General features: G+C 37.0%; 2 protein-coding genes across 2 annotated transcripts; both read right to left on the reverse strand.

Annotated features, from left to right (window-relative positions):
- Positions 1 to 22,146: 22,146 nt before the first annotated feature.
- On the reverse strand, positions 22,147 to 23,613 carry LOC136981674 (zinc transporter ZIP1-like). Its single transcript, XM_067278012.1, has one exon. The coding sequence runs from the start codon at positions 23,422 to 23,424 to the stop codon at positions 22,294 to 22,296; it is 1,131 nt and encodes a 376-aa protein (XP_067134113.1). The 5' UTR covers positions 23,425 to 23,613; the 3' UTR covers positions 22,147 to 22,293.
- An 8,187-nt stretch (positions 23,614 to 31,800) lies between these two features.
- LOC136981678 (ATP-binding cassette sub-family C member 4-like) lies at positions 31,801 to 86,227 on the reverse strand (the record flags this gene model as incomplete). Its single annotated transcript, XM_067278016.1, has 26 exons — positions 31,801 to 32,001; positions 32,107 to 32,212; positions 36,051 to 36,223; positions 36,295 to 36,384; positions 39,041 to 39,196; positions 39,404 to 39,601; positions 51,281 to 51,381; positions 51,836 to 52,066; positions 54,128 to 54,278; positions 61,264 to 61,351; positions 61,436 to 61,708; positions 63,350 to 63,528; positions 67,078 to 67,308; positions 68,605 to 68,701; positions 68,767 to 68,853; positions 68,918 to 69,012; positions 70,817 to 71,008; positions 71,268 to 71,357; positions 74,928 to 75,038; positions 75,127 to 75,376; positions 75,455 to 75,580; positions 80,005 to 80,135; positions 80,254 to 80,343; positions 84,658 to 84,876; positions 84,946 to 85,051; positions 86,117 to 86,227. Coding segments are annotated over 26 exons (3,883 nt in total), but the record flags the coding sequence as incomplete, so codon positions are not given.
- Between the last annotated feature and the right edge of the window lie 17,439 nt (positions 86,228 to 103,666).

Here is a 103,666-nt window from a genome sequence, read left to right on the forward strand (position 1 = left end):
GCTCTTAATGATTTTTAATTTACCGAAACTTCTCTCGCTTTAAGCGACAGTCACGGGTAGAGTCGGCATTAGCCTTAATGCAATACCGATGTCGGGATAAGACCGACAGAGATTCCACTTAACCATTCCCCGTAATATTTGTAAACGGTGCGAAGATATCAAATTTTTAAATATCATATCGTACAGATTATTTCTAAAATGTTAAAAAAAAGATACTAGTCCATTTAACGGTGGAGTGCCGTCGTGGGAAGCGGCGGAAGCTCCGCATCCACCTTCCAACGACCTTCCCTCGTATTTTATAAAATATAAATTTTCATATTTTAACGTACTTCGAATTAATTAAAATTAATATTTTATTATAACCGCATTACGTATCTTATTACAAATTTCTATACTACGTGTGAAAAAAACGATAAGATGGCTATTGCGTATTCGAATATCGGTGGCGGAATGGAAGCGCTTCCGAGACAGTTTTCGCGGCCAGAATAACCGAATGGTGTAAAGCAGCCAGATTACGGGCATTCGCTTCACGGAGAATCAACCTCTCGTGGTTTAGCCGGTGGATGCTACGCACCAAAATATCGTATAACGCTTCCAACGATTCTATCCCTTAGCCCCGTGTTTCTCGAACTTTTTTGTCTGGTGGCGCACCGAAATTACTAAACAAAATTCACGGCACCCCTATTACTATTATTATTTTATTTTATTTTTTTGCTTTTTTACGGTTAGTAAAGATATGAAAGATGAAAAGTCTTTGAAAAAATAAAAGTTTTTTAAAGTAAGTAAGTTTGTCTCCAAACAACACAAAACCATTCGAAACAAAAGTTATTATAAAGGTATCTGGTGATAAAACGAGCTCTCAATTTTTGATGAATTACTACGCTAATTGATTCCTTAGCTTTGCTACCAGTAGCCACCTCTCGATCATTAGAATCGTCACGTTTTCTTTTTTAATGAAAAAATTATTCACGATATTGAACGACATAATTAACTTCGATATTTTATTATAAAATTTAATTACACGTTAATAATTTATTTTTTCTTGTTGTAAAGAAGAAAAATATTTTTATACGATGCTTTTTCGTTATTGTCCGAACGTATAACGATAATAAAAACAATTACTGCATTCGACGCATTTATATTGCAGTTCTACTCGCTGCGGGAACAGAAGAACAGACGACTAGTAACTAGTTCGTTTTTTTTCTAGTATTTACGTATCGCCAATTACCGAGTCACCGAGACGAGTGGCGACGTAACAAGATTAGTAGAAAAAAACCAATATTTAATTTTTATAATTGTTTTAATTATTTATTTAATTTAATACTTTAATTCCATTATTTTAAGTAATTTTAATTTAATTATTTAAAAATTTCGCGGCACCCTTGTGGAGTACTTGCGGCATCCGCTTTGAGAACCACTGCCTTAGCCACTGGCAGGGAGCTATCCGACTAAGCGAATTCTTTAAGATTTAAAAAGTAAAGAGTATTAGATGTTATTTTTACGTACGTTTTTTTGCAAAATTATATTTAATTAAAATTTTTTTAAATTACAGTCAAACCTGTTTTTATGCGGTTTTTTTGTGCGATTTTTTATGCGATTTTTTGTGCGGTATAGTTGGCGACTAGTCTCGTGCGATTTGTCACGTCTCACGTTGACTTATTATAGCATAAATGAACTTATTATAGTAATATTATTGCACGAATATGCGAAAAATGAAATAATTTATTTTTTAAGTCAACAAAACACCACCTGGACAAAAATATGTAAAATAGGCGATAGACGAGACGATGCAGTCGAGTGCCGACATCTGTTGTCAATAAATTCTATTTCGTACGGTTTTGAGTTATTTTCTATGCGAGACTTTTTTACGCGGTCCCTATCCACCGCATAAAAACAGGTTTGACTGTTATACTGTAATTATATTGACGAATTTTCAGACAAAATCTTTAGAATTGTTCACTTTTAGATGTTAATAATTTTAAATATTATGTAAAACAGTTCTTCCGAGCGTGTTTTAATTCTTTAAATTAAGTAAATTTTATGAAAAAGTTTTCGATTTATGTAAATTCCGTAGCGAATGGCGACATTTATATTCGCGTCCGGACTGTATCGACGAGTAACTGTTAGACATAGAAAGTATTATAATTCGTGACGATCCGAACAAAGACGTACTAAAAGAGTTATACGATTTAATATCATTATGTTTTTACGGTACCGTCTGCCGGTGCGTCCGTCGAGCGCAGTTTTTCGACCACGAAGCGAATTCGTACATCGGCCGGGAACACTCGCTCGGTCGGAGGAAAAATCGTCGCCGCTAGCGTCGCTTCGATAGAAAAAGACCTTTCAAATACGTCGACGGAGTCGACGACCCGCGACTTTTACGATAAAGTAATTAACGACTGGGCGGAAAAAATCGCCGAATAGAGTTAGAAAAACTTAATTTTTTCTATCGTCGTTTGTATCGTATCGATTCGTATTACGTATGTATTATTTGTATTTTAGAACTAAAATACGTAAATTGTCTATTTTCGTCATTTCCGGTATTTGTTTAAAACTTTTATGGAAATGTCATGTACCGGACGGATCTGACCCGTCACGAAAGACGCGAAAAAACGGTTAATTTAGAGAAAAATTTATTAGTTTAAAAAACATAGGTAAAAGTCGTTTGTAGTCGGACCAGCGGTACCGTAACTAGGGCGGAGCCAGCGGTGCCCAGGCACGGGGCGTAGACCCTGGGGGGCGTAGAAATGACCCGGACCAAGTTTTATATCATAGTTTAGGGGCGTAGTTACAGAAGCCCGCACCGGGCGCATAAAAGACTAGTTACGACGCTGAGTCGGACACCCATCGTTTATATCAAACTGCCAGGCAGAAACCGTAAATCGCGGAAGGAAGTCGTCCTACGATCGATGGAAGATCGAATTCGTCTTCGATTTTGACTTTTCTCACTCTCCGAGTAAGAGTCTCGTTACGTTTAGTAACGAGAGACCGACCACTCGGAAAGCGTGATCGACCGATCAAAATGGACGAAAGAAAGAACGGATATCGATATAATCTCCGACAATCGTGGACACCCGGCACTCGGTTAACGTTCCGAATAATCAAAACGCCGCGTGTCAACGCGCGCGCAAAAAAAAAAAAAAAAAAAAAAAAACAGTTTCTCGTCTATTCCGCCAACCCGTAACCCGTGCCACTTCGGACTTAGACCGTGTCCCCGACTCCAACGGACGAAGTCTCCCCGTGCCTTACGGACTCGTCGACGCCACTTTCCCGGGGCCACCTTCGATCGACCGTCGAAGAACCGCATCGACGATCGGGACGTCCGAACGGCCGATCGTCCTAAAGCAAACTATTTTGTACGTAGTGTATGTTTATTTCGTGTTAAAATAAGCGGTTTTTGGGACCCATTCCGAGCTCTTCCGATAACTCGACGAGATCGATACACCGGACATTCGATAAGTCCCCTTAGCGAAAGGCTGTTAACGAACCTTAGACAAATCGCTATTCCGCGCTCCGCGTTAAGTGGGTTTCGCTACGGGTAGTCGGTCGAGATGCTCCCGGGTCCCACGCTATCGATAGCCGTTACGCTTTAACCAATCACAGTTTAGTTAACATCGTATTTTTGTCACGCGACTGCAACCCGCCATTTTCTAAGCGAAGCGCGCGGTTTTAGCATCGTCGCGTATCGGCGCTAGCGAAATAGATTGTTTTAAAATGTCGAAGAAAGGAGAACGAAGCCGCCAGTTCGAGACGCTCCTTAATTTTATGGAAGACAACCTTAAATTAATGTCAGGGAAGTTAGACGCTTCCTTTACCGTAAAAGACGGCCAGAAATTGCGGCAAGAAGTAGCCGACCGTCCGAATTCCGGCGGAGTCGGCTGGCAAAAAGATCCAGAAGGACGGCGGAAAGTAACCGATAGCTTCGAATATAAATATATGACTATCATTTTAATTTATACATGTGCGAACGAAACCTATTTCAGAAATAAGGTTGGCGCTATAGCTACTCGCTTTAAATTTTAACAAGAAAGCAATTACATCGTTTGTACAATATTCATAAACAGTTAAGGTAATTATTTTTAAGCGATACAAAAACAGTTTATTAACTCTCTCTCCGATTGCTCGCGAAATAAAAACATTCGTAGAACAAAAGACTCCGCGTTCTTTTCACTTTCGTTACGTCCCTTTTTTTTTGTTTTTTTTTTTTTTAACTCTTTCCGCCCTGTGGGCACTAAGAGGGCCTCTTTTAGTAGGCCCATTATGGGTTCGGCCAGGCCCACAATGGGGCGACCGGGTGGTGAGGGACGGGGCCCGACATATCCGAACGGACCACCCCCCGAAAAATTCCTGGGGATTATTCGACCCGTTCGGATTCGATCCCGGGTCCCCCAGAGCGGTAGGCTGCTACCTTTACCGCTCGGCCATCCGGCCGTCTCGTTACGTCCCTAACGGCAACACCAGAGTGAGCGATAACGAAAACTTAGTTATCGCGCGTGGCTATCGGCACCGAAAACGAAACGTACGGCTCGGAATAGCATTTTCACGGTCGATTAAACGCCAATCACGCGGTTCCGATAGAAACTGGTTTTTATCGTATTCGTTAGCTTAACGATACCACTCGGAATAGGTTCCTTCGTCGGATACTCGTCGTCTTTGTCTCTACGGCCACCACCTACGTACGAACGGACCCTAGACCGTCACCGACGCGCGATAAACTGGTTTCCCCCGGAAGTCGGCTCGTTACAAAAACACGGCTTTCCTATCGTCAAATGCACGGCACGCTACGCCATTTAATAATTCGGAAGAGCAAAAAATGTCTCGCGATTTATTCCGTAACTGCTTACTTACAACATTTATTTTGGCTAAAATATTTTCCCACATAATTAACATAAAAATAAAATTGTACGATTCGATACGTCCAATAATAATTCTAGCCGTAGCGACACCGTCTCCGAACGAAGAACGTTCCGATAGTTCTTTAAGGACTTCTATAACTTCGTTAATTTGATATTTCAAATGACATACGGCTGTTGTATAGAACTCCCCGTAAAATTCCGGAACTTTGAGTATATATCTGAACTCGAGGAACCCAGACGAGTTCGACCATACCCTACTTTTGGACCGGAGACGAAAAATAAGAAAGTTGTCGTATTTACGATTTCTCGCCTTTAACGATGCATTCTACCAGGGTACCGTCGAACTCGTCTCGGCTCCCCGAGTTCGGATATATATCGAAGTCCCGAAATTTCACGGGGAGTAATCTGTACAACTTCCATCTACCGAACGCGATTTAGAGCACCGTCTCGTGTCGTTATGTCCTTTAAGTGTTGTCTTTAGTAATGTTGTAATTTTTTCCCATCTTCGGGTAGAAGAAGCAAAAAGATAAACAATTTCTGGATTATTCCGAAAAAATGAAACCGTCTCCGCGGTCGCGCTTACTGCGTGCCCTCCAATTAAATTCGGCGAATGCGTGGCGCGAGGAACAAATTTGGCAAGATCGTTTAATCGCGCTATATGCGCTGGCGTGCCATTATATCGATATATTCCGGCCACGTTCGCTCCGTGATCGAATCCTCGTCCTCTTATATTTTTAAAATCTAAACCATCATTCTTTAACTTATCCAAAACTTCGATTGCGAGTCCTCGTCCCGTTTTACATTTTGATCGTGCAAAATCGACAAATCTCTCTTCGATGGTTACCATTTCATTTTCGATTTTGACATATCTGATAATCTGGCATACTTGTTCTTTATCAGATATATCGGGAGTACTATCAATTATTATGCTAAAATATTTTGCTCTCTTTATATTACTTATAATTTTGTTTCGATGCTAGTAAAGAAATAAATTAGTTCGGGATTTTTGGACTTAAATACGATACTTGGCCTTTTGGTCTCGGTCATTAATAGTGCGACGTAAACACCGAACCCGTCGTAACAATATAGATAAATACGTGGGGTCGTATTTGCCGCAAAGAGGCTCTCGGAAGTAAACTATTGTTGGTAAAATATCATATTCGTATATTTCAATTTGTTATAATCGTTAACGAATTGAAATATCCGCTTTCCCCCTTTTTTTATTAACGATTTTATCGTTAATTAATAAAAGAAGACCAAATACGCGTTAGAAAGAAGACTCGAACCGCGGGGGACCGAAGAGAGAAGAAGCCCTCGATAGGGAAAAATGGAAGAAACGCATTAGAGAAGGAAACGCCGACCCCGTATAAACGTGGAAAAAGGCGAGGATAAAGAAAGAAAGAATTTATGTATTTCGATAACAATAAAAATGGCGGTTTATTTTTGAAATATATGTTCGTAGAAATTACGGATCATAAATACTATATAAATATAAAAGTTTTTTTGTGTTATTAATTTCGAATACGTATTATTCCGAAACCTTCTCGTCGGCGCCTTTATTAAATCGGCGCCTACGACGGGGGCCGCATCGGCCATACCCTAGTTACGGCTCTGCTGCGAAGAAAAGCAAAAATCTACCCTAGAAAACAGATAATCACTCGTTTCCCCGCTTATATATAATATATTATAAAAATTGAGCGACGCGCGATCAAAATGTTGCTAGTGGCGTCTTATCGATTTTACCTAGGCGAACAAAGGAAGTGGACGTCCGTACCGTTATCCGTAGATTTTCGGGACATTCCAATTTTCGATGCCAGTGTTGTGTCGAAACCAACAATTTGAGGCCATCAACGACGTTTCGACTCGAGCACGAAGTGCTTAGTTCCCATAATTCCATTCTCGGCAAGATGGATTCCATTTAAATGACCGACGACTAATTACAGAACGATTTCGTATCTGTAGTTCTGGGTTTTACCACGAGATGTAGCTAGTGTCGCGACGTATACCTCGTACTGTACGGTGTGCTTGGAATTTTCTTTTGCCGATATTTTAGCTTTAACACCATACTTTATTATCGATAATTGGTTTTATAGTATTCCCGCTACGTTGCTAAGAAATCGTTACGGAGAATATTGCATCGGATGATATATCAGAAAATACAAGCTGTTATTGCGATAAGCGCTTCTCCTCAAAAGGAAATCTTAACAAGCGCGTAAGATTAGTACGTAAGCGAGTTCTGGTAGAGGAAAAGACTATATTCTGTCGCGAGACTTGGCGTTTCGTAAGATTTTCTACTTTCCTCCGATTACGAGAACATTTGGAGAAGCTGGAATTCAAAAATACGAAGGGTAAACAAATTCTGTTCCGAAATGTTAAAATGCTGTATTTAATTAATATTTCTTAAAATAATTGTCTCGGTGAATATTAACGGCTCATTGAGTAGTAAATAAAAATATTATGTACTGTATTTGACAGATTTCTGCGAATGGAAAACCACAGAGAAGTCGACGACCGACCGAAGTTAACTGCGTGGTTCTGTCTAAAAAATCGTGGAATTTATAAATTCTACTCGCGCGGCTCTGGCACACGGGATCACGAATACACTCAATTCAGAAATGTACAGTACCTACGAAAGAAAAACATTCGATAACAGAATGTGGATATAAAAATGTGGCAAATGTATAATTTTCAATAAATCTTTTTCGTAAAGAAAACGTCTTTCTCGTGAATAGTTTTTTTCTTAGCTAACATTCAAATAAATCATTGCGGATCTGTTAAATGAGGCTACAAAAAGTTCACTAATATTTTACCGATGATAATTTGTTGTTGGATTTAAACTACCGCTTCAAAAGACTTTACCGATTCTATCCTCTTCGATAGCATTAGTATGAAAGAATAATAACATTTTTGGATTGGTAATAATGTTAATTGATAACACGAAAATAATTTTGAAACTCGAAGTAAAAGCACACTCGAGCCTTAAATTACACAAGATACACTTAACTTCGGTATTGGCGAAGGTTAGGTTTTTTTTAAAAATCTCGTTAAAACTAAATAAGGATGCCTACGGGGAAAATTGAGTTTGCTTCTGCCGAACGTTTCAAAGATAAACATTAATTATAAAATAAAATAGTGCAAATTTTCTAATATAAAACGTTTAAATTATTTCTAGAAAGCAATAAATAATTTTATTAAATAATACAAAAGAAAACAAAAATTTCGAGTAGGGGATTGAAAATTCGCAGGAAAATCTTGAGATTAAAAGAATTTAAGGAGAAAAGTTTACATATTCTGTAGAATGACTTTTATAATATACTGTATAATTTTAAATATTTTGAAAAATAACCAACAATAATCGTCTTTTAAAGCTACGATATAAACATTGAATATTAGACAAAAGACAAGGTCGCCGTTTAGGAAACGAACAGTAGCAAATTCTGTTTGTATAAATTTACTCTGCGCCTTCTGTTTCACTTATATTCTTGTAATTCGAAAATGAGAAAACAAAATGATGACAAAATACCACGCCTTATTCGCTTTTTAACCGTGGCGTATTCGCACCGATTGCGTTCCGTCACGTTATTCGGTGACGTCGCGACCGACCGTAAATTGACCCGCTCGTCTCTAGCGTCTTGACGTCACCAAGTAGCGACATCTCGTGGTAAAAATCAGAACTACGGCTACGGAATCGTTCCGTAATTAGCCGCCAGTTTCAAATGTCGCACCAATTACCCACAATTCGTTGGAAAGTAACGGTCAACGTACCGTACCTGTCCAGTGCCGAGTGTGTCGACTCGGCGCCGACGACAGCGCCACTTCGACGTTGAAAAAAGGAACGATTTTTAACGAACGTCGAGATCAGCGTTGAAAATTCGAATGCCCCGCGTGTTTGAAAGCGCGGTGTAGATGCGGGCGATACCAATTTGATAAAATTGTAGACCTATAAATTCTCACTGTCATTTGTCTGACTTTGTTCTTCCTTAATTTCAAGAACGAAGTTAGATACATAAAAGTCGAGACCAGACATGGAAATCGTAAGAGAAAGAGAACCAGGATAATTAATTAGATATAAATTTGTACTGTACGTCCGATCTGTACTGCCAATTACGTTATTTCAATACCACAATTTTCCCCCCCGAACGAAGTTAGATACATAACCGGCACGACTGTATTGCTAACAATATATAGAGATCATTATTATATGTACAGCTCCAAGCAAAAAGGTTGACCATGCGCGAGACGATTGCGCAGCTCAGGAAGCTGCTCATCCGTGACGTAAGAACGTGCTACCTGTCATCAATCACGCGCCAGGTGGATTACTCCGATTTCGAGCAACAGGGGCGCAGAAATCGATCGGAGGGACGCGTTACAGCACCGTAGATTGATAATACTAATCGCTCATTGCTTTTCTAATGCTTAGCATCGGCCGTTTTTATTTTAAAAGCGTAAATGTGCTTACAACTGATTATCAGAAATTATGATCGAATCTGTTATTTTCATACTTTTTTTTCTTTATTACGTTTTATTTACGTTTATTTCAATGTAATTAGAGACGATACAGCTTTAAAATAAACAGATCAGGTTCCATTTCTTAATAGACTATCTCTATTGACGTCGGTTTCTTTGTAATCGGAGAGGAAGAGATTGTGTGTCAATTTCCAGTGTTTATTGCTTTTGCGGTAATCTGAGAAGTCACTTGATAAACCGCCAAGTGTTTTATTACTGTTTAAATAACTGCTCCCCCACTTGTTATTCTTAGTAATTAGAGACGGGTAAGATTGTCTGTCAAGGTCGGTGAAAGTTTATTGCTTTAGCAACAGGGTGTCATATGAGCTGCCACCCACTCTCCGCTGTTAATGACAACAACGCGCTAAGAGTTTTATTATTTGTAAACAAAAACTCCTTTCTCTGTCAGAACTGGGTCAGATGTCAAGGTCACTGATTAACTGCATCGAACAGAACATTGTCCTTGATATTTAAGAATCCAGTTTTGTCAGAACTGTTTACTTTTAATACATTTCTTATAATTTATTTCTGCTTCGTTTATAAAATTGTTTTTATCATGTTTTAAATCGATTTGTTTTAAATTATACTTGTATAAAGTTTATGAATTAAAGTGTAAAAACAGCAATGAAAATGTCGTTATTTCAAGATATATTTATTGATTATACAGTTCAACTTTGCAAAAAATGTTTTCATATCTCTTCGTTATTATATATATAATATCGCCATTTTATAAAAGAGATGTTATTGAATCGTATATTCAATTGTTATATTGTATTATATTTATATTTATATTGTATTCGAATTGACCTTTTTACAAGTTGTAATTATTCGTGTATCAAATTATATTTTATTTATTTAATTCTATACTACTTGTAATTATGTAAAAACTATTTTTATATCGTTAAATTTAGTTTCCGTTTATGTTTTGTCACGTTTACGGTGTTTAATTATTATTTTAAGCTAATGCGACCGAACCTACGAATGGCGGCTTCTAGCCATCACATAGGATTTCTACGGGAAAGACATCATTGCAGGCATAAAGTTGCCTCTGTCAAGTTGTTTATCTGGGAAAGATGCCATTCAGGAATCATTTTCGACTTATGAAAACAAAATAAAAACACACTTTTTAAATTTTCTAATGAATATATATTTTAAAATAATCAAAAGCTATACTTTTTTCAGTGCATGATTTCGAAAGAAGACTTCTAATGAAGGAGTTAAACTATTGGAAACAACCTGATGGTGTTTTGAAATAAAATAAATATAAATATTTTACATGGCATAATTAAACGCGACACATTGCATTATCGCCATGTAATTCGGATGCAATGTATCGCTCTTGGCGATACACTGCAACTGAATTTGATTTCCCTTCCCCTTTTTGCAATCTCACCACTTTATTGCTTACTGATTAAGTTTTGCAAGTTCAAAGACAAAACACGACTTATATTAGTTTGTTATTATCCAATAAAACATTATAAAATTTCCTTGAACATGATTTGTTAAAAGGTATAAGCCACACCTTGTTCTACTGCGGTAATACTTAGTTTGTTGATGAAATTACTCTTTTTCTTTTGTGACTATAACGTAATAATCTTAATCTTCGCTATCGTTACTTTTGCCCGAGCAACGCCGGGCCTACCTGCTAGTATTTTGATAAATGCAACACATCATGCAAATGAACCCTTGAACTCACATAGTTCAAGGGTTCACAAACTAAGTATTTCTGAAGAAAGGTCGAATTTGAAAATCGAATGTTCTAATATTGTTCGATTTTCACGACGTGTTCTGATTATATCGTTCGATTTTCATCGAATGTTCTAAAGAACAAAGATCGAGAAAAACCGAACTAATCTGTGTAAATTTGAAAATCGAATATGTTCTAACATATTACTCTTTTTCTTTCTTTTTTTTTTCTCCAGCGCCCGCAAATCTTGCACCTCGCATTCTCTTGTTCTCCATTGTTACTTAACACTGTCATTGTTACTTAACACTTTGGTGTAACACAATTGCTTAAATTTGGTACACAGGGTACCAAATTTCAACTCCTAACCGTTTGGGCTCTGCACTGATTATTATTATTACTATTACTATTATTATTATTATAAACTCGTCTCGATTACGTCCTTTACCGATTATATACGGTGACCATACGTCCTTTATTTAAGAGGACAGTCCTTTATTTCACTGTTCTGTCCTCTAACTTTATTTATTTTCTAAAATAGGCGTTTTGTCCTTTATTTTGTAAAGTCGACGCAAAGTTTCAAAAAATTTTTTTAAAATAATATATTGAACAAGTTAGTTTCGTGTAGGCCTACTCCATCACGACCAGCGTTGTCATCGTGTCGTGCATTGCTACATAGAGCGTGGTAGTGCAGTGTGTCGCCAACCGAACGGCCCTTTGAAAGTACCAGGAGGTGGACACTCTTATGGGAATTTTTGTGATAGTATTCCAACTCTCTAGTTGGTGGATAATACACTTGGAACGTTGGTGAGCATTCGTCACTAGTTGTCGGCAATCTTCGGGGGCTCGAGCATGTGACATTTTTACCGTTGAGTTTCCCTTCTCTTTATATCTTTATAGTACACTCTTTTTCTCTGGACAGTACACACGTGGACCTCGCATCAGTTACTACACTTTCACGCAACGTTAATTAGTTACACAGGGACTACATGTGAGTTTTTAGTCTATTATTTCAAATTTTTCGTATTTAGGTATTATTTAATTTATATTTTATAGATAATTTATCATGGCACCCAAAAGAAAATGCATTTTTAATCAAACATTACAAGAAGAATTTTCATTTATTAAAAAAAGGAATAACAGATAGTGACGTCAAATGCAACAAATGTTTATCCAGCTTTTAATATTGCGAATAGTGGCAGATCAGCAATTACACGGCATATTCAGACAGCAAAACACAAAGAAGCGGACATATGGGCTTCAACAAACAAATCGTTAAACTCATTTTTCGTTAATAAAAATTCTGACGACAACCTAAAGGCTTTAACACTAAAAGAGGCATCTTGGTGTTATCACTCAATACAACATAACTATTCATTTCGATCAAATGACTGCTCTTCTAAATTAATTAAGAAATGTTTTGAGGAAAACTATTCTTGTGCAAGAATGAAAACGGAAGAAATCATTTGTAATGTTTTCGCACCATATTCTTTTGAATCAATTAAAACTGACTTAAGCAAAACAAATTATATAACTATTTATTCGGATTGCTCGAATCATGGTAATACTGAATTGTGCACAATTCTAGTCAGATATTTTTTACCCAATTGCGGTGTCAGAGTAAAAGTTTTGAATATAAATAATCTTTCTGGAGAAACTTCAGATATATTAACAAATTGCATCAAGGAATCACTGTCAAAATTTGAAATTACTAATAAATTACTCGCTTTGTGTGCTGACAATACCAACAGCAATTTTGGTGGTTCGCAGAGAAAAGGAAAGAATAGTGTTTTATTTAAAATGCAACAATCAAGTAAACATAAATTGATAGGAGTTAATTGTGTTGCCTACATATTGAACAATTGCATAAGCACAGCTGTAGATTGTCTTCCGATAGATATTGAAGTGATAGAAAAATTCGTTCACATTTCTACATTCACACAATACGAGTAGAAGATTTCGAAGAATTTTGTGATGATGCAGAGGTTCAATATAAAAAGCTTCTTGATTACAGCAAAACACTCTGGCTAACTCTTTTACCAGCTTTAGATTGTATTTTAAAACTATTTAATCCATTAAAATCATACTTTTTGAATATGGAAAAATGTCCCACAATTTTGAAAAAACTTTTTCAATGAAACATTAGCAGAGGAATTAGCAGAGGTTATTATTTATTCATAACCAACCCTCAATATTTCACCAATATATATTGACAGTTGAATCACAAGAAATTTCAATGTGAGAAACATCCATACTTCTAAAGGAATTAAAGCTAAAGTTAGTTGAAAGAAAAAAATGAGGGGTTTCTTCCTATTGTTATTAGAAAAGTGATTTTAGCGTTAGAAAAAGCTTATACAAGCCAAAAAATTCAAAGATGCTGTGTACACATTTTATCAAACGTGCATATCTAAATAATTGGGACACGTGTTTTATTGAAATAGAGGTGTTTGAATGGGTCACATTACGCGAAATCCCTTTGTGGGCGAAGGTAGAGGAAAGCTATATTTTTATTTCGAATCCTTCGTCCGTAAATATACTCGACGGTGAATTATTTGATGAAGTTTCGTGTGTAAAAAAATATGTCACAAACAAAAAGATCGACGAATGGCGACAGAATAACGAGCCCTGCCATCAAAGGTGGGTTGAGATTTTTGAACATTTTACAGAAATTGCTTTCAAAAACATTTGTAAAATCGTAGAATTTTCTTTATGTCTCCCTGGGTCTAATGCCTCCGTCGAACGAATATTTTCATTGGTGAATAATATGTGGACGAATGAAAAAACCCAGTTAAAAGTAAGCACATTAGAAGCATGTATTTCTGTCAAATACAACTTTCAAATGAACTGTATGGAATTTTGACTTTTTAAAGCGTAAACAGACGCTATTAAAAAAATTAATTCTACTGAAAAGTATCAAAATTAATGTTATTTAAATTTTTACAGTGTGTGTATGTGTAATAATTAAGATTGTTTAAAATTTTAATGTATGCATTGTTGTATGCTACTATTTTCGTAATAAATGTTATAAACTTATGAATTTTATAAGGTTTTTTTTTTTATTTTCTTCGATATGTCCTTTATTTTCCCCAAAAAATATGGTCACTGTATATATATAGATTAGAGGTCAAAACCTGCAGCAATTATAAGGAGACATAGCCAGTAATTCATGACAGATTGTTCTCTATATTATTTATGCCTCTTAGCATGAAATTAAATTGAATTGTCATGAGGAGCAAGAGTATATAAAGCCTTTGGTACAGTGCTGAAGTCATCTGTAGTGTATGGAATCGCCCAGGTGAGCGATTCCCGCTGTTTGTAACATAACGGAAACTTTTGTAATTCAAAAGTCATAACCGTTACGGAAGAACCGTTAGAAAAGATCCGTTGGGAAAGCCGTTGTGGTTTGAATCGACGATCGACAGACGATTGGCTGTCGGAGAATGACCGTTGGTCGGACTTTATGAAGACAGCGAAGCTGATTGGCGGAGAATTCGAACGCCGGCTACTATATAAGAAGTAGTTTTCGGCAGGAAAAGTTGAATCGGTTCTATCTAGGGATCTCGCTATCGCTCTTTTTGGGACTTGCGGAAACCATTTCGCCATGCCGAAACCGACGAGTGCGGACGTTCGCCAACTGGTAATTCGCCACAAAGATGAAGGCAAAACAGTCGCTGAGATTAGCGACATGTTAAAAATATCGGAGAGAACAGTGTCCAGAATTGTGAAGCGGCAGCGGGACACGGGTTCCGTGGCTCCCGGGAAGTCATCCGGGAGACCACGCTTGACAACTGGAGACCAAGATGACCAACTAGCGTCAACAAGTAGAGAAAACCCCTTCGCAACAGCGAGCACTTTACGAAGAGACCTAAACCTTGATGTGTCCGTAGATACAGTGAAGAGACGGTATGTAACATTTGTAGTACTCATACGTCCTTCGAATACGTGTCTATCGATATAACGAACCGCCAGAAAGACAACTTTATTAACGTGTTCTTGCATATACAAAAATGTAGGTAGCAGAATAATATATATTTTTCTTTTATTCATAGGTTGCGAGAGGCAGGTCTGTTTGGACGCCGAGCTGCAAAAAAACAGACATTAACGGACACAAACAAGAGGGACCGTTTGGGTTTTGCCCAACGGTTCCAAAGTTGGACGGAAAATGAGTGGGAACGTGTCATTTTCTCAGATGAGAAAATTTTCTCATCAGACAACTCCGGGACCGTTTGGGTGCGTCGCCCACCTTCCACGAGATACGATGCACAGTATGTGTGGCGCACCCAACGAAGCGGTCGCTTCACTGTCGGTGAGTTTTTCTAATTTGTGTATTTATGTCATGAGCCTTGCAGGTCTTTAATTTGTTCATATTTTTGTTGTTTTCAACCGGAATTGTCATGTTATACATTACACCCTGAATATGGACTTTTCTGTTTGCAGGCGTTTGGGGATGGATGTCTAGTGCAGGCCCAGGAGAGCTCGTGTTGTTGGACGGCCATTTAGACTCAACCCAATACGTTGAAATTTTAGAAGACGTTTTAGTGCCAACAGTAACAGCGCTGTATGGGGACGAGCCGTTTTGGTTTGTACAGGACAAATCTCCAATCCATACAGCAAGAGTGACAAGAAACTGGATGGAAGAACACACCATCGTCAGAGATATTGGATGGCCGGGGAGAGGGGCCGACCTGAATCCTATTGAGAACGTGTGGTCAGTGCTTCGTCACGACCAGATTCAGGTGACGACTCCCAACGAACTTTGGCAAGTAGTCAAAGCTCGTTGGGAGAAGCTTCGTGAAGGCACACTTTGCCATGACGTTGTGGCAAGTATGCCTTCACGACTGAATGAGGTCGTGGCGAACGCTGGCTCATGGACCAGGTACTGACCCTCTCCCCTCCATCTGTTTGTGTAAGTTAACAAGGTGTTAACTGTGTTTGTGTAAGTTAACAAGGTGTTAACTGTGTTTGTGTAAGTTAACGAGGTGTTAACTGTGTTTTTGTAAGTTAACGAGTTGTTAACGGTGTTTCTGTTTTTGTAAGTTAACGAGTTGTTAATAAATGTTATTAGCCATTTCTAATCTGTGTGTTTTTCAAACAAGTCATGAAAACGGTGCACAATTAAACGTTATCATAGTTTTTACAACTGTTACTTGATATGAATGTGCATTGCAGGCAGATTGGTCGCTTAGAAATGTTTGTGATGTGATTCGCGATTGTGATATAGTTCGGTAACGATTTACGGCCAATACGCTTTATGCAGGGTGTGACCAACAAGAATGCCCAATCAAGCAAGTAGAACAAGGTGTGGCTAACACCACTTAACAAATCGGGTTCAAGGAAATTTTCCAATGTTTTATTGGATAATTACAAACCAATACACTTCCTGTTTTGTCTCTGCACTTGCAAAACTTAACCAGTAAATAATAAAGTGGTGAGTTTGCGAAAAGGGGAAAGGAAATCAAATTCAGAAGGAAAAAATGTTGAGGAGAGAAACGTAGGTGTTGAAAACAGTGAGGAATGTCACCTTTTCAGTTGAACTTGTCTACTTAGAAAAACAAATTGGAATCTTAAAGAGTGGGTCTCCGAATTAACCGTTCCGATTTGTCCCTATTTCCTGTCGTTGCTCTCCAATTCATTTTGTTTCTATATGCAGGTAACGGGAGACTATATCAGTTCCAAGAAAGGACAACGTTCTATATTCATCGGCCGAAATGTAAGAGTGAAGGATTCATTACCTTCGTGAACATTACAAATCGTGTGTTCCTCGATTCAGAACCCGAAAGTAGTTGATGGTGATAATGCGATGTATCGCTCTCAATTATGCTTTGTAAAATATTTTTCATTCTATTAGAAAACATCGTCACATTGTTTCCAATAGTTTAACTCCTTCATTAGAAGTCTTCTTTCGAAATCATGCGCTGAAAAAAGTATAGCTTTTGATTATTTTAAAATATATATTCATTAGAAATTTTAAAAAGTGTGTTTTTATTTTGTTTTAATAAGTCGAAAATGATTCCTGAATGGCATCTTTCCCAGATAAACAACTTGACAGAGGCAACTTTATGCCTGCAATGATGTCTTTCCCGTAGAAATCCTATGTGATGGCTAGAAGCCGCCATTCGTAGGTTCGGTCGCATTAGCTTAAAATAATAATTAAACACCGTAAACGTGACAAAACATAAACGGAAACTAAATTTAACGATATAAAAATAGTTTTTACATAATTACAAGTAGTATAGAATTAAATAAATGAAATATAATTTGATACACGAATAATTACAACTTGTAAAAAGGTCAATTCGAATACAATATAAATATAAATATAATACAATATAACAATTGAATATACGATTCAATAACATCTCTTTTATAAAATGGCGATATTATATATATAATAACGAAGAGATATAAAAACATTTTTTGCAAAGTTGAACTGTATAATCAATAAATATATCTTGAAATAACGACATTTTCATTGCTGTTTTTACACTTTAATTCATAAACTTTATACAAGTATAATTTAAAACAAATCGATTTAAAACATGATAAAAACAATTTTATAAACGAAGCAGAAATAAATTATAAGAAATGTATTAAAAGTAAACAGTTCTGACAAAACTGGATTCTTAAATATCAAGGACAATGTTCTGTTCGATGCAGTTAATCAGTGACCTTGACATCTGACCCAGTTCTGACAGAGAAAGGAGTTTTTGTTTACAAATAATAAAACTCTTAGCGCGTTGTTGTCATTAACAGCGGGGAGTGGGTGGCAGCTCATATGACACCCTGTTGCTAAAGCAATAAACTTTCACCGACCTTGACAGACAATCTTACCCGTCTCTAATTACTAAGAATAACAAGTGGGGGAGCAGTTATTTAAACAGTAATAAAACACTTGGCGGTTTATCAAGTGACTTCTCAGATTACCGCAAAAGCAATAAACACTGGAAATTGACACACAATCTCTTCCTCTCCGATTACAAAGAAACCGACGTCAATAGAGATAGTCTATTAAGAAATGGAACCTGATCTGTTTATTTTAAAGCTGTATCGTCTCTAATTACATTGAAATAAACGTAAATAAAACGTAATAAAGAAAAAAAAGTATGAAAATAACAGATTCGATCATAATTTCTGATAATCAGTTGTAAGCACATTTACGCTTTTAAAATAAAAACGGCCGATGCTAAGCATTAGAAAAGCAATGAGCGATTAGTATTATCAATCTACGGTGCTGTAACGCGTCCCTCCGATCGATTTCTGCGCCCCTGTTGCTCGAAATCGGAGTAATCCACCTGGCGCGTGATTGATGACAGGTAGCACGTTCTTACGTCACGGATGAGCAGCTTCCGTTATTTCAATACCACAATTTTCCCCCCCGAACGAAGTTAGATACATAACCGGCACGACTGTATTGCTAACGGGAAAAGTAATATGTACGTGGGCAAAAGACTACTACACTCCACGTTAATTATTTTGTTAAATTTTTCCAATAGATGACGTTACGTATAAAACCGGCAATCAAATGTGGACGGAAATTAATCGATATATAGAAATTTAATCGATAATTTGTGGTGGAATGGGCGATATTATCTAAGTTAGAGAAACGTAAAGGTAACTGCCGAGTTTGGTAGCAATTGATCGAACGGCCTAGGAGTATACGGCGAACAAACAAACATCCTTATTTATACATACAGACGTAATTATTAAATTATATATATAATGTGTACTCAGAATCGAAGCTAGCGTTTATACTGCCCGGGCAAGACGCATTTGACGTCTCGTATTCCCCTACATAAAATGGAAAAAAATTTGTCTGGAAATGCCATGCAAAGTACAAGTACCGTACCTGGCTCCGTCAATCAATATTCAACTCGCGCCGTGTAATATAAATAAAAATGTAACAATATTTAAAAAATAATACTCCCGAAAACTTTGTACGAATTTATGAAAATTCGCCGACCCGGGCAAATGCCCAGTTTGCCCGTACGTTAGTGCGATCCCGTACGTACTGTAACAACTAAAATGTAAAAAATACAGTCAAATTCCATTGTTGTAGATAATACATAACACGTGGAATAAAAATTATCTTGTAAAAAACCCCGGTTTTATCGTTTCTTAACAAGGAAATGTAAGAGAAAAAAATGACCGTAATCGTTATTGTTCATTAATCATACGTGATAAGAAGACGAACCATTCTAATAAGAGGATTAAAAATTATCATATCTTATCCGTCGGGTCTAATTTCGTGAGTTTGTCAGTTCGACTTTTGTATTTACAACAGAAAAATACCGATAAGCTAAAATAATATTAATTTTTCTCTTCCTCGCGCTAATACCAACCTCTGACGGTAACAATATAGCGCAGTAAAACCTGTCTAAAACGGACTCTCTACAAACGAAATCTACCTTAACGGAAAGAAACGATATTTTACGTAAAATACTCAGTGGCATAGCGTGGGTGTCAGCCGCCCGGGGCGGAGGAAAATTTCGCCGCTCCCTTATTTAGGTATTTTTACAAGATATTATTATTTATTGTGAAATTTTGCCGCCCGGGGCGGGCCGCCCCTGCCGCCCCCACTACGCTACGCCACTGAAAATACTACTATCGGCCGAAAACATCGGAAACGTTCGGGTACCGGTTGTTAAGCGGAAGTTTTCGGCGTAACAGCAACGAAATTCTAAATGCCGATTAACACCCATTTTTGCAAGTTTCTCTTCTCTAAACCGTACAGTTTTGGTCTTTGGACACGTCGTCGATACATAAACTCTTACAATGGAGGAAAAACACTCGTATCAATAAATGTTCTTCTCTTTTTCTATATTAACAGAAGGACGATCCTATATAAAACGAAAATTTCTGGTCCGATTTGTTGCATTCCGCATATGACAGGTTTAACTATTATTTTTGCTAAATTGTTCGAATGTCGAGCTCCTCGGAATTCTCGGAGTAACAGAAAATTTCGGTTTAGAGGGTCGTTCTTTCGCAGACCGAGATTAACTTCTTTTTCGGGCAGTCTTTGCGTCCGGGAGATGCCCTTAGATGAGAGCGTCGGTACACTTTTTGTATTCTTTGAAATATGCGATCGGGACCTCCCGACAAATAGTAAGAAGAGTAAGTTTAAGGCAATCGGTAATAATTTGTTCATCGGATGAACGCGAAAAATTTTTGTTCCGGACAACGTAAAGTTTCGTACAATTATCCAGACGGTGTGTGATTGTGCCGATCTGACCGGGAAAGTAACCGCAATTATCATTACTTTTGATTTTCCGGGTGGAAAGGAAGTGATTTGTAAGGAGTTAGTCCCGGCACGATTGTTTAGTACGTCGATACAGCGATGGGAGATGGTGGGTATGCTAGTACGAGGACGTCGTCGAGCCGAGGTCGGTTAGTGTGTTTCGGATAGTGGATCCGGGTGTCTTCCGCGTTACGATAGTGATCGGAATTAATGATAGTAAGGAGATTTTCGGGGTTACGAAATTAGTGCCGACTGAGTTCGGAGGATTGCTTTTCGCCAGGATGTCCGCATTTTCGTCGATGCGGATACCAAGGTGTGCGGGAGTCCAGACAAAGCGTATGTCTGTGGATGTCGAGAGCCGAGATCAAATATTCAACTCGCCGCTCCTCCTGCCTGTAATTACTTGCCGACATAGTATGAATTTCTATCTCGAAAGAAACAACCTCCAGGAATTTTTTGGGAGTGGCCTCAACATCGGTCGGCCCATTGTGGTCCGGTTAGATTCGTAATTGGATTGCTACAAAGTTCCTCTTAGTGCCCGCGTGGCTGAAAATGAAAAGACATTCGTTTCTCGGACACGATTCCACTTCGTTCTGGAAATACAGCTTTCGCGTTGGTTTATAGTAAAATATAACTTAGAAAATCGCTCCGTTCGAAGAATTTCTCTGTTTAATCAGATTTCTGTTTTAGACAAGCAATAATGCGTTCTAACACGAAATTCTGTTCGCATCGGAAAAACCGAGATTTGACTGTAGTTAAAAGTCCGGCCTTTACACCGAAGACCGAAACCGAAACCGAAACTAAAAGCAAAGTCATTTTGATTTCCATAAAAACCATTTACAAATTGTAAATCAAATTAATTTCGAAGTTTACGTTATTTGTACGAGGCGGTGACGGAACATTTTGCTTTTAACATATACACAGAACACGGAACGGATGATAAATAACGATAAATACGTTTATTTGTTTCGACGCTTTTAGAAATAGAGCCATCGATACCAGGTTTCGATGAAAAATAACAATAATTTCGTGTACCATTTTCAAGAAATTGGTGAAAATTTAATTAATAATTACGAGATAAGAAAAACGATCCTAAGTTCTTGGTATTGTTTATAATATTTTATGTTACGGTAATTAATCATAAGTTACGTTATCAGTTACATCGATCAATCGTTAAAGTCTAAAGTTCGTAATGGCTCTTAACCTCATTTCTGTCAAGGATTATTATTTCATTCTGTAGATAAAGATTTACATTTTTAGACGCTGTTTACAAATATAAACAGATAAATCCGAGCTACGTAATCACTAACAATAACGAAAACTTCCCAGAACTAAAATGTTCTACAGTACGGGAGCTGTACGCTTATAACGACGTTAAAGAATGTTGCAATCATTTCACAAATTCGAAACTGCCAGATAACCAGTTTTAGTAAAGTTGTTAGTAGGAAGTATTCAAAGGATTTAAGGATTTGCCGTATACTGTCAGCGATAAAGAACTCAGATCTGGTAAAACGCTGTTAAAGGGTACGATGCTTACCTCATACCTTTAATAGACACCGTAATCTAGTCGCGAAATATAAACAAACACAAAACGATAATAATCACCGTCAGTTTGTTTTCGAACTTTTTTAAATTGCAAAGTTCGTACAAAAATCTTAACAGATAAGCAGATAACGCTCTGCCCTCGATGAAAGTGTTATCTGCACAATACTATTTTCAATTATAATACCTTGCGAAAGATATTTATCCGTTTTATGAGGTTTAGTTAGTAGGAAAGTAATTAACCCAAGTTAGAAATGGAAAGCGATTTATTGCAACGTTACATAAGCTCGGTGTTTAATGACGATAACGATACGCCAACGACTCTTATCGAGAATAAGAAAAGTATTATTTATTTTAAGAATTCGCGAGATATTTAAACATTTTAAACCGATAAAAGTTATTTTAACTATAAATACTTTCATATAAATATAGATTTTTCAGATCTTTGAAGCGACATCTCCAGCGACGGATCATTCGCCGATTATTGCGGACACTCTGTCGATGCCTATCATCAGCACGAAACCCGTAAGCAAACCCAACAACTGGAACATGCCGGGAAGTTTCGAGTTTTTCTCTTTATGCATAATTTCGAAAAATGTCACGTATAACAGAGTTCCCGTTGCCAAACCATTGAGAACACCCGATATCAGAGCGCCGTTTATCAACAACGATTTTTCTGCTAGGGATGCCGTGACGATACCCAAAGGAGACATGGCGGAGAAAATGATCATGTAGGGTAACAGTACTTTCAGCTTAGTTCCGTCTTCGACCGCCTCGATCCCGATCACTAATGCGATGACGAACTTGTGCATACATATGGCGAAAAGAACGGTCCACGTTTCTCGTTCGGTAACCTGAAGGCCTACGGTGAATCCTTCGAAAAGAGAGTGGAAAGACAAAGCGGTGACAATGAGTAAACCCGCCAACGATAAACCTCTTTTCAATTCGATTATATGACTGTCGTACGAGGCTTTGACGGAAGAGTTGTTGGACGAGTGTTCGTACGGGCAGTCGTTCGAACGATTATCGTTATTTTCAACAGTTCCGTAGTATCGAACGCGTTGCTGGGAACTAAGCAGATCTTTATCGTCCCTTCGAGTTGTATCGGGCCTAGCCGTAGAGATAGGAGTCGATTCTTTAATTCTGCCCGAGTTAATCGTAGATACGATCAGTTTGACTGTCTCTTCGAAAATATACACAAACAAGAAACCACTACAGATTACGAACTGAGGCAGAGGAAACTCGTGTTTGTGTACGTGTAATTTTTCTTCCCGCGCGTCTAGACGACGGTGTCGCTCCTCTATCCGCCAATCGTTGGAAACATTCTCGCTATGGTGCCACCATTCCTCGAACGTTTGGTCCACTTCGGGAAGCAAGTGAAGAAAGCAAACCGAAAAAAGTATTCCACCTCCGACACACATCAGAAAAGAAGTAACGTAGTGGCTCTTCCCGACCACCCAAGAACTTCTGCGAGAGAGTTGCACGACGTTCCGAGATCGAGATCCGATCTTTTTGACCACCAAAGAGGGGAGAATACCGCACAGAAAAGTGCCTACAAGCAACACGAGCAGAGAGACGATCCTGGCCACTTGCAAAGACATGTTCCTTTCTGCAGTCGTACACGTACGCGACTAATCTGTCCGATTACTCGGCGCTGCGCCGTCTGAAGGTCGATCGGTAGATAACGACTCTATTAAACGCTTCTTTGGCCGAAAGTTTTCCAGATTGAAACGAAGATTTTATCTCGGTAAAGTATTGTCAATATTTAAACAATTAAATCAAACAATTAACTCGACAACGAGTTTATATAGTTGGATATATCGTTGTTATATCACGAAATTAAAAGATTCAAAATACTAAAATACCAGCTCACTAGTATACAAAAATATATTCGTTTTGTAAAGACAATTGTACGATTCTCCAATATTTAACGTTTACTTTTAAAAAGAAATGTAAAAACGATAAAATGAATGAAAAGAAGTGTAATATTTTCTAGAAAACAAAAAGTATTTAGAGTTTCGGCCGGTCGAGCTTTGATCTATCGAATAATAAATCACCCCCGACGATTTAGGCCTATCTTCCGACGGAAAGACTCTCGATGTGCAAAATTGTAATCGAGATCTGTAAACTTTCCTACAGTCGATATCGAGCCTTCACTCGCCGACAAAACATTCGAATCGAATAAAACTTATTTTTATAGCTCAAACGATAACTAATAGCAGTATCGTAGCAAAGGAACAGTTCCCTACGCAACGTATTACAATAATTCTCTCGATCGAAGGTAGAAGGGTTCGTGTGTCGAGTGGGTATAACAATTAATTAATAATATAAAACTTATCTTTTAATAAAATGTCGTAACAGATGGCGCCACTCACAATTTTATTTCCAGCTAATGTGTCTCGCTTTTGGTATTCAAATTTGAATATTTTGTTTTTAAACAGAGACATTTCCCGTAATTAAACGAAATTAATCCGTTAACTTCTTATTAATTAAATTTTATATCGTAGCAGAATTGATTATTATCTGATTTCCTTCTCCTTCCCGTCGATCGCCAGCCTTTATCTGCATTTTTATACATTTTATGTCTAATACGATAAATATAAATGTTCTAAAATTAACAAAGTTTTTTTTTTTATGTTTTCGACTGTATGTTGTAGCTTTACAAACGGCCTAATTTTCTGTCTAGTCCCATCCCACGCTTACCAACGAGTGGAGAAATCCCCCGGAACACGTATATGGAGTTATGCAGCCGAAATTTCGTTCTGAAGATTCATATTAAAACAAGAAAATAAAGCTTATTAACGGTTAAAGCTGATTTATTTAATAATAACCGCCCGAAAGTCAGTTAAGGTTATAAAGACTATCGCGGTTTTATTCAAATACTTTCAAAAAATTGGCGTGTTTCAATAAACGCGCTTGTAACATTCGAACAGTTTGAACGGATAAAACTATCGTAAAATAATCTGTAAGCGACCTTCTGTTCAAAGGAAATTCTTTGAAGAGAAATCTCAGTTTACAATATTCAAATATATCTAACATAAATAAACGAAACACAGCGCGGCATTTTCGGCTCTCTCGTACAATTAAAACATTTACGCCGTTATCCGAAACGTATTTCTCACCTCGCTTCTTTTCTTGAAAGTTTTCGGCGTCTCGAATTCAGTTGCCCGAGCTGGCCTACCGGTGGCCGAGCGATTCCGTTTCCCGAACACCGGTAGTTCGGTCGCGGGTTCGCGCCTGGCCTAGCCGGGTTGACCGCGTGGAGTTTTTCGGGTTTTCTTCCTGGGATGCATCCCCGCGGTGGATTGCTCACCTGTGGCGTTGCCGTAACCAAATAAACCAAACCAAACTAATTCTAATCGGCAATTATGTATTGTTATCGTCACAATGTTCTCAATTCTTTTAGTGCTGGTTTTGCCCCCGCACGTCACGCTTTTCCTCTCGGCAATAGAGTCGTACCGGTCATCTACTTAACTTCGGTAGGGGAAAATGAAATCGATGTCACGTGACATCCGTTCCTATACAGTTAACCCACACGTTTTGCCCCAAAGCTTTCTAAATCTGCTTCCGATTTTTATGCACCGAACTCCTATCTCGAGATTAAGGAATGACGGACAACAGTCGAAATTTATAGGTCTACAATTTTTTCGAGTCGCATTCCAATACTTTTTCTACAAACTCGATATTTACGAAAACATACTCCCAACATAATTTATACAATCTGTTGCAAAAATATAAACACTTTATTATAACATAAAATAATTAATATCCAGCTAGATGCTTCTTAACCTACGCAAAATCCTTATCTCACTGAGAATTGTTTATTAACCGTAACGATCGTTTTCAATCTTTAACCAACGTTTTTTATTCATTTTATTATTTTGTTCTTCGAAATTGTACGTAAGCGGTTTCTTTCAACCTCCGTTGGTCCGTAAAACAAAGACAAGTGTAAATAACAAAATGAAGATTAAGGCATTTGTCGTCTGTGGACCAGCTTTTCCATCCCCTCTTTATAGAATGTCGTCGCCTGTGACTTTGGGTGGGCCTTGACGTCGTTTTAAAGATCGTCGTTAGTCTCGAACCTCTGTTCCCCTAACCACGTTTTGATTTCAGGAAAGAGATGGAAGTCGCTCGGCAGTAAATCGAGTCTATACGCTGGGTGTTTAAAAAGTTCCAAGCTGGGTGCAAAGGCAGAAGTCTTCACACCTTTAGCGTGTGAAGACTTCTACCTCTTACCTGAACTGAAAACGTAACTAGGAGGGCAGAGGTTCGAGACTAATGACGATCTTCGAAACAACGTCAAGGCCCACCCAAAGTCACAGGCGACGACATTCTATAAAGAGGGGATGGAAAAGCTCGTCCACAGACGACAAATGCCTTAATCTTCATTTTGTTATTTACGCTTGTCTTTGTTTTACGGACCAACGGAGGTTGAAAGAAACCGCTTATGTACTGTACAATTTCGAAGAACAAAATAATAAAATGAATAAAAAACGTTGGTTAAAGATTGAAAACTATCGTTACGGTTAATAAACAATTCTCAGTGAGATAAGGTGTTTTTGCGTAAGTATAACACAAAAGCAAGTATTATCACAGTATTACAAGATTGTTTTTTATTTAAACAAATCATGAAGTCTTTCGAACATTAACGTTAGCAACTTCGATCAAAAGAGGAGCCTTCGCAACTTGTCTAGCACGGCTCATTTTTCAAATATTAATAGTAAACCGGTATTAATTAGCAAACGTTAAGCTTGACGACGAGATGGCCGAACGGTCAAGTTGGCAGCCTACCTCTCTGGAGACCCGGGATCGAATCCAGATGGGTCGAAAAAATCTGCGGGTTTTTTACGGGGATGGTCCGTCCGGATATATGTCGAACCCCGTTCCTCACCATCCGGCCACCCCGTAGTGGGCCTCTTAGTTCGCGGGGCGAAAAGAAAAGAGTTTTAAAAAAGTAGACTGAGCGTCCTCTCTTCCGGGAGGAGTTCAACGACTACTTTTGATCAAATTAACTTCGACCCCCTTCTGCAACGGTCCCGAATTTCTATCGGGCCAGCGGCATGGTTGCATCGAAACTCGAAAATTACACGATATAAAGTTACCGGCCAGCACAAAACATATGTTACGTGGTTTTCGAGGGTGCCGAGTTTAAATATTTGGTCCGTTTTTTCCAAAATTCGATTCGCTGATCGATTACCGTTTGATATTCTACTGTTAACTTTAGAAAAAAATACGACATCTTAAAAATTTAAGATGTATTTTCAATTGCTGTCTACTCGACCATTGAATTTGCGCCATTTCGTACCGTCCGAGTATGGCGATAAACGTGACTTTGGTAGTCCGAAATAACCATACCCACCAGTGGCCAAATGGTCTTCGTACCCCGAACACTGGGAGTTCGGTCGTGGGTTCGCGCCTCGCTCGGACGGGCTGGCCACGTGGAGTTTTCCGGGTTATCTCCACGTCTGTAACGCCTTAATAGGAGCCAGTTTTCATTAAAAAGGCATCGCCCAAGTGTCGTGTTTGCCATAACTTAACAAACTGAAATAACCAACTTTTTATATGGTTTTTGTTTTAATGGTAGTTGTATTCAATTTATATAATAAGAAAGGTTATCTTACGTAAGAGTTTATCACACCGAGTTACCAATCTAATACATTTTAAAAATTCTTTATTCCTCTACGTCCAGTGACCTAAATAACACAATTTAAAGAATTTTTAAAATGTGTTATTTAGGTCACTGGACGTGATAAACTCTTACGTAATAGAACCTTTATAAATATAAATCAAATACAATAATCTATATATAAAATCGGGACGAGTTGATAATAATAATAATAATAATAATAATAATAGTAATCAGCGCAGAGCCAAAACGGTTAGGAGTTGAAATTTGAAATTTGGTACACAGTTAGGGTACGTCACGAGAAGGAATTTTTCGAAATTCCTCCCCACGGGGGAGAGGGACAGGCTTAACATTTCCATCAACAATGAAACTGTCAAATAACAATGGAAGCGTCAAGTAACAACGGAAGCGTCAACAATGGAATTGTTAAGAGAAAGCGACGTGCGAGACGCAGATGCAGTTTTTTTTTCGTTTTTGCGGGAAATCGGACGTATTTTTAGACCCATCTAAAAATTCTCTAATTAATCTGGAAACAGGGGGACCCAATACCTGCATTCTGTGAAAACGGGTAAGATTGACTATAACGGAATAACCTTAATCTTCGCTATCGTTAGTTTTGCCCGAGCAACGCCGGGCCTACTTGCTAGTACGATATAATAGAAAGGCACGAAATAACCTTAACCTTAACGTTTGTTTTTGTGTTTTGCTCGGGGAATGCTGAGTTTACCCGCTAATAGGATAATATACGTGGTGCGATTGTCAAGTTTTTCACCATTTCGTTAACGTAACGAGACGTGGGGTGAGTGGAAAGGAATGCCGATGTTGCGGACTCAATTAATACAGGAGAGACGTTATGAAATTTCCCCCATTAACTTTTCCATTGTAATGTTCAGATTTTCAAGATTCGTAACGAAAAAGGAAAGGGCGATACGTCGGACTGCCTACGAGCTCCAAACCCGCGGAGGCGGTCTTGAAAACTTACTACAGGGTGTCCACCACGAACCTGACACATTTGTTTCGACTTCCATATCGAAGTGCGAGGATGTAATCAGAGGTCGTGCATTCCGTTAGGCGGAGAAACTGTGGAAGTTGTATAGGTAATTTCGAAAACCTTCCAAAGCGACTGTAGGTGGCGCGGCAGTAGTCAAACGCAAAATGGCTTCTCAAAAGTTGTGTGGTGATACGCCGAAACAAATTCCGCGATTCAAATGCAACGGAACTTTCGTCGCGTGTTTGGCAAGGAGTCATTCTCGACGAACACTCTCGAGTTACGGAAACAACACTTCTCGACGAAGGGATCGTCAAGAAGTGGCGATCGAGGAGGCCACTTCTTTCCCTCCTCGATCGCCGGATATTACGCCCTTAGATTTTTTCTTTTGGGGATTTGTCAAGCACGAGGTTTACACCGGTGTAAAAATTCGTGACTTTCAACATCTACGTGTGCGCTTTCGAGATGCCGTCGCTGCCGTCACGCCCGAGACGCTCGAAAGAACCTGGCAGAAAATGAAGTATAGACACGATGTTCTACGTGCAACAAAAGGAGCTCGTGTAGAGGTTCACTGATATTTAAATAGAACTTTTTGACTTTGTCATCATAAAATGTGCATTACTTTACATCCTTCTTAAGCGGTAGATTTTTTACAACAGTTTCGAATGTTGTAAAAACAGGTTCACGGCGGACACCCTTTATTATATGCTTCGCTTAGCTTATAAGGGCATGCGGGAAAATTCGACCAGTGGGTTTCGCGAAAGATACTTTCCGGCCAATTTAATAAATAGTTTTTAAAAGTAAAAGGAATCCGACAGTTTAAAACAACGAAAGAACTCTTCGTTTTCTATTCCGAAAACATTTAATTTAGTCCACGTAAACGAATAAGATAACATTTTACATGTGTTTCGAAGTATTCACTGGGTAAAACTACGAAAATTTTCCACCGATACGGAATATAGGTCTTTAATTTACAATACTTTGTTTTGTTTTCATTTCATTAACGGCGTGGTGGCAACGGGCGAGACAAAACGAAACCTTAATTATACTCCGACACTTCAGTTTCGTCTCCTATCGAATCTTTAGGAACTGTTAAACACAACTGTAGTAGAACGGAGAATAAGTAAACGGTGGTGCGCGGTATTTTTAATTTAATTCGTTCCGGGAGGCCGAATCACTTTCCCCCGGAAACAATACAAAGCCGATTACTCCTTACCCGGACCCTAAACGACACTCATTCCCATTTAATTTACTTAACGGGCAAATGTAATTTAAGACAAATAACAGTATTAAATGGACTAAACGAAAAATAAAATACGGAATAATATAACGATAATTGCTTTTACCGTACCTTAGCGAGGAGGACGGGGTTTGTTGTTTTTACGGGCCCAGTCGAAAGGCGAAAGGCCACGCCTCCGTCGTCGACGCGACTTCGGACCACCCCGATGGGTTTACCCGAATATTACTTTTTTCCACCACAATTATTTGCAATAACCAAGATTTCGCGCGTGGCTGTTTTTGCGTTAAAAGCTACGAAACCGGGCCAGAAGAAAAAGAGGAAGGAACGGCTTCCGGTGATTCCTCTTGTATTTTCGTGGTTTGTTTTTTCTTCTGTTTTTCGTACTGTTCGTCCGTATTCGGTTAAATTTTGAATGTTCTTTTCTCTTTTATAATTGTACACTTTTTAGAAAATAAATTCGAATTTTATTCGACGGTGTCGCTAGCTGGACTTACAGAAGTTAAATTTCCAGATCTTCCCGATAGATTTCTATAAATTAATTAATTGCTAGTTTCGAATTAGTGTATAAAATTAAGTGCCAGACGGTCCGTACGTCACCGCCGCCAAATCATCTTAATAATTTATGGCGGGTTATTCGCCGGGTGCTCTAACTTCGGACCGCCGTCGTGCGCAAACCACTCGGCGACCTTTCTGACGTCGTAGCGCACGTAGTAGATAAACGTAGAAATCTGTCGGTCGGACGTGCGAAGCGAAACGAAATTGGCGGGATAATTGCCGGTCCGAGGACGCCGGGAAGGGTTCGTTCGGCCTACGTCGACAGGCGGTAGACCGAACGGAAATTGCCCACGCTGCCGCTAGTGTGGCCGGTAAGCTCTTTTACAGAAATGCCGCGTTTCCGCGCACCGTATATCAATTAAATAACGGAAATTCGTTTCGTCCCGAAACAAGAACAGTCGCGCCGCGACCGGCACTCTTTCGGAGCGGCCCGGAATAAAACGAGTACCGTTTTTTGTTTTCTTCCGTAGATGTACAATACATCAAATTGTTTGCCGCCGCTAATAATAAAACGTCCTTAAGGTCAAACGGGACTTTCCGTCCCCGGTCTGCGCGTTGTACCGGCGGTACGGTTTCTCTTTTTCGCTCGTCCCTCCCGCGGGCGGGACGTGTTTGCCACCGAATAAAAAAGTCTTAGGACAATAATTTAGGCCGTTATCTGGCAATTTTCCGATTAATGTTCTTAGAACACGACTTTTCCAAAATTTTTTTGGAAAATTGTAAAACGTCGGGAAGATACCGTATTTACGTTTTTATTCATTTATCGCAGCTTTAAATTCTTAGGTCGTCCTATACGCTCGAGCGAAAGATTCTTTGCATTTTGCAAATAATTTTTGTCAATCGCGTATTGGCATTTTTTACCAGACGTTTAGGCCTACCCTCTCGTATTTAAAAACATAAGTATTTTTCATCCGGGTCGTTTCGATCGTTGTCGCGTATTGTCGGGAGTAAAGACGAATAGCGATAGGAAATTCCAAAATCACAACGGAGCTTGGATATAAGTTTTAAACATTCCCAGGCGGAAACGGACGATCGTTTGGAAATCGGAATTCGGAGAAACTCGCGAGTGTAGTCGACGGAGAGCGAATTCGAGTGGCAAAGGAGGTTTCCGCACGTCCAGATTTACCTTAGGACGAGAACAAATTACCAGGTACGTCGCTTTTATAAGATTTCTCCTCCAAGTTTAAAGTGCCAGTATTTTTCGCCGGACAACGCGCGCATTTACGTTCGTTCGATATTTTACTGGCGATTAAAGGCAATAAAATTAGAATCGTATTAATAAATCTAATTTTCTTTATTTCGAACTTTAAAGTCACACCTCGTCCTATACGCGAGATGGTCTTATAAGCCAGCGAATACGGTATTTTGTTAAGCGGATACTCGTCCACTTAGGACCTCCGATTCGGAGAGGGTGACGCGCGAAGACGTATTAATGTAAAAAGAAGAAATAAAAATGCTTTTACGGAAGGGGTGCGTTGGCGAAACGGAAAAGCGTTCTTCCTAATTAATATTCGACGGTCACGAGAATAAATATTTATTTATAAACCAGTTTGGCCGAGTTTTTGTGGCTATTGGCGATTTACGCCATCGTCACTCGGCACTCCGTTTACACGTTTATCATTTTCTAGTTTTCGTCCTTCCTTCGGGCTTTCCGCGCGTTTCTCGGCGGCGTCGCTTCCCGTTCGCACCATTTTGTAGAAGAGTCCATTTTTGTTTTTTAGTAGTCGGTCGGGATTATCGAATTCCACAATTTTTCCTCGGTTTAAAACCTGAAAAGTTTAAAAGATTTCTTTTTATTTCTTCCTTCGTCGTCCAAGCTTTATACGCACGTTAATACGAATAAACCGAAAGACCGTCAGAGATCGAAACGTTACCATTATTCTATCCGAATTCATAATTGTCTGTAGTCTGTGAGCGATGGTAATAATCGTGCGGGAAGAAAATTTCTCGCCAATCGTTTTCTGTATAAGGGAATCGGTTCTACACGAGAAAAGAATTAACGTTAACGTCGCATTTCCTTACTTACGCGTTAGATATTTAATTAAAATCTAATTAATCGATAAAGTACCGGCATTCTTAACGTTACGTTAGACCGAATAGATTACGTTAAGATTATTACTTCTTAATACGCGACGGAATATAATACGAAACGTTATTCTATCGTTAGTGGCGACGAAATTACTCGGTAAGTTACAATTTTGAAAGAAAATTTAATAAATATACGGACACGAGATGTATTTCGAATAGAAATAATTCCGAGTAGATTATTTGCATTTATAAAGAAGAATTTACTCGGAACTATTTCCAGCCAAACTACTAAAAAGAATAACCGTGTAAAGAAGTACGTTCTTCTCCCACTCCTTTCCTCCGCATTCGGTTTGCCAAATACCAAATAATCTAGCGAAAAGAGAGAATTCCACGTTTACGCATTCCCGGTCCGGTGCCGACTTTCGTCGCGTAGCGGCACGTTTTCTATTACTCTTCTTATCTCGATTAATACTTAGAAACTTCACCGGCGCGATTCCGACGTATTTAGTACCGGCGGGTAAGCCCGGCGTTGCCGGAGCAGAAACGTAAAAACGAACGTTCGGGTTATTTCGCGCTTCTAACCTTTCTATTATATTATATTACCAGGTTCTATTACGTAAGAGTTTATCGCATTTTAAAAATTCTCGAAATTGTGTACGGTAGAGGAATAAAGAATTTTTAAAATGTGTTAGATTAGTCGTTGGCTGCGACGAAACCTTACGTCTCGTTATCGAATACGATAAAATAGCCAGCGTTAAAACGAAAATCGTATAGTTTGGTTATTTCGGCCTACCGTCGACGCGTTTATCGCCATTGTACAATTTCGTTAGTCGAGTAGAAACCGATCGAAAATACGATTTCTTAAAAACTTACGCTAGCCCGTCTTTTTCTAACGTTAACTCTAAGAAACCGTACTATTTACGGCCGACTCTGCCGATCGATCGAATTTCGGAAAATATATAACGGACCGAATATTTAAATTCGGCATCCTCGAAAACCGTTTAAATTATATTTTGTGCCGGCCGGTAAGCTTACGTCGCGAAATTTTCGAATTTCGATGCCACCGTACCGCCGGTCCCGTAAAAACTCGGAAGAGAGTCGAAGTAATTCGATCGAAAGTAGTCGTCGACCTCCTCCCGGAAGACAGGACGATCGATCGCTACTAATTAATACCGGTCGACTATTAATATTTGAAAAAATTGTAGACCTATAAATTCCCGCCGTTGTCATCTATCCGTCCTTCCCGAAATCTTGACGACGTTAAACCACCGGACGTGTCGGACGACCGGACCGGACGACCGACGTTAAACGACCGGATAAAAGTCGAGACCGGACGTGAAAATCGTAAGACGACGGGACCGGATTAACTGTGGACGAACTTCCGATTTGTACCGCGAGTCGCGTTATTTCGATACAAAAATCTTTTCCCGAACGGCGTTAGACGCGAGTCTATCGCTAATGGGAAAAATACGACGAACGGGCGCGAAAACCTACTATCCTCCACGCGGGCAAATGGTACACGCGCTATCTGTCGCGGTAATGGCGTAATGGCGCGTGTATTTCGCGCTATACGGTGGTCGCAGTCATTGGGCCATTGTAATATAAAGATTTTAAAACTACATTTTTTTTTGTTTTTTTTTGTAAGAATTATATTTAGTTAACATTTAACCAATAGATTTCGCGGAAAATGGTACGTAAATAAAAATGAATCGATTTATAGAAAGGCGAGCGATATTTCGAGGTGGGACGCACGACACGATCTAAGAAGTATTTGAACTTAACTACGAGTTTTTTAGTAGGCCCATTATGGGTTCGGCCAGGCCCACAATGGTGCGACCGGGTGGTGAGGGACGGGGCCCGACATATCCGAACGGACCACCCCCCGAAAAATTCCTGGGGATTATTTTTCGGGGGGTGGTCCGTTCGGATATGTCGGGCCCCGTCCCTCACCACCCGGTCGCACCATTGTGGGCCTGGCCGAACCCATAATGGGCCTACTAAAAGAGGCCCTCTTAGTGCCCACAGGGCGGAAAGAGTTAAAAAAAAAAAATAATAAAAAAAAAATAAAACTACGAGTTTCGTAGCAGTGGGTCGAACGGCCTAGCGGTGTATAGCGAACAAACAAACGAACGCGGTCATTTATATACATAGATTTAAATACAGAGGTAAATTTTATAAACGGATTTTAAAAAAAATACGACGATAACGAACATAAAACTAGTTTGTACTCCGCTCTTATTAAGAGAAACGAATAAGTACTAGTTTTTCACCTCGGAATTAACATACAGTCCAACAGAAACGTTTTAAAGCGTGTATCGTACCCCGTAAATTACTTTAAATGACGAGCATCGCTCTACAAATATTACGATTAGAAAAACTATCGAACGTAGATTTTTATTATAAACCAGCCGTATGTCGATTTTGCTCCGTCGTAGGAACTCTAAGAGTTATACGTGGCAAAGGCGAAAGAAACGGAAAACGGCAATTTGAAGGAATTATCGAAATCGTCCGATAAGACAATTTGTCGAATAACCTGGAAATAAATGTTCTATTTTATAAACCTGGATAATGTTTTAAAGACGTCGTAAATGCTAAAATCTTGGGCTCGAATAAATTGAGACGGAGTACGCGCGAAAGGCTCGCGCTTTACCAGGTGTGACATTTCCACCAAATTTACCAGTTTCGACTGCCTACGGATTCGGCCGCGTCCTTCGTAGTGCGTCGCCTTCCAAAATCTATCTCGTACGACGTGAAACTTCCGTAAGAACGTAAAATTCTTTATAAACGTAAGCACCTATTACAATAAAGCCGAACGATTGCCGGATTATGTCGGGCAATATTAGGGCTACTGTTTAATAATTAAATATGGAGTAAAACCTAGAGGTGGGCTTTAGTATAAATTATTAAATATTAATTTAATTATAACTCTAACTTGATCGAGAGACGGTGCCTACAGACCAAAATACTCGATATTTAATTATTTGATAGTAGTCTTATTATAGTCCGCAATCTTTCGCAATAAATTTTTTTGGACCAGTTTTCGTTTAGCGGTAACTACTCCTGGAAAATTGGACGTTATTACGAAAGTTGCGGTCCGAGTTTTCGTCCGTAAGCCTAGAAGTTTGACGATGGCATTTAAAACGTCGAGCGTGGCGAGTACGAGTTCGGCGTAAACGTTAGCATTTCTCTTTGTTTTAGGTTAAAATTATGACTATTTTATTAAAATAATGATTATTTACGTATTTATAAATAACATTGTAAAAAACAGGCGATTTTAATCCAGAAATTATTTAAGTATTCGATTTTTTTGCAAGTGATGCGAAGTGAGTATACAATTTTTATATATTTCTGTTCATAATAGAATTAATACGTGTTGAAGCATATTTGTTCTTTCGCGGCGTCTTCTAGCATCGACAGCGTAATTCGTTTGTGAATTTCTAAAAATAACTTCCCGAGCTGCTTTGGAATTTATATAAGCTACTACTTCCCCGGACAAAAGTATTTGGTAAAAACGGACAAAACGTCATACTATTATACGACGCTAATTAAAGTCAAAAATAATTATTTAGTGTTATAAAACATCCTCTAAATATTTTAAAATAGTCGAATTTGTTTCCCTTCGCCGGTAATCTCGAAATGTTTCCGCCATTTTCGAACAGTGCGTGACGCGTTTTACTCGGAGTTCTTACGTCAAACGCGTACTTCTGCACGCCTTACGAGTTTAAAGTTTGAACTTGGGTCGCAATCTCTCTATTATATTCGGGAAAGAAATTAATCGACGGGAACAAACCTTTTGTCGATATTGGCCGTTGCTTCGTCCATTATTAAAATTTTGTTCCGGCGTAAAATGGCTCTGGCCACGCAAAGTAATTGTTTCTGGCCGACGCTCAAGTTGTTTCCTCCTTCCGAAAGTTGGCCGTCGAGTCCGTTCCCTAATTTTCTCACGACTTCTTTTAAGTGCACCTATTAAGACAACAAACGAGGTATCGTGCACACCGGCAAACTACATTATCCGCGGCAGACATTAAACTTACCTCTTCCAAAACTTTCCATAAAGTGGCGTCGTCGTGCCTTTTAAAGGGATCCAAGTTGTTCCGAACGGATCCGGTGAATAGCAAAGGATCCTGTAGTTAGAAGTAAAGGAAGAATTAAAAGTCGAGGAAGTTAGTTAAATGCGGTATTTATTAAAATTTGGCCAGAACGAGAATTCGTAAGGATTCGGCCACCACAAATCTGGTTATAGTTTGTTTTCGTGTTATAATATTAAATAAATCATAAATTTATAGTTTAAAATTATTTTCAAGGTTTTTTAATCTGGCTTCGGATCCGATACTAAAGGGGCTAAAAATGATCCGAGTTGATAAGAATAATAATCAGCGCAGAGCCAAAACGGTTAGGAGTTGAAAGTTGAAATTTGGTACACAGTTAGGGTACGTCACGAGAACGTACACTAAGAAGGAATTTTTCGAAATTCCTCCCACGGGGGAGATGGACAGGATTAAGGCTTAACACTTCCATCAACAATGAACGTGTCAGCAATGGAAGTGTTACGTAACAATGGAATTTTCAACAATGGAATTGTTAAGAGAAAGCGACGTACAAGACGCGGATGCAGTTTTTTCGTTTTTGGAAATCAAAACATATTTTTAGACCCATCTAAAAATTCTCTAATTAGTCTGGAAACAGGGGAACCCAATTCTTGCATTCTGTAAAAACGGGTAAGGTAATAATCTTAATCTTCGGTATTGTCACTTATGCCCGAGCAACGCCGGGCCCACCCGCTAGTTTTAACAATAAAAGGAATTGCATAAATAAAGGCGGCACCGAGGCGAACGACTTACGTCCCGAGTGAGACTGGAGCAGGCACGTTACAATTTTTATCGGCACGAGATGGAAGAATTTGAATCCGGACTCCGATTTGTCTAAAACACGAGCCAGAACAACAGAAAAATCATTCTATGGGGATAATACGATATCCAGAGGAACCGATAAGAATTTGAATCAAGTTTTCTTGATATACGAATAATTTCATTTTTCATCGACTCGTTGATTGGAATAAATGAATTCTAACTTAGTGGCTATTTACATACTTTACAACTTGTACTATTTTTTCCGTAAACGGCTTCGAAGAGGGAAATCCGAATTTTTGATTGGACGCGGGGGACGATAACAAAAGTCCCTTGGCCACCAATTATTTCGACAACAAACCGGGCAATGTCGGTCGTACGCTAAACGATAATGCCAATTTCTGTCTTCTCCGACTGTAAAAGCTTCGCTGCACAACACGCCGAGGGTTCGGTTTGTTCGTATTATATGTTACGTCTCGATCATTTAATTCTTTTAAAGTGCGAAATTTACCTTAATCGTAACAAAACACTTTTGGTACCGTCCCAAGGATGCTTTCTCGCCGATATTATATAATTTATAATTTATAAGTACACAATTTAAAATAAAACAGAAATATACTTTATTATTTTTCTTATCAAACTTCCGAAAAAGCCTCGAGTTCTCAACCTGGGTACGACGAATCTCGAAGCGAAGATTATTGTGTCACGGTTATCAACGGTATAGAAGATAAGTCGTCCGAAAATCTTTAATACGGAGACCCCGACAACTTTACGCCGAGCGCCCGAGATATTAAGGGTGGTCCGTTTTTTCTCGGACATACTGCGTACAATGCATTAATCTATAGACTTATGATCTACTTTTACGCGCCTTTGGATTTATTATACCGGGGCAATAAAATAAAACATAACGGAGATCGAAAAAGGGCAGAAATTAACTCGGATTAATAATAACCATTGCCGGAGACACTCTTCTCCCATTGCGAGACCAGACGACGAATGTCGTGTTCGTAAAATTCGGAACAGTCTGCTGCCCGCAACGACCGACAGAAACCCGTCGACTTTCGAGCAAAAAATACGGAAGTCGCCAGGGCGCGACATCGGGTCGGTAGAGTGGGTGATGCAGAGTTTTTCGTTCGAATCGTGTCGATTCGTCTTTTGTTTCGTAGGCAGCGAGGAAACGCGTGTTATCGGGCAAAGAATTACTTTCTGCGTCAAACCACCCTATGGTCTGTTTTAGAGACCGGGGAGAGTAATTGCGTACTGCTCGACATTAACTACGCGCAAAATTTAGGAATTTAACAAGATCTGATTGCTGATAATTAATAAGAAAAATGACGGTACTTGGAACTTTTCGGGCAACGGAGACGATTCACTCGCCGGACCGACGAATTTCGAGCTCGTAGTGGGAACTCCAACACCCATTACTCGTCATTATACCATTAAATAATGCATCACCCTTCGACGGGACTTTCGCTAGGGTCGAGTGTGCGTCAGATGCCGCTATACGGGAGGCTTGTTGGGAATTTGATTGGATCTCGGCCAAGGAATTTTACCAACACGGCGTCCGTCATCCGATGTCGACGGGAGAACTGTGTTGTAAACAATAGCGATTTTAATTTAAACGATTTGTTGTTTAGTGGCTCTCGCTACGTTTCGTTTGTCTTTCTCTCGTACTTTTTATATTCAGATTTTCGTGTAAAAACATCATCGTTTAATGCTTTGTTCCTATCATTTTATAATGTTAGAGAAAGTTGTGTCCACGCAATAAAATTAAAAAATTATATATTTAATTTAGTTTCATTCTTTCTGTTTTATAATTAAGTAGCGAGTACTATAAAAGTCGATGTGTACAATTCGGCTTAAATAATTGTTTAAATTCGTGGAAATTACTCTAATTTAGCTCAATTTTAAAATATTTTATATAAAAAATTACTTGAGGAATAATTGAAAGTTTTCTCCGTAAATGATAAAGTCCGATATCTTTCGTGGCTATACCATCGATAGTAATAATCCCCGTCGGCTCCGACATACGGAACAATGCGGTAATTATCGAACTTTTTCCAGCTCCCGTTCTTCCAACGATTCCAATCTTAAATTAATTTATCCAAAATTAATATTATTTATATTTATAACAATACATAAGTTTAACTTTAACAATATTTTACTCGTGTATTAACACTTAAGTTATATAATTCTTATAGTTGTACGGGCCCGAAAGAGGCCAAGTCTTTATAACACTTGGGTTACATAGGTTCCGAGATGCCGGTCGTTTATCTTGGAAAAATTGTTTTCTTACCTTTTCTCCATTTCTGATACGAAAGTTAAGATTTTTTAGCACAGGTCGCTTCTCCGACGAATATTTTAAGGAAACGTTGTCAAAAATAATAGATCCATTTAACGGCCAGTTCTCTGGAGGACACGTATTATCTGGCGATTCGTCGGCAGCTTCCGATGGTAACGAACTATAATCTAAAACACGTTCCACGGAGGATAACTGAAAAGTTGCAAATGCAATGTCGTAAAATACTTGATAGTAATTTTCTTCGTTCGAAGGCACGTAAGAGACGTAACTCGAGCTTGTTTTTATGTACATGTAACGAGAGAAAGTATTGGAATTGTATCAGATTTGACTCTCCGAGGTTCGAAATCTCCCAAACCCAAAAAAGTAAAAATTATCCCGCGACGAGTAGCGGCCGTTAAAAGATTTCATTTCAAAAACAACTTTTATTTTAGAATTCCGTCGGACGACAATTATTTAAAAATATATTTGAAGACAAACTCTGTCCAAATAAGGAACCATCTATTTTTTAAGTTGACCGCAAACGTCCGACCACCGGACCTTTCTTTGTAGGCTACTTGGCCGGGAAAGCTAAAACGTCCTTTAAAAACATCCAATTAAAAATACAAATTTAAAAATTGGAACTGGCGATATTACAGACAATATATAACAATAAATTTTTTACTATTAATCGTACTATTCGTAAATAAATTGTTTGTGGCGCCATCTCTTACGATATTTTATCATAAAAAGTTTTATATTATTAATTACCAGTAGATTGCTCGGGCAAAAAGTACGATAACAAAGATTAGTATTATTAGATTATGGCCGATCTTACTCGCTTTCACCGGGTGCGAGAATCGGGTACCCTTTCTTCCGAGACTAATTACAGAGGTTTTAGATATCTGCTTACGATGAATAATACCCTATTCACACTGTACATTTTAAGCCAGCTTAAGGTATGAAATACGAACGGAACTGACTTAACGTTAAACCGGTTTAACTGCCAACAACCGGCTCGGCGTAAATCGCTTTCTCGAAGAAGCTTAAGGGCTGTTTCACACTATGACCGACTGGGCCGACCGGTCCGACTCCTAGTCGTATTGCCATGGCAACAGCAGTCGGTCGACCGACTGGTCGTTCCAGTCGGACAGATTTAAAAAGTTAAATATTTGTAGTCGCGTCGGAGCAGTCGGTGAGCTACAGCCAATGAGAGCTTCGAAGCTATAACCAATCAGAGTTTAGATTTATCCGAAGTTAGAAAATGGCGGAAGGTAAAGTTTCTCGGAAGCTTTAATAAACGAAGTTAGAAAATATCCATGGCTTTATGATATTCGGCGAGCCGATTATAAAGGCGACATTGAAAAAAATAATTGGTTAGAGTAAAGCGAAAGGTATCCAGCTAAAAAAATAGTCTTAAACTTCATATTAACGAATAGACGTAGACATATCTAAATGTAATTTGATACGCTGAATCGATTGGTATTAAAAAAATATTACTTACGATCAACCGTTTAAAAGTTACGAACGATTTTTTATTTCCGTCTATTTGCTTCGTTTAAGAACAACTTTATTAAGAAATACGCAGGCACTCATCGATATTAACAAAACGAATTACTTTAATTCACCATAATACATTTCATTTACAAGAGAAAGCGACATTAAAAATGCTAAAATGGTGTCGTTAGCCCGCGAACACACGACAACCTTATAAAGACGGCCATGTTTTCTGTTTAAATTGAAAAACTTACCACGATTGGCTAGTGTTCTGATCTGTAAGACGCGTTCCGATTGGTCCTTACGAGTCGGCCACCGACATAATCGTACTCAGTGTGAATTCTTTTACTACTAGTCGGTCCGATTATAGGCTCGGTCGGGTCGGACCGGTCGGACCAGTCGGTGACAGTGTGAAACAGCCCTTAGGGCTGTTTCACACTGTCACCGACTGGTCCGACCGGTCCGACCCGCCCGAGCCTATAATCGGACCGACTAGTAGTAAAAGAATTCACACTGAGTACGATTATGTCGGTGGCCGACTCGTAAGGACCAATCGGAACGCGTCTTACAGATCAGAACACTAGCCAATCGTGGTAAGTTTTTCAATTTAAACAGAAAACATGGCCGTCTTTATAAGGTTGTCGTGTGTTCGCGGGCTAACGACACCATTTTAGCATTTTTAATGTCGCTTTCTCTTGTAAATGAAATGTATTATGGTGAATTAAAGTAATTCGTTTTGTTAATATCGATGAGTGCCTGCGTATTTCTTAATAAAGTTGTTCTTAAACGAAGCAAATAGACGGAAATAAAAAATCGTTCGTAACTTTTAAACGGTTGATCGTAAGTAATATTTTTTTAATACCAATCGATTCAGCGTATCAAATTACATTTAGATATGTCTACGTCTATTCGTTAATATGAAGTTTAAGACTATTTTTTTAGCTGGATACCTTTCGCTTTACTCTAACCAATTATTTTTTTCAATGTCGCCTTTATAATCGGCTCGCCGAATATCATAAAGCCATGGATATTTTCTAACTTCGTTTATTAAAGCTTCCGAGAAACTTTACCTTCCGCCATTTTCTAACTTCGGATAAATCTAAACTCTGATTGGTTATAGCTTCGAAGCTCTCATTGGCTGTAGCTCACCGACTGCTCCGACGCGACTACAAATATTTAACTTTTTAAATCTGTCCGACTGGAACGACCAGTCGGTCGACCGACTGCTGTTGCCATGGCAATACGACTAGGAGTCGGACCGGTCGGCCCAGTCGGTCATAGTGTGAAACAGCCCTAAGTCGCTTCGACTTTCCCCGAGGTCCGCCACGAGTTCAAAAATAATGGCGGAAGCGGACGTACAGATGTTCGAACAAACGATACTCTTCTCTGTTCGCGTGTATGTGCTGCTTCGGTACAAGAAGTTTAAATAATAATATAAATTTCTTAATTAATTCTAGAAGACAAAGTCCTTCCCAAATTAAGGGATCACCATTTATTGTGTTCCGGACATTACATTTTTGGCGACTGACCTTTCCTTTTAGGCTACTAGCCGCCAAGCATTCCTTTAAAAACACAAACATATATCTAATTAAAAATATAAACATTTTCAAAAACAGTTACTGGTGATGTACGGACGTCTTCTATTCTCCGTCATACCTTCTTGGGGTTGTTTCGGCTTTTATCTACAACGAAATAGGCGCTGGTAAAATGTAGATGAGGAAAGCTGCCCCCTGGTGACGATACTTCAAAATTATGTCCGTAAATCTTCGTCCGATGGAGAATAGAAGACGTCGGTACATCACCAGTAACTGTTTTTGAAAATGTTTATATTTTTAATTAGATACTAGCTGACCCGGCAAACGTTGTTTTGCCATATAAATTATTTCTAGGTAATTTCTAGTGTAGACAAAAAATAACTAACTTATTGTAAGTGTGTAAGGATGTGGTATATGCGTGAAATAGGCATGGAGCGACGGCCGGATGGCCGAGCGGTAAAGGTGGCAGCCTACCGCTCTGGGGGACCCGGGATCGAATCCGAACGGGTCGAATAATCCCCAGGATTTTTTCGGGGGGTGGTCCGTTCGGATATGTCGGGTCCCCGTCCCTCACCACCCGGTTGCCCCATTGTGGGCCTGGCCGAACCCATAATGGGCCTACTAAAAGAGGCCCTCTTAGTGTCCACAGGGTGGAAAGAGTTTAAAAAAAAAAAAAAAAAAAAGGCATGGAGCGCTGTGAACGATGAGGGAATATAAAAATAACAAATGCCAAACATTATTATTTTTAAGTTATTATAATTTATTCCTTAAAATTATATATCATTAATTAATTACGGCAGTAACACTAACAAACAATATCAATTTCTTAATGCTATAGCGTGAACAATATTTTTTGTTAGCCCATCTTTAGCTAACACAAACAAACTGGATGGTTTACCCACTCGAGAGCATGCCACGTATAATTGTCCGTGTGAAAAACATGGCGTGCTCAAATCTAAGCCACAAATAGACATCGTTTGGCCTTGGGATTTGTTGATAGTCATTGCAAATGCCAATCTAATCGGAAACTGAATACAAAAACGACGATAATTGATCAGTTATCGAGCGGGATGAAAAATGATTAAATTACTAAAATGGCTATTAAAAAATAGGGGTTGGTGATAAAAGGGTAAAAATTTAGGGTTGTATGTATTTTTTAATGCCACATTATAGAAAAATAAAAACAAAAAATTTTGTCCAAAAATTAAAAAAAAAATGTTAAGGGTCAACAACCCTTATCACTTAGGGGTATGAAAAATAGATAGTAGCCGATTCTCAGACCTACTGAATATGAATATAAAATTTGGTAAAAATCGGTAAAGCCGTTTCGGAGGAGTAAGGTAACTAACATTGTGACACGAGAATTTTATATATAAGATATGTTTGTGTTTTTATAATTATCGCCTTCGGACGAAGATTTACACATCAATATAAATTTCTGTCAAAAATCCATTCTTTTCACAGTTCTATCGCTAAAGTTCATTTAATAACATTGAGAGAATCGTGCTGCCAACCACAACCACAACCACATCACTGATAATAAATGTTAATAATTCCTAATTAACATCTTATGCATTTTAAATAAGTTATTTATAATTTAAATTAATAAATATAAATTAATTTATGACGATTTACGAAAAATAAGCAAAAGTTTGATTTTATTTAAAATGTAATATCGAGTACACCCACTCGAGGGCTAAGCGAATAATTCGCTTTAATTACCTAATGTGAACGAGTAGTTAATCTTGTTTGCGACAATGCGACTTAACTTAATTCCGCTTAAATCTTAATCCTGCTTAAAATGTACGGATGTACTATAGATTACTCCCTATGGAATTTCAGGACTTTGATTATATATTTGAACTCGGGGGACCGAGACGAGTTCAACGGTACCCTATTTTTTTGACCGGAGACGAAAAATAAAAAAGTTATCACACTTAAGTTACCATACTTTTTTAATGCTCTCGTGCAGACGGCACCGTAGTTGTTAGTATTGCCATCTTGCGATAAAGTCTGCAAACCGTGACGTCGGACTACGGTCATCTTCCGGAGCGTTAAACACGCGATACGAGAGCGGAGAGAGCGACGCGACTTCCGATCATCGCGCGATCGCAAACATGGCGGCTGTTCCCACTGTTCGTGCTCCCGACTGACCTCTCGTACGGGAGCCACCAGACGCCGCCATGTGCTAAACTAGTGATCGATTCACGGTAGTTCTTGAACAAAGTATAAAAAGGGGGAGAAACGTCTACTAAAGGCAATTTTAACGGCAAGCACGCGACTCCCGATCGCGATAGCGAGGCCGACTTAGCAGAGAGCGACGCGACTCCCTATCATCGCGCGATCGCCGGAAAAAAGTGTGATAACTTTTTTATTTTTCGTCTCCGGTCCAAAAATAGGGTACCGTTGAACGCGACTCGGTCCCCTGAGTTCAAATATATAATCAAAGTCCTGAAATTCCATAGGGAGTAATCTATAGTACACCCAAATGTACAGTGCGAATAGGGTATAAGACAAGGACGACGCCAGCCAGTGGGTAAGGAGGGGGCAAGATGATGTAAATTGATGGGTATACTATAGATTACTCCCTATGAAATTTCGTGTGTTTGGGTATATATCTGAACTCAGGGGACCGAGACGAGTTCAACGATACTCTACTTTTGGACCGGAGACGAAAAATAAAAAAGTTATCATACTTTTTTCCGCCGATCGCGCGATGATAGGGAGTCGCGTCGCTCTCCGCTAAGTCGGCCTCGCTATCGCGATCGGGAGTCCCGTCGCTTGTCGTTAAAATTGCCTTTAGTAAACGTTTCCCCCTTTTTTACTTTGTTCAAGAACTACCGTGAATCGATCACTAGTTTAGCACATGGCGGCGTGTGGTGGCGCCCATACGAGAGGTCAGTCGGGCCGCCATGTTCGCTGCCATAAGTAACATTAACCGAAATGGCGATCGCGCGATGATCGGAAGTCGCGTCGCTCTCTCCGCTCTCGTATCGCGTGTTTAACGCTCCGGGAGATGTCCGTAGTCCGACGTCACGGTTTGCAGACTTTACCGCAAGATGGCAATACTAGCAACTACGGTGCCGTCTGCACGAGAGCATTAAAAAAGTATGGTAATTTAAAAAGTGTGATAACTTTTTTATTTTTCGTTTCCGGTCCAAAATTAGGGTACCGTTGAACTTGTCTCGGTCCCGTGAGTTCAAATATATAATCAAAGTCCTGAAATTCCATAGGGAGTAATCTATAGTACACCCAAATTGATAGAGGATATGAATTGTATGTAGGTAAAATAGAAACGATTCATAAAGTTTTAATCATTTACTATGTACCAGAAAAGAAATATCTCAAATAAAACATTTTCTTTAACTTACAAGAAGCCTAAGAAGATTATTTTAATTAAAACTTAGCATTTAAATAACTTTTTCGAACTTCTAGGGGAGGGCAACTGCCCCTCTGCCCCTCCCCCTGGCGACGCCCTTGGTATAAGACTCACTGCGACCACTAACTGGTGCGTAGTACCATTAAGTGACGAATAACAAACGTCTTCGTAACTCTTTTCGAGTTCTTCGGGATTACTAAATTTAAAAAATAAGTTGGATCTCCCAGACTCATTCATAAATATAAATTCGAACATTAAGACTAAGAATTCGATTACGGCAAACTTACGCGCATGCGTTCTCCGTGTCAACTTTAAATACGATGGAACATTAAATATCGTTGAGAATTTTTACGAGGGTTTAAAAATATTTTCGATTTTCTGCAAAAATGCATCTAAAATAGTATAGTAGAAGCCGAGTTCTTCGGGTTAAGCCTTAATCCTCCCCTTCTCCCCCCGCGGGGAAGAATTTCGAAAAATCCCTTCTTAGTGTACTGTGTACAAAATTTCAACTTTCAACTCCTAACTGTTTGGGCTTTGCGCTTATTATTATTATTATTATCGACCCATCTCGATTATATATATATATATAGATTATCAACGACAAATAAATTAAGTTTGAGGGTAGGGAGGAGATTTGTAAAACTATAAAGATTAATAACGAGTAAAATCTTCATTAAGTCCGACCTATCTCGAAATATGAAACCTCTATCTCCCCCCCTCTGATTTTTATTCACCGAAATTTAATAGTATCGATGCCCCTTAAATACAACCTGCCGGACCAAATTTCGTTTCTCAATCTTTTCCCCCTTCTGAGAACTAAATAGACGCCATCATACGCATATATATGCATACACATTCCAAATATCCGGTCTTTTTGACATTTTTTGGATTCGGATGTGTAAAAACATCACGATTGTGAAACTCGAAAGGTAAAAAGTTACGCGGAGACAAAATTACATTATGAGAGGGGAATGTAACCCGTGTCACGTTAGAACAGCCGGGAATGTAACAAAGAAGAAAAAATTTGAGAACGATTACAATACTTTTCTCTGTTATAACAACCGGAAGAGTATAACGGAGATGTGTGGCGTTTATTTCGTTTCGTATCTCGGGATGGATAAAAAATTAAAAAACGAAATTTCGTACGGTAGGTCGAGTATAAGGGATATCGATACTACGAAATTTTGCTGGTTAAAGGTCGAGAGGGTGGAGAGATAAACGGGCCACGTGCCCAATCTCGACAGCGATTGGTCTTAACGAACTTTTTAACGAAACTTATCTGTATCGAAGTAAACGTTTTGTCATATTTTATAATAATTAAAACTATAAAGAGTTTTTATAACAAAATGTCAAAAGATGGCGTCACAGACGATTTTTTAATTAATAGTATGATTAATAATGTAAAAGTAACTGTTAAAATTGAATTTCTTAACAGGCGCAACTCGTTGCTGGACTTTTATGTTATACAATGAGTAATTTGAAAATGTAAAAAATATTATAAGAACTTTTATTCTTAAGCTCATCTCTTTACGTACCGTAACTAATGTCTAAAAATTAATTTATAAATGTTATTAATCATTGTTATTATATTAAATTTTGAACGAAAATTTTCTTTAATTTGTCTTCTACTTTCAGTTTATAATGACATTCCTTCAAGTAAATTCTAATTTTAAGAAAAATATTTAGGATAATTTAAAATTTTTCAGCAAATTTATAATTTTTTCTCATACGCGTCGTGTCCCGTGAATGTAAAGGCACCAACAGATTTCTGTATAAAATCATTCATTCCGAAAACTGCTCAAAAATAATTTATTCCCAGTCCAGAAATGTAAAATCTTCGAGAGTCTAGCGGCGCAGCGAACATAACTGGCGCCCGACACTTTATTGGCGCCCCTCTCCCCTCCAGAAACACACATAATTTGTCTCGGAGACCATGTGGGCGCCCCTCTGCCAGTGGCGTCCGGCGCACGATACACCTCCTTGCACCCCCCTCGCTACGCCACTGCGAGAGTCAGTCCTCGACCCACGGCCATATGCCTCTTTGTTATTTATAACAACGGGAAGTAAAAAGATAATCGTTTATTACAATGGTAAAAATGAACAACAATTTTAAAAGAATTGCAATTAATTTGACTGTCCGAAAACTATAAAGACATTTTACAAAGTAAAGTTAATCGAAACAATTGATGACACGTTAGTAAATTACATTTAAGAATAATCTAATATCCACCGAAGCCTCCTTTGGCTAAAATAACTTTGTGGCGTTGATTGTATGAATTTTTAGACCACAGCTGTACTTATTTAATCCCAGTGATTAATTACGGCTTGTTTTATTTCCTCCATAATATTGTATCGCCGACCATTTCCGTGTACAGCTCTAGCAGGAATTCCCAAAGATTTTTCGTCCGATTAAGATCAGAAGAGAAAACAGACTAATCATTATTGTACCAATAATGATTAGTCTGTCCCCATTAACTAAAAACTACTCACAAGTAGAGTTTACTGTGTGAATGAGTGAATTGTTATGTTGAAAGAACCATCGATTCCCAGCAATGGAATCGATTTGGAAAGGGCAAGAGATTGCTCGCCAACACGTTTCCATAATCAATTGGTTTCGTACGCATTTGAAAAAAGCAGCCAGAGTCGTTAAACCACCCCACACAATAACTTAACCACACACCTCGTCGTTTAGAATATAGTCCTTTCTCCGTTTACTTATTATGTCGGTAGCGACTTCAATCGTCTGGATCTACAAGGTCGACTACTTTCTCGTTACTCTAGATCAGTGGTCGCCAATGTGGTCGATATAACGTTATTGGGAAGCGATTGAAAAATTAAAACTAAAAGTCACAAATATAACCATACACATTATTACGTTTTTGAATATTGTTTCAATTAATTTAATAATACAGCTACTTGTCAACGTGTAAAATGGCTACGGATCGAGTCGCGCGGGACAAACGGAAATTGCCGACCGAGTTCGTGCTCCTGTTCTTACTTACGTAGCATTCGCAGCATTCGTAAGCTTGAGTCTGATTCTCAGTAGGCTGACGTTATTAGCGCATCTACAGCCGTTTTTAAGCCGCCGTTCGTTTAATTTTAGTATTTCACATATAGCCTATACAATAGATGTAAAAAATGTAAAATTGAAAGAAATATATTGAAATAGGAATATTTTTTTGGCTCGTAACACAAACATTTTGGTGAGGGTCGATGCGAGGTTTCGAAAAGTTGTAGGGGATCGACGGTCGAAAAAGTTTGGCGACCCCTGCTCTAGACGATTTGTTTCCACATATCCGACCAGCTTATTTTTTCCTCGGCCCGTAGTAAACGTTTGTTGTTGTTGCGAGTGGGCTTCAACGACGGAGCAATTTTCTCGACCTACATGTAAGATGCGCAACTACTTCAATAGTTGATTTGACAACATTAAACTCTGGGATTGCTGCTAATTTTCGAAATGATGTTTCGTTGCTGGCAATCTGTCGAACAAATGCTGGTTTTGCCGTTTGTAAGCTTTGAATATCGTCCTGTCGCTTTCTTTTGACCATACGCATCTCCGAGTTGTCGATTACAGTAGACGATGTGTTTAGTTTTTCAGCAATTGCTCTTTTAGAGTAATTTTCAACTCCAACAGCGAGAATTTCATCTTTTCTCCGAGTCCGTCAGATATTTCTCTCGGTCTGTTGTTAAATTAATGATTTTAATCAACTACGGTCATTTTCGGTAGTTTCCGCTGAGTTAATGTTGATCTCTTAATATCAATCTGCTTCGACAGCCGACTGCTTGGCAGCTTACCGCTCTGGGACTCGGATCGAATCTGGACGAGTCGATAAACGTCCGAGGAATTTTTCGAGTGGTGGACCGTTCGAATACGCCGGGTCCCGTCCCTCTCCACCCGGCCATCCCATTGTGGGCCTAGCCGAACACAATAGGTTTACTTAGAGAGGCCTTCTTAGTGTCCGCAGGGCAGAGAGTTAAAAAGTAATAATAATATATACCAGTCTGCCTTTATATTTTTGGCACAGTCAACTTTCCAAGCTAATTGTTTAAAATTGATATTTAAGTTTTTCTGTTTTAATAAATTATTATACTTTTTTAATTGTATATTTTTAAAACTTTAAACAAACTAAAAATAGGTATGATACAAAAATTGTTCAATGTAAATGATTTTACACGAAATCTAACAGCAAGAATTTCACCTTTTCTCCGAGTCCGTTAGATATTTCTCTCGGTCTGTTGTTAAATTAATGATTTTAACCGACTACGGTCATTTTCTCTGTCCTTTATAGTCGTTTATGTCTATAGTCCTTTATATTCGTGGGACGTACGTACTTTATTAACAATGTTAATACGATATAAAGAATTGAAATTTACTATAATAGACCTTCGTCAATCCGGTATCTACGAAAACAGATTGGTGCCGGATTAGGGCCGTTTCACACTACGACCGACTCGACCGACCGGTCCGATCCGACCGATCCTATAATCGGACCGACTAGTAGTAAAAGCATTCGCACCGAGTACGATTATGTCGGTGGCCGACTCGTAAGGACCAATCGGAACGCGCGTTACAGATCAGAACACTAGCCAATCGTGGTAAGTTTTTCAATTTACACAGAAAACGTGGCCGTCACGGAAAGCGATCGGGCATTTCGAATTGTTTTAAAACATATTTCATTCGTATCCAGAAATTGTAGTTCTGAATACGTTACAATTAATCGTCAGGCCATATCTTTGGCAACAATATGCATCGAAATGTTTTATAGTCAATCACGTACGTACCTTCAACGTTTAGTTTCTCGGAAATCTCCGTCCAAGAATTATTTTTTTAACGTTGTCTTTATAATCGGCTGGCCGAATATCATAAAGCCACGGATATTTTCCGACTTGGTTTATTAAAGCTTCCGACAAAACTGTACCTTCCGCCATTTTCTAACTTGGGATAAATCTAAACTCCGATCGGTTATAGCTTCGAAGCTCTCGTTGGCCGTAGCTCACCGACTGCTCCGACCCGACTACAAATATTTAACTTTTTAAATCTGTCCGACTGCCGTTGTCACGGCAACACGACTCGGAATCGGACCGGTCGGCCCAGTCGGTCATAGTGCGAAACAGCCCTAATCGCTAATGCCCGATTTCCGGACGTTTTCGTACTTAAGCAAAATTCGATAAGTTATATTCGATTCGAACGTTGCGGACATTATCGTACAATTTGGACCATACGAAATGTACGGCAATATTTGACTGGACACAAAGGAAGTAATGTAAAGAAATAAATTATCTTACGCCGTCGCATCGACGGAGTAAAATAATGGAGGAATCTAGAGCGACGCGTTCTAGATTCCTCCGTTCGTATCCTAACGTATAGCGTGGCGAACGACCGCATTCTGGTGTTCACCCCGAGCACCGTCGGAATCGTTAGGACACTGCACGCATACCGGATTAACCAAGCTCTTCTATCGATATATATTCGGTGAATTTTACCTGACTGTCCATTTCGGTACCGAAGTCGATCATTATGTAGAAATTGACAAATATTAAGAGGGCGCTGGAAACTGCGAGACCGAGTTCTGCGCCGGTAATAGCTGCAATAGAAACATAATTATAGGTTACCTGCTTTGATATTCAATTGAATGTAATTCGACAAGTATACGTATTTATTTTAATAATATATTCGATGGAATGATTGAAAATTACGACGAACTAGCAAATCGCCAGGAAACAATTTATTTATTAAGCGCACGAATTAAAAAGTTATTTAAATATTTAATAAAAAATGTTTTTGAAAAACTTGGTTTTGCCCAAACCGACCGGAACATTCGAAAACTAAAATTTAGTTACACGAGAAAAAAGAAGTTTACACAAAACGTCTTTGCTTTCCGAGTTTCCCATCGAGGCGACGCGGCATAAGGACACCGGGTACGATAGGGTGTTCATTCTACCAACTATAAACATTTCGACGAAATTTGTACGTGCGAAAATATTGGTATAAAGTTTGTTCGCTCGTGATGTCGATACGCGTGGTACAGTAACACTTACCGGAAGATACGAGAAATAGTATAAAGATGGTGGCAACCAGATACAACGTGCAAAGCGCGTGTTCATTTATGGCCATCCAACGAGACAATCCTATAAAGAGAAACCGGACGGCTGTATGTCTGTCTTGATATTGATCGAAGGCAAATTCGAATTTTTTTTCCACTTTACACGTTCTTATTGTCGATATTCCGTAAAGCGAACTACCGAGATGAGCAAAAACTGGGCTTCTTCCTGTAAAATATTAGTGACTCATTACCTTACCTTAATGCCGTATTTAATAAGTTCACATTCCATTTCATAGGATAAAAAATATTTTACAATTACTTGAGCTATATTTGTAAATGCAAATTTGTGCTGTTTAGTCATTTTTAATTAATACATCGAATGTCCTTGGAAGTAAACGCCCCGACGACTACTACTATCGTCACAGAAGAGCCAACAGCGGCAGCGTGGTATACGGAGTTCCGATGCGGAATAGATCGGGAATTTCCGTAGATCGAATGATTCGGATACGTTCGATCCCATCCATCGCCAGCCAATTAATTACATCGTTGTCTCGCAGAATAAGCCGATTACAAAACCAAAACCAAAACCCGGGCTTACAAACCAGAAAGGAAATTTTTAATCACGCCCACCGTGAAATAGCGAAACGAGAAAAGTGAATAATTAATCGTTCTCATCGAGGACAAGTTGGCTTTAAAAACTTATCTTACAGGGGCATCCGGCAACCGGTGAAAATGGTCTTTATTAACTAAGTGGATACGCGCATTAATTTAATAATATGCACGCAATGGTTAACCCGAATATTATTACGTGGGAGAAACAGGTAGGACTCTAAAAGTAAGAATTAGAGAACACGTGCATGCAGTCGAGTACAATTATTTAAAGCCAACAGTCGCCACACATCGCGATCGTGCGGATTTCGAAATCTCAGTTTATAATGTCAAAATCCATACGAAGGGAACATTCTTAAAAGGAAATTTTATAAACACTCGAAGATTACGAGGATTTCAACGAATAACAGAACGAACTTAATACTGGAGTCGAGTCGGTAAGATTTGGCAGCCATTTCTTCCCTAACAGGACTGTCCGTCGTAAGATACCACTTCTCCTAGCTTGACGAAAGTACGCTGTACGCATCTCTATCGTATTAATGTGCGATAGTGCAGAGAAGCGCAATAAGTCTTGGCTGAGGTTTTTAATTTTAACGTCCATTTTTGTCAGAATTCTTTTATAAATCACGCGAAGCTTACCCGTTAGTTTGAACTTTGCAAATTTAAGTTGGTTTATCTATTGTAAAATAAACTAAATAGTTTAATTGGCAATTTTATTCGTATTGTTATTAATTTAAATTTTGAACGAAATCTTTTAAATTTTAAATTATTATTATGTCAGACAGTACGGGATTTCATTTACTTTAATATTAATTGTCCGCTTGGCAAAAGCGATTTGCTCATTTCTTCCAGCGAGTGCCGGTTTTGGATTTATAATTTTACATTTGAGTAACGTATTAAAAAATGTTGAATTTTTAAGCATAATTTTAGAAGATATTTGTTAAGGAAAGGACTGACGGGAAGCGACGATGCCCGAGATGCGTATTCACTTCGTTACTTAATAAAGTTAATTTTAATCAATTGCGTGGGGTTTCTGGGAGACAAATTCTTTAAAGCGAAGTAATGTTTGATCGAAACAACTTTCGACAGAATAATGAGCCATCAAAGTATAAAGAATAGTTTTATCAAAAGAATTTGTACTAAGAGTTTGGTGTAATTGTAAAGACTAATAATAATATATTTTAATAAATTGACCTTTGAAATAGTGATCAATATCTTATTTTTTTTTATCATTGTTCATAATATTCGTAATAAGTACGATGTCTCTACGCATCGCGTCTGATACGACAAAACATCGAATAAGACCGTAAGTCCGTGTTCTTTCATTAAATTAACAATGGGGAATGTTCTTCAATCGGGCGAATGTTAGGCGTAAAAACTTTGTAACCACACTGTAAATAATACACGTAAGGTTTAGACAAATTTATATACTAACTATTTCGTTTTTCAAACAAAATAGTCATATACATTAATAATAGTACTGTACATAATAGTCACGCGTTAACTTAAGTGGCAAAATTAAGTTATTGCGATTTAATTGAAGGACTGCTATTAAGCAATTTCTGTATTACGAATTTGAAATTCGAGTATAAATTCTTTTAACTATTAAATGAACCGTAATGTCTCGTCATCGTTTATGTCCTTTTAGCGATAACGAGAAAAAGATTGTTTTACTTACTCGATCCTTCCATGTGCTTGACGTTTCTCGCTGTTCGTAAGTAGAAATTCCACAGAAAGAAAGTAGCAATTAGTAATATAATAGATGGAAAAATTAAATAAGGATATATAATTGCTTCTACGACGACCGATCCGATAATATTGACCAATCTCTATAATAAAATAGAAAAACTAAATATAAGTAAAATATTGTTACAACCGTAAATATAATCTTATGATATTATGACAAACCTGTTACCGCCGAGAAACAACTTTATAGCTTTAAAGCATAGATTAGAACAACTTAGTACAGCGGGAGAGCATTGTTTAAACATTGACATTATATTCAATAATGGTTTCTTAAGCGCGAAGGTATACAAGGAGCCTACTCTCGACCCACTGTACATTCCTCCCTCCTCCAATGATCCTCACATTTATAAGCTTTCGGCATTTAGAGCTCTAATTAGAAGGGCATTCCGTTATTGCTCCAACGTTTACCACAGGTTCCGGAAGTTGAATAGGATTAGAACGTCGATAGGGAGTTGGGATTTGGAGCTAAAGTCATCGAAAGATTAATAAGTTATTACTCAGATTCTAGCAAATAGACGGCGAAGAAAATTATGAACAACAGTGTAACTAAGTTCATTTACGACACAGGCACGTTCACTATTATGCAAAAATTGCAGATTACAGAAACACAAAATTATTTTCCATTTCATTCCTCAAGAGGGGAGTCGTGGATTGATGTGGCTGTATGCAGTGAAGGTTGTTACACAAGAATATCAGATTGGAGGGTACTATCTGACGAAACACTAAGTGATCATGATTACATATCATTTGACATAACAGGCTCTGAGGACGAACGTGATCAAATCTTTGCTCCTGGATACAGATATGTTTTAAAAAGAGCCAAATGGACACAAATGAAGGATTATCTTGAAAATAATCTTATAGCACACTATCTGGAAGACAGCAATGAAATTAGAAACCGGATAGATACCAATATAGAGCTTATAAAAAAGGCTTGTGAGACCTTCATTCCGAAAATGGTGGCGAACAGGAAAAGCGTTCCCTGGTGGACACCTGGACTTAGCGACTTAAGACACACAACAAGAAGATTAAGAAAAAAATTCCAAAGATGTAGAGATAATAACAAAAGAATCTAATATAGGGAAGAGTACCTCAACAGTCAGAAGATATATAAGAATACCATCAAGGAAGAAAAAATACGTAGCTGGCACAACTATTGTACAAAAGCCTCAACCAACCCATGGGGATATCTGACTAAAATGTGCAGCAATAAACTACGCAAGACAAAGATTTTAGTAGATAACAACACAAAAAATAATCCTCCTTTTTTAATCCAGGTAATGACTACGCAGTTAGATATTTTCTGCCCTGGAAATGATCCCACTCTAGATTCAGAATGGCAAAATCAAATCCGCCTGGAAAAGGAGAAATTGGACGATACTGAAGATATTCCACCCTTTACAGATGAGGAAATTACTATAGCATTTGGAACATTGGGGAACAATAAAGCACCCGGACTAGATGAAATTACGGCAGAAATTGCCATAAAGCTTTGGAATCTGATACCACATCACTTAAACAATATATTTAATAAGTGTTTGCAATACGCCACTTTCCCCAACGCTTGGAAGAGAGCGAAAGTTGTACCAGTACCTAAAGCTGGAACTACTGATGTCCGACCTATCTCACTATTGTCAATATTGGGGAAAATACTTGAAAAACTCGTTACAACAAGATTACTATGGTTTACAAAAAATTCCAGACAACTAAGTGATAAGCAGTACGGATTTCGTCCCCAGAAATCAGCTGAGGATGCAATTGAAAATACAATAAGAAACATTTACAACCTACTCCAAGAAAATAAATACGTCCTAGGGGTCAGTCTAGACATCACAAAGGCATTTGACAGCGCCTGGTGGCCCCTAGTGACACATCAGTTGCGGCAAATAAGGTGCCACCGTAATTTACTAAACCTACTACTAGTTTATTTTAGAAACAGAGAAGCGATCTTCCAATACGGTCAGCATGAAGTATGTAAAAAGGTTAATAGAGGATGCCCACAGGGTTCAGTATGTGGACCACTACTATGGATTATCACATTCGACGCATTTCTAAAGAAAGATTTTGGAGAAACTTGTTGTACGGCATACGCTGATGACGTTATGCTATTACTCGAGGGAAGATCAAGAGCAGATATTGAAAAAAGAGGAAACTTAATGCTAAATAACATCTACAGATGGGGAGTGCAGCATAAACTTAACTTCAATACCTCCAAGACCAAGGCAATTATATTCAATAAACCACGAGAGAACAATCTATATCTAAGAACTCCTATACTTAAAATGAATGGTGAAACAATTAAAGTAGGGAAAACATTGAAATATCTTGGTGCTGTACTGGACTATAGATTAACTTGGGGAGAACACATTGAATATATAACTGACAGAACTGGCCTCATTATACAATCATTTTCTCAGATAGCCAAGAAAGATTGGGGGCTATCAAACGAAGCTCTCTCCACCATATATGATAGTATTTTTGTTCCAACCACTTTATATGCGTGTGGCACATGGGGATCGGCAGTTAATAAAGTACATATAAAAAGAAAATTAATCTCCTCACAAAGACGAGCTCTACTTTCCCTAACTAAAGCCTTTCGCACTGCTAGCAACAACAGTATTCGGGTAATTGCACGCAAGCTACCAATTGATTTGGAAATTACTAAAAGGAGAAAGAAACAGCAACTCAAATGGGGAGATACAATTCAAGTGGGATCAACAACAATAACTGCGAACGAATTCGAACAACCTTATCCTTACTGTAATACCATGTCTCCCGAAAATCTCACTCTTAATACTCTTGTCCGACAGATCAATTAGAATATTAATATATTTACAGATGGATCTAAAATGGATGGTAAAGTAGGATGTAGTTTTGTAGTTTATGACCGAAATTTGGAAATACATAATCAAAAATATCGACTGCATAACAATTGCACAGTTTTCCAATCAGAACTTCTAGCTATTTTAAAAGCCACAGAATGGGTGAATGAGAACCTAACAAACAACAATATTCATATACATACAGACTCTTTCTCTGCATACAATATCATTAACGGCATAAAGCTACATCCTCTTGCGGTTGAAATAAGAAACAAAATCAAAAATTCCACATGCGCATTTGAACTGTCCTGGGTTAGATCTCATCACGGACTTATGGGCAATGAGAGAGCAGATTCTCTTGCTAAGGCAGCAGCACAAGACTCCACCGTCCCACTTGTTTATAACAAAATTAGCCGGATTACCTTACGCCGACTTCTTTGGGAAGAAGCTATTAACCAATGGCAGATAAAGTGGAACGAAAATGATCAATGTATTACTTATCAATTTATACCAGACCTAAGTAACTTTTTTAAAATAAAATGGTTTGTCCCAGATTATTATACAACTCAATTATTCACAAACCATGGAAAATTCGCAAGCTATCTTGCCAGATTTACAAACAGGGCATCAAACCAATGTCCAACTTGCATGATTGAAGATGGCACAAGACATTATGTATATGATTGCATAATGACAGAAATAGAGAGAACTGAATTACGACAGCTTTTGCAAGATTCAAACATAGATTGGCCTTGTCACCTCTCAAACATTTTGATCAATCATGAGACATTCTCTGCATTTCGAAGACTAGCCAGGAAAACTTACCTAGTCACAAGTCAATTAATTCAAAGCTAATTGATAAATTTTATAGTTAATGGTCTCATTGTTAAGTAAATCCTGCTCGTTTCTAACTTGCCAGTACTACCTGCAACACACATCAACTTACTGCTGATTAGTTTCACGGATGATCGTTCTCCTATCCAAATTTATAACTAATTCGTCTGTTCTACCCGAAACGCCTATCTATCTATACTGTTGATAGGTCACGTAAACGAGGATTCTCCTCATGACTGCGATGATTCTCCTCATGACATTAGTGACCACAACCTCTTAGTGACAATGCAGCGATGTACTACATGTGTTCTACAGACTTTAATTTACGTAGTACAATCACAAACTTCAAGTGACAGTGCAGTGATATCCGTTAGTGTATGCACTACAGGCTGCCCCCGACCCATTTGTGATTAGTGACCACAACCTTTCGGTGACAGAGCAGCGATGTACTACATATGTCCTACAGACTAACTTATGGAGTACTATCACAAACTTTAAGTGACAGTACAGTGATACCCGTCTGTGTGTGTTCTATAGACTACACCCGACCCAACTGTGAGTGGACGATGATACATCAAAATAGAAACTTACAGGACTACAAGACTTGAAAGGACATCTGTTGAAAACGATTGGTAAGAATTTATGAAACAACACCTGTAGGATGGTATGCGTTCATTTGAACTAACGGTATTTACCTAATTATAATATTATCTAATATTACATAATTATATATATATATATATAAAATGTATAAAAAAAATGTATATAAAAAATGTGTATAAAATATATATATATACTCATGTACATATATTCATGATAAGAAATTTATTATATTGCTAGAGATATTATTTAGACTTAGTATTATACGATTGATTTAATTTATAGAAATGATTCACTTAAAATAACTGTTAATAAATGATAAATGATAAATGTTAATGACTTCTTATGCGGAATCGAGTATTGTTATGTAAAAATGAATACTAAATGTTACTTTACTGGTGTGTAAATATTATTAATTGTGATGACATGTAAATGACATTAGTTGTTATATGCCATAACTGTATAGATTATACTTGTGTTATTTACTGTTATGTCGGGAATCAATGTTAAAATCCAATATTTCAATTACACATATACTCATTCCGTAATTCTAACTATAAACTTTGAGAGACTTATCCCTGGTAATGCTATAAAGCAGGGCCAGGGTATGTGCGTTTGCACCTTAAAATAAATAATTGAATTGAATTGAATTGAATTGAAAACACAAAATTACTGTACAAAAAGGCTCCACAGTTTATAACTTGTTCAGAAATGACAAAGATAAGACGAGGAAGGAAGAGCAATCTGGGGTATGCGGGATACTTTATAACAATGGTCAATTACGTCCGAACAAGGAGTACCTACGTGTCATCATCGGAAACCCCAGAAAAAGACTTAAGGAGCATATTTGCAATGTAAACAAAGCGCACTATTCGGAGTAGCCCATAGAATGATTCAGTAGTTGAATCGAACCAAGCTAAGATTTCTTGTAAAAATAAATAAATAAATATATATATATATATATCAACGTTTTAACAAATTACTTCGTTTACGTCTATCATCAGTCGTTCGCAACCAGCCGACAAGTCCTCAACTTCACGTCCACGGAGGCGACCTTTCTTTGTAGGCTGCTACCGCCGTAATAAAATGCAAAAAAGGTAAAAAAAGTCCTCTGGTGCTATCGCCAATTTTCCATAAAATACAATTTGAGTAAATATAAAATATAAAACATGGCCGACGGTAATAAGCTAAGATCGTTAAACCGGTGCGCTCACCGACTCTGGCACCGAGTTTAGAAAAATTTGAAATATATAAATCTAGCCTGACTGGCAGATGTTTAAAGTTAAATTACAAGGACGACACAGAGTTACCGTCGACCCGGGAATATTTGATCAAGAATAGCTCATTAAAATCTAAGCCATAACGCGTCAATATAATTTTACATATTACGTTAATGTATTTGTATTTATTTCAGTTCGTTCAGTTTCCTGTATTGGTTGAAATGTTGTATATTTTGGTATTTCGACGAAATATTCGAACGTCTTCGAATCTGAACATATTAGTTGGAATATAGAACGATTGTAAATGTTGCAAAGAATTTAAAACCCGACGAGGACCCGTCGATTGGGTCGAAAATGTTTGTTTCAAACAATAAAGTTATTTCTCAGCGGTACAAGGTAATATTTAAGAAGTACGGTCCGAGTGTGTGTCGAAGCGTAAAGATAATCAATATTTAATGCTAAAATACTAATTGAGAAAAAGACAAGGAGCAAAAACAATTACACAACATCTGGTTTCAGAAATCGTGATGGGATATTACGAAACTAATATCGTAAATAATATTTATCCGCAACATCTGACCGAATTTCAAAATTACGTACAGTTCCTTAAAGCAGAATTAATACAAACAATTATTTCAAAGATTACCTAAAATAATATTTTCTATTACGAGAGGCAATGTTTCCGAATGAAATTATGTCAAAACGGAGTGGACGATACTTCACAAACGTAGTTAGGTATCCGTGTTTAAAATAGCGCCGAGGAACCACCGGCGTACGGCTCTTTTCAAAACGTAACTTTCACCGATTCGAAACATCCTACAATTTATTCATTTTGCAATTAACCCGTGTAGGCCCTACTGTACTTTTTCTCGAAATTACTTTTTGCGCGCGGCCGTCGCCTTAATGTCGAGACAAACAATCGCTCGTTATCCCCCGGTTACACGAGCTCTTTTACGAGACGAAATCATTGGTGATATAACGAACTCCTTAACATTCTCAAAATTGTTTTTTCAAAGACGATAAGCAATTATTTATTCTGGTAAAACCCAAGCGCGATTTTTGAATTTGCAAGAAAAAATTTTCGAGTACGCGACGAGTTTCACCGAGTTTACACGCGCACTTATCCACACTAAGCTATTTATTGGATTCTACGTGTTTGAACTTTACTAATTTTTTTCTAATAAATATGAACACGTAGCGTTAAGGAAAAGCATAGAAAACTCCCATCAATTCGGCACGTTTTCGGTACAATTCGTAAAAAGACGCAAACCCTTAATAAAATTGAAAGAGTTGCGCGAGGATTTTCAATTTATTTTCCCTTTATCGTCATTTCAAAGAGTGTCATTTCTACGAACGAACTTAGAATAATTAGGCACTTTCTAAATTGGCTGATAAAGACGCGAAGTGACCCGGGTTCGCTGGGTTTTCTTCCGAGTTTTTGACTTTCTGGCATGCGCGTAAACGTAGCCTAATTGTATTCTAAGGCGAATCAAAAATAATTGACGTTTTCGAACCGAGCAAAATACACCCGCGTATATTTATGGGCGGTTATAAATTGCAAAAATTACATTTGGGATAGAAGAAAAACTCACGTGTATAGTGGAAAAACTGGTCATCGGTAACTGCTGGTCGATGGATCCCACGTCCATGGAAAAACGATTCAAGACTTTACCTAAATAAAATAGAATATTTTAGGTCTACGTTGTATAAATCCGAAATAAACGTTGTATAGTTTTTAAAATAATATTAAATTAGTACATTTACTCGCCTATAGAATTGTTATCCAGAAACGACACGGGAGTACGTACGACGCAACGAAGCATTCTACGGTGTAGGTTGTTAGAGGATTTCGTACACAACTCGACGTACAGAGCGGCGGAGATCAACGAAAATATTATTAGTCCGAATATCAGTCCTAAATAAACGTATAAACCGATTAAAGTATTCGAGTATCGGTGATGGATACCGTCACCGCCGTGGTTTACGTCCGAGTAGTTGGAAAAGGTGTAGTTTTTCGCAAAACACCTTCCGTTAGTCCTGTAGAAAAATAAAAGCACGGCTTGAAAGGCTTAGAAAATCGGAGAAAAACTAGTCGATAAAAGTAATTACACTCATCCGAAGAATAACTACGTACGAGTAAATTCATTATTTCATTTTATATAAGAACTTATATAAGTGTAATGCCTCGCTTTGTCTTTCTACCAAAATAGGCCCGCCCGTATAATAATTAGGTTCGTCGTGTTCGTAAACTCGTTCGGTAATCGTACACGAGAGGAGCTCCGGTACGCTATTAAATTTGGACGGTCAACGGCCGAGGTGGTGACCCGGATCGGTCACGCTAGTATAATTTCCAACGGATCGAAAATAATCGGTCCTCGACTTAATTTACTCTTCTAATAAAAAAATGTCTTCTATCAAACTGTATTTTTAAACGTATCGATTCTTCTCGACGTACGGAAAAGTTTGTCGGCAGCAAATAATTCTTAATTAAACAGAAATATCGTACATCTCAGTTTATGCACGGAGTGACCGGGGTCCCGTGTCCACGCGTATCCCCAAAATAACACTGCACAAAATACAAATAAGGCAAGGATGAGAGTAGGCGAGGAATAATTCGTATGCCAAACCATAAAATTATATTAACCGTATAATAGCAAAACGTAAACCCAACGGAAAGCCACGCGGTAACAATCACCGTACTTTAAAAAAAATGATAAATAGGTAAAACTTATAAAGATACCGGGAAGATTTTTATTTAATTGACAAAATATTTTAAAATGGAGGTTTACCTACGCCCCAACGCCGGAAAGGATACTAAAGCGTTACGCATCTAATACGCCCGGAGTGCTGGGAGCCCGACCCCGATAAAAGACGGATTACCGATGCAATTTAAATTAGGAGTGCGCCAGTCGGCTACCGGAAGAAGAGTGGTCCTCTACTCGAAACGGTTTAGCGGAACCATCACACCTACGATATTTACAGTAAAACATTTGAACGTAATAATTTATTGTTTTGTAGAAATCGGAAGACGAAAACGCGCCTGGCCCGGGTGGGAAAGTCGGTAAAGAGAAGACTCGCTACTGTACGCGGCAATAGGTAGGATTTATTTAACTCCGAGTGGAGTAATTGGTGGAGCCGCGGGCCGAAGGCGAAGAAAATGATCGAGGAGGCGACGTCCGTCCCAACGGTAATTCTTTCCGTGACGTATATTTCCTAATTCTTTTCACAAATACGGGTTTGTCTACTTACTTTCGATTTGCCGTCGGTCGTTTCTTAATCTCTATTCTCCCCGAGACATCCGGAGAAACACACGCCGACACGTACGCGCGTAACACCACGGAATTTCTCCCGACACCATCCTACCGAGAGACTCGAAACACCGTTTCCAGTCGGGGAGGCGTCGGGAAGTGCAGATTGACAAATGTCCCGGATGCGCATTCCAGGTCCTTCCGATAATTTCCTCAGTCGGGCGAAGGCCGGGAAAGCCAAAGGATCCCACTCTTTGTTAGTAGAAGTAGGCGATTAAAAGCTGCGAGGTTAGAAGAAATCCTACGCCGACGATATAAGATATCCGACAGTTATATTAAGGTGGAGGGGTAAACAAAAAACTACGACATGTTGGTTTAAGGTAATTCGGAACAATAAAATAAATAATAATTTTGTACGCGAGACACTTACCACAAAACCAGCCAATAATCGCCGGCGCTGAACAATATTTGAGAAACCAGAAGGAGGAAGAGGAAAACAACTCCCGACACTCTGTCTTCGGCGACGTATTTAGCGAACAGTTTCGCTCCGGTCCACACGACGTTTTTCCCGGTTTGGCTCGGACCCGTTTCTTCTCGGTTTCCACATTTCTGCAGAAAGTTAAATAGACTATTTATCAGTAAAATTGATTTTGTCTTTCATCTCAGACAAGAACATTCCCGATAGGTCGGAAGACGAACGAAAGCAAATATTTCAATTCGAGGTAAACCCCGACGGAATTGCGTCGTTAAAGATTTCGTTTAATTCGTTTGGATTAGAGGGCTTTCGAATCTCTTCTCCGGAAAACGGACTACGGGATCCACGTACGGGTTTCAACAATACGGGGTTTGATCGGAAGTGCTTATTCTGTCGGACTCGACGGTGTTTCGTCGGATATATACACAGCGTATTCCCGAAACACATACCAGTAAACCTTACGGGTACAGAAACTGCGTAGGGGTCGATTTACACACAACAGCGACGTGCCGGCACAGTACAATAAATTTTTGCCCGTGGGAAATCGTCGAAATAGTTTTAAACAACCCTGTCCAGACTCGTTCGTTACAGTGCTGCGGAGTGGCAGTGGCGTGACTGTAACGTAAAAGTACAATTCTCGGGAACGATATTTTCACCGACGGTAAATTTTGTTTCGACGGACCGATAATACGGTAGTCTCGGGCACTCGGGTAGCCCGCCGAACGTAGAGAGAGTGTTCTCCGATAACGATCTCGGGGACGGGTAAGTGCGGAGACTGGACGGGCCGTATAGTCGAGCCAACTGCACAAACCGACCGAAGTTTCCCCAGAGTATAATACCGTAGTTCCCGAAGGTTAAGCCGACACGCGAGACACCACCCGTTTTATCTACTAAATATTATGTTTTCACGCTTGTATATCCTACCTTCTGTAAATAAACTGTAAATAGTGTACAATCTGAATGTGGAGGTGTACTTTCGTCGAACCGGAATTAACTATCGGATCGTAACACGTACGGAACCCGACTCAACGAAACGGAGTTTGGGAGATACCATTACGAGATCGTCACGGGATCTTCACTATTCTAGACTTCGTTCCGCGTGTACGTATTATATTCGTAATTATTTCGCTACGAAAAGTGCCGATACGGGTTACGTCGAGTAATCGTTCTGGCGTGGAAAACCGTAACGGTGACGTTAAATAGGGTTTTGGGTGTCGTTTTTAAATAAAAATATTTAGATTTTCTAACGCCCGTTGGGCGAAAGAAATTTTTTCGACTTACGGCCGATGTTCCCTCCAAATCTTTTTTCTAGCCGAGCGGAACGTGTACTTCTCCGAGCAAAATAAATTTTTGCCGAGCAGATTCCAAACAAAAATTTTTTCTCAGCATATGTAGGCCTATATACAATCTTATTTTATCCTATAAAAATTAAAACAATTAATTATAAAGTAGAGACTAAAATTCATTTTAAAAGATACTTCCATACAAAATACTATCTTTTGTCAATGATTTAATGTATTTAATAGAAATATACGTAGCAATAATCACGTCGAAGACGGAGCGAGAAATAAGTAAACAACAATTCAAATCAGCGTGCACGCTCGCCCGCGCGACACATAAATTCTCGCGCGCGGCCGCGCGACTTAGAGGGAACGTGGCTTACCGCCCATAATTAGCCCAAACAGTCAACCGAAAATCGTAACCGTAGGAAAAGGGCCGAAAAGATTTTCCTAATATCGAATTACTCCTTAACTAATTTCCTATCCAATAGCGTAAAACAAACGGGAGGTCGAATTGAGAAATATTTTACAAATCGATAATAGCTAGACAAAGAAAAATTTTTTACTTAAAATCGAGTGAAAATAAAACTACTGGGCCGATTTCAAAAATATAAAAACGAACGGAGTTTAATATTATATTACTTATCACGTCCCGCTTAAGTGTCTAGCAACCAGATCCCTAACGACGCTCAGCAGCCATTGCTTAAAGCTAAAATCTTTACACGCACCTAACTCGGCCAATAATTAACCGATTTTAATAAAATACCAACGAAATGCTCGGAACAACTTAACGAACAACCGCTAAAAATATCCAAAAAACGTCACCTCTCCGACTGCCACCCAATTCTAACGCTACTCACCGACGACTAAAGAGCGTGTTAGATAAACGGGCTAAGATAAATTTTACACCGTCATTTTTAACGGAAACGATACGAGTTTCGTCGGATTCCGAGATTACTCTCAAAATCGAACGAAACTTATATTTTTATTTAGTGCAATAATAATTGCCGAAATATTTAAGATAACCACAACCTAATAACGATTTAATAGGTACAGTACGTAAGCATCATTTTTGTACACGTTACGTTCAAATTTAAATCTATATATAATCGAGATGGGTTGATAATAATAAAAGCAGGACCCGAACGATCGAGACTTAAAAGCCGAAATTTGGTACACGCACACTAAGAAGGGATTTTGGGAGAGGGAGAGGGTTAAGGCTTACCCCGAAAAACTGGGCTTCTACTGCCCTATTTTAGGTGCGGGAAATGGAAGATATTTTTAGACCCATTTAAAAATCCTCTAATTAGTATGGTAAGAGGGAGACCAAATTCTCGCACCCGGTGGAAACGGGTACGATCGACTATAATCTAATAATCTTAATCTTCGCTGCCGTTACTTTCTGCCCGAGCCGTGTCGGGCTCGTCTGCGAGTTGAATATAAATTTGTTCCGGTATTTAATTAATACGTTAACTATAATGCCCGGCACTAATTACGTACTAATAACAAATAAAAAAAAGTATATTTAATAATAACTTTTGTTATTTAATTTGACTCGAGCGCTTTTAAACACGAATTATTGGATTCCAGTGTCAACGAACGCGGTTTTTATATTGTTTTTGCCAGCGTATAAACGGAGGTAGTATCCTACTTAGCACCAGCGCAGAAATGTAATTTAAGTAGCGACGTCGTCGACGATTCGTGTGGTGACGTCTAACGACGCCGATCCGTCTCCGCGCCACTCGATCGAACGACTCCAACGACTTTCTTTAATACAAGAAGTACGGACGGTCGAGCATCTTTCTCCGTCTAATCCGGGGGTGGGCGAGCGACAGTTCGGTGGGAGCAGTGCATTTTTGCAAAAACGTAGGTTTTGCAAAATGCACGGGAGCCGCAGTTCCGCGCTGTAGTGGCGGATAGGACGGTAAGGCGTACGATTTTATTATATAATATAAATATAATATAAAACAAATATTGAATTTTTTAATAAACGTATTTTCACAAAACTGTAAAAATAATAATAAAAAACAGAAATTAACACTTTCGGCAAGAGCCGCGCGTAACTCAAAAAGAGCCGCATTTGCCCGTGTCCGGTCTAATCTGTGATCCGCGCGACCCGACGCGTAAGGAACGAATTAAAAGTAAAAAGTGTTGTAAGGAATCGTTCCCTCGGCGGAGTGAGGTCGGCAGCTTTTAAAAGTCAGAAGAAACGACGACAGCGACTCGGTAATCTGTCGCCCGATTTTAACCGAACGGTGGAGCATTTTTAAAAATGTGTCGATATTCTGCGCCGTTTATTCCGTATTTAATTACGAGCGCAACTCGCAGTCTTAGTGGTACGTAGATATTTGTGTATCCCGAGAGTCTAATGGTGAAAAAATATACAATATTATCTACCTTTACCTCTGTTTCGACGACGTGGCTCTCCTTTCGGTTTCGAAGAAAAGAAACGTTTCTGTCACTTTTTGCCCGGTGGGAATGATCGTTATTGGAAGGAGGAGCGTCGATCTCGGGCGACGAGGGAGTCGATTTAATCCCGCCCTTATTCTCGTATCCCGGTTCCTCCGGCAACGACTCGACGTCGATTCCCGCGGCCACCAGATCCTTATACGTTCCTATTGCCAGACATTTTCCCTGAACGTAGAAGTAGATTCTTAAAGTATCGAGTTACAACGAAAAATAATTTTAATATTCTACCTTTTTCGAAAGCGAAAATGCCAGGTCGTCCAACAATCGGAAGCCTTTAGGAACTTGGATTTTCGATAAAGTTTGACTGGCAAAAACTTCTCGCGGAAATAATCGGATTGACTCCGAGTTTTGACAAGTAGAAATATTTTACGCACATTTTAAGTATAAGTTACTGTCTGCCGGTAACAAAAGTCGGTAGACTGGCCAGAGTCGGTGCCTCTTAGGAGTAGGAGGATTAATAAAGTTCATCTTGGGCCGGCGGGATATCGAAATGTAACCCAGCGCGGCGAGATATATTTCGCCCGGCATATTAATTTGCCATTTACGGAATGGTTTTTCTTACGACTGTTTCTTTAGTCCTTATTTTCCTCCGACATTGGCGTAAATCCGATTTATCACTCTTACAACAATAAAGTATTAAAAATAGTAATAAAACAGAAGTTGATAATTTTCTACGGATAAGGTATACTTTACCTACAATACTTCGTAACTAATAACTTACAATACAAATGAAAATTTTGGGGTATAAAGTTAATAATTTATCCATCGGAATCGTGTTGGGATTTATATTAAAAAATAAATTTGAAACCAAACTTTTTTCCCTTATCGCTCCAATGTCCGGTGATAACGACTCGTCCATACATCTGTAAATATTTATTGGCAATTCGTCTAGAAAATTGTATTATTTTTCGTTGTTAATAAATAAGTGTGGAAATGGTGTTAATTGTAAAAGATAGCTTACGAGACAGCTACGTCTTAAGAGTAGCTACATATAAATTATCGATATTTAGCAGCCTTTGGGATGCTGGTCTGCGGTAATTAGCGGTGCTGTAAACTAGCGTACCGAGAGTACGTAGTCTAACTTCGAGCTCTAGCCGAAACGATGCATTCGAAGGACTGTTTACGGGACATTTTGGCATCCCGCAGACTTCCGTAACGCGCTGTAACAATATTGCCACTACCTGGCGAAAAACTTTCTACGTGAATTGTGGTAAATAAGGTATGTTAAACGATTGCGATACGAAGTGGTTGCGCATCACTACAATGTATAAAAAATCTCGTAAATCGTTAATTTAATACAGTATTACTAAATTTTAATACAGCGTGTGGTTAAAAATGTGGACAAATCCATTTTTTGCACTCGACGGGAAATATTATCAAGAAACCTTTCTATTTTTCATAATAATGTAAATTTAAAATTCTTTCGTATAATGCATTTAACAACGATATATAAATACCTACCTTTTCTAATAATATGATTTTGTCCGCTTGTTTCAGAAATTGCACTTGGTGAGTCGCTATAATTCGAATTTTATTTTTTAAATATTGCATTATGCATCTGAAAAAGAAATGTTATTGTCAAAGTTAATATATCTCAAACGGTAAAGAGAAAGCGTATAATACTTGTGAAATATATGTTTGGCGACGGGAGGATCGACAGCACTGAGAGGATCGTCGAGAACGATTATATCGGCGTCCAGATAGAGAGCTCTGAAAGTATTTAGGTTTATCGTAGGTTTTCGACAATCACGCTATGGCGGTAAGAAATTCTCACCTGGCTAAATTGATCCTGGCCTTCTGACCGCCGCTCAGCTTCGTTCCTCTCTCTCCTACTAATGTGGAATCGTTATCGGGAAAATCGTTAATATCCTGGAAGATATAAGGAACAATTAGCCAGAACAGCAATAAATACGCGGTGCAGATATTTCTCACTGTACGCTATTTGACTTTGGATGAATTTGCTTTAACGCGAATTGGAAAACTCGAAGTAGACACTAACTTCTACCACCCCGCGCTTACAAATGCAATTCAACTACTACTTGTCTAGGCGATGTCGCGAGTGCGTATTCTTTCGAATCCGTACAACTCGAAACCTCGCAAACGGTATTTTGCAAAAGGTCGCGAGCAGTCTTATATTGCACAATAACTGTCAGTCCCCTTTTTTGCGGCCATTTGTTCCAAGGAGTCGACGTCGTCAGTGTTTCGTAATAGAATTAAATCATCATTTACAAATGTACAAACTGGACGAAAGAAATATATTTTATTGCAAATTTAGGGAGTTATTTTTTATTTTGGGGAAATATTCCTATTTCGGACTCGTGAAATTCATCGCATTTTATCACACGATTTCATTTTACGCGATTTTCGTTCTCGGAATCGATTAATAGCAAAACTCGAGGAATACCCGTACAGTAAACTCGACGGTCGTACCAAATAAAGTCACCAACCCTCATCTCTGTGGGAATCGATTTCAAATCCGAAATTTTTATGGATGATTTAATTCAAAAATGCCGAGCTCCAGTTCTTCATTGGTCGTTGCCCATTGACACGAAATAGAAAATAAACTTACCGAAAATGCAGAAAAGCACGAGAAGTAATTTTTCATAAATGAACATCATTTATGAAAAATTATCCATTATAAGCCTGTTATATGAACTTTGCACAAACCATTTATATGTGCCGGCCACATCAAACGACCCAGAACGATGTAAAGCGTCTGCATTCGGGGCTTTAATTAAAAGAGCGCGCGCTTGAAATTCAAGTATGGTGGACGAAAAGGCAGAATTAAAGAGAAATCGGAGGATAACTAAGGAACCGGAATGTTCTAAGAAATGGTTTACTAGTCTGGTTAATCGGTATAACGAGATCAGTACCAGAAAAATGAGAACGCGTGAAACGGTTTGTACAAACTTCACGTACCAAAAATGTAAGGCATATAATGGAAGAGCTTTCGAAACAAAAGAACTCGTACGTGGTATATAAAATAGCTTCTAATTTACATCGTATACTGCGAAACCGCAATGATCCACTCCCGGACGAAACTAAAGCGGGTTTATACAGAATCCCGATAGTCAACGAAGTTAACCGAAAAACTGCGTATTTTGGAGTAACTAAGAGGAATTTGAAAATCAGAGTTAAAGAAGAGCGATATGCAAGAAAAGAAAAGAAAAGACGGCATTGGCAGCAATCGCAAACGTACAGGGATCTTCAGTACTTTGGGAGGAATCTAAAATCAGTAATGAAGTACACTCGCCCTTTACAGCCACGAATAAAGAAAAAATTGAGATTTTTAAACACAACTCTAGAAATGAATGCGTTAACGTCAGGTACGTACAGCGATTTCCAATAAGCTATTAAAAAAGACTCGAGACGAATATAAACACTTTGTAAGACGGCATCAATTGGCAAACTTAAATATTAATTAGTTAGGTTATGTCACGGTATTAACATTTTGAAATAGTTTATCGTTATTATAGTAGTTTAGGATTCTGATTTAACGCGAAAATATATTTTTAAAAAGATTGGCTAACTATATTCTCGAGGTTAATTCTATTTTGATGTTAAGTTGTTAAGAATTTAAACACGAATTTTCTAATCAAAATTCCATTTCTTTAATAATAGGAATATTTTTATCACGCTAACAAATAAGAACTGAGCATACGAGTCTTCTCACCTTGTCGAGTGCCGAAAGATGCAAGGCTTTCGTATATCTCCTTTCTCGAAAATCTGAACCAAATAAAATGTTTTCTCTGATGGTTCCACTAAATATCCAAGGCTCTTGAGAGGCGTAAGCCAGTGTTCCTCGTAAAGATACTTTTCCGGAAGTAATTGGAAGTTCTCCTATTATACTCATTAGTAACGTGGTCTAAGAAAACACAATTGGCGTACATTAGGACTAAACCGTAATTTAGCTTCTTATGAAAATTATTTAATATTAGAAATCACATTTCTATGATTTTATAGAATATATTAATATTAAATATTCCGTTTATTAGTTACATTTATCTTATTTTGAAAATATCATTTAAATAATTATAGAAGTTAATTCGGGATATAATAACGGGATGTAATAACGTATATTTCTATATTAATCGATACTAAGTAATAATCCGATACTACGATACCTTTCCCGATCCTACGGGTCCGATTACTGCGATCAGATCTCCGGAGTTGGCAGCAAATGATATATTTTGTAAATTGGGTGTTTTACTATGCTACAAAAGATACGAAAGTTTATTTATAATTTATAAATATTATAAAAATTATTTTTGATAATTAAACATAATTTCTGTTTTCATTTTTAAATTTATAAAAAATGTTAAAATTTATCACGGGATAGCCAAAAAATAATAATCAAAAACTCTGTACTCGATGAAAGTAGGTGACCCGAAAAGGTCGTAAGCCTACAGAAAATAGCCTCTCGGTTCCCGTTCGGCCAACTTTCTTCATTAGGTTTTGTTAATATTTTCGAGTCGAAAAAGATTTATTAGTTTCGAGCAAGTAAACCTCGAAGTTTAATGGCAGACAATTTATTCGCGTATTGCGGAAAGCTCTTGTCAGTTGTTCCTATTTATATAAAGTTTCACTTGCCGAAAACATCATTTACAAAACTAACTTTTCGGTTTTCGTCATAAATTATCTGTATAATTTGTATAATTGATAATATAATATTTTATTACGATATAGTGTATAAATATGGACTAGACCGGTGGTTCCCAACCAGTGGTCCGCAAGAGCTAAAATATGGTCCGCGAAAGATTTAAAACTTTTATTTATTTTAAATTATTATTCCCACATTGACACACACTGAATTTAATTTTTACTAAAAATGTTATGTTTTCTATTTTAATAGTACTGTTAAAGCGCGTTACTCTTGAGTTTAACGATTACGTATGTTAAAAGTTTTGATTAAAGTTCATTTTTAGATCGACAGTTTATTTTTCTTAAACCTTATGATCCCTGCTAACAACAATGAAATAAAAGTGGTTCCTGGTCAAAAAAGGTTGGGAACCGCTAGACTAGACTTTAAAATATATTATACGTACCGCGTTTCCCCGAAAATAAGACATCCTCTGAAAACAAGACCTAGTAGAAGCTTTGCTGAACTGTTAAATATAAGGCCTCTCCGGAAAGTAAGACCTAGCAAAGTTTTCGTTTGGAAGCATGCCCGCCGAACAGAACACCGGAACACGCGGGTGTGATTCTTTTCAGCCTGCCGTTATCCCCTACTTTCACCGTCCGTCGCAGAGCAATTGCAGGCAGGACACGAAGACCGTCACCTATCACTGTAACGGACACTCGGTACATGTGCCCGTTCGAGTGGCTAGTGGCACGAAGCTATTGTTCGTGGGATTACGACTAAACACCTCTAAAACAGAAGACCCCTAGCCGCGGCAACGGAAGTCGCTACGATAGGAATCCTGCGCGTACGAGAGGAACCGTAGGGTCGGACACTTTCTGACTCGGTCGCTTGTCGCTAGGACGTTAGTGAGTGCGGGGCAAGAACGAACATATACCCCAGAATAGATTCGAACCTTGGTGTACGGACTCTCGAGTATCGGCAACCCTGAACTTGTACTCGGCTAAGATTCCTGTTAGCCGTAACAATCACCAACCCCGATGATCCTTTCCGCGGCCGTCACTCGTAAATATGCAGGCAAGGCATCGAGAGGCCCGCCGCCTGCCGCCATACCGTACGCTGTCCCCGCAGTGCTGTACGAGTGTGCTATGGTGAGCTCCCCCTAGTGACTGGAAGCCGCCATACCGTACGAAAAATATCGCATCCCCCGAAAGTAAGACCTAGCGCATCTTTGGAAGCAAAAATTAATACGAGACACTGTCTTATTTTCGGGGGAAACAGGGTATTAGTGAACAGCTACAACATTGACGTATTTGCAATACATTTATAATAAATTCTTTACACGAAAAGTTATAAAAACTGAGTTTTTTACAACATGTCTTTCCAGGAATGCAATTTCTCACGACTAAAAAATAAAACAGGTGGATGCGCAATGCTTACAATCGTTTATAAAAGTCTAGAGTATTCATTAGACGATTTATTTCTAAGAGTGCTTTCCGTAACAACTAAGAATTTGAGCCTTTCCCGTAGCGAAGCTTTCTCGAGAATTGATCGGTACTTTCCTCTAATTGCATTTTTATAGGAAGTATTACAATAATCGACGGCGTTAAATATGCATACTCTGTAAAAACCGAAATATCTTTATTCGTCCCGAAGAATATAGTTTAAAAAATTCACAGTCAGTCAATTAACGATGTTCGTGTTACTTAAGTAGATGACTTTCTCCGCTTTTAAATATTCGAAAAAAATTTTTAATGCTAAATTAAGTAATTAATCGAAACAAAACTCAAAAGACTTTCACTAGCGAATGCTGATTTGTCGGCTGCGACAACAAAATTTTCCGAATTGTTTTCGGAGGCACGATGAAACTACCAGGGAATGTTTTACTATAATATTAAAAGGCAGAAAAGTCTCATTTCGAACATTGAAAAATGTTCGAAAACTATTTTCTAGAAGAAATATGTTTAACATTTACAAATGGTATAAATATTCTTCAGATTTCAGACGATCCTCCGAAATTAATTATCGAAATATATGATTCTGTTTGTTATATTGAACTCGAGTAAATATAAGTAGAACAACTCGAGATAATGCGACTGCTGGTTTTCGAACGAGACACAAACTTCGTTTGATTTCCTTCAATTTATCCTCAAAACCCACGGATCTAAGAGTATATTAGCTTCCAATTTCATTCCTCTAAAATCTTTTACAATAGTATCAAGATTATACAAACTTTCTCGTATTAAAGATAATTCTAAAAATAAACAGAAATTGTTTAAGAATATAGCTTGTCTCTTAAGTGAGTTCAATAAGTAAGGTTCGAGCTAAGCAATTGTAATATTTGATGTTTCAAATTCTCAATCATTGAACTTTCCTATTGTAAACAATTTCTTCATTGTTTACAATAGGAAAGTTCGATGTACCAGATCTCCGGCCGCGATTATTAAAAACTCGGACAACAATTTTCTAAAAAATAATAATACAGAAATTGTTGCAAATATCAATAAACTAATCCGTGCCGAATTTATAAACTAGTATTTATTATTTGTTTTATATATCTAAAAAAACTAGTACTTAGTTTTCGTATTCCACTTATTATAACTGTTTTGTTTATTTGTACGTTTATAACGATTAGCGAAAATACGAACCGGTTACGTTATTTATTTACTATTAAGGTAATAACATAGGCAAGAAGTGTCGCCCCAAATAACATTATAACATCCGGTTAAAATTACATAAAACGCAAAACATAAATTTATTACGTATTAGAATGTATAAAACGAAAGAATTATCGAAACAATGAATTTACAAAGGATAAAATAAAATACAAGACAAATTTACTCAAATATTACGTATAGAAATAAAGAATAATGTACAATTATTTTACAATACGCTGTAATTAGTGTACGAGACATTTTCATCCTTACGAAAATTACAGTAAATTTTATTGCGACCAACATACAATTAATATTACCGACCTTGAAAATTTCAGCGTAATTAAGCATCGCGAAGGTCTTAAGACGAAGATCGAAATGTAAAATTTATGTAAAATCAGCTACGACTTACGCGATGACGATACTCATACGTCCTCGACGCCCGCAAAATGCATCGACATTTACGTAAATTAACAACTCTATTTCATAGTTTCGCCAATCCGGTTTGAATAATACAGTAGTTATAATATAAAATAATAGCGTTTACTTACCTTACGCCAAGAGGCAGAAACGTCGTCCAGGCAAACCGCGCATTTATCCGCGGAAGACATTTCTTCGTAAACAGAAACATCGGTACTTTTTTCTTCCAGCAAAAGGAAATTCTAAAATTTGAAATTGGCAAAAAAAATATGTAATGTAGCTAGGTTATTGTAGAATATTTGCGAAATAGTAGGAAGCGCCGTTCCCTACCTGTAGTCTCTGTAATGAAACCAAAGCTTCCGCAATTTGGGAAACAGCTTGAGGAAATGCGTAAAACATGCATCGATAGAAATTCATAGAAATCGTCACTGTAATGAAAACGGAACTGGCAATTAACTTTCCGCCCGTTAGCGAGTAAACTGCCAGGGCGAGGAATAATATCAATTTCGAAAATACGGGTCCCAGAGAAAAAGGAATTCCGTACACTCGCAACGACCGTTTGATAGTTTGGATTTCCAACCTAAATAAAATAACCAATCTTGAGTAATACGTAATTATACGCTTTCGCTAGACAGGTACGTAAAGCTTGGCTATTTACTTTCTTATTTTCTCTATCGAATCGATTAACGCATCTTCCCACGCGTACATCTTGATAACTCTCAGGCCAGTCAGTATTTCATTCAGTAAAAGAAATCTTTTATCGGCTAATTTTGCCGCTTTCAACCTGTAAGAACGGAATAAATTATTTCGGATCTATAAATTACAGGATTTTTCTGAAACTTTAATCCGAGTTCGTGATGTATTTTCCATGCCGAATCGCTGTACGGAAGAGTCGCGATTTGGCAAGCGGAATATACGACTGTAATATGTATAATGCAAATGTTTTCTTCGTTGTTCTTCGTATTTTCGGCCTTCTCGCAGCTTCGTCAAAAATTTCTTGTCGTTTTGTACTTTGTCTTCTCATTAAGGCCTCGGGTTAAGTTTGAGACTCAAAACATGACATTCGTCTATCCGTTTGTCTATATAAAACGTCTAACTTGTAAATTTATGTAGAGAAATTACGATGGAAAACTTATGTAAGTGTTTATTTAACTTATATTAATATATTTTAATTAACATACCATATATTTTAAAACCCCAATTATCAAAGAATTATGTCAATAAAGTTAATTAATAAATTCATTCCTGAAATAATGCTAATAAAAGTCTCCCGTCATCCTAAGTGCGTCAATGATAAAGCGAGTGAAGATATCAAACATCGACAATTATTATAATCGATAATATCCAGTTTCGTCGCCAATACCGAAAGGGCTTTTTTCCTCGTGCTCAATTTGAGTACGGCCAAGCACTCGACGAGAGCGGTCGGGCAATAAGGAAGAAACTTGACTTATGTGCTCCGTAGAGCCTTTGAAGAATTCTCGGAGTTACTAATTCGATCTCGGATTCCCCGGAACAGTAAGGCCACCCGGTAGTCTATGTACAAATATATAATTATGTTCTATTATTCTGATGTTCAAACTTATTACATAGAAATTTATAAATCCAAACTGAATTATCTCAGATGTAAAAATTGCACTAAGTAAAACCTTATTACAATTTAGACCATTTTTTTCTTAAAGGGTTTGCTTTGGTTAACACAACCTTGGCGCTTGGAAGCGATTTGCAGACAACGATAATATAGCTAAAAATCTTGTGGGTACCGTTTCCTAGCGTCAAGTTTATTTTTATCGAAGAAAAACTCCTAAGAAATATTTGACCGTCGTCTACGTTGTTTATTTCACCAGATAATTGCTTCTCCTTTATTGATACCAGGAAGAACTATTTCGTCTGTTTCTTAACACGCCATCTCCCGGAGGTCGACGTTGTCTCACCTTTAGCCTCATTTGATACTTTTGTTCCTTCCTTGTTCTTAATTAATAATAGTGCGCGCCGTCGACTTCGGCATGTTAAACGCCAAATGTCAAAACAAAATGTTTTTATTTTCACCCGAAAGTAAGGACATCTTGTTTTGACTTTTGACTAAGATTTCTTCTCTTTGCTAATCACAAACTGCATCGGTATAATAAGTCCTATTTATAAACAAGTTCCGAGTAAACAACGTGGGAGTGATGATTCGTAACAGCTATTTATTAATTTTTCTAGCCAGTCTGGTCAGAATTTGGACTTCGTTTCGCTTCGAGTGCACTAATAAGTCTGTGTTGTGTAGAAAGAGTGTAGTTAGCAGTGGGGTGCCGTCATCGGAAGCGGTGGAAGCGCCGCTTTCCTTGTATTTTCTAAAAAATAAATACATATTGCGCGAATATTTTCATATAATTAAAATTAATATTTTATTATAACCGCATTGTGTATATTATTACAAATGTAAGTATCTGAATTTTGGACGTTGTACTTCCCGTGGTATGTCATGACGTCAAGATTTGTCGCCTTTCTGTCGACTACCTAGCGACTAACTGTCAACTTTTACACATGAGAACGAACCATCCGTTTAGTTCTCAGACTCTGAAATGACGCTTTCTCATCACTTTCGACCTAAGTTGCATCGAAAGAAAACAATACCTACCAAAACTTTAGCCAGTGGCCGCCAGACGAGGAGTCCGTCAAGTTCCCAATTTTCCGAGTGCGCGATTTTCTTTTCTTTTGTATTCACAAAAGAAAAGAAAATCGCGGTGTGCCTGGCGGAAAAGTGGTGGAAAAACTTTTCCGCCTGGATTACGGCAGCGTAATCCAGGCACTTTTCAGCCTGGATTACGCTGCCGTACGCCCTTTTTGGATTAATCGCCGACCATCTACAGAACTATCCTCGACACGACAAGCTTCGCCGCTACGCATTTAGCGAACTACGGATTTATCGCCTCACCAAGGTATTTATCACCCCGCGAGTTCTCTTGTAAACTCTCTCTCTCTTGAAACGCGCCGTTAGGCCTATTTCCCCTCGATCTGTATAAACGCTATGCTTATTGTAAATAAACGTTGTGCTTTAGTTAAGAAGGCCTCTGTTATTCCCCGGGGATCGTCCCGACCTCCATCCCGAATCTGTTTGCCCTAAAACGCGACCGCTCGCGCGTTCGAACTCTGAACCGCCGCGGCTTCCGTGTCAGCTAAGACACGGTGGTGTCAGACCTGACGGGGCATCAAAGAGGTGCCGACCCCCGGTCACACAAATTTCTATACTACATGTGAAAAAAACGATAAGATCGCTATGGTATATTCGAATATCAGTGGCGGAATGGAAGCGCCGTATTGTCGGCTTCCAAACAGCCAGATTATACTCATTCGCGCATGCGCTTTACAGAGCACCAACCTTACTCGGTTTACCTGTGGAAGCTACACGCGTATAACGCTTCCAACGGTTCTATCCGGGACCGGTTCTGGGTTGTTAGCCGCTGCCTGCTAGATATTCGGCCGCCCTGGCCCCATTATGTGAATCACGAGTAGATTTATAACTTAACCCGACCGATAAGAATTTACTGGTATGATGTTTTTATGATAGTTCTGTATAGTTGACAGGAGTTTTAAAAAATCCACTAAAAAATTTAATATTTTTATTTCGCTCTCCCATCTTATATTACTTACGGATTTCGACGTTAAACCGGTGATATTACGATTTCGTATGTCCCATCTGTAAGGGGATGCAGAAAAACGTGTACCATTCTAGTACAGTGTTAAAAAATTAACCGTTACTTTGGCAGCATCGTTTACAACCAAATTTAATGAACGAGACGTACAATGGTACAAAAAGAGCTCTAGAATTTATTTTCCTTAAATTTACGATTTACGTTTCCGTCGTGATGAAAATTCGTCTTTCCACTTTTTCTCAAGACTACAGATATTCAAGTACAAAGAAACCGGTTTCGACTTATTTCTACTTAGGAAGTAGTTGAACAATTAAGAGATTAGGGAATTGGGGACATAAATAAAACCCTGACGAAAGAGCCGAAATTCTACTCGAAGAAAAGCTTAACCCAACCAATCTCTGGCCCAGTACAGTGGAGACTGATTTCTTCGTAATATTAGATAATAAAAACTGAAATTTTTCCAGTTCAATCAGAGTGACTAAAAAGCTGTAAATTTTGGAAATTTCCGTGGACCCTGGTCCTAAAACGAATTAGTTAGAAAACAAATGACGGACAATCTATTAAGTTTAACACATTTAGATTTTTATAGCTATGGCGAGAAACGCTTAAAATGTACAGTACGACAACCTCGTCGCCTCCTTTGAGGTAAACGAGTGATGCGACAAAAGAGGCATTCGACATCGACCGGTATCGGCACCCACGGGATTTGACAGCCCGCGCGCATGCACCTACCGGGGCCGTCTCCGATTCCATGCATTAGTCACTGGTAGGGAGTTATTTGACTAAGTGGATTGTTTTAAGAGTTAAAAAGTAAAGAAGATTTTTTGTTATTTTTATGTACGTTTGTTTACAAAGCTATATTTAATTATACTTTTAAAAGTATATTCGTACAATTGAAAAATATTATGTACCAGGTATGTGCTGTACATCGACCACACATTTTATTTCACCGAGTAAGTTTTTATTTTATTTATAATTTTAGGCCTTTTATCGTGGCTAGCGATTCGGAATGTAATTGTGATATTGAAAATACATTTAGAGAAGTCTGCGGTTTCTACTGGCTTATCGAACAAACGATACGAATGGAACCGAGACATCACTGACGCGCAATTAACTGATTGCCCCTGGAAGTGGGCTTCTCGCGGAAACACAGCTTCCCTATCATCAAATGTCACGGCACGCCACTGTGGAAAGGATAAGGATATATAACAAAGTAAAGGCTCGCACACACGAAAGGTTGAGTAATGCGAAACGGTATTTAACTTTCTAATTTATTTGATACAGTAAATAATATATTTTAAGATTTAAATTAGGCCTATAATATTAATTAACATATGTCAAACAACAATGTATAAATTTTTGGTCTTAATGTATTTGATCAAATATTGCATTTTTTTTCAATGTTATGGTTTCTTTTTAAATTCTATTAATAAATAAGGGACGAAAACAATATTAGCGGGTACGTTTTTAACAACGATACGCTGCTTTAAAATAGATACTATAATATACACGAATGTATGAAACTTAAACAATGTTTACCTTAATTTAGAAAAAAAGCCTTCCGAGTCCAAACTGCAAGGGAATGTAGAGGAATAAAACAAAGACACCGGCGAGTATAGCTGGACCTATATATTGCCATAACATGGCAACTATTATAATTGCTTGCAAAGGAGCAATTATCACATAATAAGACAGAAAGATAAACTATAAAAATAATAAAAACAGAAATATCAATTTAAGTTTGTCAAGAATATAGAATATAGTTTAATAAGTTAATAATGTATATATATATAAATTGATTGGTTAAGTAATAGATACGTACTTTGTCGAATCTGTCGACATCGTTTGAGAGAAGATTCACCATTTGACCAATTGTTGATTCGCTTATAGACGAGTGGCTTAAACGCAAGGCCTATACAAATATATATGTCTTTATAATTTTTATTAATACGCCATATAAATGAAGAATTTCAAATAATACGCAATTTAAAATTGTTATTTCAATGTTTAAACAAACTTAGTCAAAATATATTATTATAAAGCGCCTCTGTTATTTTACAATGCTTTCTTGTATCTCCCTGATCATTTTCTTGCGGTTTTCTAATTTACGAGATTCTTATTTTTTCACAAATAGATTTGCTTAAAGTTAGATACAGCTCGAGCATTTAGAAAAACATCCATCTATACCAGTTGTTCCCAATCCCTTTCGTCCCGCCGAACCCTTGGTTCTATGTAATATACCCAATATCCCAAAAAATTTTCTTTGTGTGAGAAAGGCTTTTAAATATTCGACAATAAATATTTAAACAGTTTCTCTGTGAACCTCGCACTTTGCGTCTTTACCGTAAATTGTTCTCCACATCGGAAACCATTAAACGCGATGTTTCTTCTTACCCGTTTTAACAGAGGAAAGGGAAAGATTGTCAGGGACTCCAACCCTCGCCCACGGTTATGTTCAGTAATGGAAATCCTACGATGAGAGTGGCCATATAACGATGCTTTTCTATTGGCAGTTTGTGCTCACGTGACTTTAAGCCGCCATCATTCTTCCAAACAACGTGCTAGCGAGATGGGAACGAAAGGTTCGCGAATTAATTTTATTGCCTACACCTTCGTTGTCTACAAAAAACCACAATTAATGAAAGGTTAGTAATATTAAGAATATCTGGACAATATTTCGAATGACGATACGCTGTTTATTTGTATTATTCTTAAGTTTATAAGTTTTACGCGAGTTGTTATAGGCCTATATTGATATTTTTTAGTTATTGTTTAGTTTAATTTATTTTATACTTCAGGAATTACTTTGCAGCGAGAAAGGATTTTTGAGGAAAGTTTTTCCGAAAGATCCTGCGCGTGGTAAACTTTGGGGAAAAAAAAGTGAAAAGAGAAAACTAGAAAACAACCGACCGCAGCTATTTATTTCAAGTAAGTGAAGTATTAACAATCATCTGTATACGTAAAATTTTTATTATATATTGGGATTAGTGATTGCAAATTTACCGGGTATTTTACCGGTACATTTATTACCGGTACTTCGGAACTATCGGTTTATCGGTAATTTACCGGTAAATTCATATTAACAGATGATTTAAAACGAAACTGGCTTACTGACAGAATTATCGAACAACCATTTATTTTCAAGTTGTAATAGCAATTATTATGACATAACAGACATTGAAATAATGCTGATAATTAATTATGATTTTTTTTTATTTTGAACGTAGGCTCTTAAAAAACATAATACATTTAGGCTCTCGACGTCTAATCTAGATCTTATTTACTTACAAATGGTAGCTGCATTAGAAAATCCTCTTACGTAATCCACACTAGTCGGACGTACTGTTATTAGAGCATCGAAAAACTTCTTAAGACGTGTTCCTTGTAGTTCTTGCTCTAAGAAACAATTCATTTCTTTCTTAACTATATCTTTTACACTTTTACATTTGCTTCTATTACTGTTATCTGTATCTACGCTCATATGTTTAAAGAAAAAGTCCAATTCTCTCTTTGTTAAATTTGACTTTTCTATTGCGCACTTTGTTCTCGTTTCGACGTGAGAAGTTGATGGTGTGGTAAGCGATGAACACCTCTCGCCAGAATCTGAGTCTGAACTAATTTCGGTGACATCCGCAGATCACGATTCGTTTTCATTTTCTGATAAGTGCTCGATTATCTCTACAATCCCATTCATAATTGTGTTTTTGCTAACATTATTGGATATTTCGTGTGGCTTATATTTGTTGAATTTTGCTGGGTTACTATTTTCCAGAAAAGAAGACCGGTTTTTGGAGGTTATAAACAGACTAGAAAATTCCTTTTAGTAACCTTAAATTACAAATGGAATGACCCATTACCACCTGCACTGTTTTCTCGCTATGGTATGGAGCGAGAGAGGAAAGGGAAATCTGCTTCCCACGGGTATTTCCCTTGTGAATTTTAGGAAAATAAATATCGGCTTACTTGAAAGGTTTTTTTTAACCGAAATACCGGTAAAAAATTAATTATCGGTAAATTTACCGGGGTATAATTCTCCTAAGATACCGTTATACCGGTAAACCGGTTACCGATTACATATTTATTCATAAAACAGTCCAAATTGCTTAAAATTTAAATAAAAAGTCAGTAAACATAAATTAATATGAGTATCGATATAGTGTAATATTTATAATATGTGATATACAATACCTGATACGAAAGTCCTTGATTACACAAATCTACTTTATTTTAATAAAAATTATTGTAAATTACAGTAGATTTGTAATTTAGAACATAAAATATATAAAGTAGAATTTGATGTCGAAATGATTGGCAAATTATAAATATATTTTAATTATACAGTATTTACCATAAGCCACTTATAATAAATTATCATTTTAGTTTAATAAATAACAATAGTAATATATAAATATGATGCGTGTTGAGCACGAATTAAACTGTTTTATAAATACATCTCACAGTAGATTACATTTATTATTCTATAAGCATATATATAAATAATGTATAAAGTATATAATTTATACAGGTATATATTATATGATATCACATCAATCTCTTAGTAATAACTTTTGTATATAAATATATTACTAATACGAGACTCGTGTTATAAGATACATTTTACTTAGTGACGTTATTGTTTGTAATTGTATAATTATTTTATAACTTCCATGCAATTGAATAAGTAATAGCATAAATTTTTAAACCAAAATATGCTGTCTTAATATGCGAAATGATACGCTTAATCTGATTTTCAGATACATTTTCCTAATGACCAATGGGAAAAAATGGGAGTTGATGGAACTAGATAATTGTAACAATTACAATTAACTCTTTATTATCTCATACGAGAACTTTAACTTCAACAATGTGATTCGTAACAACACAAAGGTCAAAATGTAGTTTTTCATTGTAAATATTTTCACTAGTTGAAACCAAAATTTTCACAAACAGACTACAACTTCAATAAAGACACAAGAACACTACGTATATTCTGCAAAGAAAACACACTGTTCGATAAAAATCGACAACGTGGTACCGAGTATAGATAGTACGGATCAGACTGACCCGAGTACCATAAATAAACAATCATACGACTGAGAGTAAAGCCCTTCGACACCCGGCTCGTACTTAGGTTATAAAAATATTGTTATATCGAGGGTTAAGTACTGCACTTACCACTTTAAACTCCGATCTTATCTTCTTTATAATAATTAAATAAAATCTAAATTCGAGATGAAACGAGGTAGATTAATATCAGTTATTTAATTGTCTAAATCTGAAATCTAGGGTCGAACAAAACAATCTAGATTTAGATGAGAAAAACAGCTTCTAAAATGACGATTCCACCCCACACGTGGTTTTTGACTTAAAATGGCGATCAATAGTACCCGTCGTTGTCACCAAGAGCGCAGTATCTAATGTCGCAGCCCCTCTATGTAGTTCATTCCAACTCGCTGATTTTACGGTATAAAACGAACGTAATCGACAATATTTATTTGGCGGCGTAGTCTTAAGATGAAATAAATAACGAAGCCCGTTCAAAATAAAAACCTGTAAAACCGGAAAAATAATTCGGTACCGGGCGATTTCGGTTTTTACACAGGCTTTACCGTATTAAATTTTGAGAATTAGCCAAATTTTCCACGTATTCAACCAGCGTGACTCGATGTATCAGCAAAACTATATTCCGTAATTTATATTTGTTGCCGTTCCGACACGTAATTTTCTCTTTCTTTACCAACCGGCAACATAGGTGTTGGGTTAACGGCTTAGTCCTAACGACTCCAACAATAACTTAATATAAAATTTAGAACGATTTTCTTTCACTATATTACGGATTAGAAATGAAACTTAGTCCATAACCGTACTAAAGACGGCGCTAACTTAAATAGGCATAACGTGCAAATAGTAACGCAGAATGATATCTTGCCCTACAGCGTATTTCTCAGAAGTTAAACACAACAACGAACGATAAACTAAACAAAAAGTTATAATTACAGATATTTCTCACAAAATTGCGAAACAAGGCAATGTGTTAAATTGATCTGTGTTAGTAAATAGTGTTTTTACGCAGGAAGACATTTAAGTACAATCACAATCCGCGAAACTCTGAAATAATTCACCTGTTAAGTTCAAACTTAAGCATTTTCAATATTTTAGATTTAGCAATAGAAATATTTCCAATTTTATTCGTATTAATAGAAAATCGGTCATTAACTCGGCTTACCTTTCTGTAAATGACACTGCAACAAGCGGCTCTTAACTGCATATCTAATCTCTGCGTATTGAATAATAAAGAGTGGATGCATAACATATAAAGGAATAAACACATACAAACTCCTGCAGCGGATAAGCGGGCAATTGTTTCCGTGTCTGCCGTTTGATTGTCAAAATAATCGATTAATATTCCTATTAAGTATGCCTGGACGATAAGTAGAAAGCATTCCTATAAAAAATAATTGGAAAGTCAATAATTAAACGTTTTGTGTAGTACTATTTAATCTGAGACCGTTACCTGCAATATCGGAAGCGTAAAAAGAAGCAAGTACTTTCTTCCAAATATACGTATTAAAGTCTTCAATAAACTGGGCTTTTCCCTTTCCAATTCTTTTTTCCATTTTCTGGAGAAAAAGACATAAAGCTTTTGCACACCGATGAATTAATTTAAGCGATATTATCGATCGACTGAAATACTTTCTGTAGAAATCACAAATGATTTTCAAATTGAATAGCGATGCTGAGTCATCGAAACATTCGAGTTATTAGTCGTTACTACGCGAATTTATCGAGACGATTTGTCCCGCACTTTATGTAACATTACGACACTATTTTAAAACTGCATCTAATGTAAAAGAAAGATATCACGAAGTCATCCTATTGCATAAAATGACACTAAAACCAATGCGTATTTATCAAAAGTAAGCATAAGACAGCTTAATAACACAGGAACACCACAAATGTAAATTATAGCCTTTATTGATAATGAAGGATCCTTCATTATCAATTAATTTTCTTAAGCAAGCTTATACTTACTTCCCGACAATTGAAAACGACACCTGGAAACGACAATTGAAAACGACAGGTACTGTACACACAGTAAATAGTGTTTACTGTATGTACCTACAAATAATGTTAGAATAATAAAGGTTTTGTTTGTGTTGTAAATTGTTTCTTGTTTCGTTCCACGAAAGTGGATCCCGTCGGGCATTATTCTACGGGTCGCAAGTACTGTACTTTTTATGCGATGTTTTTTACGCGGCGTTGTTCGAAACGTATCCACTGCACAAACAGAGGGACAGATGTATTCGAAACGTATCCACTGCACAAACAGAGGGACAGATGTATTTAAAAAACTTTTTTAAAAATATTAAACGGTTTTGGAGCCAAAATAGCTCCAAATTTCGTGGCGTGAATAGACTTTTCCGTCGAAGTCGTCATTAAAATTTTTAAAGACGAATAAAGCACGTTTGAAATTGCACTTTTTATCGTACCCGTAGGCCTAAATTAATACGAAATTTGAGTTCAGAAAACTCATAAATACAATTCTCCGTAGGCTACCCGAAAGCGAACGATACTTTCCGCTGGGTCAGGTAAAGGTCATATAATAACGAAAAAGAAACGTGACAAGAAATAAATATGGTAACGAATGTTCTTACGCGACATTAGCGTTAGATTTCATAACTTACTCTTGTAGTAAATTTCCTAAATATTCCGATCTGTCTTTTGGTAGTGCTCGGTCGAAGTCCTTTTCTTCGATACCTTTCTTCCACCCAATTCTCAATAACGGAAAGAGCCAGCTGAAATGCAATTACAATAAAGATCGTTTACGCTGCCGTAATGGAAAACAGTACGGTCCCGACTCCACGCCCAAACTAAAATACGTAGTCTCTGGTTATATCGCACGTTTTCTTTGTCTCCCGACAAGCGCAATGTAAAGAAGTATTAAAATTGTCTTAAAATTGCCGAATAAAAGACGAAACAACCGGAACCGGCCTTTGTTCGAAGAATGAAATTTGCCGGGCAATTTGCGAACGCGTGTTTACCACCTTTACGAATGTTTACGCCTATATGGAAAATCTGACGATGTAATTACGGCGCGGTAAAGTAAGAAAAGTAACGTACCAGAAAAACATCCGAGAGAAGAATCCGGCCCTCCGGTAGGAACCGACGGGGCTGCCTTTTTCCATCGACTTTCCTGTAAAAGACGATCTTTTCTTAACGATTCTTCGGGTTTTATTTGGGAACCGAGGCGGGTTTTAGGTGCTGCGAGACATCGACGGAAATAACGAACAAGAATTGGATTTCGTTCCGCCGGGCGCGGACGTGTTGAGCGGAAAATGTGGGTCGGCCTTCGTTTTAAACGGCAATCGTCACCGGTGAGTTACGTCGGCGTTTTTAATAAATGGGCCATTGGAGGCGTGGGACGAACGACGTGCAAATTTTCTTTTCCGCCGTTCCCCCCCCCACAACTTTTCCTCATTCCTATAAACCTACCTAATAATCTTCACGTTTTAGAATTTTAATCTTTTATCGTTACGTGGACGATTGCCTACTCATTCACCACAACACCTAAATGGAAATCAATCAATTTCTAACACACATCAATAAGCTACACCTAAATATAAAATTTGAATTACAACTCGAAAAAACCAATTATCCTTCCTAGATACTTTACTCACTAGACTAAACAATAGAGTTAAAATCAATAGCCTTATTAAACAACTAGCAGATAGACCCGGCGTTGATTGGGCAAAAGTAACGATAGCGAAGATTTAGATTATTACGTTATAGTCAACTTTACCCTTTTCACAGAATGCAAGAATTGGGTTCACCCTTTTCCAGACTAATTAGAGAATTTTTAGATAGGTCTAAAAATATGTTCGATTTCCCGCAAAAACAAAAAAAAAACTGCATGTGCGTCTTGCACGTCGCTTTCTTTTAACACTTCCATTGTTGATGGAAGTGTTAAGCCTTAATCCGGTCCCTTTCCCCCGTGGGGAGGAATTTCGAAAAATCCCTTCTTAGCGTGCATTCTCGTGACGTACCCTAACTGTGTAGCAAATTTCAACTTTCAACTCCTAACCGTTTGGGCTCTGCGGTGATTATTATTATTATTATCAACTCGTCTCGATTATATATATAGATGCAACGTTAAAATTGTTATAGATTAGAATTCATAGAATCTTTGTACCTGTACGTAAAGAAAAACACATTCGACTTGTTTAACAACAACATAAAAAATACAAGTACAGATATAATAGTGAAAATTATGAAATTAATGATATTATTAATAATAACTATTTTTGTTGAATAATTACCCCAAAACATTCTTAGGTTCTTTAAAGTGACTAGGTAGATGAAATTACAGAACACCAGAAATAGCCCAAAATTCTAGTTTACCAACCAAATCCTGTTAGGTTTCGTACGTCAAAAATGTTTTCGAAAAAATTCGATATAAATTCAAACAATTTAATATATGTGTTGTGTCCTGTTCCCACCGACACCGACGATCCATAAAAGATTAAGCAACAATAATGCTATTATCGACATTTCGGAGAAAACAATGTGGTATATAAGTTTTTTTCTTTTTTTTTACTTTTGTCGGGGAACCAAAAGTGAGTTAAAAATACGCTTTAAAGAACACATCAATGCTATAAAATACAACCTTAGAAACTGTGCAGTCGTTAAACACTTTGTATTCTATAATTGGCTGTTAATAACGATTCGTTAAAGATATTAAAAACCAAAATAAATTCTACCAAACGCAAATTATACAAACATTTAGAAATGATCGAAATCCATAATAGCTAGATCTCATCTGGCACTCTTACTTAAACATCTGAAACCTGTTAGCCAACAAGTAATACTTATATCACCATCGCCGGATACCACCGTATAGTAGCGTAGCTTCGGTATAGAGAACATTGTACCAGCAGACTTTCTATAAAAAACGTATGTAACCTATCCTAAAACAACTCTTACTTCTGTAACCGTAATCTTGTTTATAACTTTGTATTAGATTCGTTTACCTTAGTATTTACTTTACAACTAATTTTACTAGCAACAATTTTAAATCTCGGCTTGCTATTTGTACCGATGACATAATATAGCATAACGAATGCGAAAAATCCCGAAAATGAAGTCATCCACGCATCGGCAACAAAACGCATTGTTTCTTTTATGTATGTACAAAATTACATTTTGTAATATTTTAATTATAAGCGTGTTTGTAACGGAAAGCCGCTTGTATTTTTCTAGACGCTTGTATACTCATCAAATTGAAAGCGATACCGTTGAAGCGAGAGTGACAACCTGTCCGAAATGCATACCGTCGTCATAATAAACCCGTGTCTACCTACTTCCGTGTGATTATTCCGAGAACGTCAATAGTGTGTGACAAGTATAGCCAGTAGAGCTCCATAGAGCCAAAACTTAGTGCTCAAAGTTTCGTATTGTAATATAAGAACAAAAAGCGATTCACCAATCTATATTTTAAACAAAATATTTAGTTTGGAATTTTAGGTTGCTTATATCGTTACTAAACTACAGTTTAAAACGCTACTTAACGGTTTATTTACCTTTTATTCCTATTCGTTTGGTATTGGTTTATGTATCATTACAGAATTACTATTAATTACCCCCAACGGCGATAAAGAGATACCGCGAATCACGCATTAAATTTACGTTATTGTCGAGGAGGCCTAAGAAATGGAGACAAAGTGATTTAGGGTTTCCACTCGAAATAATCCGTTTTTCCAAAAGGGGTCAGTACGCTAGTCACCACGACCGAATTGAAACAGATGCGTCGACCGAGGTAGACCCAAAAGAAAGCTCCCGATTCCGCTACGGATTGGGAAAGCCGAGGAACCTACGAGTCGGATAAAAGAGGGAGAAGGAAAAACACTAGGTGGAATCGTAGCTATTTTTGTTGCCGTAAATGGTGGTGAAATAAACGGACTCGGTCGAAACTAAACGGGTGGTAAGGTGATTTTTCTGACGAACCCAAACCCGGGAGTCGGAACGGTACAATCCGAAAGTTACTATTATCATGTATCGTTTTTTTCTAATTTTATTTTTGTAATTACCAGGTGTTGGAACCATTTTATTTAATATACGTTAATTTCTTTCTTTTTATTTTTATCAAATCTTCTTTGATTTCGCACCCGAGATTATTAGTGTTTTGCGACTTCGGATTTTCTATTATTGCGTTTCGTATGTTTTACGTGTTGATTGGTGTTATTAGTCTTCTTTCTGTTTCTCTTACGTATTTGTGACCTTATTCGGAATTACGCTTAAACTGATTAATAATACATCCAAATATGCTAATTTATTATTTCTTTCGTTTTCGATTTAAAATTGTATTTCATTTTGAATATTATTGATTTTATTTAATATAAATGTATATTAATTTTTTTATTGTCGTAATCCTATATCATGTTTTTACCTCACTAATTATCGGTGTGGTTAGCGTACGATAGTGTTTAAAAGTGCAATACTACGTTTTTATAAAATGGAATTGTCTTTACGTAACTTAAGAATTTTAAAAAGCATATAAATTGTTAATTAATTGATAATTTAAATATTCCATTAAGCGGCGAGAAAAAGAATTACAGATAGCAAAATGTAAATGATTTACGAAATTCTTTGCCGAAATATAAAGTTACGCCAGTCGTAAAATGATTATATAGGAAGGAAAATCGGCGATTGTCATTGTGTCGAGTTGTATTTATATTTATGACGTCGCCGACGAAATTAAAAAGGTAAAACTACTTTTCGCGTGTTGCTCAATTTTTCTGGCCTTATTTACATCAAAATGCAATTAAAAGGAAAGTTGCGCGACCTCTTTCGGGTCTTCGTCTTGTATTTCCTAACAGAACATAAATTATTTATCTACGTACGTAAGAGATTTCGATTTTAGTCACGCAGAATCAGAAATGCCGGCTGTCCCGTAATCGATCGACCGTTTTATATTTTTCGGATCCCGAGTAACCGTGACTCGCTAATTTCTGTACCTTTAGACCCGGCCGACAGATTTCGGAGTATCTTAAAGAAGAAAATTGCAGATAACGTTTAAAATTTAGTTTTCAATAGATAAATTAAAAACAACCTGTTATCGTCCATCTTTTATTACAAATATATACAATTTTAATAAAATAGTTATCTCTTATTATATTATAATTTATTTTATTCCTTTATTCTGGATTTTACATATTTACACTCTTCAGAAATTACCAAGTAACTAAATGCAAATTTTGCAGGAAAATTAAACAACCGCGAGGAGTCGCCGCTACCGAGTCCTCTTTCCTAAAACCTAGCGATCTTCGATAGGGTTTCTCTAACGGGATCGCGGCTGTTTTTTAACCCGGGAAATTCCGCGAGTTTCCTAAAAGTTCACGTTTTACTTATTTTATGTTAGGGTGGAAGAAATTTTGGGAATAGAAAGTCTCGTAAACTGTCAGAATACAGACATTTGTACATTTGTATTTATTAATTTTAAGTTGGCTAATTAGTTTTTTAAAAATTTTTCTTGTTGTGGTACGCCACAGATTATCAACCTTTCAGCGGTGGGATAGTCATGTATGGTTGAGAATATACCTGGAAGTAGTGGAGAATATACCTGGAAAATTTTTAAAGTATTTTTTCACGCGATTTTTCTCCTTACCATTTCGGAAAAAGATTTTGTAAACAGTTATGTCTAGTAAAGAAAGTCTTTTTTTATTGTTATATAATTCATTTTTTATGTGAATTCTTTTACGCGGTAGTTTTTGGCTACTTTTTGGCGATACCCCCAAAAGAATTTAGCGGATATATACGTTCCTCACCACTGCCACACGATCGCCCTCGACGTATACAGGGCCGGATTTACATAAAGGCATTTGGGGCCTGTGCCCAGAGCCCCCACAAATAGGGCCCCCAAAACTAAAAAATTATGTTTAAACATAATTTTTTTCTATTACCGCGAAAGCCTAGTGTGGCCTAATCTTGAGGGCAACAGGCAGAGAAAACCAAACCCGGGAAAAAACCTACGAAACATCGGAAAATTTCGGGAAAAACTTTCACATGGGTATTTTTCAGTTAAATTAAAATAATTAGTTTTATACAATAAAATATATGTATGTTTAAAATAACCTTATTTTTAAATGAAATTTACAACTTCCTAGTTCAAATCTAATTGAAAGTACAGTATTTTGTGTAAATTTTCTAAATCATCAAATTTGCCTACTCTTAAAGGGGAGACCCCCACCGAATTTGTGCCCAGGGCCCCCGGATTGGTAAATCCAGCCCTGGACGTATATATATATGTCCCTCACTGCCGAATGGTAAACAATCAACACGTAGCTTATTTGAGGCAAGACTGAAAATTCTTTACTTGTCAGAACATGTAATATTTCGAATAATTGTGCCGATGCTGTCCTAACTTTTAACTATGCCCAGTAACATCGATAACTGCAATATGCCAGGTCGTGAAAATTGGGCAAGGATACGAACGAGTAAGAAGTTTCTTTTCGTAAACCTGATTATTAAAGCCAACCGAAATGCCGAATTATCGGGCTATAAGCCCGATGCCGCTATTAAAGCACCCGAATCAAGAATATCAGACAACAAAAAAGTACCGCAATGCTTGTCGAAAACGAACTAGAAGTCTTCCAGGCTACGGTGAAAAAACGCGTAACATCCGTCTTCTCTTAAATGCGTTAAAACCATTCCATCCACATCGATCGAATCGAAAAGGGCATTCTCGGTGGCGGCACTTTTCCTTACTAAAATGAGAACCAGATCGAGTGATCGGAGTGCCGGCCATCTTTGCTTTTTAAAATCTTATAATACAAAATACTATTGTAAATTTTTATAATGTTTTGTTTAAAATACGAAAATTACCTTCTAAGTTGAAAGTTTAACATAAGTTTATTTTCTTCTTTAAAGTTTTAACTCAATTCAAAGGCTTTTTTTTGTTGTAAGAAGTTTCCAACAATCTTTAATAAATTTTTTCTAATTGTGAAAATTTGTAGGTAATTCAAAGAAAATTTTTAATACATTTTCTATACAGTATTATTCGTATTATTATTTTGGAGGTTTCACGACGTATTAAATTACTTAAAAATTCAAAAATAATATTAAAGTGAGCGAACCCAATTGCGCCTTTACCCGTCCTTTTTCTTACGCACCCACACATTTGAAGGCTAAAGTCTTCGATAGCAGTCTCGAAAAATAGTCCAGTTTCGTCTACGTTGTAAATGTCACCGGGACGATACGACGGAAGCCAATGTTTGCCGTTGTTGTTCCAGTTATCCACTCGCTCCTCGTCCACCTCTCCAGTTTCTCCGCAGACTCGATGCGTGCCACGTCGCGTCGACTTTAAAACGGTCTATTCGACCCGAAGAAACGGTCACATAGTCGTCCTCGGCATCCACGATGCCGAGTTCCTCGACAAATTCCAGCATCTTCGACGGTAGCGGCAGTCCACTCGAGAAAACATTTCTGGTTCTTTGCACCCGGAACCATCTTTGGAGGGCATCTAGGTCTGGAAAACTGTTTTTTTTCTGGCCCTCTTTCTCTCCTAGATTATTCACATTACGACAATAAGTTCACAGTTTCGTCGATGTTGATCACTTTAACTCGCGCGTGGACAGGTGAGATATTTGATTTGTCCTCCAAAATGTGACTTATCGTGCTTTTGGCAATGTTGTACTTCGGACATAAATCTTTTCCGGTAGCTCCAATGTGAGTTTCATTAATTATCTCGAGTTTATCAGTAATAGACAATTGTGTGCACTTTTACTCATTGTAGATTTTTTACTGTTGGTGAGTTGGCAGTGGATAACTTGCTTTTCCGAATTCTACCGAATACTAAAGGGCGAAGAATCCGAGGTCGATGAGGAACGTCAGTCGTCGGATACGTTAACGATAGTAATTAATAGAGTACTGTACTTTGTAGTAAACAAGAAATGTTTTATAGGAAAAGTAAAAGCACGTGGTTTACGAGGTGTTTTGCCTGAAGGCAGTTCACTGTTATAAAGGTCTCCGAAATAGAGGTTTAGATCAATTCGGTTCAATATAAACGAGTTTTACTATATCCAATTTAAAAAAAAGCATTAAAGGCAGCGCATTTGCAAGGACTAGACTGTTCCGTTGAATAAAACAAAAGTTACATTATATCCGAGTTCCTTGTATGCAAGTTCTACTCTATATGTAGGTCTATATATATGATTTGCAAAAGTGAAAAAGTGACTTGCACTGTAGCAACGTGTGGAAAAATCTGTTATGCGTATTGATGGTGGCAACATGTCAGACGTCTCGTCGACACGTTAGTCAACAAAGCTGCTGGCATTATACTTACTTCACGTATTTTACGCACGTGAAGTAAGTATAACGCCACCGACCTTGGATGGGAAGCATTGATGTAGACTGGACCTTCCCAAGAAGATAGATTTATAAATTTTAGAAATCGACGAAAGACGGCTGGATGATCGAATTACGTACATAGTCCACACGTATATGTAACAATTTAGTATTGTTTAATTATTAAGAAAACACAATCGTATAAAATGTTTTAAATGTATTATTACTATATTTTTCTAAAGTTTCCAAATAAAGAACGATTATTAAAAATAACGTTACTATATATATATATTTTAACGTTATTTTTAATAATTGTCATTTAATAACACACATATAACATTATAAATTATAACCCTATGTTAATTAGTTAATTACTATGTTAACCAATGTTATATAGGACCTATATATAATGTCTGTTTTGAATGTAAATAAGCCGCTCCAATTTTTTTGTATAGAATAATTTTGTTTATCAAAATATTTACTTTCACATTCAAATACACTTTTTCAAGACGAGAGCAGTTTTAAAATACCATTTCTATAAATGAATAACTCTCGAAAAAATGTGTGTCTATCACGAGAACTTGAACGTTGAAATCCCGACAGCAGATTGTACAATGAGCGGCTACAGAGTACGTGACAATTTAAAGCTATAACAGCCATCTTTGGCGTATTGTGGAGGAGACAATTCGCGAAATTATTCATATAAATTTAAATGTATAATACATTCGTATTAATATATTTCTTTATTTACGCATACTGAAGAATTTCCATGACGAGGGGAGCCAAAACCATCTCCAAAATACAAATCACATAATTACATTAAACATAAAGTCACAAAAACAGAAAATACATAAGAATATTAAATTACATTAGAATTCGCTTAAACATAGATTTAAATTTAAGACTAAGTTTAAATTTGGGAGCATCTGTCATGAAAAGTAATAGTACCAATAAAATAGTTATAATAATAAATAATTATAGTTTAATCATTAATAAGAATACTTCTTACCTATAAAATAGAAAATATTGATATCGATGACAACACTGACAGAAGCTTTCAAACTACATCGATAGTAAGACCAAATTTAAAGCGGGGGAAACACACCCTCTAAAACAAAATATCAACAGACTTTGTTAGGAAACGAAGTACTTTAAATTGAAAGCAAGGTTCCGATAAAATCTTAAGAAAAAAGATCTGGAACGAACATCGCAACCAAAAATTTCTTTTCTCGCAACACTTTAAGACGCTGACAATTAGCCAAAATATGCCAAGCATTCACAATCTCCTCTTACACGCAAAAATTACGCAATTCCCTCGCGTAATTATTTGAAAAATACAGCGTAGGGATAAATATTAAAATCTAAAAATGAAATAAAAAATTGGATGTTGTATATTAATAGGCCCTAAAAAATGTTATGTTCCGGAATAATTTTGTTGGAAGGAAAATTTCCTTAGAAGTAATACCTGCCCTATCGGTACTTAGCCAAATGTATGCAAATTAAAAACCAAATTACGCAGTTGAAACGGCGGCGTGTGAGATTTGTATACGGAAACAACTCTGGTCACTAAGCGAGGGAACTCCCGGATAACGTGTAGGTAGACGAATTTCGGGTATATTTTTTGTAAACACGATCTGTAGAGAATAATTCAATGTATTTAGATAGATTGATATTGAAAAATTTTACAAAAATTTTATAAAGATTCCTGCTGTTGGACTACTCGTATTCTGTCTAAACTTTTTCGAGCGAGGTGTGGTCCATTTTTTAATGGGTAATGTTACTTTGAACTTTTAAAAAAAAATCTCACCTTTTTAGTTGATTATATAATTGTATATTTATCATTAATTCCAGTATACAAGATCTTAACACTCGGGAGGTAAAAACCCCCAACAAGTGTTGTGCTGTATGTACACATGTATTTGTAACATGTACAGACAATTTTAAGGTACGTCTTACGGAGTGTCGTGCTTATATTTGTGTCGTATACCGCTCTTGTATGCTGTTTGTATTGTTTAATTTAAGTAACTGTTTGTACTCTTTTCTTATGTAAAAAACATCTTTTGTTGTTTAGTTGGCTGAAGAGGGGCATCGGCCCGAAACGAGCGATGTGAAAAGCGTTTCCAACCGAATAAAGGATGAAAATTTGCCCAGTGTTTTAAATCAACTGTCACTGCATTGTGTCTACGCAAGAAAGAAAAAAAAACGAATGATTTTATTCAAAAATAATCTAGCATGAATTTTCTTATTAACATAGTGAAGATCCTTCTTACTCGTCACGTGATCTTTACAAATGTTCCGTCCCGAGTTGTTCTTTACGCCTCGAGATTGTCCGTTAGATGGTCCGTGGAAAGTCACACCTCCACACTCAATAATTAGTTATATGCAGTTTATTTACAAATATTTACAAAGATGTACACTATGCAATAACATTACGTACGCTAATGTACCGAAGCTGTGATGCCGCACGTCGGCTTGTCTGGCCGAAGAACACGAGTCACTTTTCCGGAGATGGCTTAACCGCGTGGCCGTCTGTCTCTACACCAACCTTTTTCCAGAGGACTTTCCAAGAGGAGAACACTCTCTCTATACGCCTCAAAGGCCTACTTAGTGTTAGAGACCACCACGTATCCGGTCTCTCGCCCTTTCTCCTCGTTTTTCTGCCACCCTTCCAATTTAAGGAATTCCGCTACTACCTCCTGCGACCAATCAGTTCCTTCCCTTTCTTAGAGCCTTCAAAGACGTCCGCTCTATCTCTTGCCGACGTAGCTTACAGTTGCGTCCGTGCTTTATTTACATTTATTTTCCCAAGCTGGCCGGCACGTGGCCAACACATTGACCCTGAAGTGGAGACGCTACACCTTTGATCCTTCCGGCCGTTTATGGCCCCGGCTCCAGGTGGAGCAATTATCTCAGTCGGGCGGTTTCTTCGACTCAGGCCGCCAAAGGCGGCCTTTACAAACATAATGCATTCGAAATAAACAATTAGACAAAAAGGTAATTTGTAGTTAGAAACAACTCGAATTGAAGAACTTTTAAGCCACCATTTATCTGCCCAGAAGTTTATGGTCTAAAAGTTCAACTCGCCAATTTCTACGATGATTAAAAATCGAAATATCCACAAAATAAGGATCCAAAGAACTAAATAAATTTAAAAAGTGATGAAACCATCGATCAACAGGAATGAAATCAAAAGTACGAGACAGCCTTCTTAACACGTCGGAAATAACTCGTAAAAGGTCTATTATCTTTACTAAAACAATTCCGAATTTTACCGGCAAATAATTTTTTTTCGCAATACATAACCGTTTCACCAAACTTCGTAACAATACAAAATACGAACGGTCATTAGAGTTATCGCTCTTCCTAAATAATCTTCAGGCTATATTCCTAGCACTAATTAACATCCTACAATCCGAATCGAACCAAGACAAAGAATCCTTATGTCTTCTAATATTAAATCTCCACTTACGAGCCAAATTATAAACACAATTACTCAGATCATCTATCGAGTCAAAATTGTTCGAAACACATTTCTTCCACAGCCAACTTCGAATTATCCTTTCTAACTTCGTCCCAAAATAATATTGTAATCGTCTGTTTTTTCTCTATAGGAACGAAAGTTTCATTACCACAAGCCAGACGCAAAATCAAAGGCCAATGATCAGAATCCAGAAACTGATCCAACGTAAGAGAAACAACATCTTTTCATATTAACGGAGAAACTAAAACCGAGTCAATAAGAGTGGAACCCCGACTAGAGGTAAAAGAATATACACTCGCTTCATCGCCTAACCATCTTCCATTAACGATGATCAGATTTAAAACTTCCCATAAATGAAGCAGCTTCCTACCACACGAATCAATAGCTAAATCTTTCGAATTCCTCTGCTCGGGACAACTAATACTTCAGAAATTACATTCTCCAGACCAATCCTAGCGTTAAAATCACCGGCAATCGAGACATTCCTACTATGATCTAATAAACCGGTTAAGGTAAAAAACAACAGATTGTCAGTTATTTTCTCTAAAGTAAATCGAACAAACTAAAATATTTCCAAGTTCAACACTAAATTTAACAAGTATTAGAAAATCGTCCCGATAAACTGCCACAAAAGAGAAAGAGGATTTTGTTGCTAATAACCAACTTGCACAATAATGACCTTTCACGTGTATTTTAAAAGCCTTTCCAAAATGAAGACCGTAACCTGACAAACAGTCAGCTAAATCCAAATTCCTCTTAGTAGAACCATACCAAGTTTCAGAAAAAACTATCATATTGCAATAAATACTTTCAGCAACAATCTGGTTTATTAAGCAAGCTAGCACAATTCCAAATTAAAAATGAAGTACCCTATCCGGCAATTGCTAGAATGAAACGGGCTTAACGCGACCACAGTCAGAGTCATAATAATACTATACTCCATCAATAATACTTTTGTCATAAACGATTTTTACCATTCGCGCTCCAGAAAACTTTAATTGTCTACCGAAATCACCAACATTATATCAAATACCGTATCTCTCAATCTAGAAGAAAAGTCATGACACACAAAAATACCTTCTGGTTTCGATTTCAAAATTCGTTTTCTCGTAATAATCCACAAAAGCACAATAAATTAGTTTAAGGAAATTACCCATTTTCTTTCCCACTCTCACTACACTAATCTTAATATCGGGCAACTATAACAAACTCAACTAGTTTATCTTTCGTTTCCGATAATGATTGGTCCCGAACCTCCTCTAGACCGGACGCGACAACGCTATTCGATCGACGTCGATTATCCAAAAAATCAAGTTCCACGAGTAATATTATTAAACTTCTTTGTACCATTATTTTCACACCTAAACTACACTTTCCGTCAAACAATTTTTCCAATATATCTAGTCTATTACGTGGCATAGCGTGGGTGTCCGGCCGCCCCCTTATTTAGGTATCTCAATTTAAAAGACGAAAATATACGGTAATTTCTAAAGAAACTTTTGGCAGAACAATCGTCATTATTGCGTTATTGTACAGGTTTACAAACAAAAAGTCATGTATATATGTTTTACAACATAATCACATTTATTACAAAAATGTTTACAAGATATTATTATTATTATTATTTATTGTGAAAATTTGCCCCTACCGCCCCCACTATCCACACCACTGGTCTATTATCCAAATCGCCAAGCCGTGGTCCAAATCTTTAGCCGTTCGGATACATAATTTAATCCAGAGAGAAGTTCGTCAATTCGTAGAATTCGTAGCAGAACACGTATACCCTTTTCGAGGTTAAAGTTTTCTCCTAAGAAATATGCAAATTCTCTTTCCTCTCAACCCTTTAAAGATTTCTTTCTACTAGTCTCTTCTTCCCTAAAGCTCGGAGAATGCGGCCCTCTTTTCGGGTTGATTGCCATAATATTAAAGATTTACCTATAAAAAAGTATTTGTATCGATGACACCACTGACAGATGATCCCCGTGCAAATGTATTATACGGTGCTGTGAATTTGTTAAGGAGTTCAAGATTGTGCACGTTTAATAACCGTCTTCCATCTGAAATAATCCTTTTCTAAGGAATCCAGCCCTACAATTCCTCTTTCAATTTCTTGAATCGATGTTTCCCAGTCTTCGTGAATTCATTATGACAAAGTTGAGGCCTTTCTTTATAACTTCTTTTACCTTTGTTGTAATTTCTATCTGGTCCCACATGGTAAATGTTGGAAAGTACAGTACCTCCTAGTTCTTTTTATCGCTTGTTTAGTAATGACCCATTTCATATTTCTGACAAAGTTTTTCGTTGTATTCTTATAAACCTTATCTGTTAGTTGAACTACTCCTTTGTTAATTTCCACTAACATTTCCAAATCTTCATCATGAATCTTATTTTCAAGGTCTATAAGCTCATGCAAGACTCCGTATTTCTTGTTTTTAGCCGTCCTGATAAACTTACGCAATGCAAAATTTAACTTTTAAAAAGCAACATTCTTTTGGGACGCTGAGACTATAAATAGACATCGGAAATACGTTATTTCTGAAACTCTCCTTTAAAAACTCCAGTTTGCTATTAGCCTTCACCAGTCATAAAGCCAACCTTCTGTACTCCTTATAGTATTTAACCGGTGCCACCATACAAACATAAAGCAGATACTAGCTCAGACAATAATTAAATCTAATACACAAAACACTAACATCGTTTACTTGAAGCTAAGATAATTTTAATAAGAAAACTAACGTTTTCGACTCACTCAATAAGCCATATTCAGGTTTTAACTTTCGAAAAAATAAAACATCATAATTCCATTAAAAAAATACAATTGTTTGGAAAAATTTAAATCATTAGTAACAGACAAAAAATAAATACCAAAAGAAATAACATGGTAATATAGATAAATAGATATACAAACATAAATAAAAACGAAAAAAAACATGGCAATATATATAAATAAATATACAAAGATAAATAAAAACAAAACAAACGACATAACAATATAAATAAATAAATATACAAAAATATATAAAAACAAAACAAACGACAGAGCAATATAGATAAATATATATACAAAAATAAAAAAAAAAAAAAAAAAATGGCAATATAGATAAATAAATATACAAAAATAAAAAAACAAAAAAAAACATGGCAATATAAATAAATAAATATACAAAAGATAAATAAAAACAAAACAAACGAACATGGCAATATATATAAATAAATATACAAAAATAAAAAAAACAAAAAAAACATGGCAATATAGATAAATAAATATACAAAAATAAAAAAAACAAAAAAAACATGGCAATATAGATAAATAAATATACAAAAATAAAAAAAACAAAAAAAACATGGCAATATAGATAAATAAATATACAAAAATAAAAAAAACAAAAAAAAACATGGCAATAAAATAAAATAAATAAATACAAAAAAAAAAAAAAAAAAAAAAACATGGCAATATAGATAAATAAATATACAAAAATAAAAAAAACAAAAAAAAACATGGCAATATAGATAAATAAATATACAAAAATAAAAAAAACAAAAAAAAACATGGCAATATAGATAAATAAATATACAAAAATAAAAAAAACAAAAAAAAACATGGCAATATAGATAAATAAATATACAAAAATAAAAAAAAAATAAAAAAAATGGCAATATAGATAAATAAATATACAAAAATAAAAAAAAAAAAAAAAACATGCAATATAAATAAATAAATATAAAAAATAAAAAAAACAAAAAAAACATGCAATATAAATAAATAAATATACAAAAAATAAAAAAAAAAAAAAAAAACATGGCAATATAGAATAAATAAATATAACAAAAATAAAAAAAAAAAAAAAACAAACGGCAATATAGATAAATAAATATACAAAAATAAAAAAAAAATAAAAAACAGGGCAATATAGATAAATAAATATACAAAAATAATAAAAATAAATAAATAAAAAAATATAGATTTAATAGATATAGAAAAATAAAAAAAAATAATAAAAAAATAATAAAAAAATAAAAGAAAAAATAATAGTAACAATAAATTAACATGGCAACAGTTATTTGATTTATTAATATCACATAAAAAAATAAAATAAAATAAATTTCATGTCTAATATAGTTTATTTTATTTTTCTAAAATAATAAATAAAATAAATAAAAAAATAAAAAACAAAAAATATAAAAAAAAAAAAAAAAAAAAAACAAATAAAAAACATGGCAAATACAATAAATAAATATACAAATAAAAAAATAAATAAATAAAAAATATTAAATAAATAAATAATATAAAATAAAAAAAAAAATATAAAAAAAAAATATAAATAAATGAACTTATAAAAAAAAAAATTATAATAAAAAAAAAACAATTGAAAAAAAATACAAATAATAAAATAAAAAATAAAAAAATAAAAATAATAATAAAAAAAATAAAAAATAATAAAAATAAAAATAGATAATAAAATAAATATAATATTTAATAAAAAAAATGAAAAATAACCAAAAAATAATAAAATGAATATAGGCTAATAATCTATATCAAATGTAGAATATACCCAAAAATATAACTTCTCGGATCTAAGAAAACAAAAACAAAAAACATGCCTTATTTTCTTATCAAAATAATGCAATACATACTCAATGGAATTGATGTCAGCACTTTGTAGTGGTGTTTCAAGATAATGGGGATGCTGTACAATAACCATATTCACATGTTCCAAGCCACATGCTTTGAATTGTTGTTCTATATAAAGATGTAATTGTTGGAAAATTCCATCTTCTAAACATGAATGAAAAAATTTTCTCCTTCAATATGTCAATGTAAGTGTACTGATCCATAATGCCATGGATAAAGTGCAGAAAACTCACTCTTGTTGTATTCATACATTTCTAAACAACCACTGATCCTCCAGTCTTTCACTGTGGAAGAAATGCTTTTACCTATAAATTCCCACTGTCATATGTCTGTCTGTCCTTCCTTAATCTCAAGAATGGAGTTAGACAGATAAAAGTTGAGACCAGATATGGAGAGGCCCAAACTAACTATAAATATCATAAATCACATTATTTCAATTTTAACATTTGCAACAGTTTGCACCAAAAGTCACAATATTTCAATTTTAAAATTTTTCCTAAAATCAGATAGATAGATCAGTGATTCTAAACAGGGGGGTCGCGGCCTCCTGTGGGTCTATAAGAAGTTTGCCGGACGCGGCCAAATTATGCAAAATTTCCTACAGTATATAAGAAAAAGAATATTGATGTATAACCGAATATCGTATTGAAAAGTAAATAGAAAGATGATTTTGAGTGTTTAGTTTTTAGTTCTTCTACATAACGTAACTTTGTTAGTACAGAAGAAGATAATGGCAAGATATGGTGTACTTACACCATAGTATTTCTTCTGTAATAAATCACAAGAAAACAACTGTCTAGAAACGTGATGTGAGATCGTGTGAGTGTGTAAAGAATAGATAGGAAAAAATCGGTAGGCTTGCAGTAGTAGGCTTTGAAATTTAAATATCTTTTGTTGCAAAAGATATGCAAGAATCGTTTGACGACAAATTGTGGGTGTTTGAGTTGGGTAGTTTGAGCATTCGATTTGGACCTCGATTTATTGGACATCGTTTTTGTTAAGTTCGTATATATTCAGATTTAACAAAAATATGAGTGTAACGACGTGTGTTCTGATGGTTACGGTAGTGGTTGTATGGTACAGCCAAAGCTCTGTCACACTGTCAGGTGTGTGTGTAACTATAGACCTGAGAATGCAGGGAAGAGTGCTTCCTGCCTAGAGAAGGGAAAAAATTGTTTTCTTTCTCCCATTATGCGTAGTGGCCAGGCACAGTTGCTGGACCAGAGTGCTTTGTGGCTGTGTGGCTGGCAAAGAACCAGTGTTTTGCCTTTATTAATTGAATTGTCGAGCTGCCACGAGTGTTTAGCTCACTAGTGTTTTTAGGGTGACAATTAAATTCAAAATTAGTTGTTGTTGTCTGTGTTATGAAATAATTTGCTCTGTACTGTGTTTAGAAAAAATGTTAACAACAGCAACCATGTCTAAAACCATTTTACATGTATATCTTAATTTTATTATATTTGTTAAAAATTTAATGAGTTTTTCATACTTTTAATTGTGAAGGTGTATGGAAGATGTATATTTAATAGATACTGCAAATAATAAAATGTTTATTGATTATACATTTTATATATAAAAAAATAAAGACAAATAATAAAAAAAATCATATTATTATCTTATAAGATAAAAACAAATATAGATATAATTTAAAGAAATGGAGCGTACAACAAACAAAATATATGAAATATTGTGATAGTCGAAACAATATAAGAAGAATATAGAGCCACTATCTTATAAACCAAAAAAAACCAAAAAGTAAACCAATATTCTCCCTCCATCCTC

The sequence above is a fragment of the Centruroides vittatus genome, unplaced genomic scaffold, assembly GCF_030686945.1.
Source record: "Centruroides vittatus isolate TY-2023 unplaced genomic scaffold, ASM3068694v2 contig_787, whole genome shotgun sequence".
NCBI classification, from domain to species: Eukaryota; Metazoa; Arthropoda; class Arachnida; order Scorpiones; family Buthidae; genus Centruroides; species Centruroides vittatus.

What these genes read in the sequence shown, in the direction of transcription:
- LOC136981674 (XM_067278012.1), bottom strand. Translation starts at nt 23,424, where the DNA reads ATGTCTTTGCAAGTGGCCAGGATCGTCTCTCTGCTCGTGTTGCTTGTA.